This window comes from Lagopus muta, chromosome 7 (genome assembly GCF_023343835.1).
Source record: "Lagopus muta isolate bLagMut1 chromosome 7, bLagMut1 primary, whole genome shotgun sequence".
NCBI lineage: Eukaryota > Metazoa > Chordata > Aves > Galliformes > Phasianidae > Lagopus > Lagopus muta.
Window position 1 is genome coordinate 4,593,196 of NC_064439.1, and position 115,194 is coordinate 4,708,389.

General features: G+C 44.5%; 1 protein-coding gene and 1 long non-coding RNA gene across 4 annotated transcripts; one reads left to right on the top strand and one right to left on the bottom strand.

Annotated features, from left to right (window-relative positions):
- Positions 1-29,719: 29,719 nt before the first annotated feature.
- Positions 29,720-31,389, bottom strand: LOC125696269 (uncharacterized). Its single transcript, XR_007378257.1, has 2 exons — positions 31,334-31,389; positions 29,720-30,876 (listed from the first exon to the last, which is right to left on the bottom strand). It is a non-coding gene; the product is annotated as an uncharacterized LOC125696269 (long non-coding RNA).
- Positions 31,390-31,432: 43 nt separating this feature from the next.
- On the top strand, positions 31,433-103,552 carry CTDSPL (CTD small phosphatase like). Of its 3 annotated transcripts, XM_048951720.1 has the most exons (9): positions 31,433-31,746; positions 32,182-32,300; positions 70,785-70,939; positions 77,094-77,126; positions 84,464-84,565; positions 89,890-89,946; positions 96,140-96,232; positions 97,855-98,040; positions 99,688-103,552. In XM_048951720.1, the coding sequence occupies exons 2-9, from the start codon at positions 32,225-32,227 to the stop codon at positions 99,811-99,813; spliced, it is 828 nt and encodes a 275-aa protein (XP_048807677.1). In that variant the 5' UTR covers positions 31,433-31,746; positions 32,182-32,224; the 3' UTR covers positions 99,814-103,552. The 3 variants fall into 3 exon arrangements, with proteins under 3 accessions (XP_048807677.1, XP_048807679.1, XP_048807678.1); XM_048951722.1 differs by lacking the exon at positions 31,433-31,746 and having other exon boundaries at positions 32,145-32,300; XM_048951721.1 differs by lacking the exons at positions 31,433-31,746; positions 77,094-77,126 and having other exon boundaries at positions 32,155-32,300.
- The last annotated feature ends 11,642 nt before the right edge of the window (positions 103,553-115,194 follow it).

A 115,194-nucleotide genomic window follows, 5' to 3' on the forward strand; every position in this document is an offset into this window, starting at 1 on the left:
GTGTTTGCAGAAACAGGAGGAGAATGGCAGCTAAAGCAAGGCAAAAGCTGTGGGAGAGAGAGAGGAGAGATGCTGCCATTCCTCACCCTTTAGGCAGAAACCAGCATGGCTCCATCCATGAGGTTCCACGTGCCCTTCACTTTCCTCCAGACCCTCTATTTCAAGTCTAAGGTCCAAGACCTGAGATATGGCTATAGGCACCAGGAGATGGATTTGTTTGACAACTGAGTTCTTCTTTGTAGACTGTGATGGGCATCCTCACACCCAGAACACTCTTCTGGGAAGATTTCTACATCACAAGAGATGAATTTATGTCTCAATCTACAGACCGACTCCTATCCATGGCAAAGGGTTTCTTGTGCAGTGATGCATCAGAAGACAAGACCTCAGGAAAAGAGGAGCTCCCATGATGTGGGCTCCCACCATCCCAGCATGGTTGGGGAATCTCTCCAGACTCATAGAACAGCCCAAGTTGGAAGGGATAAGGATCATCGAGTCCAGGTCATAGAACTGTAGCAGCTCCTCTCTCCCTGAGGAGCTTCACAGCAAGCTGCTTAATGCAACTCATATGAACGGGGTATTTTCCAAACCACCACCCAGACAGGTAGGATATCCAACCATGGTTCTCATCTGTCAGTCAGGCTCTGGGGACTCTCCCTTGTCACTGTCACTGCTTGTAACCACTCTGCGTGGTTCCATACCACAGCTGGAAGATGGGAGCCAGCAGCACACTGCAGGAATTCGTGTGTCCTAAGGCACCTAACGCTGTATGCCCAGGTTAGGCTCTCCTCCCTGCAGTAACTGAGAGCCTCCCAAGTATAATCAGCAATGAGGCAATGAGTAGCTTGCTTGCTGTCCTTTAATTAGGAGCTTCTCAGCATTTTGGCTGAAGACTGTTAGGTATCAGCAGGCAATAATAGGGAATGCTTCAGAGGGAGGTTTTACATAATGCACCTCATCACTGGTCACCTGTGGTCATCTGTGGACGGCGGAAGACAGATTCCTCCCCCATACCAGGATGCTTTCTGTCCTGAAGCATGAGATCTGATTAGAGCGCAGAGCCATGAACGCTGTTACAGGCCATAAAGCCACTGAGGTATAAAAGCCTTTATTTACTGTTTGCAATCCCAGCTCCAGTCGCTGCCTCCTGTGGCACACAGACATCCTCCAAGGAGGATTTTCCCACTGTTTATTCTCGAGGCACAGAGCGGGGAGGATGTTTCCAGCAATGATTTTATTCCTCATTCCTTTCATGCTCTCCAGCAGCGTTAACCTCTTCAGTGAGAATATGCACTCATCTGCCAGTCTTACAGGGATGTCATTGACCAAAATTAGCTTTGTGCCCCAGTGTATGTCAGACTGCAGTTGTGCTAAATGCCCTACTGTTTGCACAGCGACAGTGCCTATGAAGCTGATGGCGTGACCCACCGGCCTCAAAGTGGTGTGGGCAGTCCTTCAGCTCCTCAGGATTTGCATCTATTCAGATACATGTCACAGTGATTTCCACTTTCCTTCCATTTTTTGTCTTTTTTTTTTAACAGGATACTTTTTATTTTTCATGCTTACTGGTTTCTGAGAATTTCAGAGCTGTGGCTGGATCATGCTTCCACAATTTCTTCTACATTTAGAAGGACTGGGAGCCTTCTGCTCGTTGTTTTGTTTATGAATGTACTTCACAAAGTTTTAAAAGCTGTGCTGAGCTGGGTGGTAGGGAGAAGACAAGGACCAGATTCAGCTCTTATTAAAAATTCAGGTGGTACAGTGGCAGAAAAAACAGGGATGTGCCACGTCGTACTGAGGTACACAGCCTTGTTTATAAAGCCATGCATCAACATAAGGCCTTGTAAATTGCTGGAAAACAGCAGCTCAGCTGCCCAGGAAAAAATAGTGTTTTCTTGTATAGTGTCTGCTGCTCTCCCAGAGGCACCGCTGGGATGTGCCACCACTGCAAACACATCTGGCAGATGAGCATTTGTGATGAACTAAAACTAATGGAAATGTTTGGATTTGAAGAGTGGGCTATTCAGAGGGTAAATAATTGGTTGGATGGTCACTGCCGGAGGGCTGTGGTCAGTGGCTCTGTGTCCAGGTGGAAGTTGGTAACAAGTGGTGTCCCCCAGGGACCCGTCTTGGTTTGGTGATCTTTAACATCCTTATCAATGACATCAGTGATGGAATCGAGTGCACCCTCAGCAATTTGCTGATGACACCAAGCTGAGTGGTGCAGTTGGCACAACAGAGGGAAGGGATGCTATCCAATGGGACTGTCTGCTCTGCTCCAGCGAGACCTCACTGAGGCCTTCCAGTACTTGAAGGGGGACTAACTTTTTACATGAGCAGATAGTGATGAGGGCAAATGGCTTCAAGCTAAAAGAGGGGAGATTTAGATTAGGACAGTTTTAACTCTGAGGGTGGTGAGGTCCTGGCACTGCTGCTCAGAGAAATTCTGGGTGCCCCATCCCTGGAGGTGCTCAAGGCCAGGCTGGATGGGGCCCTGGGCATCCTGAGCTGGTGGGGGACAGCCAGCCCACAACAGGGGCTGGGAATGGATGATCCTTAAGGTCCTTTCCAACCCAAGCTGCTCAATGATTCTATGAAACTCCCACTGCCCTCCTGTTTTCTCTACAAATATCCTGTAAGGATTTAAGCAGCAGAGTCAAGAATGCAAAGACAATTATGCACTGGAATTTAAACAAACCATTAATTACAGAGATACTCTGGCAGATGATGGCTCCAACAATGCCTATTACAAGAACCTCCATTAAATTATCTGCTCTTTCTTGTTAGCTGGGTTCTTCTCTTAACCGAGATGAAAAAAGTAATTAAAAACTATACAACAAGATGTTTTATTAATGACACGCACGTCTCCATCCCTCTAAGAAAATTGGACAATCTGTTCCTATGCCACAACCCTCCATCTAGAGTTTATATTTACCATCATTTCAACAAAGACTTGTTGCAGTGATCTCCAATTTTTTGGTTTGGCTTGAAGGAGGGGTGAAAAAGGAACCATTTATTAAAGGTGCCTACCAAGGAGCACTCCTGTGGCACAAAGCAGAATAAGAGAGGAACAGAAAGCAAACAAACTGACATGTCTAAGAACAAGGTCCTCTTGCTGGCTGACCAGACCCCCAAGAAGGCAAGACTTTCTAGTCTTCCTCATCCTGCCTCCAAGCACTGCACCCAGCAGCATCTGCTCTCCCATCCGCTCAGGACTGAGCCACCGAGGAGATGACTCACTGCAGCACTGAGCACCTTCTTTGCACTGCACTCTAATTTTCTTCATCACCACACATTAAAGCATTTCTAATTAAGGACAGAAGTTAGATCTGATGGAGACACAGTTCTTGTTCTGTTCACACGCTGGCTGGCTGGGCAAGTCACTCTGATGTCTCTTACCCCAAATGTTTACTTCCTTTTCCAACAGGAGTCTGATGCATACATGTCATGTAGCAGGGTGTATAAGGGTATGTAAGAACTCAGTTTTTGGACCCTATAAACATTTTAATGGAAACCTCCTCTCTGGCCCAAGTACTTACATGAGTCTCAGCTGTGTATGGGAGTGGGTTGAGGAAGCAACAAAATATTGTCATGGTTAATACAGAAGGAAGCCCACTTCCCACACGCTCGCCACCCAGCATGGGAGGAACTGGGACCTCTCTCTATAAGAGCTGCTGTGCTGTGGTAGGGAGGTATGTTTGCATCCTTTCTACCCTTATGTGGATGATGGGATGGTGAGGTCTTTCTGACGGCACCCTATTAGATGCAGATACACTTCCAACACTGGAATAAACAACATTAGGAATATTTGTTTCCTATAAAGTGCTTTTCATGAGCAGATCTTGAAGTGCTGGAAAGCATAACAATTCTTTGTTCTTTGTATATAGAGCCTTAACCATAGCAGCAGCATTCAGAGTCTACACAAGAGCCCAGCATCATTCATCTGCCGTTGTCTTTGAAATACAGTAAGTAATCCAATTGCCTTGTAGGATCATCCAGGGCCACCAGTGGTTCACGACTCTCATTCATCTGAGTGCCCTCACAGCCATGTGTCCCTGACCCCCAGGAGAGCCAAATGCCCACTCAGTTTACAAACAAGCTTCAGAGGGCACCTGCTGGGCTGGCACATGAGAAGCTCAGGTTTCACTTCCCAAAATGCTGGGGCACTTGTTCAGCACTTGTTTAGCTAGATGATGCTGTGAAGTTATTTAACCGCACCAAAGTTTTACTATGAGAAAATATAATGCAGTTGACATCCATTGTGACTGTTTTAGTGGGGGATTTAAGTGTAAATAATTCTGTCAAGGGAAGGTCATGCCCAGTGATGAGCCCAGTCAAGGGAATGTGCAGCACTGAAGTGCAACACAGTGATCATGGCAGCCACATATCCTGACCCCATCATCATTTGGCCAACGCAGCCTTGACAGCCCACTGAGGATTCCAGTAATAGGTGACAGCATGGAGGTGACACGGGCTTTCCAAAGATCTTGCAGCTCCTTTCCAGCATGGGTTGGGTTTGTAGAGCAGCCACCAGTGTCAGCTTTCTAGTTAGAGGAGCGAGACCTCTGCAATGTCAGGCTGGGCATAGAATCAGGGAATCATAGAAGCATAGAATTATTTGAGTTGGAAGGGACTTAAAAGTCATCTAGTCCAAATCCCCTGCAATGAACCTAGAGCTTGACCATGTTGCTCAGATGGGCAAGCCGGATGCTGTGAGCACCATCTGTCCTGCAACAACAGTGAAGCCAAGGGAGCAGTCTATTGGCCACGAAGAATGCAAGTCCAAGGCCAAAATCAGGGATAATTGCCCAGGATGAAGCAAGAAAACTCTCCCCTAGAAGACACCATGGGCTCCCAGCCCCCAGCACCTGGTGGTTTGATTTGCACAGAGGTGGTCACCACAGCAGCGGGGACATTTGGAGGTCCCCAAGCCCCACCAGTGTTCCCATGCTACAGCAAGGCCCTGGCTTTGCAGGTGCCTCACTGGGATGCCAGGCAGTGCTGAAACCACATCCTTTCAAAGCTGAGAAGGAAACAGCAGGGAATACACATCTGCATGTGACCTGGGTGACACAAGCCTGCAGGCACAAATTACATATTTTACAAGTGACATTTGCTGTCACAGGGGGAGGTTTGAGTGAGACTGCTTAAAATCCAACTAAACTCTGCCTGGAAAGAGGGTGGCATGTGGTCTTCTTTTTGCTTCCACTCCCTGAGGTACCACTGTGATGTTTCCAGCGAGGAAATCCCTCTCTGGCACCCAGTCTTGGCTGTGAGTTTTGCCCCAGGGATAAGGATTCACATGTTGCAGTTCCCTGGTTGTTGTGCAAACTCCAGGCTGACCTCCCTTGTCAGTCAGCAGCATGGGAGCTGATTTACAGCATCACGGAGGCTGAGTTCAATCAGAAGAGCTACACAGCCCAGAAAATACTCAGTAGATTTATCCTACCAGCCTCATTTACTTTCCCCATTGCTTCTTTTATGTTACGCCTCACTTCAAAGGGAAGAGGGGAAAGATTTCATGTCCTGTTCCAAAACCTGGGACAAAGGAGATCATTCTGAAGAAAGTGGTCGGAAGGCTGCAAGAAAGGTATCTGCTGTGGGTTGTGTGGAAGCAGTCATCAGAATTCAGAGCTGTGTTCAGAAGGAGAAATCAGTGTGAGATGAAGATACCCATAGTGCAATCCTGTTCATTGCAAAAGTCCTTTCATTAAATCTCTAGAAATGGTGGGAAAGAACTGAAAACATTTTCTGAGTTCACAGCTCCAATCTATTTTCTGGATGACCATATTATATCTCTCTATAACTGCATTATCACTCTCTTCTCTCTTTTCTCAGCAAATGCTGACTGTGTTCCTGTGACTACATGCACTGGAATTCTGTTTCCAGTTCTCTGATCTTTCTGAATCTCTTCCATGGATGCACAAACTTTGATATGCAGCTAAACTCTCCCATGCATGTGTGACTTACACGTGGCTTTGCTTTGATTTGTCATAGATGGTTGCACTGTGATGATGCTATTAAGTTAGTTATCTCGTAACAGAATTACTTAATAACTTGCTCTGTTTGTCCTCTTTGACAGAAACAATGTGTTCAGCCATGTGTTATGTCAGTTCCTACAAATTTTCAGCAATCTAACAAGGCCATGAGCAGCTCCAGCTGTTTATTTTATCAATGGGATGATCATAATATATGACTCACTGCAGGACTAAAGGCTTCTTCAATCTACTGAGGAGAAAAAGGTTGTAAACCAAATCCAGAAGCTCAGAGCAGATAAATTCAGATGAGAATATTACCAGTCACAGGGAAAATCTATCAAGGGAATTGGTGGAGTGTCTATCTCCTGAAGATGCAATTATTTTCATTAAATGACAGTATCTACTCTTGCAGATGACACCAAGCTGAGTGATGTGGTTGACACGTTGCAGGAGTGGGATGCCATCCAGAGGAAGCTGGACAGGCTTGAGAAGTGGGTCTGTGTGAACATCATGGAGTTCAACAAGGCCAACAGCAAGGTCCTGCACCTGGGTTGGGGCAATCCTAAGCACTAATGCAGGCTGAGCAGTGAGTGCATTCAGAGCAGCTTTGAGAAGGATTTGAAGGTGCTGGTTGATGAAAAGTTCAGCATGATCCAGCAATGTGCCCTCACAGCGCAGAAAATAAACCACAGCTTGGGCTGCATCAAAAGAAGCATGGTCAGCAGGGTGAGGGATTTGATTGTCCGCCTCTACTTTGCTCCTGTGAGTCCCCACCTGCAGTGCCATGTTCAGCTCTGGGGCCCCAGCACAAGGATGGGGAGGTGAGCATCACCTTTCATATCACTGCACAGAGCTTAGCTCTGTTGGTTACACAGATATCTCACACGTCTTGATGGCCATAGAGGTGCCCTGCCCCACTGCCAGCTGACTTTGTGAGCCCAGCAATCTGTAGGTCTGTGTCATTTCCTACCAAACCTGCAAGGATGTGTCATATTCCCAAAGAATCTCAAAAAAAAAAACCACCAACAACCCCATACACCTCCATTTAGGCAAATGAATGGTGTCCTGTATGATTTCCAGGAACAGACACATTACTCAAGAATGCATTACTGGACACAATGCAGAAATACGTGGGTGAATTTTTATGGCTTGTATATACAAGTACTCAGATTCAAAGATCAAATGTTGTTTCTATCCGTAAAGTTTCAAAATGCTCCTTATCTTACAGGATGTTTGCTTTGCTCGGTTCATTAGAGTGGGCAAGACACTTTTACCATGCTTGATCACCAGGATCTCAACATGTAAATGATTTATATGAATAGTGACGTTTATTCTATCAACGAGAACATTAAATAAAGTTAAAATACAGTCTAACAAGATGCACCAGAACAGAATGTCACGTGCAGCATTTCATGTGTGTCTGTAAACAAGGTAAGCTTGTCAGAAAAATAGATCTAAATGTGCAAGGGGACCAAGCAAGCTCTAGGTCCATAGCCAATGTGACTTCTAGGCTGCATTTAGGAGAGCATGCAGCAACACATGTCGTATGTGTAAATAAAGAATAGAGAACCCTTCTTGAAAAAGAAAACATAGAAGAAAAATTTGGGGAAAAAAAAAAGTGGCTTTATTAGTGTTTCCAGCACTTAATCATTGTCATATAAGGCTGTGGCCTATTGGCCAGTCCCAAGCATTTTCCCATGCAGACTGATGGACGGACCGCTGTGTGGCTGCCTTCAGCCTCATTCATAAAGGCTGCTTTTGAGAAGCTCAGCTCCCAGCTAAGAGGAGTCCTGGCTGTTTGGAAACCCATGGCAGAGTAAGCATAAGAAGATGTCAGCACACTCAGCATCCAACCCTTACTTGTTCAGACTGGGAGCAAATCTTGGCCCCTCTCTCCAGCACTGCTTTCATTACAAAAATAAAACAATTTTTTCATAAAATGAGCTTCTCTAATCACTGCCAGCAACTACTGCACAGTGAGCTTCTCCACGGGCAAACCAGCAACCGGTCCCTCTGCTGCAACCACAGCAAACACAAGAACCAAACTCGAGATGACAGGTAGAACTTCAAATCAGAAAAAGAAAGAATTAGCAGTAAAATAAATATATACGTAAATAAAACCACAGTGGGCATGCAATCAAGTGAACCAAAATGCTTGCTCATGCTATCAACACACAGGTGACGATTTTCTGTGAAACAAAATAAGGTAAACCATTGAAGAGGTAGAATACAGGAGCTGAATTGAGTTGCTGTGAGCAGGATTTGAATCTAAGGTGACCTGAAATGATGGGGATAACCTTCTAATGCTTGCAGAGCCTGTTTTTCCAGGGCTGGTAGCCACCTGGTCCAGCACTAGAGGGTAACAGTGAGTTAGGCTCTTCCAGACTCATGGCTGGGCAAGGCCTTGCCAGAGGAGATGGAATGTTTGGAAGTGGTGAACCCAGAGAGATAAGAGCAAGGTGAGAGCAAATAAAGGGGCTGGTTGTGGTCCCCTTGCCAGCCTGGCTATGGGGCACTTGTGCAGAGTACTGAGAGAGTGTCCCCATGTGCTGGTGGGAGAAGAAAGGAGATGGCATTGGAAATGGCTTACCAAGCTTTGCACGGGACTGGAGGGAAGGGGTAAGGAGTCTGGTGGAAGGTGCATTCTGCTCTACGCAGGGCAAGGAGCCACCTTTGTGCACACAGAGCAGGAGGCACATCTGATAAACTTCATACTCTATTCATAGAATCATAGAATCAGTAAGGTTGGAAAAAAACAGTAAGATCATCTAGTGCAACCATCAGCCCATCCTCACCATACAATCAATCATGTCACTCAGTGCAGCATTTACCCTAGAACGTCTCCAGGGATGGTGAGTCCATCACCTCCCTGGGCATTCTGTGCCAATGCATTACTACTGTTTTGGAGAAGAAATTTTTCCTAATATGCAACCTGAACCTCCCCTGGTACAACTTAAGGCCATCACCTCTCGTCTTATCACTGTTAGCTGGAAGCAGAGGCCAACACCACCTCACCACAACCTCCTCTCAGGTAGAGAGCTGTAGAGAGCTATGAGGTCTCCCTTGAGCTTCCTCTTTTCCAGACTGAACAACCCCAGCTCCCTCAGCCAAACCTCATAACATTTCTGTTTCAGACCACTCACAGCTCCGTTGCCCTTCTCTGGACACACTCCAGGGCCTCAATGTCTTCTGGCAGTGAGGGGCCCAACAGCAAACACAGCACTCAAGGTGCAGCCTCACCAGTGCTGAGTACAGAAGGACAGATGGTCACTTCCCTATTCTGCTGGCTGCACAATCTCTGACACAAGCCAGAATGCCCCTGGCCATCTTGGCCACTTGGGCAAACTGCTAGCCCGTGTTCAGCCAACTGCTGACCAACACTCCCAGCTCCTTTTCCTCCACACAGCTTTTCTGTCACCCAAGCCTGCAGCAACGCATGAGGTTGTCCTGAAGCGCAGGACTTTGTGTTGTTGAACCTCCTACAATTGGCCTCAGCCCAGAGATCAGCCTGCCCAGATTCTTCTGTAGGGCCTTCCTACCCTCAGGCAGACGAACACTTTCCCCCAGCTTGATATTGTCTGCAAACTTACTGAGCGTGTACACAACTCTTTCATTCAGATAATCAATACAGATATTAAACACACGTCCCGTGCAAGGCATAAATGCACAGCTTGCTGCTTCTTCTATTCAGGGCCTCATCTTCTGGTGACTCACAAATATGCAAAGCCCTGCCAGAGCCCTGAGCTGTTGGCTCCAAGGAGCCAGACCTGCTGCCCATGTCCCTTGGCGTCAAGCCTAGGACCTCATGTGTATGCGGAGCATACAGCAGATCTGCTCTCCTTCAACAATGCTCCTATCCCCAGAGGGGCCGTGCCTGGTCATGCACCGCTTGGTAAAGTTGGAGTGAATTATTTTCCCCCTTAAAGCTCCAATATTGTTTGAATCTTTAATCAAAATTACAAAGCCTAAGAGTGGGTTCTCCTGCAATTGATGTTAGGTATCTGGTGGATAGAAAAGACCAGCAGTCAGGACTCCTGGGTCCCATTTTCACATCTCCCATTGACTCTTTGAGTGACCTTGAAGAAGTCAATTAATTTCTGTGTCATTTTCCAGACAGGTAAAAATGAGGAGATAATTCTTCCCCAGCTCGCTAGGGGATTGTGAGGCTTAATTGTTTGCAGGGCACTTTGCAGTGCTCAGACAAGAGATAGAGGACTGCAGCCATCCAACAGCCTGAGAAAGACTGTTATCATAGAATCACAGAATCATAGAATGGCCTGGGTTGAAAAGGATCTCAAAGATAACTAGTTTCAACTCTCCTGCCACTGGCAGGGTCATCAACAATTAGACCAGGCTGTCCGGAGCCACATCCAGCCTGGCCTTGAATGCATCCAGGGACGGGGTTCTGTGGGGCAGACCACAAAATCCTTGGGTCTTCTTTTCGCTAGAAAATTGCATGTTTTCACATAGAGGATGCGGTGACCCTTTTGCTGGGGTGATATCTTGAGGTCAGTGTAGCACATTCAGGTCAGATCAACCTGCCCTGGGGTGTACGTGTCTGCTGTGGGAATAGATTTCTGCACTTAAAGATATGTATGCTTCCCTTTGCCTTGCAGGGGAGCTCATCGCTGCCCACTCTGCAGAGCTGTTCCCTTCCCAGGTTTCCCTGGGCAGAAGAAAGAAGAGCTGCCACCAGGGAACCCCTTCCAGCTTAACCTACTTACTGGGTGCATCCCCTGCCTGCGCTGTTTGTTTGCTTGAGGCCATTTCCATGCACGGAGTAACTGGAGCTGAGCAAAATTCCGAATTTCTGCTCCCACGGGAAATTTCAGTGTTTCAGAGGTCGGTTTGCATCCCAAATCAGGCCAGTTCAACACAGCGAAATTCTGCTTGAACTCACTTGAAACACTTGGATTCTCCCCAGTGAAAAACTGGAATCTGGGGAAAGAAGGAGGGGGAGCAAGGGGGAACATTTGGCTTTTACTCACAGGAAATTTCCCTTTTAGAGAAACCGTATTTTTCACTCGTTCCAGTCCCAAACTGCTCCAGAGCTAATGCCAGGAATTCCATCATCTATTTATACTCCGTTCTGCTGTCTGGGTCTTTATTGTACCTGGTATTTGCAGTGCTTTGAGATCAGCTTGCAAGTAGTAACAAGAACATTCGCCGCGTGGAAGTATGGCCGAGGGAAGGCTTCCAGGAGCCCTTTGCTAACCTTCTGTTACCAACCTGCAGGGCTGTTCCTCGTCCCTTCCATCCTGCCAGCAAGGGCTTGGAGCCCTGTGGCTTTTTGAACACTGCAGCAGAAACAGTGTGGGCGGATTTTGGGGGGCTAAGTGCTGTTTCTGGTGAAAAAAGCAGAAACAGTGCGAATTTCTGTCAGTTTTGCCAAATGAGTTCAGTTAGAACTGTAAAAATAAGTCTCTTGAAGGATTTTGCTGCGAGATGTCTTTCTGCTCAGAGGTTTCCTTTCACTCTGTTATTTTTTTTTTTCATATAAAAACCAACTGAAATGTTTTCTCTGGGGCTGAGTGAAACTTTTCACTAGATCAGGAACTACAGAGATGTATGCACTTATCTTTCAGAACTGCCAGCAAACCAAAACACCTCTTGCACACCTCGTTGTAGCTGAAAGCATCTCAGGACACCCTGTTAAGATAGCAGCAGCTTGCAATTGGCTCCACTCCAAACAAATAATTCTTAACTGAAAGGCTTCTTTTTACGAAAGGAGCCATGAAAATGTTACTGCAGTGACTGTCTGTCAGAGCGTACGTTGGGGGACAAAACTGCCAAATGGTGGTTCTGAATCTCATCTCATTGGTACAGCTGCAATTACACGTAAAATCAGGTCTGTGGATTGCAGTTTTCTTGGTGTGAAGCTGATGTCAACATGAGACAGATCAGAGCTGGGCTGAGATGCAGCTGATGAGATGCAAGTATATGTGGTCATGTTTGCAACTCTACACTCCCTTTGCAGGCACAGAAAAGCATGTGTGACATTCAGTGATGTTTGGGGGACAACTCAACCACTCCTAATGTAGGACAAGGGGAAATAGTTTTAAACTAAGAGAGAGGAGACTTAGATTGGATGTTAGGAAGAAATTCTGCGCTCAGAAAGCAGTGAGGCACTGGAACTGCTGCCAGAGAGCTGTGGATGCTCCATCCGTGGAGGTGCTCAAGGTCGGACTGGATGGGACTGTGGGCAGCCTGGTCTGGCGTCCCAACTGAGGTCTCTGGTAACACTGCCATCTGACATAACGCTGGGTGCCTCACTCATCCCCCTGAAGCTGCAAGAGATGCAAGGTCTGGCAAAGCACAATTTACGGGAGCTCCTGATGGCTCTGCATTTCCAAAGATGCAGCACGGCAGTCCTGCTCAGATATTCAGGAGATTTCCCAGCATGGTGAGTCACTCTCATCACCTTACATAAGGCACATGGTGAGAGGAGGGATCGCTGTGCAGACTGTGTGGTGCTTTCTGAGCTCCCTGCCTCAGCTTTCAACCTTTTGCCACCTTCTGTAATCACTCCCATGACTTTTATGCTGACAAGTCACACCTCTTGCTCTGGGTAGCAGCACCAAGCCAAACTGCCTCTTCACAACAGCAGAGCTTGCTCACAGTGCACAAGGAAGCAGGAGATTTACACCAGCTGGATGACATAACCGTCCCAGATAAGAGGAATGCAACATGTCAGCAGTGTCCATGGCTTTATCTCTTCAGGAAAGACATTCAGGAGGAGAAAGATCTTTGTGTGGTTAATAGGAAAAATTGTTCTTACCCCCTAGCTTGCCTGGCCACGAGTGGTGCAGAGTGGCTAACGTTGTTTGAAAACAGCCTTGGTGTGGTTTATCTGGTATTAGACCACAGCTGGCATTGCTTTAAATCACACATTTCCCTTTCCCCATGATTTATCATCAACAGAGATGCATTATGTTTATACAGCTCCTTTCATCCTACGGATCTCATAGCATGCTGTATGGCATAACCCCAGGTAGGCAGGCTCATAAGGACATTGTGATGGATTTGTCCAGGGGGAGCCAGTCCGTGCCTACTCACCAATTATTTCCCAAAAAGCAATGGAAAGAAACACATCCATCCCATTTGTTTGCCCTGTTACAAAACACTTCCCAGAGGATGGGTTGAAAGAGCAGTGTGGCCCAAGGCAAGAAACTCATGAAAGCATAGTTTCTGTGAGGGGCCATATGTGCAGATGTTTTAGTGAACAAATTCAAATTGTATCTTGAGAGGAGGGCAATTCCATCTCCAGAGATGTCTGAGTGATGTGAGAATAAGACTGAACAGAGGCTTGATTTTAAAATCTTGTGTTTCAGTGAAAACTAGACTGAAAATCTGAGGTCATTAAATCTGGATACCTCATGCATAAATGTCTCTCTCTGCTATTTGCTGAACTCCATTAGGATCTGTGAAGACAATTAAACTCCATTAGGGTCTGTGAAGACAAATGGAGTCTTCTAGGGCATATCCCAACAGGATGCCAATGTCTACTTTAGAAGAAGGTATATTGTTGGACATTAAAAGGGGTTCAGGATGACTCCTCAGAAGTAAACATTCACATTGCAGATGTGTGAAGTTACTGATGATAAATCTCATTTGTCTGCACCTTGTAGTAGCACCTGTAATTTCAGGACATGGCAAAGCATCAAAACAAAAGACAGCAGACCTGTTTTCATCTTCACCAACTGTATTCTCTGTAACACTCCTTCCAGAGCGATGTAGAAGATCTGGCAGTCAGCACTGGGATCTTTCCTGCTTTGGATCCATAAGACAAGCCAGTAGAACAGGCCTGGTTAGACAATCCCTGTAAAAGAAGTCAGGAGGTTGCTCAGTTCTATTCCCAAGGACAGAAGATGGTATAGATATCAGCAATACAGAACCAATGGTTGAGACCTACCCAGAAATATTGGTAATTTGTCCACTGACATACAAGGAGTGGGCTGTAGGTGGGGTGAGAAACAATAATCTTTAAAACATGACTTTGCAGATTGAAATGAGCATTGTGAAATTACAGGCTGAGTGCAGGTTTCCTATTTAGCAAATTACAGAGAGGTTTCTAGGCTCTTCAGAATGACCCAGCCAGATTCAAAACTGAACAGACCAAAACCAAACATCATCCAGGCTAATCACAATCCTAGTCCGAAGAATAGAGCTCAGAATACATTCTCTGAGCATCTGAACCCCCGCATTTTGGACACACACAGAGCTTTTTCCCCCAAGATGCAGATGATCTTAGAGCCGTGCCCACAGCAGCTCTAAAGGCGCTTGCTCAGCCTTGTTTGCATGTCTGCATTCCAAAGCTAATGCACATTCCAGTCTGTACAAGGGACTCTGCCTCACCTTGGATGCACAAGGTCACCTCACCTTTGATCCCCTGGTTGCTGCAAGGCTACCCAAGGAGGGCTGAGGAATGACTCAGCAGCTCTGCCTGCTGAGTTCCTCTCTTTAACTGGATTTTTTGCTCTGGTGAAGCTGTTCTCAGAACGGCTGAAGCTCACATGCCTGATCTTGAAGAGAGAGCACAATTATTTAGCAGGTGTAAAGCCAGCTAACGCCAGTACAGTGCAGCTCAGGCATGCGGCAGGCAGGCTGACGTGTCAAATGATGACTGTTGTTGCCACGGGAATAACAACACAGAGGAGATCATGCAGCCTCATGGCAAACTGTGACTTCTTAGCGTGGCATCCATGGCACCCTTGTCAGAAACGGAGTGAGATTTTGAGACCCCGTGCACAGGATGCATCCAGGAGAGGTTTTCAGAGAACTCCATGAGTCTATTTGCTGCTGAACCCCAGCAGTGACCGACATTCCAGAGCTCAGGATCTATGTACCAAAATCTTGATATGGCCATGCAACAAGTGACAAATGGAAAGACAAATTGAGGGGAGGGCTTACGTTGCACACAGATCAGATACGTCAATCGCTTCTTGCTTCTCACAGTCCCTTATGGAAAGGGATCTGGCCAGCCTAAATGTCCTTTCCATCTCTACACTTTCCTCAGCTGAGAGTCTAAGCCACACTAGCAAAGCCCTACAGCTTTTCACATAACTTAGATGGGGAGGGGAGATGCACACAAGCCACATGCAACTCAATAGCCTCAGATGGGTCACACTAGAGGCTTTAGTAAAAAAAAGCCTAGAGTCTTGCTTGGTTTTCCTTCCTTCCTTCCGTATCATTGGCACTGACACACAATCCCTACCACTTGTAAAGTCACCCTGACCACCAGCACTGCCCCATCACACAGCTTTCTTTGCACACCTTTGGGACATGACTCTGAAGCCACCACAGCACCCCCAGCATTCTCCCTACATTAGTTCTCCCTTAATTGCAACTGTCATTAATCTCCACTAATTAGTACTGTTGGGAACTCTTGAGAAAGGCATTGACAAACACTGAGAAATTATGTTATGCCAAGAAGACTAAAATATCTTAGCTTTGCCTAGTTTATAATGTATCATATTATTCAACTTACAGCAGGACATAAAAATAGCTCCCAACAATATTATCACTTTGTTGTAAAGGGCTAAATTCAGCCCTGAGGGGCTGTAGAAATTAATGGAGTCTGGCCCAACATGTGGTTAATGAGGATAGTCTATTTCAAGCCCATAAGATACCACACTTCTGCCACTACAGATTGGCTGGGAATAATTCACCTCTTCAGAGACGCTGTATTCACTTCCAGCCCTGGCTATGTCTGCTCTAAATAGAGACAGCAAAAATAGACATCAAAAACAAAAACATTTCTTTCAAACTCCAAATGCCTCTGGCTCTGATTTTGATCTCACATGCAGTAGAAGCTCAAGTGAGTGGAGAGGTTTCTTTCTCATCTGTGCCAGTACAAATGAACTCAGCCCATTGCTTAAGAATGCAGAAAATGTTAACATCAGTTAAACAAGGCTAACCTTTACTTCTTCAGATCTCTTCCTATGGACAGCCTCTTGGCTTCCTTTGATTTCTGTAACTATCCAGTATCCAACATCTTCCTTCCCATACAGCCAACCCCAGCCCCTTATAGCCCTTTCTCAGGAACTCTAGAATCAAAGTTGTGTGGCATCACATTTCCAGTTCTGCATGACCCTGCTCTAATCTCTCAGAAGCACACAAGCCCATGTTAACCTACTCAGACCAGTAAGTCAGTGTTTGCTTGCAAATAGGATGCATTCCTGGAGCTTTCTCTGTAGCTCACTCTGTTTGCATCTCACTCCTAACCCCAGGATTCTGCAGGACTCCCGTCTGAACTTTGGCCTTTGAGTCTTTGCTGCTGTTTGTTTTGAAACAGCACAGCCACAGAGGCTCAAAATATAGCCCATACTTCTCCATTATGCCCTCTGTTTTCCACATTGAATACCTCCTGCAAAGAAGAATGCCCCACAGATCACTAAACAGGCTTATTATTTCTAATATAGTTTACCTGCATTGAAGATCTTGTGTATTCCTTCTTCCTCTTACAATTTACCTCAGCTGTTCTCAGTTGAAGAAGGATTTTACCTGAATATCTGAACACAGCCCAACGTGTTCCAAACACACCTTTTCTAGTGGACTAAATCGTGCCAGGGTTCATTTTATGGTCCTGAGGCCAACTAGCACAGTCTGGCTATCTGAAGGGACCCAACGCTGTTTATTTAACTAGTGTAGATCTATACTTTAAAACCTTCCTACCACCACACAGAAAATACACTTGGATCATTTTTTCTTCTGGACTATGGGTTTATGGGCAAATCTCTTTTTCCCAGAGAGGAAGAAATGTTCGCTACTTATGAGAACTCTGCTGAAGTGCAGCATATCCCATAGCATATTTCTTTCCCATAGGATAAGCTCATGGTTTCAATCACTCACAACCTTGCTCCCGAAACTTACTGACTTTCAGCCCAATAGCCAGAGATAGGAACTTGGGACTGTGGGTATGGATTGATAGAGACTGCAGCTATGCAGATTAGGACATTTCAAGGAAGATGCCTTCAGACCCAACCTGGCCCACACAGATGCGTCCCAGCAGAACCCTTTATTTTCCAGCAGGGATGATGGGGACAACAGCTAAAGTTGTTGTAAAGACTATGTTTGGTCTTTTATCTCCGCCTCCAAACATATTCCATTATTTACTTGGATCACAATGAAATAAAAAGCTGAGATGAGATGCTCATCTACTTAGACACTTGTTAACTTCCAAAAAAACCTGAGCTTTATCTCCTTATCTGCCTTTGCCAAACAATGTGGCCAAGGCCAGCAGCTGAACCTCATCTTTCACACTCCTCACTTGATTCAATCAGTCACATATTGGAGTTGATCATTACATATTCTAGTTAACTGCTTGTCTTTAATTCCTTGATGCAAAATATTCAGTGCATTAACAATTCCTTAATGGGAAGGAAAAGAGTGAAAGCTTCACCAGTACCACATCTTTCTTATCAGTTTTGGGGGTGTAAAGCCAGCAATAACTTAGCAAGGTGTCAATTCCACAATCAGCAGGAATAAATATTCTCTCCAGAATGAAACTATAATCTTTATCCTTCAGGTTGGGAACTGGGGAGAAGTTCTTTACAGAGAGAATGGTGAGGTGCTGGAACAGCTGCCCAGAGAGGCTGTGGATGCCCCTTCCATCCCTGGAGGTGTTCAAGGCCAGGTTGGATGGGGCCCTGGGCAGCCTGGGCTGGTATTAAATGGGGAGGTTGGTGGCCCTGCCTGTGGTGGGAGGGTTGGAGATTCATGGTCCTTGAGGTCCCTTCCAACCTGGGCCATTCCATGATTCTATGATGATCCTTTGTATACGGCCATTATACCTCATTCTGCATGGCCCATTGTGAAACAAAATTTTTCCAATGAATCATCTTTGTCGTCTTGTTTTTTAACACCATGACTTCTGAATCCCTAGAAGATGAACCCCGGCACTCTTCAGGAAGCTTTGACCCCACCTACTCAATCGCACAATTCAGGTAGAAGCCCATCTCCTCACTCATGGATCCTCTGCATTTCTTGGGACCCACCTCTCAAATAAAACTGCTGTCAGCACTGGTCTTCTTGCTTTCCTATCTGCTCATATCCATCACAACTGTCATTTGGAAGATACTGAGACTTTCCCTGGAATGAGCGTGTATCTCCAGCCTACAGTCTTAAACCTGCTGGAAGAAGTCCTAATTAATCACCAAATCCAAGAAGTTCAAGCTTGGAAAACTTTGATAATCAGCATCAGAATCTTCGTTATCAGTACTAAAAATCTCAAATTTAGGCTGGTGCCTGCACTGGGTGTAGCGTTCTGTGTTTATTTGGAAGCAGTGATAAAAATTAGATCTCACTTATAACAGCATAATTCTGGAAGCAGATATAGTTAGTCCCTACAGCTGTTTTCTCTGGTTGAGGGCATAGCTCGAGATTTACATGCCTGCAACAGGCTATGACCTTTCTCACACCCACCCCAATGCTTTGGCAGCACATGTATTTACAGCATAGTGTGTACAGTAAGCAGTCACACTGTAAAACAGTGAAGCAACACCCAAGCAAGCCATTGCCAATAGCAAAGAGCTGGCTAGCTAGAAGAGTGGTTAATGTTCTGAAATACTGAATGGTTAACAACACTTCAAGTGGCTGTTGAGAGAACGTTAGTATTTACTGAGAGATCAATTATTCGCTCATGATATTCTCTGTTTAATTTCCTTGTTGTCTATTTTCTCTATTACATATTTATAATCACTTTCTCGTAAGTTCTCCTCCATAATTATTCTCTATCTTCACCACATACCCTTTTGTGCCATATACATGGTGAATATTAATTTCTGTAGAGCAGAGAATTTTTTAATTAGTGCCACATTCTTTGGAAATAAATGCAATAACCATCAATTAAATGTATCAAATTGGGAAAAGTCATTAAAAAAGAATGGTAATCAAGTGCTGAGCTGAAATTCAGATGACAGCAATCGTGCTTCTGTTGTTCCAAGAAGTTGATTTAATCGACGCAAAGTCCACCAGTATTTGGTAAGAAAATCATTCTCACACCTCACCAGCTGCAATTACCAGCTCTGCACACGGGGCAATCAAACAGCATCTCTGCTGTGCTGGAAAAAGATGTGCAGAGGATGTGCTCCACATGATGTACTTCTTAAAAATCAGCAGAGAAGACATCCCAGACTTCACATGGCATCTCCGTTCCTCCTTATGAACACAATCAGGTACAGCAAACTGAAGCATTTGAAACATGTCACTGAAAATAGAGGCTCAGATTCTCTGGGGACTCTGAACTATTTATCTCTACAGGGGACAATCAGATGCTGCTGCTCTTTCTATCAGCATCTTCCAAGAAAAGATGCATGAGAGACTTCTCAGGTCTGCTAGGGAGTTTTTGTTTAATAAAAGTAGACAAGAAAGAAGGATGTGGTCACAGAGGTGTTAGAAGTAGGTTAAGAAAAGCAGTCTGCTGGGATGGACAGAGGCAGCATTTTAGATTTTGATTTCAAAGGAAAAGTGTAAGAAACTTGCAGCTCTGGAACTGGATATCATCCAAGTATTTCCTTCAGCCTGCTTAAGATTGAGCAGGATTGCTAAGATCACTAAGGATTGCTATATACTGTAGTTACACTCAACAACAACAAAAAAAGTATTTTAATGTGCATCCTGTCAATTGTAAGTATCTATTTGGCCCTTAGCAAGAAGAAGAAATAGTAACTTCCGCTGTAGGAAAGTCTCTTGTTCCAAAGGTTGGACTGTGTCCTAGAGCTATCCCATAGATCTGCCTTCCAGAACTGCAACTGTATGCACAAAACTCACATTAAATTAATTGATTGCTCCCTGAGCTTAATACTTCACTATCCCAGGACCTGTACATTACAATACAATACACTATATCATAATATATAGCAAATACCACTCAAGTCAGTTGGCACTAAGTAAGGACCAAAGAGAGCATAGGCATTAGAACCCAGAAAGAGGCACAAGGGATATGGCAGAAACCAGCAGCCAGCTGTGCAGAGTTTAACCTGTCTGTGATATTTCTGTGAGGGCTGCGAGCAGAAAATCCCAGCCCATTATCTCCAGAGAGGAAAGCAAGATCGTGAAGAGAGAAGGGTGAATTATTAAAGGATAGGCCAAGTATGACTGAGAGCTTATTAAAAAGGGAGGAGGATGGGCAAGTGGAGAAAGAGCTTGCTAGGCTGGTTTTATTAAAATCTAAGGCTGGATCCTCTGCAAATTAGCATAGCTCCATTGACTTGGGTTGACTGGTTGACTTTTTTGGCTTTATGGCAGTTTACCAGCTGACATTTTTGCCCATTAACTTGAAGCATCGCATGTTTTCCTTTGAGCTTCTTCTTTGTTTGTTCTGCCCCCTCCCCACTCTTTTTCTGCCAGAACTGACAAAATTCTTCAGCTGAAACATCTGAGGGATGACATCTCATCAAAGATGGACGTTTCCATGGAAATCTCTGTTTCAGATGAAATTTTTTGAGTCTTTCACAGATAAAATATAAATAACTGGTTGGACAAGTTTTCAATAAATCAAAACAGAAACTTCGCTGGAGAAGCTGAAATGTTGTTTGGGTTGCATTTTTCCTCTCTTTTCTCTAATAAACGCACAATGTCTGAAGAAAAGAAATGACCAAAAATGAAAACTTGCTGAAAACTTTCAAAAAGGGTATAAGACCATATTTTAAGCTGTTCTCCGACAGAAGCCCTCATTTATAGGCTAGGGGCAGGATGAGATGATGAAGAGTAAATGCAAGACAGAGCAGGGAGAGAAGGTGAGAGGTAAGCATCCTGACTTCCCTCTAGATTAGGGCCTTTTCTTTTCTCTCCAACTCTTTTCCTCACTCCTCCCTTCCCACTCACTGCAGCTATTGCCTCCAACCAAAATCTGCTGGAAAAAACCCAGCGCATGCTGTGCCTCCCCTGCACCAGCCGTTGCTGATCAAGAGATTCTCCAACACAACTCTAGAGGGTTTTTTCTCCCTCACTTTGAGCACTGATTTAATCATACAAATAGACTGACATTTAATCATACGGGGAAGCACATTCCAGGGGAGAAACTACTGCGAGTGTTTCCCACAGTATGACCCCAAGGAAGAATTGGCTAAGGAAGATGGTGCATTGAAAATGATTTTAGAAATGTAGAAATTTTAGAATGTATGCACTCTACATACAGTAATGGAGTCTGACCACAGTGGAAGCTGGGTACCTACAACCCTGAGAATCCCATTGGGAATCTCAGCCAAGGAATGCAAGCGAGTAGGAACACATTCAGGACTCAGGTCGTATTCTACCACCCTCACATCTGCTAAGTAATCACATGCCCCAGAACAGTGCTAGGGAACCACTCTTAGAGGTTTTTCCTAATATATGCAGTGCCAAGGCTGGGCTTTACAATACAAAGATAGTATTGGATACAGAGTGTGCAGTTAAGAATTTCCAGGATTTTACCTTACCACTTCTACTCAGAAAGCTCTCTGTAAGTGAAGTGTGCCAAGTGAATCAATCTCTGCTTCTGGAAATGCAGCACCAGCTTCCTTGGCACAGTTCGGAATAGCAAAAATGTAAGAAGCCTCCTACGACTGGGGAAGAGAGCTAGAGCTACCAGCTGCTCTGAACATTTGTAGAGAAATGCTTGGGGACTGGGCTGCAAATACACCAGTATATTCCACTTTCCAGGAGCCTTAAGTATGTTTGGCAATATTCTGGGAAGAGCAGCTGATGGTGTGAAACCTCAGTTGGGAGGTTGATTAGAACAGTGCATAATCCTGCACATGGATGAATATGGTCATGATATCTTACTGCTGTGCATAAGGTCCCATAAAGAATGTGTCACTTCAAGTTACTTTTCCCACATAAAGGATAAAAGACATGTTTAAATCAGTGCTTAGCTTTCGGCAGCACTTAGCTGCTGAGCGGTGTGGATATCCCAACTGATGGAGCTGAGGAAAAGGCGTGCAGGTTTGTCATTACTGCCAAAGTGGTTTTGCACAGGAAGGGCTAATGCAGAACAAGACAAGAACTGCTTATTCTGGGGGAGGCAATCTCCAGCTTTTTCTGTGAGCTTGTTAGGTGAGGTCAGCCAGACTAAAAAATAAAGGGGAAAAAAAGGTTTGTTAAACTACAAATGCAATAAAAACCAAAGAGATTGCATTAGGGAAGGTGTTATTCGGTGCATATGTGTGCGATGGGGTGCCAGAATTTGGATCTGAATAGTTTTGATTAACAAACTCGAGTTTGAATTGTTAGAGAACTGTTCATTTCGTTAAGCCATTATTCATGGCCTGCGACTGGTCATAAGTAATGTTCTGCATCTTGATGAGAGGATTGAAGCTTACACTGGAATGATGAATGCCTGACAGCAGATAATGAATAGTGTACTTCCCTCACAATTCATGAATGCTCTAAGGTTTCTAAATTGTAAGCTACCAGGCCAACTCACTGCACGAGTACATTGAAATAACATTCCCAAGAGCAGCAAAAATTTAGCCCTTTCTCTGTGGGGCAGAGTTTTATTTCTCTAAATCAAAGCAGTGTGGGTCAAGCAGGTGTCCTCGAGCTGTTTGTTGATTTTGTCTCAGGCCCAGGCAGCCAGTAAATAGCACACAACCTCTCAGCCTCCAACTCCTCGGGGAGAGAGTCAGGGAGGTCCTGGGGAGGTCAAAACCCAACTCTCTGCTGAAGTACTTTCACCCCCTGACCCAGGAACTTCCACATGTAGTTGGAGCTGCATGAATACTTGCGAATAGTAACCGCACAGACACATAAATGGCAGTCAATGGAAGCCAAGTAATTCATTTATCAATATATTGGCTAACAGACTGTCTTCATTATTTAACTATTCTGGTAAAAGTTAATGCATAAAGAACTTAAATGGTACACAGATCTTGCACAGGGCCTTCAGCCAAGGGGAAATTTCACTCAAAATGCCAGGCAGTTAGTTCAAAGTCTTCTCCTTATGCAAATAGAGCACAATATGCTTCTGGTGCACAGAACGTCCAGCCAGGCTGGATGACCAGCCAGGGGCAAAGCATTGCAAATGGTGTTTGATCCAACATCTTGCAATGCTGTTTTCCAGTTTTATCACAGTCTCTAAATACCAGTTTGGCTCGTAACCAGACATATACATCTCCCCACCTGAGTGCAATGCCAGCATGCAAAGAAAATGCTTTCGTTGCTGACCCACGGGAAACTGAAATATGGACAAGCTGTCATGTGAAGCTTGGAGAAAAACACCCGAGAGCATCAAGATGAACATCTGAAAAACAGTCACATGCAGAGTACTTCATCCATGATAGACAAGAAAAAATTGTTCGGCCTGAGATATTTGTACATCACGGTCTGATCTTCCAACCAAGCTAAAGAACCAATTAATTGAATTAGCATGGCATATCATTCTCCTAAGCAGTCAACACTCTGCAACTGTGTGAAGTCTGTTGCTGTGGCAGGCCTGCCTACGCATCTTCAGTTCATAACACCACAATCTACTTGCTTGCAATTACAACCATGGCTCTGCTAGCTGCAAATGACAGCAATGGCACTCATTAAGCTGGTGGCTTGGGACAGGCTTCAAGCAGGGAAATGCTTATGTGAGAATCTGAGTTCAGCAGTATCCTGCTGGGGCGGTGGTGGCTACAAAAATAAACAAGCAGAGGCTTCCCACTGACCCACTGACACAGCATCAGTTACGTTTTTACACTTGGCACCCTTTTAACAAATGATTGCACTGCGGTTGCATGAGGCAATAGCACACGCTCCATGAGTCCTTTGTGTCTGCTCACAGTGCTGAGCTTTTGCAGACCAGGGGGCCGCTCAGTGCTTCTGTTTCTGATGGGTGGGTGAGAGGACCAGGAGTTACAGACTTTGTCTATCTTGTGGGAGCAGTACAGCACTTGCCACATAGTACTTCTTGAGTCTTTACTGGGTGAATTTTCAAAATCTGACAAGACAGTTTCTTCTCTGGCTGGAGAGTTAGCAGATTGGGTGTCCTAACACTGACAGAAAATGCCTGTGTAATCTCAGCTTAATTATTCTTTCTGAGCTTCCTTTTTCCACATGAAATTATATTTTCTTTCCCCTACATTTGATCTGCCTTTCCCACTTAAACTCATTTTCCAGTCCCTTCATCAGCTTTATTGTTCTCCGCACGCACTCAAGCACCTCAAAAGACTTCTTGTAGTGAAGGACCCACAAATGAACACCATACTCGAAGTGAGGACTCACCAGTGGTTAGTACAGGGGGAGAGAGAGTCCCTTTCCTAATTCTCTAGTCACACTATTCCTGAGGCAGGTCAGGATGCCATTGGCCTTCTCGGCCACCTAGGCACACTGCTGGCTCCTGTTCAGCCAGGTCCTTTTCTGATGGGCGACTTTCCACCACTCTTCCCCACAATCATATTGCTGCATCGGGTTGTTGTGACTCAAGCGCAGAACCCAGCATTTATTCTTGGTGAATGTCATGAGACTGGGCTCACTCAACCCATTGATCCAGCCTAAACAGATCCTTTTGCAAAGCTTTCCTACTCCCAGATAGACTGACAGTCCTGCCTCACTTGGTATTGCCTGTGAACTTACTGAGGTTGTACTTGATCCCCTCATCTAGATCAGTGATAAAAATATGGAACAAAACTGGCCCCAAGACTACAGGTGATCAGCCACTGACTGGACTGAGCTCCATTCACCAGGATTGTTTGATCCCAGCTCTCCAGACGGTATTTCACCCAGTAGACCTGTCCAAGCCATCCCAGCCATCGCGCCACAGAACTCTTACACATTAGCTCTGAATTTCCAACATCTTTCCCCAGCAAATGGCACCGAGTTTCTTTGCAGCTCTCCAGCAACAAGGTGCTGAAGATCATCTCAATTTTCACATTGGCCCTAGCAGGAAACAATCCTGAGGAAAGTCAGTAGGATTGAAGCATTGAAGGACCGTTGGGAGCTTTTGTTCAAGGATTTTGTTCAAGGATCCTATTTCACACCATTTCTGTAGCTCATTTTCCTGTCCTCTACCTTACAACTTCCTCCATATAAAACATCTCCTACATGTGTTAACTCTTATTTCTCTACTTCCAGCCACTGTTCTTCCAGATCAGAAATGCTCTTACGCATTCTTGACACTGATGCTCTACAACCAGCTGTGTGAACAAGATTTCAACCATGCAAATGCTCACAGGATTCCAAGTAAGAATAGCTTCAAAGACTTCAAAGAGAAGTTGTGGTTTTCAGGCTCACATTTTTTGTGGTAGTCATTCACTACTAGTTAGGTCTAGTATCAGCCTTCACCAATCAAACCACTTCACTTTCAAAAGCCAGCCCATAATTAAAAAAAGAAGCCCAATATATTCTCAGTGATGATGCAATGGTGTGTTCTCAGGTGCTCTTCTAGGCAAGAGGCCAAGAGCTAAGGGACCATTTATGCAATTTTAAATGAATGGCATAAAATTAAGTCGGATTTTTTTATTGCAATTCCTAATTGTTTTGACTTTATTTTCTCAACAGCAGGATTTTCTTCTTTTTTTTTTTCTTTTTTAAAATAAGCTGCCTACTGTAACCATCACTTCATTCAGATGACTGCACATCACCCTCATAAGAGCTTTTGTGTTCCTCACTCCTCCTTTTCTGTCTCTCACTAAGGCCAAATTCTACTACCTTTATTCATACTATTGCTTTACTTCCTAGCTCATGTTGATTATTTCAGTACAGTGACTGCTAGAATAAATTACTACTATAGTGTGCCAAAATGACTTGGGGTCCTTAATAACAGCTGTTTCAGGCCTTTGTCATGTCTTTTTTGTCCACAGTCCTACCATGAGTCAAGAACTTTCTCACAGCTCATCAGACATCCACTTGAGTTGATACAGTATGTAGGGCTTAGTTATATAGCCTCTCCTTGGAAATCAGCTGGGACATTCTCAGGTATCACAGCAAAATCTCAGTCACAGAGCAAAATCAATTGCTAACCAACCTGTCACAGAAAGAACACCAAGAACACAAAGTCAAATCTCCCCAAATTAGGGAATGCTAGATGAAATGATCATGACCTAGTCTGGAAATGATAAGCTGCAACTCTTGATGCTACATAGCCTCAGGGGAATGTGCAGTAACTAGTTAACCAGTGCCCTATTGAACCTAGTCCCAGGCCTTCCACAGTAGCTATTAATAGGAGTTATAAACAGTCAGTGAACCATAACACAAGATTAGATGTTATTAAATCTATTTCATAGATTAACTATCTGACAACCAGTAGAACTAAAAAGGAAACCAGGCCTCTGCTGCTGTATCCATAGAAGTGATGCAGCAGGATACTGAAGAACAATGTTCATAATAGGCACACAGATAAGGGCAAAAACAAGTTTTAGCATGAAACTGAAGTAGAATTAGGAGTGAATTCTTGCTACTGCTTTCATATCTCCACCACGGTCCCTTGATGACACAGAATTCCCACCTCTCATCTCTGACCACCAACAAAAACTTTTAGCGTGGATACGGTCTGATGCTGCAGACACACAAGCAATCGCACTGTGTGAAGTTGCTGTTGCCTCCTAAATGGTGGTTTGTGGTAGGAATTATCACTTCTGTAGCTTGAAAGATTCAGAGTAAACCCTGATCTGTTCTAGGCCAAGTTATCTAGGTTAAAGATTGCAAGTAGTCGCTTCCAGTCAGGCAGTTCTGGCTGAGTGGGAGTTCCCTTAAGGACGTCGCTGCCACTGAGTGCTGGTGGCAGTGGGCCTCCAGCTCCAAGATGTTGATGAGCACCTTAGGGCAGCAGCAGACTGCTTAAACTTGACCATAAGAAGCAGAAGACACAATTAGCACATACATTGAATGGGAGACTTTGTCTGGAAAGGCCAGAGAATGATTGGGTTGCTTACTGAAAAAAAAAAAAAAAAGCAGGCTGTCTTGCAAAATTGTATCATTAGCAATTAGGGAGGACTGGATATGTCACTTGTAGGTCACCAGGTGATGAGTTACACCGAGCCTCCCATCTATTGGTCACCAGTTAAATGCAACCCGGCATCGAAATTATGGCTGGGCCTTTTAATTATATGTTTGCTTCACACTGACTGGAGTGCTTTTCAGGCATTGTTTCTCATGTGGGTGTCTGGTGTCTGGCACAACTGGGGCTTGTCTCCACTGGGTTCCTTAATCTGAGTTTCTGGCATAGGAGTCTGTAGGGAGCCTGGGTAGAACATAAACTTCTAATGGTTGTAAAAAATGAAATAAAATAATAATAATAATAATAATAAAAAGAATAGAAAGAAAAAAAAAAGTTAGCTTTATCTCCAGCACTAGTTTAACACATGCTGAGGACCTACATTTTCTGCTAGCTTCCACACAGAAAATGGCAAGGAGAATTACAAAAAAAGAGTAAAGAGAAACCAACATAGTCTATGTTATCTCTTCTCCAACAACACTGCATTGGGGGGCAAGGAAGGAAACGCTTTATGTTACGGTTTCTGAAAGCATGAATCTTTCCAGGCTCGACAGTGCTTCCAATTCCACCAAAGCGACTCAGCCTGAAACAGGCAGCTCATAAAGTTAGCTATAGTTACAGCTAGGTAAAAAGGGATTTAGAATGGAGATTGTTATGCAACTGCTACTTTATGAATTGCTGCCAGATCTGATGATAATACAAAAAGCAGCTGCTTTCTTCTGATTGATTTGGTGTTCCTTTATCCTCCTGTGGCATAGCAATAATATCCTCCAAACACCAATCTTGCCTGGGTTTTTCTCATTTCTTTTGGCACAGACATAAAGAAATAAATACATCACATTTAAAAGCACAAAATCTTTGGAATTCACAGCATTTGGTAAAACTGCAAGTGATCAAAGAAGTGCTAGTTTAATTCTTACACGTACATACATTCCAAAAGGGAATATGCTATGTTTTTACTTTAGTGAAAGCAGAGTCCCAGTACATTTAATGCTTTATTGTATTCTCATCAAAATCTCTTCTGCCCCATCAAATAGGTCACTATGTTGAAATAACAGCGACATTTCAAATAGACTGTGTTAACTTTATGAAAGCAGCATAAAATGGGAACTCCATAACTTTGTATTGACACTGTTTTACTGTTGCAATTTACTGTTGTAATGGCACTATTTAGGAAACAATGAATGGGCTGCAGTGAGATAATTAAGGGATAATCTCCATTACTTTGAAGTATACAAAGCCATAAACAGCTGCCAAAACTGATTAATAGCTGAAGGCGTCTAATCAATCTAATAAACCATGTATTGCAAGAATATAGGAGCTTCCACCAACTGCGAAGCATTTATCTTATTGATACAAACTGCGGTATTTTCCTTTCTTTGGGATGTAATATCATGAGACCTTGATTGTTCTCCCATTAAAGTCAAGGATAAAACTCCCATTGTGAGCCCAGGGTCAAGCCTTCACTGAGCTGATATCAATGAAAATAAATGCTTCCTTTTAATGTAGAACAGCTCTGCTAAAAACCAATTTTTTTTTCTCCTATTATAAAACATCCCGTGGCACTGAAAGGGGGACACATTCTAGTGGCAAGGACAAATGTCAGGAGCCGTGATGGAAATCTGAATCTCCTACCAACTTATACTGCAATTTCCAATAAAGTATTGTTTTGTCTGTGCCTCACCCTCCAGTCTGTAAAATGGAGATGAAGCCATGCACATGTTCTACAGGATTATTTCAGGTTTAGTTCAAGCAATGCATAAAGTATCATAGATGGAACATCCTGTACACACTTCAGAGTGTCTCAAAAGCAAAGCAAAGAAACAGCACGGATTGGTCTCGATTCTGTTATGATGGAATTGTAAATGATGCAGGAATGGGAGTGAGGGGACACACATCCCCTCCCTCACCCGATTTCCACATTATGCATCACCATAAATGGCAGCTCCCCTCAAAGCAAAGTCAGTTCCAAATTCTTCATAAAAGATGAGTAAACAGGTAGCTCTTTGACAGGACTTTAACAGTGTACGTCGTAAAAACAACTCGCCAATATTTAAAGCACACACAAAACACAGGCACAGAGTGAGAACTGCATTTGTCAAGCCTTGCAAAATGTACCTTTCATCAGACAAGATGTTTGTGTCTCCTCAGTCCCGCATAGCAAAGAAGCACTGCAGCACATGTTCTCCTATTATACATTATAATTGCCCTTTCCATGCACAGAAACAGATGCTTTTAGTGCTGGATGGTTCTTGAACTTGCTCTTAATCAACCACTTTGTCTCAGTGCTAGTAGGAAGCTACTTGGGTTTATCCAAATATAAATGTTGATACAGAAACTCATAGCGAATAATAACAGAGGTATGAATTTATTGTTTCAGCAAAAGCTTCCATGTAAATTAACCATTGGATAATTAAAAATGCCTGCAGTGTCTGGGCGGGTAAAAGATCAAGCACTTGCTGGATTACAACACAGCTAAAGCTGTGATAAATCTTCCTAATGGCTTAGGAGCAGCAGCTCTCAGCCTCTGCAGCTAACAGGACCAATTCCACCAGCCAGTGTGTACTAACTCCCATTCATCTGTGCCCGATCTAACCCGTAAGGGACTGCTTGCAATTGCAAGCCTCTTGTCTGGAGAAGCTAAGGCTAAACAACAGGTTGAAACTTGCACAATGGGATGCAGTGCAAGCAGTGGCATTGCATTCATTCTCTGTGCAAGTGTTTGTCATAGGACTAGGCGGGCAAACCTAAAATACAAGTCCCAGAAACCTGCAGTACTGGTATCTCTGCATGTACTGCTGCCGAGGGAGTGTTAGATTTGTGAGAGAAAACACACAAAGCGAGATGTGGAACAACATTTTTCTGCAATAAACAAATACAGTGATTTGAAGATTCACAGCAAAACATTTACATGTGCTGACTGCAGGAATATGCTCACTGGGAGTGAAACAGCACTCCAGAGTTTTAAGCATTTTTCCCCTAACTAGATGGGGCACAACCACGGATCAGAAATTCCTCGAGGCCAGGCCTGCTGCTTCCCTCTGTGGTAAAGCACTGCAATGGGAGCAGCTGTGTGCTTTTAGAATCATAGAATCATTTGAGTTGGAAGGGACCCTTCAAGGCCGTCTCGTGCAACTTCCCTGCAGTGCACAGGGACAGCCAAAGCTCCATCAGTGCTCAGAGCCCCAGCCGGCCTGATCTTGAGTGTTTCCAGGGATGGAGCACCACCACCTCTCTGAGCAATGCCTCACTACCCTTATCCTAAAAAAACTGTCCCTTATATCCAGTCTAAATTTCCCCTCTTTTAATTCAAGACTATTTCCCCCAGTCCTCTTGTTAGAATTCAGTGCTATGGGCATCTCTGCATCTTGGCTGGGTGGCTGAATTGCTTCATTTTTGCCACTGTTTAGAAAAACACACATTTATATATGTGTGTGCACATACATTCACTGGCACAGGCTGCCCAAGGAGGCTGTGGATGCCCCATCCCTGCAGGCATTCAAGGCCAGGCTGGATGTGGCTCTGGGCAGCCTGGTCTGCTGGTTGGTGACCCTGCACACAGCAGGGGGTTGAAATTAGATGAGCATTGTGGTCCTTTTCAACCCAGTCCACCTATGTCTATGTCTGTGTCATAAATGTAACAAATTGCAGGCTGTGGATTTCCTTTCCAACAATGTTGTTTGTCACCACCGTTAGGAAAATCCACATTGTCTGCATCTTTGTTGGCTATTTCATGAAATTCAGAACGATATCCGTTCCTTTTTGCAGCAAGGTTCCAATGGAAGCTGGTATATACAACTGAAACACATGTATTTATTCTTCTGGGAGAGAAATGTGGTTGCAATTCTTCACCGACACTTCTTTTCTTCCTCAGTTTTAAGCTCCACCAGCCCGATACAAGGGCCTGCACTGAACACTGGGCAGGAGGACAGAGGAATAACGTGAACACCACAGGGCTTGAACACCACAGTCCTCTTCCTGGCATATCAGAGCTGGGTACTCCTGGACAGCCAGGCAGGTTTTAAAACACTCTATTAGAAAGCACACATATAATTTTCTCTGAAACATTCTGCTGAGTCCCCTCAATAGCTCCTAGCCGCAAAACGCTGTGCTTCCAAACCCATCCAACCCCAACCATCACACTGCCTTCTCAGGCAGCTCCTGACAGGAGCCCGCCCTCACACAGGCGCTGAGGCGGGAAAGGCCGCTCCCCCCTTCTTCCCCCCCCCCCTACTCCGTGGCCTCCGCGACGCCTCTCGCCTCAGGGGCCCCTCTCAACCTCGGCCCCGCCTCCACCCATCTGACCACGCCCCCACACCCGTGGCCCCGCCCACTCCCCGGGAGGCCTTTTGTAAGCAACAACAATACCCTTCCTCTCCTCCCCTCGCGAAGCCCCGCCCTCCTCCTCCCACAAACCACGCCCCCTCCCCTGCACACGAAGCCCCGCCTCCTTGTTTACCGCGCAGCGGGGCCCGGGCGCTGCCCGCCGCCCGCCTCCATGTTGGAGCGGCCCCGCTGCGCGGGGGTGGGGCGGGACGGGGCGGGGCGGGGCGCGGGCCGCTGACAGGCTGCGAGCGGTGGCGGCGGGCTGTGGCGCAGCGCGGCCCCTTTCCCCTCCCTTCCTCCCCTCGTACCGCGTTTCCCTCCTCGGCCGAGCTCGGTGGCACCACGGGAGGAGGAGGAGGAGGAGGAGGAAGAGGAGGGGGCCCGGGAGCAGGGAGGGGGAGGCCGCAGGGATGAGATAAGCGGGCGGCGGGCATGGAGGCAGCGGGGCGGCTGTGCCGAGGGACGCGCTGAGGGGGGAGGAGGAAGAGGAGGAGGAGGAAAGAGGAGGAGGAGGAGGAGGAGGAGAGGCCCCGCGGGGCGGCTCAGGTGGATGCGGGGAGCGGTGTGAGGAGGGCGGGGGGGTTTTTAGGGGGCAGCGGTTCCCAGCGGGCAGCGCTCGGTGCCGGGGGGTTCCCCTCGCCTTTCCTTTCCCCCCCCTTCCCCCCCTCCCCTTCCCCGCCCCTCCCCTTCCCTCCTCCGCGGGGAATCGGCGCCGGGAGGAGGCGGCGGTGGTAGGGCCGGAGGGGCCCCGAATACGGGGCTGCCCCCACCGCCACCCCCTCCCTTCCCGCCCGCCTGGCTTCATTCCTGGAGGAGTTTTGGGTTTTGTTTTTATTCTTCCCCCTTCCCTCCCCCCGTTTTTATTTTTATTTGTTTTTTTAAATCTGCGTATTGATTTTTACACAAACAACCCCCCCTCCTCCCTCCGCCTGCCTCCTCCTTCCCCCCCCCCCCCCCTTTCCCCTCCCCGCACACACGAAGCCTCCGGGAGGGAAGCGGCCAGGTGAAATCTCCCTCTGTTTCCATGGACAACCCGTCCATTATCACCCAGGTGACTAACCCCAAAGAGGAAGAGATCCTGTCCTGCGCTCAGGATAAAGGTGAGCGGTGGAGAAATGCGCGGGGAGCAGCCGGCTTTCCTCACCCCCTCGCTGGGGACCTGGGGAGGCTGAGATGTTGGTGGGATGGAGGGCTTTGCTGGGGAACTGTCGGCTGGGCACGGCCCACAACTTGCCAAGGGGTTGGGCTGCGGGGTACGGATTAGAATCGGGGCTTAATTCAATAGAAGGCTTTTGTTCCGAGAGGCGGGGATGTAACTTTGGCAGGTTGTCACTGCGCAGCGCGGGTTCGGTACCTGCCCTGGCTTTGAGATCTATGCTTTGAGATCTCAGCTTCAGCGCTCTTTTTTTTTTTTTTTTTTTTTTCATTCCTCTTCTTTGGGATGCCTCCTTTCTGTCTTCTTGCTTCCCAGTCTTTCTCTCATCCCGTTTTCCTTGCGTTCGAGAATCCATGTAGCTTTCAGGTCTGTGTTTTTTCTTAAAGGCTGCTTGTCGCTGGAAGAAATGCAGGCAACTTGTAAAAGCTGCTGGCCATCCCAATGGCTGGGTGGATCAACAGCTGTTGCTTGCGTAAGGCGTCGTGTCCAGGCGCTGTTTCACTCCAAAATAAGATGGATCCAGCTCGGCCAAAGGAGCTGCTGCTCCTTCAGAGCCTGGAAGGCACCGGTCCGCCATCGCCTTCTTCCTTCTTGGAAGCTCGGTGGGATCTTGGGCTGAATCCTTGCAGATGGCCCCAAGTGGTGCTGGCAGGAAGAAGGTGCCTCTTCAGGGTTGATGGGAACAGAGTCCTACGTTTGGAATGGTTTTGGAGTGCTGGGTTTGTGCTTCGTTGCAAGCAAGGGAAAAAAGGCAGGAATTGCTTGTGCGCAAACATTGTGGCAATGTTGTATGATGTAGGTATGGTGGTAGATCTCCAAATGGTCTGCAAGTGGTAGGTTGATACGTTTGCTTTTCGGACCTGGGCATTTGATCCCCAGGATGCTTCCATTTTTGCGTGGCTCACAGCAAAGGGGTCCTGGGCAGCTGCAGAAGTTGCTGCTGGTTGCTGGCAAGTGAAAGGCTCACGCCAAGTCACCGCGTGCTCATCTCACGTGTGCTGCCTGCAAGAGGAGGATGGAGATGGATGTCAAAAACATTGTGTTGTTAAGGTGGGATGTTCCACTAAACCAAAAGATGATTTTCTTCTTTTTACTTAGATGATTGCTTATGTTGCTTGCTTTTTAATTTGCATTGCTTGAGCAGTGGCACTCTGTGCTGAGGCCTTGCTCATCCCTGGAGATTACTGACGTTTCCTTCTCTTTTGGCAGCACTGAGTATGGGGTGTCTGTAGGAGCACAGCGCTGCTGCTCTGCCTGTGACATCTCCTAAGGCTGCTTTGGAGCAGATTTATGTCACACAGTGCTCAGATGGTGCCGTGGTCTTAACAGCCTCTGTTATTGCAGTGCTGGAAGGTTTTGGGTAGCATTGCTAACAGCTGGTCGCAGCCTTAATGTAAAAAAGGCAGTTGGGAGAAACAGGAGAAATTGGCAGCTCCAAATAAGACTGAGCATCAAACAAGTGGCTTGAGTTCAGCCAGCTACTCTGTGTATCAAAAATATGCATCTAACTTGCATAACTATGCAGTAACTTGCATAAGATGCATTGTGTTCTTGCTATTGGTTTGTCTGGAGCAGAAAAATCACGATGGGCTTTAATTACATAGAAAGGGCCTTGCAGGCTGCATGCAAGCACTGGTGGGCTGGGGAGAGCAGAAGGAGGGTAGCTGGAGTTGAGCAGGCGAGAGTATGAGCTTGGTACAGGAGGAAGATGGGTTTTTTTCTGTATTTTTTTAAGCTTAGTCAAAGTGCATTTGGACTGATTTACTGCTTCGCAGCGTGGTGGTACGTGCTGTGTGGTGAGCCTCGAGCATGTGAGAGCAACTGTGGCAGGGGAGCTCTGCCAGCCCCCTGTGCTGGGCTGGGAAGGAGCGCTGCTGCCTGCCTGTGCTGCTCCCGATACAGGTTTTTCCTTCTCCCATTGCTGAGGTGTATGCAGCTAGCAAAGACCCACTGTGTTCCCTTCCCTGCTGGGCTGTGTGTCACCTCACCCGCTGCTCTGTTCCGTTTCTGAAGTTTGGGCCAAGCTTTTGGGTAGGATGAACTCCGGGAGCCCGGAGCTGTGGTGGTGAATGGAGGAGCTCGGAGCGAGAGCACTGCTGGGTCTGTCTGAGCACATTGGTACAAAATGGCTAACAGCCATCCAGGCACCCTGAACTAACTGTTAAGCTCATACAAGTATCATCCGGACCTGTGCTCTTCTGCAATTGTGTGATACAGTGAGTTACAGTAGCACTGTACTGTGTGAGCAGAGGCTGTCCAGCCCCGTGGCAACCTGCATTCAGCACTGGGTTGCAGGAATATGGTCCGGGAGTGGCTTCAGCAATTGAGGTTTCCGTAGGATTTTTGGAGCTTCCATTGGTGTTTCTTATGACGAATGAATTTTTTTCTTCTCCTTAAGCTGTAGAGAAGCAGTGAGTAACTACTAAATAATGCACGTGTATACTTTGGAGTGTTGGATTATTTTTTTCCGATGTTTTTGAAGCTTTTAATGAAGTGTGACTTCAGCATTTAGTTTGACTGATTTTTATTAGTATGTATTTATGTTCTAAAGGGAGCTTAATGCACAGTATATGCTTATGGTCAGTTGCTCCTGTGGAAGGGGAGCGTGGTTGGCAGGAGCCAAAGAGCTGTGTCCTCACCATGGAGCAGTTCTGTTTTTTAAATAAATATTGTGCTTTATAAATATAAATGTCCAACTATTCTCTCGCTAATCCAGACGTATTAAAAATGTTTTTTGAGGTAAGTGAGGCTATGATAACTTACTAAGCTTATTAATACTGAGAGGGAGCTGTTACTTACTCTTAACAAACACCCAAAAATTTAGAAAGTGGAAAAAACCAGCTCTTGGCACACAAACCATTCCTTAATGTGTTGCCACACGGTGGTGCACTGTATTTAGTTGTCTATCAGAATGAAAGCTGAACGCAGAAAGGTGCTACAACCCTGCTTTATTATAATGGCAGCGTTTGCTTTGCAGTGCCTGCACTGCTTGTGGAGGATTTTGGCCTCGAAGCTGTTAAGTCAGTTCTGAAAAACGAACACGTTCTCCCATTTGGAAGTGCTATGTAAGCGATCAGAAATGTTTTAAACACTGAAATCAGGAGAAATGCAATTCCCTGATAGGTTAGCGGCCCTGTGCACAGCAAGGGGGTTGAAACTAGATGATCATTGCGATCCTTTTCAACCCAGGCCATTCTATGGTTCTGTGAAGTAAGAGAAAGAGTTCTTTGCAGCACTGTTTTGTGCTGTGATTTTTTGTTGTGGTCATTTTTGAAAACTGGAAGCGTTACCAAAGCTTGTCTCCAGATATTAAAATGTAGATAGAATGGTGTGTTGTATCAGCCATAAATGGGACCAATTAAAACAACATGAAGAAAAGCTAAACATCTGACACAGTGTGATCCATTTTATAGATAAAATCAGCCATTTCTGCTGCTTTTATTTTGAGAGCATTTATTCTTTTTCATCAGTTGGACAGTGACCTCAGTTACATCTCCAGAAAAGCAGCAGTGATGCACTGAGTATGGCAGAGGGAGTGTGGTTGTGGGTGGGTAACATGTAATAGCCCAGAGAAGCAAATCCCCATTCTTTTAAATCTACGTGCTTTAATCTCTTCTTCATAACTGATGTAAGTCCTGGTGCTTCCATGGGGCTGGTGTGGGAGCAGTGCAGTACCAGCCCAGTTCTTCTGTAGGTACCTGGTCCTTCAGACGCTGCTATTCAGATTTCTGCCTTCACATCCATCCTTCCTGACTTTGGCAACGTTTGTCAGACAGCTGAGCACCTATTTTCAGTTATATGGAACACCTGAGTGTTTCAGTGTGTCTACAGAAATGTGTTTTCTTCTGTGATGAAGCAGCTGGGAAGCGTTCAGAACGAAATGTAAAGCATTGCTAATTGTTTTTAATGAGCAGTGTCACTCACTGAGGGTACCTTCTTAAGCAGGCGAGCTTTCATTCAGAAAAATTGGATAAAACAAACAGAGCAGAACCAATAAAGGCAGTACTACCATGTAAAATAGCAAGTACTTAAGATCTAAAGTTAAAAGCCGCTTCTGAGAGCGCAACCAAAGTAAATCCCTAATTGTATCTTCTGCAAGATGCATTTTGAAAATATATTAAAAATATTGAGGAGCCTTTTTGTCATTACTTCGTCAGAATTCAAAGTGCTTAAACATCTGGAGGCATTCAGGGCCAGGCTGGATGTGGCTCTGGGCAGCCTGGTCTGCTGGTTGGTGACCCTGCACATAGCAGGGGGTTGAAACTAGATGAGCATCGTGATCCTTTTCAACACAGGCCATTCTAAAGATACATCAGTGTTCCTGGGACAGTGTCTCAGGAAATTTGTATGGTATTATCTCCAGATTTTTTTACTTTAAAGTAGCATGCAGAAATGGAAATGGAAACCACATCGGCAGTAGGTTGGAATGTGAATTGCTCACAGAGGGTAAAAATTTAAATCATTAACTAATGACATAGCTGTTACATGAAACCAGAGTAACCATACAGTAGGTTTTATGTTCCTGGGAGACCGTAGTAACCTGCAGTAACCCGAGGTTTGATTTAAGGTGGCAGCTAACAAGCTGCAGTGTGCTGGCAGTAACATGGAGGATAGCTTGCATGAATATCTGGTATTGAGTTGGTGTCGGTGAGCTGCAGCGCTGTCGTTTCTTCCTACTGCATGCCAACTCCATTTCACGTTTGTTTCAATGCAGCAATTTAAGTTGAGCGTTGAGGAGTTTACCACACCTTTTTTGAGGGGGGGGGGAAGAAAAACAAAGTTGACCTACATTTGGTCAATTCAGCATTCAGAAATGCAAATAGCATTTTCTGAGATAATCGCTACAATGCGTCGTGATGGGTGCTGCGCTTCAACTTTCACAGCTTAATCTGCACATTGCAAATCAGCTTCCGGATAACATGTCCAAGTTTGTTTCTTTAAAGTGATACCACATGAAAATGCTGGGAAAGTGAAAGCTAAGAGGAACCAAACTTGCTTGTCTGGGTCAGCGTTGGTGAGAAGTATTGCTCCCATTGCCTGCTAGAAGGCTTTAGTTGTGTTTTTGGTTGTGTTTTTTTTCTTGAGGCTTGTTTTTCTGCCACACAACACTTAATTTATGAATTCTGCTGTCTTGTAGGAGTTGTAATTCAAATATGAAAGTGGCTGCAAAGTAGTTCTGGCCAATGTATTTTGTATGTTGAATATTAAATATTCACCCTGTAAACAAGTAAGCCTTTGTTTCGTGACACTGTGTAACTTCTTCATTGGAAGAATTTGTTAGCAGTGTCCTCCATGTTTGTTGATCGATGATATTTTCCCACTGGAAATCCAATTTTAGGCAGTCCTAGGAATGGAAGTGTGAACTTTAGGAGTGAATTACTCCAAACTTACCCTATGGAGAATTTCCTTGATGTTGTTTGGCTGACTTTGAGTCACATTTGAGTTATTTCTATGCAGAAGGATTAGGAGACAAGGGGCAGAGTAGAAGGTAAGAACTCCTGGCTCTTGAGGGCTACCAAGCCCAGCGGTGGGGCAGGGAATGGGTCTTGTAGGTACTCCTGGCCCACAGAGTGGCCTTCAGCTTGCTCTGACCACATTCTTGGCCGTGGATGATGATGCAGCCTCGCTAGGTGTCTGAAGACCCCATCTGCATTGCTGGTGAGGATTGCACATCGTGCAAGTCGTTGCAGAAGTGGAGACACGGCTGAAAAATCCCACAGAAATCCCTTTGTGCGCCTGTTCTATGGAAAGATGCTGATAACTTCCAGGTAGGGTTGGTGTGGTGGTGCTGGGGAGAGCTGTGCACTGGTGGGCTCCCAGTTAGGGGCTGTGGAAAGGTGCCTTCTGGGCTGTGATGTAGCCAGAGATATTTTTACAGGTTCCATATTGGAAATGTTAATTTCCTATAAATGCTATTTTTACCAGAGTTTGATGCGAGCTCTTTTTATGTGGCGAGGTTAAGATGTAAAATGGACATAGATGTGACAAATGTGGAAGGCAGGAGTAACATCTAAATAGAACAGTAACATTCTGTTCCAGGCAGCCTGCTGTCCTATCAGTTTGGCCTTTTGTTTATTCTTAGTGTTTGCTATAAGACAAAATGAATTTGTGAATCTAAGTGAGTCTCACACAGTCTGGTCTTCTCAGTACCGTTGCTGCTTTGTGACATAGGTATTAGGGATAAAAATACAAGCTTTAGGCAAAACTTGTATTTAGGAGAAAACTCGTTGTGCACTGTTGGGCCTGCATGAAGTTTGTAGGCTTTGCTCTGTGTTATCAAAACGATTGCTTACATAAAAGTGCCACAGCTTATTTTCTTTGTACAAGATGATAAAGCATGATTTAGAAAAGAAAGAACGAAAAGCCTATTATTGGAAGTGATTGGCTGTGCTAGAAACTAGAATTCTATTATCTAGGAAATTTATTGTGAGTTAAATCTGAATAAATTTATGGTAGGTTTGGACTTGAAGGATGTTGGGTTTTTAAAATGAGATTTTTTTTCCTTATTTGTTTCTGTGGAGAAGAACTATTAATCTCCTCTGAACCTCTATTAGTCTTTTCCAAGCCTGATGGACAGGGGCGAATAAGAAGCTGCAGGCTGTGTTTTGTACTGAAGATCAACAACCCCAAATGAAGGATGTCAAAACCTCCTGTGTATGTAATTTCCTAAGATTTTTTTTAATTTTTGGTCGGAATTCAACACAGTTCTGTAGGAAACAAACCGCCGATGAATCTAAACCTGAATTTATGGTATGTGTGTTGGTGGTTTTGTTTCAAGCTGGGTCATCTCTCGTGGGTAATGAGCCAGTCAGTTCTCTCAGTGCTTTTTTTTCTCCCTGCTGGTCTTATAGAGTCTCCTTATTTTCTTGGTGGAAAGTGCTGTATTGATTTTTATTTTTATTTTATTTTTTAGTCACTTCCCTGCTCACCCTCAGAGCTCTCTTGCTTCCTCAATTGTAGCCTATGGTTTCCACTGGGATTAGCAGCAGAAAAAAATCCTGCCCTTTCCTTGTGTGCTGGAACCAGCAGTGAAGACTTAAACTTTCCTATTTTGTGAGTTGCAAGGCTGTCATCTCCACGGCATGGAGCTCCTGGCTCTGGGGTGGAGGTGGAGATGTGTCCTGAGCTCAGGAATGAGCTCCTGGCATTGTACGACATGACAGCAGCTGGACAGTCCACATCTGCACAGCTCCTGCTGCTGGTACAGTGATGTGTGGGGAGGGATCAGGACATGGAACTCTTCTTCAGAGTTAACGTAAGGGTGTGGATTTCATACATATAGTTCTTGCAGGCATGCATTGAAGAGCTTGCTTGTGCTACTGTTCTGTTTTTTTGTCCACCAAAGCTGATACGCACATACATGTCTGAATATCTGCATACTTGCATTAGATACCTTGATTGCACGTATGTGTGGCTATTTGAGATCTAAAAAACCAGAGAGTTCTGGTTTTGAAGTTGTTTTGTGGTTGCTGTTTGCTTGAGTGCTGAAGTTGGCAATTTTTCCTAGCTAGTTCAGATGGAAGCACACTGGAGGAGTGGTCAGTAGTGACACATTCCTGGAAGATGTTTGGTCATTTATCCCAGCTTATCTCTCTCTCTTGCTCTGTTTTGCCTTTTTTTTCCCCCTCTCACGTTTCTGGATTGTGGCAGCTGCCTCCCTGTGCTTTGGTGATGCTGACGTTGGAGGGGCTCAGAAGTTGGTGTTGATCCTGCTTGTGTGTGGGTTGGCTTTGGTATGAGAGCCTGTGGGAGATGTTGGGGAGCAGTATGGTGCAGCCATCAGGAATAGTTGGCCACAATGCTGTAGGAGCTGCCTGAAAAGGAGGCATTCTGTTTCTGGACTCCTTATTAAAATCTGGTGGGATTATGATCTTGATCTTATGCCTGATTCAGGATCATTGCTGCAGTGAAGATGTTTCTCTCCTCTTTTCCCTTTTCAACAATTGTTTAAAAATGTTGAGCAAACATTACGGTGTATTGAAAGGGAGGAGATGCCTGAAAAGTAACAAATCAACCAGTAGGAATGCTGGGCTGTTTCCTTCAGAACTGAAGTCAGAATGTCCGGTCTAGCTAAAAGGAAGCCTTTACTCATGCACCATGCAGGTGACCTAAGAATGGCTGCCAAAATAATTTACCTAGGAATTCCTAAACAGGGTTAGCTGACTGCAGTTTGCATTCATACCAGTAAAAATGATGTTCTAAACGTAGGGGTCGCATTCCAACATAGGAATTGTCATCTCTCAGACAGGGAAAAGGAGGAGGAGCTATCTTTACATAGTGACCGACTGCATATGTCGAGGATGTGAAGTGACATTCCATCTGAACTCATAGCAGCAGTTTCTCTGTGATGTGTTTAGGAGTGCTGGAAGACGACTCTTCACCAAATCAGCCATTGGCCACCAGCCAGTTCTCATGGCTCTCATGTTAGGAAGCTGGTTTTGTTGAGAATCACTAAGTTGAGAGTTTCGGAAAGCTGCAGGGGTTTTGTGTTCATTGGGGAATCAGAAAGAAAAGGGGAAGAGTGCTGAATGCAATCTGCATTGCAATTCATTTGCTAATTACAAATTGACATCAATTGAAAAGTCCCAGAAGGAGGTGGGTTTACAACATAACTGTAAAACAATTTGCATCAGTGTAGAGGTCTGTAAAGTGCTTATCCACAAAGGAATGAGATTTTAAGTGGATTTATTTAATCGGGGTTATCGTTAGTGCGTAGCTGTGGGACTCCTGTTTTTCCCTCACATATCGTGTCTTTCTGGAAGATTCCTTCTTGTGTTGAGATGTCAAGGAAGCAGGATGGCAGAGTTTAATGGAGAATGAAAGTGAAGCCTGAAAAAAATCCAAGAAATGTCTTTGTTAATTGTAAAGTGTATTGAATACCTAAATGGTTTTGTCTCCAGATTATCGTGATAAAGCTGACAATTTCAATGCAAGCTGTGCCCTGAAATTCAAATACGATTTATTATGCCCCATTAGAAATTTGAAAGCCTCCAGCAAATTTTTATTGCCCGTGCTGAAAAGGATGCTAGCAGCATAGATACAATACCACACCAACTCTAACTGGTACTGCTGCAAAGCGTGCTCACTGTTCGTGGTAAGATTGTTTTGTGTGGTGCTTTTTGTTGCTTTTTTTTGATTGGTTGATGTTTTTTGCTTGTTGCCACTCTTTTGTAAGGGTGTCATGGCAGGAGCAGGGTGAACAAATCAGACCTGGCAGTTGTGAGGCAGGAATCTGTTCAGGTCTCGTTCCTGTGTTTACATGTTGTGCTGTTGCTGCTGCACTTCCATGTGGGTGACCTTTGTGGCATCGCTGTGGCAGGCAGGTGAGCACTGAGAGTTCTTAATGTCACTGCCTCACTTGTGCTGGAGGTGATGGATTCTATCCCATGCCTTAAACTCTTTGTTTGCCTTGATTTTAGTAACTGAATACTGTTGCTGTCTCGTGTTCTAGATCTGTAGTATTTTTAAAAGGAGGTAAACAAGTTGTTTCAGACAAAGTCTGCCTCGGGTGCAACTGCGACCTTCACGTGATCCAGGGGACCAAAGCAACAATACAAAACCAGTAGTAGTAGCAGAGATAGAAGATGTGGAAAGGAAAGCAACCATGACAATCTGAGAAGACAGTATTGGGATGATGCTGAAAATCACACTGCCGTGTCCTCTTGAGCGAGTTAACCTGATGTTCGGGCTGTACAGAACTCCAATCCTTTGAGGAAGTGAGATGCGAGGGTATAAGGACATGCCTCTGTTTGAGTAGTGTTTGTCCTAAAACATAAGAGTAGCATGGGTTGTGTTTTAAAAATACCTTCAGTGGTACAAAAGACAGATAAAACACTGCTTTACAAAATACAACTATTTTAAAATATTTATATTTGTATTTTTATTGTGAAGGTGATTCCTCGAGTTCCGATAGGTCGTCTTTGTATGGTAACCCCCAGGCAGCAGATGGTCCTATCTTCCATTCTGCTAATAAGGTCAGTTAAAGATTTCTGGTTTGGATAATAAGGTCTCTGTTCTGAATGGATAATGATTGCGACTGGAAAACAGGGTCAGAGTTTTCACCTTTTTAATAGCTGGTTAGGTGATAGTCGGCTCGCTGGCGGTTGGGAAGTGCTTCACAGGAGTAAATGGGCTTTCTTACTTTAATTAAGGCCATATGTGTATAGCAGCTGTGATTCTCTGGGAATCTGTACCTTACGTTTTCAGTTAAATAGCTGATAAAAGGTTGCACTTGTACAGGAGATGGTCAAGTCCAGAGGGCAGATGTCTTCTAAAGCAGTTCAGATTTTGCTTTCTAGTTCACGTTCCAGCGTTTCTTCAGGTTGGGCAGTTGGCTGCTACAATGGAATAAACTGAGGATGTCTTTCTTTATCTGCTAGGATTGCTGTTTGGACTCAGCCTTCAGAAATGCTTTCTTTATAAATCTCAAGCATACAAAATGGCAAAAAAACAAAACACTTCTCTGCAGAGTTTGCATGGATTAATGTCTCTGTGAGCAGTTGGCATGTTATCGAGCTAGAGAGTTGAAAACTAACATGCTTAATTCTGAGTTTATGATCTGTTCCAGTGAAAGGGAGCAGCAGGGATTTGCTAGAGAGGTCACTTCTGTTTTTGTTTTTTCTAGAAGAATTACAATACATTTCAGTCAAATGGAGCAGCTTGGAGTTTCTTAACCTGAAGATACTCCTGTAGCAGAGTTTGGGCAGAATGTAACACCCGCATCCTTCCCTCTGGAAAACATCGCTTCTATTCATATCCCCTCCCAGAGGCTCAGTGCAATCCTTGGAACAATAACAGGAAAAAATAGCAGTGTGCTCGTGAAGCACGACCTGCCTTCTGGTCCGGGTGCCCAAATATGCCCCTTTGATTGCTGATGTGAGACTGCACGCAATTAGCCAGGCCTTGCGTGGTGCCAGGAGCTGCTTTGGGACCTGTGCAATCGCTGTGAGTGGGCTGAGGTGGCTTTTTTTTGGGCTGTTTGTTCACAAACACCACCTGCGTGCAGCTTTCAGCCTTTCCTGAGAAGCTGAGCCAGATGTTCTGCTGTCCCTCTGCTGTGAGTGCATGACCAAAAGGGATGCTGTATTGCTGTTTGGTTTGCAGTATTTTCTTGGAAATGCAGCTTTCAGTTGTCACTGGTATCCTAGTTACAGTCATTTACCTTGCTTGGAAGAGTCCTAAATAGTGCTCTACTTAAATATCTGGTAGAGTTTCCTCAGGCAAAATGTGGCTGGCAGTGCTGGAAGTCTTCAGGGCTGAAAGATGGAAATGTGCTCAGCACCTGGGAGGCACAGCACCAGGAGAGTTTTCCTCAGTTTGCTTGATAAACTTAGAGGTCAGGGCATCCTCCTTGTTCAGTATGCTTTTGGAATACTTTTCCAGCTGTTTGATTAAAGTAATCTTTGATCCTCAAACAGGATGAGCACGTGGCCATGTGTGCGCAGATGAGCCAGGTGGCTTTCTTCTCATGTTTGGGACCACATCACAGAGTCCCCAGGCTACAGCTCAGCAGTCTGAAGGCATCGCAGAGTAACAGGCAGGGGAGCACATGCAGCTTTTCTCCAACCTCTGATTCTCAGTGGATTAAACTAAGTGCAGTGAAGTTCAGAATCCCAGTTTCACCATTGACTTCAGCTCTGCAGGCTGCAGTGTGGCTGGAGGCACAGGCACACAGCTCTGCTCCTGATCTTCAGCCTTCTCTTGGGAACAGGAGGAGGAATAGAGGGAAAACTCAGCAAAAACTTTCCATGGGTGGTGGTGGTTTGCTTCTCTAAGTTTAGCAGCCTTGGGGGCGGCTGTTAAAACGGGCTCTGGGTTGTGAAACTGTTCTGGAGAGCACTGGGTGCAATGGGACTTGAGCATGGGTGGACTTCCAGCCCCCTGCTTTTGGCCATGCTGATTTAATCAAAGATTCAGTAGAGCATGGAAGAGATTTACCTACTTACCCTTGTGTAGGGAAGAACTTTGCAGTTTGCTGGCTGCTGAGCTTTGGACAACACACTCAAGTTCTCATTTCTGGGATTTTCGTGACCTGCTGAAGTCTCCATGTCATTGTGCAGAGACAGTCCTGGTATTAGCAGAGGCTCATTGTTCTGCATGTGGAGAAACTTCTCCTGGTGTCTGTTAGGCAGCCAGGGGAACAATATAGAGGGTTATGGAAAGGCTGCATTATTCTGGGAGCCTTTCTGGTGCTGTTTGCGGCTCCTATACGATGTTAGCAAACCTAAAAGCTGCAAGAGAATCTGATAAAATATCACCTCCTCTAATTTCTTCTCTGATGTGTTTGTTCAGCTGCCTTCCTGAGTGAGTAGCACCAGTGTTTTTTGTGTGCTCTTGCCCTTGAATATTGTATGCTGTTGCCCATTTCTATAAATGATAGGTTTCTAAAATCAGTTATAACTACTGTTAAATGAAGTATACGTGCAAGATCACAATCCTTTGTATAGTTACTTATGAAATATCATTGAAAGAAACTTCTAGTTCCCTGCTCTTCTGAAATCTCATGTGTTGAAGGAAAGCCTGAATTTAGGTATGAGGAGGGGCTTCTTGTTGAAGGAAAGAAATAGGACTGTGTGAAATCAGGAGTATTTGGAGTGGGATTTTAAGGGAGCTCATCGCATACATGTGCTGATAGTCCGGGGCAGGGAAAAGTCCAAAGTCTGCATCCCATTAAAAAAGCAAATATCTTTCTTTGTCAGCATGAATATTCAGGAAGCATACATTTATGGTGCTTGTAGCAAGATGAAATTTCCATAGCTCTTCAGAGCTAAAAGTGGTTAGATATTTTTCGAAGCTTCTTTTTACTCGCACTTCCAATGGCTTGGGTCTCATTTTGCTCTCAGCAGCAGAGCCCAAGCTGGGAGACCCTGCCCAGAGCTGGGGTCTGAGCTCTGACACAGGCACATGGGACAGACTGTCAGGCTTGCAATGCACTAACTTAGTGGTAGTGATGCTTCTAGAATCTTGCTTCAAGTCCCTGCTTCCTACGTTCCTCCTTTTGTGAACCTCACGCTGTAATATTTGGGAATGTTGTCTCATCCTGCAGGTATGCACGGCTTGGCACCTGGACAGGACTTTGTTAGTGAGAGCTGAAGCTGTAGTTCAAGGGGAGTCATTTTAATGCAGGTGCTTGCAAAGCGTTTGGGGTTGGGGAAATGGGTTTACAGCCAAGGACCGCCATAGGTTGATCTGTAAGCTCAGCTGTGTGCTCAGTGTGTGACTTAATGGCTCTGTGCTGTGATGCTGAGGATGAAATCTAGCTCCCTGCTGAAGCCTGACGCAGTAAGATTCATGATGGAAGTCTGCAATTCAGTAAATATTTACAAGGCATTTAGCCATTAGCTAGGTGCTTACATTCTTCCCCCTTTTTCTGTGATCAATGATTAACAAGGTGGTATTTTATTTCTGCTGGCAGGCTGTGGTGTTGCACTACCTCTGCTATTGATGTCCCAGGAAGTAATTTAAGGGAACGAGGGTGCCTAGTAAGGATGGGGGAAGAGGAGGAAGATGGGCTGATACTTCTGGGGCAGGTGGAAAACAGAGGAAAAAGGAGAATAAAGCAGCTAACATAAAGCTGGAGGAAAGATGGATGAAAGGTTTTTAAAGGATTCGGGTTGATGTAAATGTCAGTTTTTTAAAAAGAAAAAAAAAAAATCACCTTTCAGGTGTCATGCAAACCCTTTTTAGGTTTTCTTAGCTGGCAATATGACTTTATCAAGATAAAAATACTAAACTTTAATTTTCTGCTACATAAAAGAATGCATAAGGAAGGCTTATTGTTCCTATGAGGCTGGCTGGCTAATGTTAGAAAAGGGTTTTGTGGGTTTGTTTTTCAGCGCTGTCGTCTTAACCCATTAATGTTATTTCAGCTGTTGGAAATACTTGTGTGTAATTCTTTAAATAGCTGGGGGTTAGTGGCTGCATGTGCTTAAGGGGCACAAGCTGTACACAGATTCCTGTTGCCCACCTTCGGGTAGCAGCATGTGGGACATCCATAGGGCCCTGCTTGTCCAGCCAGCCTCTGTGTCTCCATGGCTGGACCCTTTGCAGCCTCTCTGGGGTTTTACTATCATTCTTAATGTTTAGGAGGAGTTTCTCCTGTAGCAGGCTTGATCCATTGCTGTGTCACTGTGTGCCTCCGTGAGCCTTGCTCAGTCTCTCTGTGAGCTCCCCTTAGACACCTGTATCTGCTTAAAATGGTGACGTGGATGTACAAAGGAATCATAAAACACTCGTCTAGCCAGTGTCACTCTTCTTCAAGCAGAGCTGTTCTCTTCAGTATAATGAATCTGCAAATAGCTTATTCCTGCATGTTGTTTGTAGTGATTTTCACTTTAAAGCCAGTCATTTATTCTGCTGGTTCTTCTTTCTGGGATCAGGAAGATACTGTAGCAACAGAGATCTCAAGGTGGGGAGCAACACAACTTTATTATGCTTTCATTTCCATCTAAGCCTTTCTTTTTTTCTTTCTGTTTTTATTAGTGTAATGACCTTCTGAAAGTATTTATCCTGCTGTGCTCTCCAGCTCTCTGAGAAGAAACAAAACCCCACTTTCACAACTGCTGTGTGTCAAACTGAAACTTGTGCAGTACTGTGATGGTGGCAGCTGAGGAGATGTGAAAGGGACAAGCACTGTCAAGCACTCTCCTCTTAGGAATTTGCCATGCTGGTTCTGGAGAGTGCATAGGCAACTAGCAGGTATTCACTGAAACATTGGGCATTTCACTCACTAAATCTTCTAAGTGCCCAGTGACATAACCAGAAAAATAACTGGGCTGAGGGTGAAGGTGGAGGCAGACTGGGGAGCATCAGACTTGCATGCCAAGGGGCTGGGGTGTGTTAGGATGATATCTGCAGCATCAAGCTTAGTAAATAGGAAGCTAACTTATACAGGAATTGTGCTTGCATCCGTTTGGCACAGTAGAAGCCTAAGAAGTGTGAAAGCCTTGTCTCTTAAGAAAGCTGGAAACAGGTGAGCTTAAAAGATGCTGTTAACAGAAACATTACGTTGGTTCCTATTTATAAGAGACCAGCAGGGTGTTCTTTCATTTAAGAAAAGCAAACAAAACTTCCTAAAAATGAGGCATAACAGACCCTTCATAGTCCTTCTGTATCCACTTTGAGGCCATCCTGCAAAACACTTCAAGATGCTCAGCTGTGTCTGTAGGCTGCTTTATGTGTGTATTCATGTGAAGGAGCTCTCAGTGCACCTTTCCAAAGATGGAAAGGGGAAGAATAAGCTGATTTTGATCATTATTCTTATTCTTTCTTTTAAACTCCTTGACAACTGAGGCCTTAACAACGTCATGACTTCACTTCTGGATAGTTTACTGTTGTCATACAGCATAATCCTGAAATCATTCGATGTTTATCTGGATTTAAAATTCAGATTACTTTCTTCTGCTTTCCAAGTTCAACCCTCTCTGCATGAAAGCTTGGTCAGATACCCCACAGCAGTTTTACATGGCAGATAGGTAGATTTCCTGTAAAACACATGGAAGCTGAGCCTCGATGAGCAGTGAGGATGGTGGCTGTACTCTGTGTGGTGTGAATGTGAAGTGGCATTGGGGCTGGTGTCACTGCTGTGCCAGCAACTGCACCATGGACTTTAATGGTACCGGGTTGACATAACTTATCCCTTTTCACTACTACTTTCATTCTCCTCAGCTGTAGAAGTGTGCTGCTGACAGCTGTGTCTGCACAAAGGTACAGGAAGAGCAGGGGTTAAAGGCTGCAGCAGGGAGAATTTACCTTATTTGCAAAACACTCTCCTGAGGTTGCAGGAAGCAATTGTTAAGACTAAGTAGGGGATTTTTGGTGGTGCCAGTGCAAGCGTTTGGGGTTTTCTTTTTATTATTTTCTCTTCTTGAAGTGCTGTGGATATGATAATCTTCCTGTGCTGTTCGAGTTCAGCGTTCCCAGGACGTGTAGGATGAATGCATTCCAGGTGCTGCTTCTTGCCCCAACTGCTCAGTTTTGCACAGAACCTGCAGAGGTGAAGCAGCTGAGTGGTTCACATGGCCTCGGGAAGAATGTGGATCACAACTTCTCAAATGCTGCTATCTTAGCATTTCATCAGAATACCACGAATGTTAATTTTCAGTGCAGGAGCTTCAAAACTGAATGGGGGGGGGGCTATGCCTGTAGAAAGCCTGCACTTCATTTAAAAAACCAAACCTCTGAATTGAATCCTGTCTTCAAAGAAAAGCAAGTATGCAAAATTTCCTTTGCATCTCCCAATAAAAGTCGGACGTATCTTTTCCTTAACATCAGCCTTACACGCTGAGTGCTGCTTGTTTTACTGCCATCATACCAACCAGCTTGTAAGAAGCCAGCTCTCTCCTGTCTATAAACTGTATCTCGATGGCAGGTTGCTTATGTTCTGTTAATTCTATCAAATAAAACGATTTGATGTTTTAATTACCACTTTGGCGTCCCGTGTTATTCAGGCATGCAGCTCTGTTAGAATCAATAGCATGTTTTCTCGTATTTTTGTTTGCTTGCTTTGGTGACAATATTAGGGTTTCATTCCGGTGTTTTACTTGGAAATTAACATATCATTAAGCAGCGTAATAAGATTCTCACACAGTGAAATGGCAAGAGAAAGCAGGGCATGGTTTTACAGCGCTGCTTCACTGCTTAATTCAACAGGAGTTTTCTGGAAGTGGATCTGTCAGTTAATTGGAGTTCTGTTACAGCACAGCAAAGCCAAAGCTGAAGCATTTTCAGTAAAAATGAACGTTTAGGGAGATTGTTTTTCTGTCATTGCTGAATGTTGCAAAACACGTCTGCTGGGACCACAGCCGTCCTTCCAGCTCAGTTCTGTGTGATCCAGGGACAAGTCCTCTCGTTCACCAGCACTGTTAGGTACACTTTTGTAGTACAGTGTGCTGTTTGGCTCCGATGGGCAAGAAGGTGTGTCTTCCTAACTCACATCTGGCAGGTTAACAGTTAAGAGTTTTTGCTTTCAGGGGCAGGAGGCTGCTCTGACAGCTTGCTTTTGGTGAACTACTGGAGATGCTCCTGTATGTTAGTTAGCTCTGCTGCTACAGCAGGGTTTGTTGCAGGGATCCTTTTCAACGAAAGCCCTGTTGAAACAGAGATAACGTACACATTGATGAGCTGCTGTCTGTGGAGTAAAGCACTTAAATGGAAAAGAGATTTATCAGAAGTCTTTCAAACACAAGAAGTTGCTGTTGACTCGCCTCCTCCAGCTGCTTCCTGGGATGCACTCGAGGAGGTTTCTCCAACAACACAGCACTGCTGCTTGGCTTGCTTGGGAGTGTGGATGGTCAGTATATCCTAGCAATGCTCCACGTGAGGCTCAGTGTAAAAGCCCTTGGAAATTTGGAGCATTTCTGCCAGCTGAGAGGAGCTGCTTCAGATGTTCTTGAATGGTGCGAGTCCTTGGTGTGGGGACATGGGATTTGCTGGCACTCGCATCCTATTCTGCAAGAGGCCATCGATGGGCTGCTTATTTCCTAAAACAAATGGGGTGTTAGAGGAGTGGTTAGTATTTATTTCTTGTGTTGTTGCCCATGAAAAGTGTGTTTTTCTCAAGCACCTCATGAAACATGGACCATAGAGTATCCAGAGCTGGAAGGGACTCATGAGGAGCATTGAGTCCAACTCCTGAACAAGGCTGCAGCTCTGTTCTTTTAGCATAGAATCCTATAGAAAACAAGGTTAATTCCTGGAAGGACACTGGGTTTGACCTTTTGCTGTTATCTTCACAGATAAGGCTGCTTTTACTTCTCTTTTGGACTGGGTGAGCTGCCTGCAGACAGTGGGCCAGCCAGGTTGTCCATGGCCACAGTTGCTTGTAGTGGAGCCTATGCAAAGAAATCTCATGATGGGAAGGTTGAATGTGTGTGTTGAAAGCCTGCTAGATGAACATGACAAATGTGCCTGTAGTCATGTCATTTGTTGCTACAAATGTGGTTTTCTTCATTGACTTGTGTTTATGTGCAGAGCACCTGAGCAATCTTGGGTGTGTGTGTCAAATGATCATCTGGAATCAGTGCAGTGCTAGAAATGTTTCTTGTTGAAAGAGATGGGTGTAAGTTCTGGGACCTCCTCTGTTATTTCTGTTGTATTGAGACAATGGTCATGGCTTGAAATTGGATGGGGACCTACTCGTGTCAGTCCTTGAATACCCATTCTGTTTTCTTCTGCTTTACTGGGGCTCCTTTCTAGTTGTTTTGTTTTCTTCCCTTTTTTTAGGAAGAGTTAATGGGAGTGCATTAATCCTTCTGTGAAGGTTTTTTTTCAGTATTTATGGTTTTCTGTTACTCTGGATGTTCTGACATATGCAGTGCTGATCAGAGGTTGTGCACTTAAAGGAGCTGTGGTTGGAGAGGGACTGTGAAGGAGAGGGACAGGCAGAGATTATCACAGGAGGGAGTTGGTTTGGCTGATTCCTTCACCTGTGGCAAATCCAGAATGGAGTATACCAAGCTGGAAGGGTCACTGAGTCCAGCCCCTGGCTCCACACAGGGCCACCCAAGCTCTAACCCAGCACTTCAGAGATGCTTTAGCTGTCTTTGTGCAGAGCAGCTGCCTGCAGCCCATGTTCCCACTGAGCTGTTTCGAGTTGCTTTGTATGAATGGAAATATTTGAAAATAATACTCAGCATAGAAGTAACAGTCCTTCACATTTTGGAGGCTGCTGCATTGCTGGTACATCACGGCAGCACCATTGCAGAAGATGAGTTTTGCAACTGGACAGTGGAAGAAGCAGCACAGCAGGATGTGTTCTGCCCCAGAGGGTGGTGGATATGGAATGGGCTGCCCAGGGCAGCAGGCCTGATCCTAACCTGGTGGAACTCATGGTGTGTTGGGGCTTTGCTTTCAGACATCGGGGTTGGGTTTGCGTGGTGCTGTGTAAAGCCAGGGGTTGGACTCGGTGATCCTTCTGGGTCCTTTCCAACTTGGGATGTGGTTTTATGGCTGTGGTGGGGTTGAGCACAAACTGTCCCTGTTAACATGGAAGATAGAAAATGCAGTAACTATCTCACTGAGTTTCTCTAGCACAAGAGGGGTAGAAGGAAGCTTGCAGAGTCTGACCTAGTTTCCAGTTAGGATGATTTGAGCAGGATAAGTATGAAGGAATATTTGGGTTTCTCTGGCTTTTTTTTATCTGCTTATTACTACTACTTACCTTTCCTGTGCTTTGTGCTTATCTTGCACATAGCACTGGGCATGGGGCTGTGGGGAGAATGAATCTGCATGCATTATGGTAGTGATAGGAAGAGCAAAGATCTGATCAGCTGTCAACAGGAAAAGGAAGTTAGCAACTTCTGATTCTCAAATATTTTATTAAGACAGGAGAGGAGAAGCTTGTATCAGTTTGACTAAGACTTTAATGGAGAGCAGATGGCAGATGACATCACTGGGTGCTTAGTAGCTGGTCTGAAACTGCACAGCTTTAGAACTATGAGTTATCTTCAATGCTTTGAGAAGAGTAAATAAAGTTCTATAAAAAACAACAACAGCAACGAAAACAACAGAGGAATAAATGTCAAACTTGAAAATTATGAATCAGGCAGCCTAATTTCAGTTCTCCAGAAGGAAAATGGGAGCATGAGGAGTCTTGTAAGAAAACAAGGAAACGGCATCCATCAGATTTTCCTTTCAGAGGTAAATCATGTGAAAATCTGATTTCTGTGGCTCAGTAACAAGGAAAGGTAAAACAAATTGTGATAAATTAGGTGAATCCTTTAAGCTTCTTAACTAGAGAACTGAAAGACTGTGATGTGCATATAAAATGGGTGCAGAAGTCTTTGGGGTAGGGGAAGTGGGACCACGCAGTCGAGTCATTAATGACTCAGTTAATGCTATGGAGAATCCATTGAATCAAACGGGTACTGAAATGAAAGCCACACTGAATGACTGAGCTGAAAATACGAAGGGACTGGATGAGCTGAATCCATATCCTGGTTTTCATATTACTTAATCAAAAAGTTTCAAGATTCCATGGAATAACACGCTGCGAAATCTAAGGAGGATGATCAGCTAGCTGTGTTGCTCGCCCATAGAAAATCCTGGGACTTTTGTTATAGCTCAGTTGCACAGCAGTAAAAAAGATATATGCCTGTTTACACATTCCAACGTGACGGCTGATTTGTAAGAGCAGTGAGGCCGTCCTGCTGTACTCTGCTTTGGAAAGACTTCTGAGCTGCTGTGCAAAACTCGAGCACCGCATTTGGATTTGAGAGCATTCCAAGGAGCAGGGAGAAAGGAGGCAGGCCACAGAAGCTGACCTGTTGTCAAAGGCTGAACAAATTAAGAATTTTTCTTTTTATCCTGGGGAAAAAAAAAGTCCTTGTTGTTTAGGTCAGGATTGAAAATATATATATTCTGCTGTAAAAAGAATCTGTTCTCCCTACTGCAGTTGGATAGGATGAGCAGTGATCTTGAAGGACAAGAGATGCTTTATTCTGCATCTCCTTTGCCAGATCTTGACATAAGAACTTTAGAGGTAAGAGTTTGTTTCCCATTATCTGTGGAGATCATGCAGTCCCAGTTTTTTAAAAGATGATGGATGGACAGGTTCTAACAGAAGTAGTTATGTGGATTATTTTAACGATAGAGAAGGATGGCTTTAAGTCTCAGTGACTGATGTGACCACAACACTTCAATAGGTGGGTTGCCAACAGAAATGGAAAATAATGCAGATGTTGGCATATGTTTTTTAATAGAGAAAACATATGTTGGTGGGGTTACTTCTGCAGGTAGTTCGTCTGTGTACAGTTTGCTTCCCTTCCTCCTCTCCATCCCTGGAGACACGCAAGGTGAGGCTGGGTGGAGATCTGAGCACCTGATGGAGCTGTAGGAGTCCCTGTTGGTTGCAGTGAAGTTGAACCAGATGCCCATTCAGGGTCCCTTCCAACTCAAACAATTGTATTGTTTCCCTTAATGGTACGGTGCTGTGGGGTATTATATATAAATGCATAGGGAATCCCTGTGATTGAACGTGAAATGAAACGAGAACATTTAAAAACATCAAGTTCATTCCTGCCATGGGAAGCACCTTGAATCAGCAGCATCATGTAACACAGAAGAGATGAGTTCAGCTGTCACTGAAGGCAGAATCCCTTTAGAGCAGCTGCCTTTTTTCTTGGCCATACCAAATGCTTTTGCAGAATGCGTGTAGGACTGACTTTTGGCCCTGGCTTAACTTAGGGGAAGCTGCTCAGATCCCTGCTTTTGTGATGCCCTCTGTGCATCCTGCCATGCTTTTGGGGCAGGTATGCAGCTGAGCACAGGCTGATGAAAGTGGGCTCATTGTGATGGTGCTCTCGATGCAGCAGTCGGTGCTAAAGTCAACAGTCATTTGTTGCTGTGCTGTCTTAACCAGCTGGCATGGAGCAGGCTGCAGAGCAGGAGCAGAGCTGCCACCTCATTCCAGAGAAACTCAGCCACCTTCAGCCTACAAGGAGAGAAATCAGAACCGAAGGTTCCTTTTTCCTCCTTTTACCTCCTTGATCCATTGCAGCCTTGGAAGCCAAGGTCTTTTGTTTGCAACCACCTCTTCCACGTCTTTCTGCCCAACTCTTGCAAGTGTGCTGGTGCTGCCTCTTCCTCCAGCCCCACAAAAGGCACTAGAAGTGCTTGAGTGTGACAGCATCTGCCTGATAGCAGCTGAAGCATGGCTGTGTCAAAGCACGTGGATACAGATCTTAAAAATCACTAAGGTTCAAAAAGACCACCGAGATTATCTTGTCCAACCATCCACACCGTAGCCACTGAGCCATCAGTGCCACATCTTCCCTTTTCTGTAAGACCTCTGAGGATAGTGACTCCAGCACCTCCCTGAGCATTCAGCATTGGGACGCACTTGGTTGTAGGGATGTTGCAAGATTTGTTTGTACCTTCAGAGCTGTTATCCTCACTCTGTTTTGACAAATGGTGTTTGTTCAACTGTAGGAATTTGTAAATCTTTTTCCCTCGCTTTTCTCTCAGAAACAGGGAGAAATAATCTCGCTGTGCAGCTCGCAGCAAAGATTTGGTCGTGAGAGCTCTGGGTGCTTTTTTTGCAAGGAGAAGCCGCTTGCAGCGGTAGCTGGAACAGAACAGAACTGAATGTGCAGGATTAAGCTTGAGGCCCCGGCTTCCTGTATAAGGGGAGAAGAGCGTTCTCAGCACCAAGTGCTTGCCAAAAGGAAAATGGGTAATGCACAAACATGGGCTGGGCGGCTCGCTGCTCTGCTGCCAGCTGCTGCCGGGCGGATTCCTGCTGGCGCTGGGGGCTGCAGGGGCAAAGCTGCCCCTTGGCGTTGCTGAAGCAAAAAAAAAAAGGTTTATTTCTGGGAATGTTCAGGTAAACAGCTCCCCATGTGAATATTGTTATTTCAGACTAAAGTAAATGTTGAGATGTAGGAAAAAAAGCCAGGAGTTTTTGGAAGGACAACGCGAGGAAATGACAGATTTTTCTTTGAGCCACAGACTTGCAGAAAGCTCCCAAACAATGAAGAGTGAAAGAAATCAGAGACACTGTTCCCAAAACATCACTGGGACCATGATTCCCTTTAAGAGCACTAAGAATCCTGTTTTAGTTGGGGATTCCAATGGAAACACTGCAGAATCTCTGATTCTCATGTCCTGCTCCTTGATTTGGCTTTATGAGGAGCCACCTGAAAACACAGGCCAGGAAGAAATTTTGGAGTGCTGGTAACTTAGTTTGCAACAACTTGAAAAGCATTTGCAGTATGTATATAAAGTGCATTTGTAGTAACTTGGGTAAATGTTAGAACCTTCTCCCTCCCTGGCTAGCTCTTGTGGGATGTAGTTTCATAAGGCAGAGCAAGGAGGAGATGGGCAGAAAGCTGCCATAGCCCCATTGCTGCAGCTGAGGTAGTCCAGTCTGTAACAAATTCCTTCCCACCACCAAGGGGCCACTTTGGCTTGTGGTATGGTCTAGTGGTTGGTGACCCTGCCTGTGGCAGAGGGGTTGAAACTAGATGACCTTTGAGATCCTTCTCAACCCAGGCCATTCTGTGATCCCTCCAGCAGAAGCAGTGTATGGGAGCGAGGACGGGACGGTTTGTAGGTTAGATTCAGCCTTCATTCAGCAGATTGCAGGCCGTAAGCTCCTTTCTCTGAGGACACCTTGTCCACTTCCTCATGTCACGAACTCACTGATGGCTTCCTGGCAAAGCACCCGCAGGCTCCCGGGGACTGAATGCTTCCAGCCGCAGGAGCTTCCAGATACACGGAAGCAGCAGGGCTGGCCTCTTGTTTGCTGATCTGTGGCCGCCCGGGGTTCATGGCCTGCAGTTTGTTTGCTCTCACAGGAGGAGGACTTGGGAGCCTTTGGGATGGAAGCAGCAGTGAGCAGCATGGCTCTGCAGGACCTGCTCCTCTGGGAAGCTCTGTGGTTGTTTTGCTCCATCTGCTCTGTGAAGCCGTTTGATTGTTGTAAATGGTTTTATTTGCTTGCTGTGTTAGAGCCGTGGACTAGCAATACCTGCCTCCAAACCAGTTTTCTCCTCTGTTTTGCACGTGAACAGAGCTGTTTTTCACGAGTGGCAGGAAAAAATCTGTTTGCTTCAGGTTATATAACATCAAAGTTACGTTACATATAACTGTGAGTTACGGACCAGAATGCACTGAGCTCCCTGTTGTGGTCACGGTAAGTGGTCATCTTCTTTGATAGCAGTCACTAAGCTATATGTTAATGATTTAGAATCCAAGTGATAAGTAGTGAAATACTGTGCTACAGCTTCAGTTTTAAAAACGGTGGTTTATGATCCACCCCTATCTGAATGTCTGCCTCAGTCCTTTCACAGTAGTACAACAAATGCAGAGCTGTTTCTAGAAGCTCAAGAAGAGGATTTGTTCTCTAGTATTAATTTTTTTAATGTGTTATTCATGAAGAAAGCAGAGCTGAAAGCTTTCTATTTCTTCTCAGTAAAAATGAAACTAAGAATAGGTAATCTGTACAGAAAAGCATGTAGAGGGTCTTTTCTAACTCCAGCTCTTGCTAGCATTGGAGTGTATGCAAGTACTGTTGTACTTTCTTAGGGAACAGGAACCACTATTCTGCAGAAAATAAGCTGGTAAGGCCATTGAATAATGCATACAGTATTATAGGAATTTAGTTCATCGCAGAAGTCGGAGTAGTTCTCATTGGGTTATGTGTTTTCAAATGACTTTCTGCTCCCTGAAGTTGCTTTAAGCTCCATGTGTGAGCAGGATCAGCTCTCTGGTTTGGGCAGGGCTGGGTATGTTCTTGTGTTCCTCACAGCATTTACAGGCTGGCAGAGGCAGATGTGTGCATATGCATGGGCTGTATTCATGCATGGACTGCATTCATGCCTGCGTGTGCGTGCTCTTGGTTTATTTAGGCAGGCAAAGTGTTGAGCCCTTCTGTCTGTGCCTTACAGGTGGAATTTGGGAAAGCATTTCAAGCTGCTTAGTGTTGTGTAGTACAATATATTCTTTCAATATGGGATATTTTAAATCTGGTGAGAACCTATGGGAACTTAGACTTCCCCTGTGCTGTCACTATAAACAAGAGGCGTAAGCCAGGTGACACCCTCAGTGCTGTGTTTCACTTAATGTACTTTCTCATTCCTAGATTGTGCTCAGTTTAATTGCCTGAAATGACTCAAGGGAAAAAATCCACCAAGCTGCATGTTCAGACAAGGAGCTCTCAAGATACGTTATTCCATCGCCTTACTCAAATCTTGCACAACAATTAGTTTATTAATAAGGAAAATATCTGTAATTAGTAGTATACAAACACCAAACACCACAATTAGATTTTGTGGAAGCCATAACTTAAATTGTTCCTTGAATATTAAGGGCCTGATCTGCCTGTGCTTCGTGCCATTCTCAGAATACGTGGGACAAAATGTTGTGTGATATGACGACAGAATTTTATGCTACGTGTGAGCAGGGAATAAAGTTAGGATGTTAAAGGCTAAATGCTCCTTTGGACCTCAATAACAACTTGTATGAATACCTCTCATTTTTAATATATATTCAGCCTCAAGCTCCTGGAGGAAGGCTGCTGGTATCTCACCTGTGATTCCAAACGAAGCTGGTGGTATGTTGTCCACATTTTGTGGGTTGGTCTGTTATATATGTATTATTTTTTAGGACCAGATTTAAAAAGGTGTTCTGCAGACAACCATGGCACAGCATACTTGTTTTAAAGCATAGAAACTTGGAGTGGAAAGGTGAATCCAGTTCTCTTTGGGCTTTAACTAGTGAATGCTCTCCTGCTGGAGATGGACCTTTCTCTCTCTGCTGTGCAGTACATACACCCTGCTAAGAGGTACTGTGTGAGTTTGTATTTTGTCACTTGATGCAGGGTTTTAGGAAAACCTCAGCTTGATACCAGAGGTCACTTCAAGCAGTTGGTACCTTCCAGCATTCATTGAATATCTTACTGTCTTTCCTTTTATTGGCAATATGTGAAACTGATGTTTGCAATGGAAAATTCACATTCTAGTTTTTTTTTTCCCCCACATCCTGACTTCAAGCCACATTCCTTAATGTTTGCTGTTGTTTATCCAGTGCCTTTCAATGCAAACAGTACTGGTACAAATCTTTGTACCATAAGGAAGAGAGAAGGATGGATGTCACAGGTTTGTAGAAACTGCATTTTGTGAGGCTGTGTAGAGCTGTTTTTGGGATTGAACATAAAGCTTATGGTAGTGGCAAGGAACTCAAAACCAGAAAGCAGGCACAAACATTACCTAAGTGCTGTAATTACCTCGCCTTGTTATTGAATGATGGTGAAGCATGTCTCAACGTGTGGCATGTCAAAGGTATTTGGAAATGATGCTCGTCCTTCATTAAAGGAAGGGAATGAAGCAGCCTCTTCCACGCTTGGCCTTGCCTATAAGCGTGCAGTAGCTGATTAAAGAAGATTCTTTGAATAATTGAATTTTCCCAGCTGAGGGGGGAAAAAAAACACAACAACAAGCTTCATGGATCGTGTGCGTGCTTCACTGCTGCACAGCTCCATGGCCAAGGCATCTTCTGTATGAAAAAATGTTCCACTTTCACCTCTTGGCAAAAGGAGGGAGGAAGAATGAGGGGAAAAACTGCAGTGAAAGTACATCCAGAAGCTCTGCTCTGTTTGTGTAAGCTCTTTCCCTTGTGAATTTTGTTGTGATCTTTGAGCTGGTGGCTTTTCATAATATGTTGGACAAATAAATCTGCTCTGAAACATTCTGTCATCAGACTTTCCATACCGCAGTGGTTTTCTTGCAACATGGCACAGAGTACTCAGGAGTCCCCCAGGTTTTCGGATTCCTGGGAACCCTCAGCAGCTCCTGGTGGATATGGGAGGCATTCATGGCACACAGGAATTGGGCAGGGGTTCCTCACCCAGCTTTGTCAAGGAACCTCATGGCTCCCTAGTCCTGTGACTTGTTTCTCATGTGGGCACTTCTCATCTGTATTTGGACTGCGCGGACTTCTGGTTTGGAGTGGTTGGGAAATAGTTGCATTGATATGGGTGGAGGAGGAGAAGGATTGCACGAAGGGGTTATTTTGCAGTATTTTTAGTGCAGATAGGCTTGATGGATTGTTTCTGGTCTTGGCCAATTCCTGCTGACTTACAGGAAAGAAGGGATCCGGAGGGGGGGGGGGGGGGGGGGGGATGATCTCTCCCTGAACTGTAGTTGTTTGCAGTATAAACAGCTGAGCTATTCTTCAGATCCTCTCTTAGAAAAAAACAAAACAAAAGCATGCACTTTTTGGGTGATTTCTAAGGTAGACAAAGATGCAAATTGCACCCTACAAGTGCTTATCAGCTTGGCTTTGTGAATGCTACCTATGGTTAGCTGGAGTGATTCCTGACAACAGCAAGCTAAGGAGATCCATAAAAAGTCCTTGGAAATGAACTGGTTTCTATTCTGCTGTTATAATTTCAATGTGGAGACCCATTCCCTCCTAGAAACTTTCTGCTGTTTGAGTCTGGGCAAGGGAGTTTGGCAGCATGTTCACTGAGCTCAACGGGTCTTTGGTTGCTTCCAGAGGAGGTTTAAGTTGGATATTAGGAAAAACTGCTTCACCAAAAAGAGCGGTGATGCAGTGGCACAGCTGCCCACGGAGGTGCTGGAGTCACAGATCCTGGAGCCATTCAGGAGCCGTGGAGATGTGGCACTGAGGAATGTGGGCATGGTGGGTGGGTTAGTGGATGGCCTTGGTGGTCTTAGAGGTCTTTTACAGCCTTCATGATTCTGTGATCCTTTGTGGGGCTGCAGCCAACGCCTCGTGCTGGACCAGGGGAATGAGACCAGAGTTCTTCAGCAGGAAGGGCAGTGAATGCATCCCCAGTACTGCACAGCTTAGCTCTGTACTTGTACTGCTAATCTCTGTTAAATTTAGGGCTGGGAAAATTGTCTGTTGACATGCATTTGCTCATAATATGTTCCTCTGTCCCCAAGAAGCATACGGTCTTGTAGGAAGGGCTGGAATGAAGCAAGCTGATACGCAGCTATTTGTCCTCCCTTTTTGGGTTACGTAGGAGTGGGAGAGATGCCAAATATTTTGCTTGTTTTGCAGCAGTGTGCAGTCACATACAGTTCATTTCTGCTTTAGATCTGTGGAAATTCAGGAGCTGAATTCAAATGCAGGAGTTGGTTTAGATTTTAGTAACTGAGTGAATATGCTGGGGTTGGGCAGAGGAATGGAATACTTATTGGTGGAGATGCATTCTGGCCAAGGGAACTTAAAGTTGTGCAGATGAGCAAGGCATGCAGCTGTGATTGCAGCCACCTCACACAGGGCTTCTCTCAATGCAAGCTGTGCCTTGCAGAGCTGGACTGCAGGCAGGTTTGGGGTTAGAAATGGCTGTTGCTTTTCCCTTGTTCTGTCTCAGGCCAAGTCATGAGCCCCATTGCAGGGGATGGCTGCAGGCTGGCAAACCTTGAGTTGTGGTGCAGAGAGCTGTTGTGTGGTGTATGAGCTATCCAAAATGGATTGTCATGATGGTGGATGTCCCACTGGTTGATGCTCATAGGTGAAGATGGTGATTCACCTTTTGCAGGTTACTGTGGCTGGGATTTTCCATCTGAGCATGTTCTGGATAGGCCACTGTGCAGGGCTCCTGGGTGGGAGCATTAGTGCTCTTCTGCTCTCAAACCAGGTGAGGGAATGAGGGCTCCAATGGGTGAAGAGTCCATGCTCTTCAGGAGCTGGTGGTCTGCTGTGCTGAGAGCTGCAGGGCACTGAGGTCTGTCTTAACACAGTGGTAAATGGAGCTGCCTCATGGCTGAGAGAAGAAGATGCAAGGAGGTGGGGATGTCTTAAGTCAGGACTGAGCGAGCTGAATACCCTTAGCACTGCAACAGCAATGGAAAAAAGCAGCTTTTTTGTCATGTGGGACAGAGACCAGCAGACCTGCACGTGTTCTGCTTCAGTAGAAAGCTTCAGATCTGTTGGTGGGTGCAGGTGTTATTTTTTACCTTCATTTATCCTTTCTGACAGGGTGAAGGCGTGATCTCTGAGGGTAGCAAGGCAGGTTTGGTGGGGTGTAGCTACATAATCATTGACAAATGTAAGCATTTTTTGTTCCACTGTATAACGTAACAGTTTGTGTTCTGCTTTCCAGGATCAGTGAAAGTTAAAGCATTGGTATTAAACTGCACAGTTTCCTTTCTGTGTGAAGTTCAGGATATATCACATGGGCTGAATGTACATGGTGTTCTGGGCTTTGGAGAACAACTGAATGTGTCTCCAGCTGTTCCAGCTGCAGTGCAAGAGAGGCACTGAAGGATGTGGTAAAGACACCAGGATGCCTTGAGAAAAGTCCCTCCTGTTGGAAATGTAGTATGTCAGAAAAGAAACCATTTATTTTCATTGCTGATTATCTGAATTTCTAAATAAGCAATGAAACCTGGCTTTGTTTTGGGAAGGAATTGCTGGAAGTTGGGCAAGTTTTGCTGCTTTTCTTCAGTGAAACCTTCAGTAACTTGATCCATTCCTGCACCTTTGGTTTCAATCTTAACCTAGTTCAGGTTTCCTGATATCACATTTCCAGGTGGGAATGTGCTGTTTTTCCAAGATTGGGTATAATCTTCCATCCAAACTGTATGGTCAGGTGAGCAGGGAAGGAGTATTTCACTATGAATCTCTCTGGATCAGTTGAAAATAGTTGAAAATAGTAATGCAAAGCCAGGCTGGCAGCCAGCCGTCCATCCTGCTGCAGGGGGTACTGGTATTGCTTGTCCTGCCTTGTAGCTGTTGGTAGTTATTGCTTCAAGCTTTTTGATTCTTAACATTAAGCATTACTTTTTTTTGTCCTTTTGCTGAATGGAGGGAGTACACTGAGTGCTTTCCTGGAAGTCACTCTGCTGTTTTGTTCAGCTTCATGTTTGGGTACAGTGAACACACGTAGCCAGCGAGGAAATAAAACTCCTGTCAGACTCCTGATCATTCATTAAAACTGTCAGGTGTGTATTGGTTTTGGCTGTTCCCTCTTATACAGTCTTCTTTTTTAATAGTTGATCTGGATTCAGATAGACATTTAGATGTTTTAAATGTAACGTGAGCGGGTTATGCTTGTTTTTTAGAATTGACAGCATGTATCTTAATGGCTTTCTTAAGTAGACCCCAGGGAAATGGAGTTGGAAAGCCAAAGTGAGAGGTCTCTTGCCTCAGCAGCACAGTGCTGCCAGATTGAGCTAATTATTAATGAGAATTTGCCACATGCCTTTGTGGGTTTTTGATTTAACTGTTTGCTCAAAGTATAACGACAGAAGGTGGGTGCTCCTACTGAATTGAAACCCTGCAGTGACTGATGTTGTAATTCATTTAGATTTAATACACTTACTGAATATTTGAAGCTCTTCCAAAAAATTCAGCTCAACTTAAATTCTTTCAATTCGATGATCTTTGAGGTCCTTTCCAATCCAAGCCATTCTGTGAGTCTGTGAATTGGGTTGGAAGGGACGTCAAAGATCATACAGCCCCCAACCCCCTGACCTGGGCAGGGTTGCCACCCACTACATCTTAAACAAGATTTTTTTCTCTGCAGTATTCACTTCTACTGCATCTCCAGAACACTGCAAGTATTTGGAAAAATGAATGTATGGAGGATAGCCTGAGGTGAGGTGAAGTCTACTCCATGGAAGCTAAGATGGAAGAGGCACAGCTTTAGCAGTTCCCCTAAGTTGGGTTCTGTCTGTACAGATACACTGAAGTCTTATGGACTATTCCTTAGTAAATCCCTGCAATTAAACAGGCAGCAGTCAAGTTTGTGATCAAAATCTGATGTCTTTGATTTCCTCCCAGATGCGTTAGGTTCCAGGAACTTGCTGAAGCTGTATGCTGGCTGTACCTTCATTTCAGGAGTTGTCTTAGTTGTTGGAAACAACTTTCAGATCATATTAGCAAAAGAAGCACCAATGAGAAAATGGTTTAGAGAAAGTTCCCTCTTTCAAATGACTGGGGTTGCTTCTTTTTTCTGCAGCAGTGCGTGGGTTGCAGAGAATAGAAAAACTGGGGAGGAGAAGAAGCAGGGAAGAGCAGATTTAGTCCAAATGACAGCATTTATATTGAGCTACGTAACATTTTAAAGAGCAACAATCTTCCCTACAGTCATGCATGTTTCTTACTGTGTTACATCTTTTCCAGAAACAGTGGGATTTCAGTGGTTCTACAGACATGTTAGCAGGATCAGCACGGCTTTCTTGCACAGCGTGTTCTATGAGAACTGCATGCAGTGTCCACACAACAGCAGTGTGTTGGGAGAAAGAAGTGGTAATTCAAAGCAGGCATCTGAGATCACACACACACAAAGGGCATTTGAGTTTCTTTTTCACTTTCAGAGGTGGATCAGGGGAGCAGACCTGGGATGAGCTGTTTTTCTGGCAAGGAGGAGAACTGCAGCCTGAGTTTAAAGCGTCCCCAGGGAGTGACTGAAAAATTCATAAAGTGAAGTGGAGGAGCAGAACTTCTTGCAATGGAGCTCCCTGCAGCAGTGTGCCTGCTAGATTAGTCCCTTAGCAAAGAGCTGTTCCTGGGGAAGAGATGAGAAAGCCTGCAAAAATAGACTAACACTTTAGGTTTGATGCCTCTCTGAAGGATTTGCTGCAAAAAGTGCAGTTGGGAATGTAGCCGTCTCTATGGGAACATTTTGCTGCTATATTTAGCAAAAGTAAATGAAGCTCGTTTCATCAGATGAGCACAGTTTTGGTAAGGTTTGATTGGAGGGGTTAGGATTATTTTTGGGGGGAGAGAGACTGGAGGAATTTCTTTGTTCAGGTTCGGTGAATCACTTGTCTGGGATTTTTCAAGTCAAAAAATGCCAAAGGTGTATATTCTTTCTGCAGGCAGTGTTAGGATTGGGTGACAGTTCAACTTGAACAATTAATTGCTTGGATAAAATATGTATGGCAGGTGGCTAGCTGGGCACGTTCAGCACTGGACAATGCCTGTGAAGCAGAGAATTTGATGTCTCTCCTGTACATTGTTTTCATGGCATTCCTCAGGTGCACTGCAGCTGGGGATGTGCCTGTTGGGTGTGCAGCACACAGCTTACAGCAAAACTCTGCACAAGGGCTCCTCTTCAGCTTGCTTTCCCATCTGCTTTTGGCTTAGCTGCGTTGTTCAGTGAATTACACCTTCAAAAAACAGCATGGCCATGTAGGAATGTGGGGGCAGACAGCAGTGACTCCAGTTGTGCTCCAGGTACCCACCTGCTTGCAGCTCATGCCCCGAGCTCTAACAGCTTGGTGAGTTCCTCTTTTCTCCCTTTCCCTCCATGCTATGCTCAAGCCCAGCGCACAGCCGAGCAGGTCGGATGCTGCACATATTTATGCTCTATAAACATGTGCATGTTTACATTTGTTTCATTGCTGTTTTGACTCAAATCCCACTCTGATGCCAGAGGATACGAGCCGTGATGAACGAGCCCCAAGATTCTGCCATTGCGTTGCCCTGTGTTTGCTGCTCTCCTGCCTTCCTGCTCAAGTATTTAGCCACTTCTTTTAGGTTACCTTTCAGGATTTCAGAGACCAACCTGGGAGCAGTTCAGAGGAGCCATGATGAACAAACATACATTCTGGTTACTCATTCTCCTTGACATTTATGATTGAAGGCAAACTTCAGCACTGATTGGTTATTCTGCAGTGCTCCATGTTATACTCAGCTTAAACTATAAAACCACGCTCTTTTTGCAAAAATAAATCTTCTCTACAAAATCCTCTCCATTGTGACTAACAGCTGTACTTCGATTGTGAGCAGCTATGAAACTTTAAAGCAAACCCTCTTGCTTCCTTGCTGCCTGCCAGCTCCTCTGAGCTGCACATCTCACGTGGAAGCTCCCAGCCCTTTGCTGCTCCACCTTTGCACTGCCGTGCCATCGCGCTCGCACCCAATTCTTTCTCTCCGCTTGCATTCGCAGGCCACATCTGCTGGTGAACTTTGTGCAGTCTGCCTGGTTTTTTTCTTTTTCTCTTTTTTTTTTCTTTCCCCTCCCCTTTTTACTAGAAGAAAGGTTTGTTTGTTGGCCGCTGGCTCGGGGCGGGACAGGAATGCAATGCATGCCCAGACCGCGCAGTATTTCCTGTTGCTGCAGCCCTCTGCGTCGGCACGGCTCCAGCACGAGCAGCTCAGAAATGAGGCAGCTCCCGAAATGCCTTGATTTTCTTTTATGGGGGAGAAAAAAACCCGTATTTTTTAACAGTGAATCTTTGTGGCGTGACGATGCTTGAAATCTGTTGGTTTCGAGGGATGTGTGTTATTTATAGGTTGCCGTGGCAGGGAGTGTTAACCCTACAGAAGGTGAAGGGAGGAGAATCCGTCGCGTCACTGCAAAAAGTGATGTTTATTTTGCAGCACAATATGGCTCCATCGTGCTTCCTGTGTAGCTCAGCCACTGCATTTTCCACTCGGTTAAAAATAGTGGTGATCTTTTGTCACTGAAGTTATTTCTGCATTATTTGCGCTGCTTTATTTTGCTCTTGCATTGTTAAGGAGTCTTACTTCTGCACTGCGTGAAGTCTGTAGCAAGAAATACTACGTCTGGGCAAAAGGGAAGAAGTTGAGTTTGGTCACTTCTGCCAAGGGAAGTTTAATTTTGTCTTGTGTATGGTGTGGAAGGGAGATGAGGGGCTTTTCTTTCTTTTATTATTTTGAAGCACTTCTGTAGACATGGCGGCTTTGTTGCTGTTTCAGACTTTCAGCTGATAGAGGAGTATCTGTGGGCTGTGGCTATGCATTGATTACTTTTTTTTGTTATTTTTTTAAGCAGATCCATGTTTTAGAGCACTTGTGTCCCTGGCTCCAGCAGAACATAGGAGGTCAGGAGAGGGCAAATACCAGGAAAAGGTTGAGTTGTAAATCGTATGTAGGAGTAAATGTGTATATGCAGAAATGCTGTATATCCTTGTACCTTTTTATGTGCTCATCAGCTACTTGGTCCTGTTTGAGAAGAGGGAAAGTGTGCAGGTCAGTCCTTTGGTCCACCTTTGATCCACCCTTGGTCCTTCAGGATGGCACATGCCAACAATGCAACTGGGTGCCAGTATGGGACAGATGCTAGCAGAGAGGAAAACCAAGGCAAGGCTGAATGGCCATATCCAGGCATCTTTAAACACCATCCAGATGTTCAGATGGAGGTACAGCCTCTCCCTCTGCGTTGTGTTGGGAGGGTCCTGCAAGCCTGACATCTCTTACTGAGTTTGTACTCTCACCTGTTTTAATCCCTGGCTGCTTGAACTTCTTGGATCACAGAGGGATGTACCTTTCAGGCCTTTGGAGATGCACAGCTACATGTGGCAGTGGACTCAGTGAAGCTCTGTTGCCTTGTCAAGCAGAGCAGAAGTGGAGGAGCTGGCCAGGCTCAGCACTGTGTAATGTGAGCTCAAAGGTATTTCGCTCACAGCGTGGTTCAGCAGGTTAATTAGGTTGTTAAAAGCTGTTTTGACTTTCTGGCTTCATTATTAAACGTGAATGCCCCCAAAGCAGTGGGTCTGTTCTTAAAGCCTTCAAGCTGACTGACTGGCTGTGAGGAGGTGAGCTTTGGCAGATGGATTTATTTTCATTAAGCATTTCCTGGTTGCGAGATCTTACTTTTTTCTGAATGCTTGCAGCACAGCAAGACAGCAAGGATGTTTATCTTTAAGTCGTGGTTTAGATGAGTAGTAACACGTGATATGAAGGATATACCATCATAAATATGTACATCCAACTGTAGTGTACAGACTGTAGCACACCAGCTATTTGGTTTTCCTTGGAATCCTTTGGGCTCTCCTTGGAACCTTGGTTTATGTGCTGTTTTGAGGCTTTTTGTGGTTTCTCCTTCCTCCTTGTCAGCTCACAGGGCAGTGTGGCCAGTCCCTGCATTCAGCCTTGAGGAGCTACAGCAGATTGAGCATCACGGCGCTGTACAGAGAAGGCAGAGCAGAGTTCTGCTTCGTGGTTTGAAATTCACTGCTGTCAATGCTTAGCAATTGAGCTTCCAGCAGCAGTGGATATTTCATCCACCCACATTTAGGGAATGCAGCTAATAATTATGATCAGGCAAAAGTTGGTTTTTCCTTGAAGCTGCTGCAACAACAAAAAACATTTCCAGAGTGTTATTTGATGAGGTGGAGGTCAGTTCTCTTCATACTGCTTTGAATTAACATCCATCCTGACTATTTCTCTCCTTTTTGTTCTTGGTAGTACCCAAAAATGTACTTTCACAGCTCTTTGGCAGGATAGAGAGCACGCTCCAGTTTCGTGCTGCCCTTCAGCAGTTCTGGACTAACAGTTCCATCTCAGTGTGCAGATACAGTTCCTGAGTTTGCTTTCCAAAGCGTTGTGGAATGGGTTAATAAAACAGCATTGTTCATTTAAACTTTCCTGTGAGGTATAGGTCTTGGTGGGCAGAATTAAGTGCTTTGGGAAGAATTTTCCTTCACGAAACGAATCTGGGATCCCTCCATTCAGAGAAATGCCTTCGATGGAAGAACCAAGACCTGAAGATAATTCAGTTACATTCTGATGGGGAGAGAGGTTATCAAACGTAGCTGAAATGAAAACGACTCTGGAGTGTATGGCACTGGTGCAAACAGAGCAATTTGCTCAGGTTTTACCTGTAGGAAGGTTAACCCAGATGTGGACAGTTATTCTAGGTATGTGACAGTGCCATTCCTGCAAAGCCCATGTGGAATTAAACAAGAATAAACAAGAATAAACTGAATAAACTGTAAATGATGTTTTAAACCAAAGCAATCTGGGAATCGTGCAGATTTTGTTTAAAGTCTCATGAAGTAACTTATGCCCTGATGTGCATGTTCCAAAAATCAGAACTGCTTTGTAGCTCTGACTTCTGTAGATTATACAACTTCATTTTTCTACTCCGAAATCTTAAGATCGAGACATTGCACATCTGTAATCACGTATAAATTTAGAAGCTGCCTTCTTATGAAGAAAGGTTTTGTTTAATGCTACTTTGTTCTTACTTGCACGTTCCCATTTTGCCTTATAAACAACCTTGTTGGCGGAGCGCTCGTGATGCGCAGATGTTCATTTTATTGCTTTTAGTTTGTCTGGAAACGCAGTGGAAATCTCTTCATTACCCTGTTTCTGTTCTTCAGGAAGACTGGCTATTGCGTGCATTTCATTAGGAAGCAGCAGCAATAATTGGACACCTCATGGGCTGTGGAGGGACGGAGCAGAGCTTCCAGACTGCCTGCTGTGCCTCCTGAGTGCGCAGGGCTTTGCGCGCAGCGGCTGCGTGGCAGTCTGGTCTTATAATTAATTGCATTTTTATAATTAATTGTGACTTTCAGTACCACAAATTAACCGTATTTCACACAACCGCAGCACAATTTGATGGGAGAAGCCCTGGACTAAACTTTTATTTTAGAATACACCCATGAGGGAAGAGCTTTTCCTCACCGTGTTACTCACGCTGCTGTTGCAGTTCTGCATTTGGAGAACAAAAGCATAAAGCTTCTGCCTCCAAAGGGTAACGTGAGTCATGGGAGGTTTGCAAGGATGCTGTGGATTTATGCTGTAAGCGTGCTTGGGTGTTATTTTCCACCGTAACAGTTTCTTCATTGTTTCCCTTCCCATTTTCCTTGCATAGCCACCTGGTATGGTTACATATCTTCTGTTCGGGCTTGTGTGGTTACAGTAAGTTCTTGTAAAACTTGCCTTTATGTTTCCTTGCATCCTTCCCCACATTCAGTAATGCTGTGGGTTTGTTTGGACGTGGCAGAAGACCTTGAGAAGCACAGTTCTTGGGACCACAGTGACTTGCAGAAACTTATGGGCAAGGTGGGAATGAGCTTACCTGCAGGTAGCATGCAGCCACAGGTTGTGAGCAGGGAGAGCTCTCATGAGGATGAGGGCAGGGAAGCTCGAGGTGGGACATTCCTCTGGTTTGAAAGTATGGATCTGCACCAGAGCCCCTACAAAGTGTGGTATGTATAGCCTGTCTTGATGACATCTCAAACGAAGAGGATGGCACTAGATTTTAATGCTCATCAAGGGAGGAGCATCAAACAGTTGGCACTTCACTTTATTTGTTGAATTCCAATTAACAAGAAATGTGGTGAAAAGAATCTTTTGGATGTTTGGATATTTGAACAGAGGGCTTTGGAGACTCTTGCAGACCCCATGAAGGCTGAGTCCAGTGTGATCTTTAGTTGTGTGGAGCAGGGAATGAGGAGATACAGTGATGGCATTTGTATGGGCATCAGGTATATAAGGTGTGCATGGATGTGTGCAGAATTAGAACCAACTCTGAAGAGTTGGAGGAAGGCTCATTTTGAATGACTGACCGTAAAGCTAAGTGTAGATTTTCTGCATGGGAAGAGGTAAGAATTCTTGCCCTAGGAGTTACTAGGAAGGTATGAGACCAAAGCATGGTGTTGATGTATAAATTAATGGTGCACTCTCCTTTCATCCTGGGTGTTGCATGCATTTCCAGTCCCAAAAATACAAAATGGAGAAGGCAGTTCATGTCCAATGGAAAGCCTGGCTCTCAGCAGCAGCCCTCGGAGCAGGGAGGTGTGAGCAGACCCAACCAATCCTGGAGATTTCCGGGAGCTCCAACATTTTGTGGCTGTAGCCACAGCTGCCAGAACGCTGCAGCTCTCACTGGGTGGAATTTCTCTTGAAATTCTGTATCCTGTAACCACTTAATACAGTGCTTTGCATATACAGACCACCCATGGCCTGGTCTTAAGCGTGTGAGGTTTGAAGGCTGACATGATGGGATGTAGGTAATTTCTTGCCTTGATTGTGTTCAAAAACCTCCTGAACACGAAGCTCAGAAGCATCCTTATGCAAGCGTTGAGTAATTAGTTTTCTTGCTTAACGCTAACCTTCTAACTTCATAGAGATGTTTTCTGCAGGAAAGACTTTAGTCTCAGCCTAGAATATCTGCTGGACTTCATTGTAAATTGTGATCAGGACTTGGGGACGAATTCTGTGCACAGAAATTGTTTGCAGAGCAAAATTTCATGTTATGTTCTTGTACCTTACAAAGTTCAGAGGAAAAAGAAATCAGTGTGCTGTCATGTTTTTAAATGGAGTCTGAAGGGACAGATCAGGGAAGCAGGTAATATAAAACAAGGGAGAGGGCTCACAAGTATGGAATATCAAAACTGTCCCGTGAAACCGATATCAGTGCATCACACAGGCTTGCAATGTGGAAATGGTTTTAAGTTGAGGGAGGGAAGATTCAGGTTGGATGTTGGGGGGAAGTTCTTTACAGAGAGAGTGGTGAGGTGCTGGAACAGCTGCCCAGAGAGGCTGTGGATGCTCCGTCCATCCCTAGAGGTGTTCAAGGCCAGGTTGGATGGGGCCCTGGGCAGCCTGGGCTGGTATTAAATGGGGAGGTTGGTGGCCCTGCCTGTGGTGGGAGGGTTGGAGATTCATGATCCTTGAGGTCTCTTCCAACCCTGGCCATTCTATGATTCTATGTGTTGGTAAAAGAGGATGAAAATACTTGAGCAAATACACTGTATAAGAGAACAGAATTGTTGGACCCATCAGAAACCTTGTGGGGGTTTGAAGAGAAGCTCACAGTGGTACAGCAGTTATTTACACAGTGCATATGGCATGGCCAACCTCCAGACCAGGCTGCCCAGAGCCACATCCAGCCTGGCCTTGAATGCCTCCAGCAATGGGCATCCAGAGTCTCCTTGGGCAACCTGTTCCAATGTGTCGCCACCCTCTAGGAAATATATCTCTAGGAAATCTGAAAATTGTGTCTTAGAACAGCATGGTGACCTGTGATTGTGCTGAGATTTAGATTGCTTAGTAGTATGCTCGTGCCATCATCAAAGTTTGACAAAGTATATGCTGAAATAGAGGGAAGGTCTCAGTATGATGGCAAGCTTCTTAAGTTTCTGTTAAGGTTGAAGGACTTCTAAGCTAACAGCCATGTATGCGAGTTCAGCCATTGTACATCTGGAAAAGTAGGTCTGTATTATATGAATTTTTCTGTGTTTTTTTATCCTAGTGTCCCAATGTAATATCAGCTTGAAGAAGCAGAGGAGTCGAAGTATTTTTAGCACCTTATTCTGCTGCTTTCGTGACTACAATGTCGAACCACCATCAACCAACAGCACCAGTGCTCTTCCTCCTTTGGTGGAGGAGAATGGAGGACTTCAGAAGGTCAGACTCTTCTCTTATTCTACTTTCCAAAGGTCTTTGGTAACTGAGGTTGAACGAAGCACTTCTAAATGTTTGTCTCAGCAGGTTTGCCTCATGGGTAATGTGCTATATCAGCTGATGGAGAATTTCTGATGGTATCCATTCAGCTTAAAACTAACTTTTCTCTGAATTTATGATATGAAAATAACATTTAAGACCCATTATAAAATTGTAGGCTTCCCATAGCACTCCAGATGCCGTGTTGTTTCCTAGTTTTAGTTCTCTTTTGCAAGTAAGAAAAGATTGAGGTATTTCACATTAAAGCGTAGTGAAGCTGCTTTGAATGTCACTTGAAAGTCTTTCCAGTGACATAAAAACAGCCCAATAAGGGAGAGAAGTGTATTCCTTTTGACTTTATTTTAACCTCTCCACCTGTGTTTAATTCACACAGAGGCCAGAAGTATCAGCTTTTGCTCTTCTGGCTGTAGAAGAACCCTGTATTTATAGGGTTGTTTACCTAATCAGTCAATTTATTTTAAACTTTCAGCACTTTAAAGCATTGTGTGCTAAGAGCAGCAGGTTACTTACTTTGAGGTCTAGTGATTAAACTGCTTTGACACGCACATAAAATCGTGTCAAATAAGTTTCCTGTGTTGTCTTTCAACCTGATGATACCCAGTGGATTTGCATTATATTACTGAAGGATTTTAGTTCAATGTGAACATAGGAATGCCATCTTTCTCATAATCTCCAAACTCCACTTACGCTATGCTTGAAACTGAAAAATCTTTCCCCTTCCATTTTTAAGAGAATGCAGGAATGGATGTATGTCTGGGAAATAATCACAGCAATACATTTCTAACTTTTCACTTCAGCTCTGCCAACCAGCTCTTTATATTTGATGCTGCTCATTTCCTGCCTGCTTTGCCCACTCCTCTGGATTTGGGTTATTGTTTGATTTGATCTGATTTTTTTTTTCTTAATGTGGAGGAAGAGAGGAAAGGAAAGCAAATCATGTGACAGAGACCAAGAATATGCTTTAGGGGGGCAGGGTGTGAGGGCACTGAAAAATTCCTCTGCCAAGGAATTGTACATTTATTTTAATACTATTTTTTTTCCCTTAGCTAAGCTGCATTTCAGCTGAAGTGAGGGAGATCTAGCTTGGATATGCTGAAGGAGAGCTGAGAATAGCATGTAGCATGTATGTGCATGTGCACCTTAAAAAGAAAGTAAATGGGAAACTAGAGAAATTTCCTTTTCTGCTGTGTTGGTGGGCAGATAAGAGGCATAGGTAAGGGTGACAGCAAAACTGCAAGTAAGAGAAGAATAGGAGAAATACTTTAAAGAAACGCATGACAAACTTGAGCTGAAAAGCTCTGGAATCAAAACATTCAGAGTACAAAATGTTAAACACGTAATGACTTTCTAAATAGTATCTTAGCCTTGAGCAAGTGATTGCATGTGTGTTTGCACAGGTTTCCATCCTCGTGCTGCACTGCCTCAGCAGTTGTGCAATTCTATGCGAGTCCAAAACGCGAATCACAGAATGCACAGAATTACCAGACTGCGACGCAATCGGGTGGAAACATCCAATGGATGCCTTAAAAATAATAAATTATTTGAGTTCATTTTACTCAAACACAGTGAATCATATTCAGACATGTGCAGTTCTTTGTAGAAAGGAAATGAGCGTTGCTACGTTTTTGGGTCATTCTCACTGAGTGCAAATAGACCTGTAACAATTCTATTCTAAATGCAAGACTGCAGTCTAATAAGCTCTGTATGCTTTTCTGTGTCACTTTTATATTCAGTGCTAACGTGGTTAGTGTAAGCATGAAATTCTTTCCAAGACAGGAAAACAGCATGGAAGATTTGGATATATTTGAATGTTCTCGCTCTGTCAGGCCTGTGCTTTCTCCCAGATGAGCTTTATTCTAAAGCTGTGCAGGCAGGGTGGGTTTGATCGAGTCACAAGGAGCAGCTTTGGGGATTTGGAGGTGATTTGTAAACTGGAGGAAAGTACATGCATCAGTGTAATTGAGTTTCACTAAATTAGTGAAAATAAACATCCAGAAAGGGGCAAAACAATCAATTTCGGAAGGAGAGCTTCACAATATGCTGCTTAAACTCTTCTGCTGTTTACTTAAAGCTCTCGTTGTACTGATCTGCCTGCCTAGTTAGAATAGTTGAAATTCTGTTGAGCAGCTGTTCAGATGTCTCTTCATTACCTCTGCTATTAATTATTGATCGCCTCCCAGGTGACCTCTGCCCACGGTGCAGAGCTTCGTGTATCCTTCAGAAATGGAAAGAGGAAATTGCACAACGATGTTAAATAGTTACTATTAGAAACTGGAGTATAATATTGCTTGGATGTGCTTTCCTTCTGCCTTCATTGTTCAATGGAACTGTTGTATGGAAACCAGCGATAAAAACTGGAGGGGAAGATAAAAAGAAGTGAGAAAGCTTCAGCTGCTTTCATAGAAATTCAGTGTTCTACATTGCTTCTGGCATAGTCATGAATTGGTGTGACAAGCTTCCTTCCTTCTAATTAGGAGTCTCAAGTCTTTCCATGTTAACCTGTTGTAAAGCAAGGCAAGCAGCAAAAGGTATTTTATAAAGCAGTTGAGAACACAGTTCAGAGATTTTGCTCAGAGGTATTGTGCTGACTTTTCTTTTAGTTATTTTCTTTTTTTTTGCTGTGTTAGGGGGAAAAAAATACTTCTAATAGTGGTTTACCAAACGGTGTGAGTTGATTCTGCTTGGCAAGTTAAATGTCACGTCACTTCTTTGTAGGATTGGAAGCAATGCCAAACTGAGCGTGGTTTTGAATAAGGGAGTCGTACAGCACTGATTTTTACTCCATTGGAAAATACATTAAAAAAAAAAAAGCCCAAAAACTTCTTGAAATATTGAGTTCATTTTTAAAACTTTTACTCACAGAGCAGCTGTTTGTCCAAGTGTGATGCTAATACTGGTAACGAATGAATGGTCCACTCTCTAATGTTTCAATACAACATTTCTCTGTAGTAACTTGTATTTACTGAAACTCTTCTGCATAATATATTTTTTTCTTCGAATGCAGAAGCTCTTTAATGCACCACAAAGGTCTGTTCTGAGACACAACATCTGTTACAGTGGGTATATCAGCCTGCCTGCAGCTCAGATGCAGAGTCAGATGTGTCATTGTGAGCACACAATGTTCAGCCTTCTGAAATCCTGGCTCATTTTTTCCTGCCTTCTCAGCAGCAGGAAGTTTGACAAGCCAGTTTTCTGGGGCAACAGCATTGAGAGAGAAGGGAGTGTTTGTTCAGAACAAACTCAGATCTCAACTTCTGTTCTTCAGTTAGCGGTTTGACCCAATAGGTGTCATTTCTGAGCTGTTGTGTTGTTTTACTCTGGGCAAGTTTGCTACCTGCATTTTAAAACATTTGGAGATGCTGGTGCCATCTGCGAACTTCAAGGAGAGAGCTAGATTGGAAAAAAAGGGAGGAAAAGGTAGCTGCAAACTCATTCTCTTCTCCCTTGCCTTTCCAGCCCTGGTAGGTGATGGGGCTCCAACATCTCTCAGCACTTCACTTCACTTACAACCCAGTTCCTCTGCAGTAATTTCTGCTTCTGTTTCACAGTTGTATACGATTGGGCACACAGATTGTGTTCAGCGAGGTGAGGCATGAATGAAGGAAAAGTTCTTTATATTTCTTGGATCAGGGAGAATGTCTTGATCCACACTCAACGAGGAAGATGACAGAATTAGATGAGAGTTCATTCTGGGGACAGCAGCTGCCCCTGCTGCTTTCTGTGTTACAAGAATGAAGCCTGAAAGGTCAAGTCCTTGAATTTCCACCTCACCCATCCCAACCACTACATAAGTAAGTCTTTCCCCCGCTGCGTTCTGATGCAGGATCCTGCCATCTCCAAGGTCATGCTAGAAAACTTATTTTGATGACCTGTTGTAACATCTTCAACATTCTTAAGGAGTCTGCTTCAGGGATGTTTTTTAAAATACACTTGGAAGTGCAGAGAAAGGAGAGGATCTTCTCTTCCATGTGAATGTGCTTCACTGGAATGAGGAAAACAGACCTGGTAGGAAATGTGTTCTTGAGATCTGAAGGAGTATCTCCTTCATCCAGCAGACACAGATGGGCAACTCTTTTTCCTGCTTAACCTTCACTGATCACAGCAAGAAGTTCCTAGTGTCTGATTCCATTGGCCACCATCAGCATGTAGTGGGCAGATGAATTTAGAAAATAAACCTTTATTGAGGTGCTTGGTTTCTCTTTACCAGACTTTTTATCTAACCTTCTCCTTTGCTTCCCCAATAGTCTTCTGCATCAAGAGACAGATCAATGAAAGAGTCAGATAGTAATACATTACTGTTAACCTATCAGCAGTCCAGTATAAATTTCTGTTTAAGAAATCAATATGATAAATGTGTTCTTTTGATCAACTTCTCTGAATGGGTTATTCTTTAAAACAAATGGCTCCGTATCTTTGTGCACAGGCTGCTTTCAAACAAGCAGAATACTGTGGCTTGTCACTTGATGGCCATTGATGTTAACATAGACAGCATTAACTTACAGATGCAGTACTGAAAATGCTTCATCTCCAACCAAAACTACACAGATCAGGGGGAAGAGGAGATTTATCACTGTATGTGTTGTGTGCAGAAAAAGCCAGATGGCAGTGGCTGAGCAAATCAGTTTCTGTATATCTCAGTGATACAGTGGGGAAGTTCTGGCACTCTGAGATCATCTTTGTCCTGTTGCTAGCATCAGGGGCTCATAGAAAGGCTTCAACAAATGCAATTATCTGTCATTACTTCAAACGATAGTGTTATGTCCTACTTCCTTTCCTGTTTCAGGAAATAAAGCAGGACACTTCTAAAAGTTTCTCGTAGCAGGATTGTTTTGAGAAAGCATTTGCACGTTCATGGCCACTTACACTTCAACAGCAGACTCCCATATATATCTTTCTTTGTTTTTCCAAGTGCTGTCATAACCATTTTGGGTTTTGCATATGTACTTTTAGGATTCCACCTAGGAATTCACTTCTTTCACTTCATGATTTAATAAATTCTGCGAGAAAAATAGAAGCATGATGGAAGATGGAAGAGCTTTATCAACTTAATTCTAGATTCTCATGAAAGTCAACCTTACAGTAATACCATGGGGCACAGCTCTTGTTTCAAGAAGTTGCCAGAGCACCAAGCAAGTTGCACAGCAGTGATTGCCTCTTGAAGTTTGTGGGAAAGCCTGAAAACTCAGATGTTTTTGTGCCCACCATTAAAATGACCTTTTACTGTAATGGTAGCAATGTCTAATGCTGTTCTCATCCGTTGATGGAAGAGAAGCTCCAGTTGTGTTTCATTCTACCACAGGATGGAAAGAGGGAATTAAAAACCAACGCACAGTTTGTAGTCAGTGCTCTGCCTGCATAACTCTGTCCTTGAGAGTGATCTGATCCCAGGCCAACTAATCTGAGCAGCACCTACTCGGATTCACTCTTTTCTCAAATGGCACACGGACTTCAGATGATGCTCCAGCAAGCTCTGAAAGGAAGCATCTGTTGTCTTAGTATTTCAGCCCCGACATGAGAACAAAACATGAAGTTGGCTAAGGTCTTCACTGTCATCTTGCACACTGAAAGAAGGCTGTGGGAAGTATTGATACTTCTGCCTCTTTCTGGCTGAAGGAAGTGAGATTCTTTGGCTTATCATCCATCCATCTATCTTGGTTATTTTGCTGTCGTTTAATTAATGCTGTCTTTTCTGAGGCAGCCATCTCTAGCAAAGTTAACTTGAAAGACTTCTGTCGTGCTGCTGAGATCTGGCTGAGCCTCTTGTTGCTGCAGTGAAAATGGACAAATATACCCACTGGTAGACCTTAAAGCTGAAAAAGTTACAGTAAATACAGGTGCTTTCTTATTATCATCTCTTTAATTACAGCATGGGTTGTACCAGTCCAGTCTCCTAAAAACCATAAATACCAATGTACTAACCAACCATTACAGCAACTACAATGCAAGATCCTGTTTTTATTTTCTTTTTTTACCCTGATTTCTTGAATACTTTGAACTTTGGTTTAAAATGTTTGAGTGCTACATTTACTGCTTCAGACCTTTGTTCTACCCTTTAAAAGCCATTACCCTTACAGTGATTTTTTTTCTTTTTCCCCAGGGTGACCAGATGCAGGTCATGCCTATACCAAGTGTATGTATTTTTATCCCTTTTTCTTTTAATAATTTTCATAACCTTTGCTTTGAGTCATCTTATGTTGCAGTCTAACAGGTCTGTTTTGTGTTGCATGTTAACAGAAGGATTTTGTGTTCTGTCTGCTATGTTGTATACTCAGAGATGAACTGAACCACACATGTACACAGACTAAAAGAAGGGTTTGGGTTTTATATGGCTTTCGGCTTGCATCTCAGCTAAACTTGTTTCTGGATTTCTATCCTTTTGCAAACACATGAAGCAGTCTGAGAGTAGAGGTCGCTTACTTCAACAGTGACAAAAAGTGGCTCACTGTCACTAATAGGAACACAGTTACAAAAACCTTTCCCTTATTTTTCCATGTGTGCCAAAACATGGGAACAACACGCTTTGTGTTGAAGCAAGCCATTTTAGGGAAGCAGAGTTCTGTGCTTGTAGCTGCGTTACTCTGCTTGTTGGAGATGATGCTCTCATTATCAGCTCTTGCTTTATGGCCCTTAGTATTCCTGCTTATCTTCCCTAGATTAAATGTGGAATGCTATTAGGCATTTGAATTATTTTTCAAACCTAAATAAAAGAAAAAAGTCCTTCAAACTCAAGCTTCTAATTTAATGAGATGTGACCATTTTTGGTCAAAAAAGCTGTTCTTTTTCGACTTGTTTTTAAGAAGACTTAGGCTTTTCAAAAGCTGGACGTACTTCTTTGAGCTCCTCTGCTGTTTATAAGGCTTTATTATTGCAGGGCTTTCCAGGAAATAGCACACCAGTGCTGGTTTGTAGAGCTGTTGACACAGTGCTCCTTCTGAAGCTCCTTGGTAGTCCTAAAAAGCTGAGTATTCCCCAACATTTTATTTTTTATTTTTCCCCTCTTTTCCTTTCTTCTCATGTAGCCCAACATTACAAGGGCTCCTGTAAGAACCCTCAGTGCTGCGGGGTCAGGAGATTGGGAAAACTGCAGCCTGCTTCCCTCCTTGTCAGGCTATGTAAAAGCTGTTAAAAACCACTCTTTATTCCTCACTTCTTATTTCTAATATGAGATTATTTTTAAAGCCAGGTAGGACAGGATGGAGCCCTGGGCAGCCTGATGTAGTGGTTGGTATCACTGCCCATAGTTGGTGGGTTGGAGCTCAGTGATCTTTAAGTCCTTTCTAACGTAAACTGTTCTGTGATTCCATCTTACGTGGCTGATGCCTGTGTGTGTGTATATATATACGTACACACAATTTCTATATGTGCAAGCTGGAAATCAAAAGCTTCAGATCTATGAAAATACCAATTTCCTAATGAAAATACCAATTGCTAAAGTCCTCTTCCTTTCCATGCTCTCCATGTGCTGCTCAGTTGTGGTTGCTGTTGTCCTGGCAGCCATTTGAATGTACAACTTGTTCTGGCTGTGCTCTGAGCTACAATTAAGTGTTACCTAAGAGTGGGTGTCAGTGGTAATGAAAGAAGATCTCAAGAAGAAAGTTTCTAAAATACAGATGAGTACAGCCTTGTCAGATGCAGTCATGAAATTAGAAGCTGTGCTAGAGCTCCATCTTGGTGATGGCAAAGCAGTGCTTTGCTAGGCATGGGTAGCTGAGAGAAGACAAGACAGAGGGGGGATCTTGTGCCTGTAAAGATCTAAAGGAGAGGAGACAAGTGGCTGGCGTTGGGCTCTTTTTGGTGATGTCTAGTGACAGGACAAGGGCCAATGGGCACAAACTGGAACGCAGGAAAATCCATATGAACATGAGGAGGAAGTTCTTTACAGAGTGGCAATGCCCTGGGTCAGGCTGCTCAGAGAGGTTATGGATTCTCCTCTGGAAAGATTCAAAACCCACCTGACTGCTTTCCTGTGCAACCTGCTTTAGGGAACTTCTGTAGCAGGGGATTGGACTACATGATCTCCAGAGGTCCCTTCCAACCCCTGCAATTCTATGATTGTAGTTCAAGTGCAGAACTGTATTCCTAGCACTTCAAGGCAGGAGAATGAACTTACCTTCTCTGTTATGGCATGTGATTCTCAGGGTGCAGGTCACCATCTCTTCTCCTGTGCCATCTGATGCCCCTTCTGCAGCAGGACCTGCCCGCTGCCAAGGGAGCAGTGCCCGCAGGTGGCTGTATGACATTTATGGCCTTACATCAGGCTGTTTCTTCCTGTCACTCCAGGCCAGCATGCAGCTCTGTGTCACCTTCTAAATACAGACCCAAGTGTGCTGCGTATAGAATCCTGGAATAGCAGCATGGTTTGGGTAGGAAGAGATCTTAAAGCTCATCCAGTTTCAGCCCTTGCTGTGGGCTAACTGCCTCCCACCAGTTCAGGCTGCACAGGACCCCATCCAGCCTGTCCCTGAGCACCTCCAGGGATGGAGCACCCACAGCTCTCTGGGCAGCAGTGCCAGTGCCTCACTGGCCTCCAAGTAAAGAGTTGTTTCCTAACATCCAACCTGGATCTCTACTCTAGTAGTTTAAAGTCATTTCCCCTTGTCCTATCACTGTTAAACCTCTCTATGATTAACGTAAGGCCACAGTGAGGTTTCCCCAGAGCCTTCTCTTCTCCAGGCTGACCACCCCCAGCTCCCTCAGCCTTCCTGCACAGCAGGGGCACTTCCAGGCCTTTGTGCATCTCCATGATCTCCTCTGGATGTGCTCCCATAGTTCCAGTCCCTGCTGTGCTGGGGGCCCACACTTGGGCACAGCACTCCATGTGGGGCCCCTTGAGGGCAGAGCAGAGTGGGACAGTCCCCTCCCTGTCCCTGCTGCTGCCCTCTGTTGACGCAGCCCAGGATGCTGTTGTTTGTACTCATATCTAGGATTTCCTCAACATTAAAAGGCCAAAATTAAAGCAGTCCTTTTTGCTGATCTTGCAGGGGCTGTTTGTCCCAAGCGCTGGAGCACAGAGGTTAGCTCAGAGATGCTCGTCACTCTCTAATTAAGACCCATTAAGGCAGAAATTCTCGATGCTCTGCTACACGAGGACATGGATGAGAAATGGCCTGTTTGAGTTGTATGTATTATAAATACCAGCAGAAAATCTTCTAGACAGGGAGCGAGGTTGGTTGCAATTAAATTGGACGTTTACTTTTTATAGGGCGCATCGCAAACGTAATCACTTCAAGTGTTTGCAGGATTCCTCAGTGGCTCAGAAAATAACACAGCCCACTCTCTATCATTAAACTTTCATGTTGAAGCTCCAGTCAGAATACAAGGTTTTCTGTAGTTTTATCATGTGTTTAAAGTCAGGCAATCTGCTGGGGTCACCTGTTTGAGAACTGGTTTTGTTTTATGGACGTGTGCACAGCATCAATGCAGGATATCTTCTGCTGAAATCAATTTTCTGAGTATTAATTGCACTTACCTAAAAAATATTAATTAGGTATGAATTTTCACTTGGCTGTTGATAGGTGCTCATCAGGAAGTTGCTTTCTTTAGAAAGCAAAAACAATATGACTTAGCTTTTTTTAAGATGAACCTTGTTTCTGTTTGTATGTTGTGTTCTGGAGCTACTTCCAGATAAAGGTATAAGCTAAAGAGCTGCATAATTGCTTTCTTTTCTGGGGGAAGAAGGGGGAAGTACTGGAAAACGATGAATTTTCTGGGGTGAATTAAATACAAACCTGGGAAAAGGCCAATAGCAGCTGACACATGGATGGAATGGGAATCCGGTGAGGTCTGTGGAGAACAGACTTACAGATCTGTTCAGTGTAGCTCAGGATCCCTGTGCTTTCCTGGATTTATCTCTGCTTTGTTTGGAAGGAGGTACAATATAAGTATCAAAATCAGGCCCATAGTAACTTCAGCAGTCATTTTCATTCTTTTGACTGAGAAAACAGGTGGAAGCATAAAGCAATGCTCGTGCACCTGATTAAATACATTAGAAGTATCCTTTTAGCATTTTGCCTCTGTTTAAAATCCCTGAACGAAGGAATGGGACTGGAAGGAGCCTTCAGAATCCCTGCAGAAGTGAAAGCTTAGTGCTGGGATATCTGTGTTCCACTTTTATTTTGATAACTTCTTGTTTTGAGCTTTTCCAGAAGAAAGCCTGTGAGCTGCCTGTGACAACGCAGTAGTCTCTCCCATCTCTTGGCAGCTGGGTTTTAATGGGAAGATGTTAGCTTCTGTTGGAACATTCGGTGCCCAACTGCTGGGAGAAGTTGTTAGCTACAGAGTGCAACCAGAACCGAACTGGAGGGAGCCTGAACAGCAAACTAATGCTCTGTGCTTAGGCTAGGCAACGTTTTCAGTACCCAAAGGATTAATTCTGCTTTCTGTGGGAAGTGTGGGCCTGCAGAGAAGAAAGGTTCTGTTTGCTTTATATAACAAATTTTTTGAAAGGTTTGTGTTGAGCAGCTGTTCTGCCTTCAGCCAGGAGCCCTGTTTCCCTGCTCCCCTCCTCTCCTTTCATTAGGCAGTATACAGTTTCCATGGGACTTAAAGAGTTCAGCCGTCCCTTCTCTGCAAGGCCAGTTAGCTGTTCAGCCGTGAGACCTGCCTGGAATGCAGGAATCCCAAACACCAACAAGTTTAAAAGCTTTGACTTGTATACAATTTATTTCTCGTTGGCATTGAAGCCCAAGCTGGGACTTTCAGTACTGAGATACTACAGATTGTTTTTCTACTGGATTTCATGGAGGACTGTAGTATCTTGGAGGGGATTATGTAGTAAATGTGAGTTACTGTTTGGTGCAGTTAAATACCCTTAATAGACTTAAATATTTTTAAAGCCTACTTGTTAAAAAGAATTATCAAAGACAACTGTTCGCTGTAAACTGGGATGAAAATCTGGTAATTACAACTCCTCTTGGTTGCCTCCCCACCAGTGAGGAAATTAAAGTTTGCTGTGGAACAATGCCAGTTCCTGCATAAAAGCTTTTCTACTCTGGAAAACGTGGGAATTTCTTTTAGATCAGGAAGTTTCAACGGCAAAACAAATGGATTGATAGCCTACATACAAATCCCTTAAGTTCCTAAAGCCCCAAAGATGTCATCTTTGCTGCAGAACCAGCAGATGTTCTGCAGTCTCACAGCTTGCAGTCCCTGCAGCTTCAGAGCAGTTTTCACGTCCCTGGTAGATTATCAGGTTGCAAATGTGTTTTCAAAGTTGAAAGCAGTGGAGATGCAGGATTTGGAAGAGGAAGATGTGTTTCTTTTATTCACATGTGCAAACAGGTGCTTCTGAAAACAGGAGCAGATGGAATTCAAAGCCCGAGCGCATAGGAAGGCTGACCTGCCAGGGCATTCAGGTTCTATGAGCCAAAGGTGCACATGTCTTCATAGCCCTTGGTGTACGTGCATCCTTTTTCTGATGGCAGGTGAACTGGATTCCAGATAAAGAGCAAAGATAACTGTGAAATCAGTGTTCACATTTTTCCTGTACGTGTTTCTATATGAAAGAAAGTTTTATTTGCATATATTTTCCATATTAAGTTCACTCGAAAAGTCACGCTGAATAGTAGGAGTCTTAAGAGTAGAAAGATGAATGGAGCTATTTTATCTTATATATATATAAAATAAATATATATATATATATATATATGCATAAATATATATATATGCTTAAGATATTTTGGGGTATCTTTACATTTCCTACTTCTTCAAAGCCAGGCAAGAAGCGTGCATCAGTGGACTCTGAAGGTGTTTGTCTTTATATAGGTGTGATTTTGATAAGCTCTAATTTGCTTTAGATTGTAGGTCTGTATCCTTACTATGAAAACTGTAGGTGGAGTGCCTTTTAGATTCTGAATTACCAGTGAAGAACCTACATTCCATAAAAGTGGCCCTAGTCTTCTGTGCTAGTATGCTGCCAAGCAAAAAGAGCTCAAGGAGTTGTGCAAGCAATGTATATGTCGGACTTTATCACCTAAAAAGAGCATCCAGTAAATTTTGCTCCCATTACATGATTGTGATGCATGCCTACTTTAGAGGCATTAAGCAGCAGTGGTTTCTTCTTAAAGGCCACTGTTAATATGTGCTGAGAGAAAATATATTAAGACTAAGTGGCTTCTAAGCAAGGCAGCTTCTGTTTCACCAACTTGAGAAGCTGTTGTTGATGTTCATCGTTGTTGATGTTCATCGTAAGGAGCTCAGTCAGTTTCAGTGAGGCCTCCTAAAAATTGCCTGATCACTTTAGCTAAAGACACTTCAATTTACATCCAGGATCTCATTTGTTAGTTGCTTCATTTTAAACAAGAAGTAGCTGGGCATCACTGGCCAGCATCTTTCAAGTGGACATGGCATTTGGAATAAATCAGTGATTAGGGGAGAGCAGTTCTTGCTGCTGGGATGTGTGCAGTAGTATCTTACTGCTGTCACTGCGCTGTGCCAACTGGTGACCTCAGATCTGCAAAAGCACCTCCACAAAAGGCAGTTGTATCCAAAAAGCACAAAGAAAAGATGGATGCATCCTTAACAGAACAGCAGCACCCAAACAGAAGAGCTAGAGAGAGAGCAGGAGAGTGAAGTGAGTTCTGTATCAACCTGATTTCACTTCCTCTCAGGCTTGAGCTTTCCATAAAATTAGTTGTTTTCCTCCATCAAAAAGACCTCTTTAAGCCAGAAATGTTTCAGTTTCAAGAGGAACAGCTCCATTTCTGTTCTTTTGGAAAATAATCAGTCTAGAATAATGTAACTGTTGCAGGTTGGGATGTTAAACTGGTAGGTGAGCAATCAGAAGACTGTGTGACTGCACTGCTTTGAAAAAAGAAGTCAGTTCTTTCTTTGTGCAATTGGTGCCATTATTGTGAGGGCAGCATATGCTGAATAGCCTGTTTTAAGAGAACTCTTTTTACTCCAGGTTTAATGCCTTGATTCTCAGTGCAATCCATGAGGAAGCTCTCTGTCAGCACCCTTGCAAGTGGTAAAAATGAGAGTGGAGACATGTTCTGGAGGACAAAATTATCTTCCTTCAGGACCAGTTTCTCCACTTTTGTGTCTTCATTGGCCAAAATAATTTATGTAAATGTCCATCTACATGATGTGGCCAGAAATAGCATTGAAGGAGCAGGATAACAGCAGTGACTGAAACTGAGGCATTAGAAAGAGGGTCACTGGGAGAAGATGTCAGTGCATCAGATGTCCCACTTTTCACTGTTGCTTTTAATTAGTGGTGGTGTTTTGCCATTTTCATTTTAAGCTCTTTGGAGATCGTTCTAAATGAGTCTTTTCATTTTAGAAAACAGAATAAGCTGTATGGGCATTGCATGAGCCATTGATTTCCATATGTGTCCTTGCAGCAAGCCCAGACAAACATTCAACTTTGAGTGGTTCTCAGTTAAGTGACTACTGGCACAGTAATGTTGGCAAAAGAGTGTCCATTCTGTAGACGTTTTACATCTTCTTGTTGTCTTCTTTTTTTAGCCACCAGCTAAATACCTCCTGCCAGAACTGACAGCATCAGACTATGGGAAGAAGTGTGTGGTCATTGATTTAGATGAAACTTTAGTGCACAGTTCATTTAAGGTGAGTACATCTGAAAGTGATCTCTTGCACCTCGCCTCTGCCAGTGAATGCTGTGGGAGCTGCTAAGCAACTTAATGTGTTAACTGGTCTTGCAGGCTCTCCCAGGACACCTGGTAGTTCTCGTTGTTCCTTCAGCAATTATTCCTCCTAATGTAGCTTTGAGTACCATAGACACCACTGGTTTTTGATTCTGAGTCTGAAACAAATCCTTGAAAGGTTGCTGGTTTCATAGCTTTAGCCTGTAACTATTCCAACCAGGAGCAGTGTTGAACAGGTACAGAACTTGTTGCTCTGAAATTTGGGTTCACTTTTGATGTTTAAATGATGCCATATTCTTGGAGAATTCAACACAGCTGTATGCTGTGTAGATGGAGTAGATTTGGGGCATCAGCTGTCACTGTGCTCCATTGCTGGAGAATACTGCTTCATGTGTAGTGGGAAAGCAAATAGCAATCTGCTGTCCTGATCTCAGAAGTGTTTTCAAGTATTCAGCTCTCACAGCAGGAGAGCAAATAGCATTTAGCTGTTGCTGATGAGTCAGTCATTTTGTGAAGCAACTTCTATAACCCTTCAGAATTCAGCATGTGGTGGAAGTAGTGGTATTTTTCTATTGTTTAAATAGGTCCAAAGTTAGAATCAGAGAACTCAGTAATGCAAATAACCTAAATTGACTCAAAGAACTGTAATATTTCTGATCAGCAAATGTCAGACATCAGTAAGACTGTAGGTTTATACTTCAGTACTGGAGAATTGTTAAGACTCCTTACTAATAGCAGTGTCAAGTTAGCACTATCTTTGCAGTTGTTCAGTTTTGGTTACACTCCAGTTTTCACTGCGAGCGTAAATTCAGCATTTTAATCCTGCAGTATCAAGTTGCCAGCATTTAAATATGCAAACCATAATTCATGTTGTGGTTAGAATTTGGCAACACTCTGTCTTTGTTGACTTAAAGAAGACCTTATATGGAGATACTAGAACAAATATTCCTGTGCCTCCAACTGAAACTAAGGTTTTTCTCTTTCTTTATTATGCCTAATGGTGCACAGCGATTTGTGGTGCTATACTGGAACCTCTTAACCTCGGTGCCAGATCCTGTCTTCTGTCCCCAGACTGAAGTTGTGCTTGGGAATTGTTCAGCTGAAAGAGGAAGGGAGGGACCATGCCTTCTTCATTAAGTGAGAGTCAAAAATAGGCATGGAAAGCTGAATGTAAAAGTCTAAATTTACATAATGCTAAGCCTAATAATTATTTTTACTTGAAATGTAAAATGAAAATTTGTTTTTTTGGATGCTGTGGATAAATTCGTGCTGTGATTTTTTCCGGCTCTCAAAAGCAAATGAGGTTCCATTCAGGCAGTTAATGTGTATCTTTTAATCATTTTAAAGAAACATGTTTAATGGTTGACATACTGTCAGGGGGAATGGATTTAATCTGAGACAGGAGAGGTTTAGGTTAGATATTAGGAGGAAGTTTTTCACTCAGAGGGTGGTGATGCACTGGAGCAGGTTGCCCAAGGAGGCTGTGGATGCCCCATCCCTGCAGGCATTCAAGGCCAGGCTGGATGTGGCTCTGGGCAGCCTGGGCTGCTGGTTGGTGACCTGCACACAGCAGGGGGTTGAAACTGGATGAACATTGTGGTCCTTTTCAACCCAGGCCATTCTATGATTCTATGATCTTTTTGTGTAGGGTCGAGAGTGCTCGCTCAGTGGGCTCATCTTCAAAAGTCATTGTCCCATTTATTCCAAGGATATTTAATGAGTATTAAATATTTAGGTAAAATCAGAAGATTGTTCTGCATGGTCTTGAACACTGCTCGGTGAATATCCTGAGCTGGACCCACAAGCATTCTCGCATCCAGCTTGTAGCTCCACACAGGACCACCCAAAAGAGAAAAGTAAACCTTGGAGGAAGCTGCTGTAGTTGTTGAGTGTCTGTCAGTCTGTCCAGTGCATGCTTTGGGTTTGCTTTCATAAAGCATCTGAAGAAAGGTCACTGTGGCTGTCAGAAATCCAACGGGTTGCCAGAAGAGTGGGGGGTTTAACAGCTGTATGTACATTGCTGTACCTGGATAATTATGCTACTTCTGTGGGTTCTTTCAGATGTTGTTTTCACTGAAATGTGTGCTTTACCCAGGTCCCCACTTAAAAGCCATAAGAGCATGCATAAAATTGTGATTTTGAGTACAAAAGGCTTTATTTAAAACACGCAGTGTTGTAGAATTCATAATTCTGTTATGAAATAGGCTTCGTATTTCAAATGCAGATAATTGTGTTGGATTTTTTTTTAACACAGCCAGAGATTGCAGGGTATTTAAAGTACTCTTTTATGAAAGCAGCAACATCTGAAGAAGGGTAATTCTCATCTTTTTATGCTTCTGCATACTTGTGAAGTTTCAGGAGAAGGTATTAGTCTTTTATGTTAAATGCATACTAAAGGAAAAAGTTTGAGGTGCTTTGGCAAGAGTAAAAAAGGAATAGATAGACATTATAGTTATCATTCCCATCATAAAACAATAATAGAAGTAAAAAATCATAAATTATTAAATCAAGAAGATGTAAATATTGTCTTGTGTAAAATAAATTAAACCACATGCAAGTCTGGAATGTGGTCATATTCAAAACTGGCTGTGAAACTTCTCTGCTTTTTCTTTTCCTTTTTTTTTTTTTAGAACATTTTTAAAACTTTGAAGTTTTTCATTAAGCAGAGAACAGTTTTAAAAAGTTCTTATTGGAAATTGCTTTGTCTTCTTTCTCAGTCTCTCTGCGGTTCCCCCTTGGCATGTAAATGCTTCATGTGTGCAACCCCAGAAGCCTTTAGCCAGCAAGCTCTGCAGACATTGCTCCTGCCTTCCCATCGTGATGGAGCACAGAACCCCAGTCCACAGAACTCCCTTCCTTATTGCCTGTGCCAACACCACAGCTATGTGGTACCTCAGATACAACTGGGGGAAGCACGTAGCTAGTTCAGAGTAGTTTGGTGTTAGTACTGCAGAGTCCTGAGGGCGAGTTTTATTGGTTAGCAAGAACTAAGTTGTCTAAACATAATGTGGTTTTCTCTCACATCTGGTTGCTGCTGGTCCTGTTGGTAAGAAAGGTCAATTATAGCTGTGTTTTTTTTTTATCAGTGGGCTTCAAAACTTTGCAACTTGCAGTGACCTATTCTTTCTCTGCTGCTACAGAATGCTTGTCTTGCTGCAGGGAGTCATGCATATAAAAATGATGCAAGTGTGTGCACGTCTCTTCAAAGTGTGCTCAGAGCTGGCAACCACTTGAGAACTGGTGGCTGAGTCTTACTGGAAGTTCATTTGGGTTTCTTTCAAGGTGAAGCTTCGGAACATTCATGTGCCTGTTCTCTTTGCTTTTGGAGAGGCTGCAGAGCAGTATAGAATCACAGAATCATTAAGGTTGGAAAAGACTTCTAAGATCTCCAATTCCAACCATTATCCCACCCTCACCATTCCCACTGACCACGTCCCTCAGTGCCACATCTCCATGGTTCTGGAGCACCTCCAGGGACGGTGACCCCACCACCTCCCTGGGCAGCCTGTGCCAGTACATCTTTCTGAGAAGAATTTTTTCCTAGTATCTAACCTGAGTGTCCCTGGCACAACTTGAGGTCATCACCTCTTGTCCTTCTGTGGCACAGGGACTTTATGCAGGTAACAGCTGGAGCCTCCCCTGTGTCAGAGGCAGAGGTTGGTATCTAGATGTTTGCTTGTTAGAAGCCAAGGAAAAATGTAGACTGGGTCTTCAGGAGTTTGAAGCTCTCTTTAGCTCCTCTTGTCACACCAGTCATCAGCAGGATTGGGCTCTCTAGCTCTGACCACTGTGGAGGTTTGCTTGTTGATGGTGGTTTATCAGTAGGGTTCCTGTGTGCAGCCAGCAGTTAGACTCAGTGATCCCTGCAGGTCCCATCCAACTTGGGATATTCTGTCATTTTCTGTCTGATGCAGCACTAGTAGAAGTCAGAGCAGATCAGCCTTACTGACAGCGAGTGTTGTGCTCCTTATAAATTCTTATGGATGTCATTTAACAATGGAATGAGAGTCTCCTTTTTGCACTGAAAGGCATCAAGGTTATGTTTTAGGTTAATGCTGCATCCCTTCTGTTTTTTCTTTGAGCATCCTTTAAGACTCACTGGTGTGTGTTTGTAGCTTTTTTCCTCAGCTGCTTCTTTGACGCTCCTCAGTGCCCTGAGTGAGTCTGCAGAGGCTCTTTTGAGATTCCCCAGTTCTTCAGGGCCACCCTCATTTGTGCTACTCAAACCTTGATCCAGAAAGCCAGGAGGGAAGGCGTGAAGGAGCTGAGTGAGGCTTTTCTCCAGCATAAGCTCTGCAAAGCCTTTCTAGCTCCCAGCCAGACTGCTCCCAGCGTTTGTTTCAGACTGTTACCATGAAGCACGCTGTTAATCAGCCCAATTAAACAGGGCTCAGCAGCTTGCTTGCTCCTGCAGCTGTTTCCAGGCTGTGGGTTACAAGCTTCAGCTGGATGCGTTTACACGATATTTTTTATCACAAGCATGATGCATGAGCCATACCAAAAGTTGCTACCCATTTGATGTCCATTTATACTAGTACATATTGTTAGCTGTGTGTTCCCCAGTCACCACCACTGTCTAGGCAACGTTAGACTCTGTGCTCTTAAACTACGAGGACATATTTCTGCTTTCTGAAGTCATCTTCCTGGACTTTAAGAAGTGAGTTGTATCCAGCAGGTTAGAAAAATGGATTCAAGGACATGGATAGGGTGTGCCTGCTCTTCCCTTCAGGTTTGAAATGCTGTTTTGCATGATTAATTCCATCAGCATAGCGTGTTTTTCAGGTATCACATCTTAAGAATCACTTAACTGTATGACTGAAGTCTTTCCTTGCTATAGCTCCTGATTCAAATGAATCACGTAGGTTTCACTTTTACCACTGCCTTTATTTTAAATGAATTACTAATTGATGACCTAGAATATGTGGGATTTCAAATAACACAATTTCTTTGTGATCATCCACACAGACTTGATGAATGAGTTACCCAAACAGGTATTTATCCCAGTGAACATGGCTCAGCAGTAGTGGGGATTGCTCGAGCAGTGAAGCTTATGGCACTGTATGAAGCCCAAAAATGGAAGGGACTTTGGGAGCATGGGATCTGGTGAACACAGCCGTGTACAGTTTGGATTTCTGTGGGTGCTGGACCCACACACAGGGTAGATCAGTGTAGCCAGTAATGCTCACAAACTGATTCCTGAGAATTAAGTATACTTTTATGCCTCTGACATTTCCCTCTGGTGATATTATTTTTAAAGTTGATTGATTTCCTTGTCGTCCTTTCCAGCCAATTAGCAATGCTGATTTCATCGTTCCCGTTGAAATCGATGGAACCATACATCAGGTAAGCACTGTTGATCACTTAATGTTGCTTTGGTAGCACAGCTGTCTGCAGCATCCCAGAGCATTGCCTTTCTGTTTGCTGCTGTACTCACAGCAACTTGGGTTTTTTGCAGCATTCATGTTTTGATCAGGTATGAGTCTCCATTTTAACTTTTCCAGTTCTTTAGAAGGTTCTTCTCAGTATTTCAGTGTATAACTGAATAATAGGTCAGTTGTAAAACATTTTCTATCAGAAAATGACCCAAGGAAGGGCTTTCAGATGTTACTGCACCCATTCAAAAACTGCTTTGAATGCTGCATTCCCTCCACAGACAAATGAGCAGAAGTAGGTGTGAATGTCTGTTATTAGTTCATACAAAGGGAGTTTTGTGGACCTGTAAAGGAGAGCAGAGTTTCTTCAGTTTTTGTGTCAATTTCTGCCCCTTTCCATAAGCGACTTCAGTTCCTCTGATGAGAACTCTTAGAACTTCAGCATCTTTAAAGGGACTAAGTAAAATTTCAAGGCAAGTTTTTGTCTCTTGTTCTTTAAGACCTTCACTTAAGGCTCTGAAATAGCTTTCAGTAAATGCATAACACACCTCATTTGGAAATCAGTCCCCTCCACCTACCTTAGTTTGGTGTCTTTAACCAGTAGTCATCGCTGAAAGCCTTGAATGAAGTAACTCACAGTACTGTAAGTTGCTGTGAAGTTGAGCCTTTCTGTTAAAGGAAGTTTGCAAAGTGTTTGAAGCAGATTTCATTGGTTGTTGTAAGTTAAAGATGATGCACTTATTGAGTTGCAAATCTTCTCTGGCTGTAATTCAGTTGAGATTTTAAATACTTTGATTTCTGGAATGCAGTCTTTTTATAAAGATTATTTTTTACTTGGACAAACAGGGTGGTATTTTTAGCTTGCAACAATTGATAGATGATAAAGTTAGCTCATAATTTTGATTTCCTGTTATGAAAACCATCTGTGTAACTGTCACTCTCAAAATAATTACTGAATTATTCAGTGGACTGAAATGGATTTTAAAAGTGATTGTTGCTCTGATAGCTTCTGTGCTGTGCCTGTTTTATGTAGAGAAAAATCAATATTTCGGGTGCTTTAACCTGTGATGTTCACTAGAGCTGAGTGCTTAAAATGTGTCCGTGATGGTTTGGGAGGTTTGTGTGGCAGTAGAGTCTGTCTTCATTTGGTTTGGGCTTTAATTATGCTTGATGCTGTAATTGTGACATTTTCTTTCTCCCAAAGCTTTCTAGAATGTTTTTGAAAGGGAATAAAATAGGTTGCCTAACAACCTATTTGCAACAAAACCACCAAAGACCGGGCTTTACTGTCAAGCACTCCAAAAGCTTTTCCACTCTTTGCTGCCAACGTTCACCAAATTTAATGCAGTTTAGACAATGTGAAAACACAAATGCAGGAGTTTTTCTGAATATTTAAAGGTGTGGTTGGGAACAGGGAAGTCGGTTTGTTTGTACCCTGAACTCGAAGGGTAGCAAGGATGCTCTTGGCAGAAGGTCAAGTGAAGTCAGTTTCTGAATGTGCCTCATTGGAGACCCCCTGTGTGATTTTCTGGTTAAATGGGTTTAATGGTAGGGAATTTGTGATCCCTGAAGTAATTTATCTGTCTGGATTTGTCATCTTTACCATCTTCTCAAGAAATGTATATATTCAAAGGTGAGGGGAATAGTTTTGTCTATTTAAAATGCCACAGGATGTGTGAACAGTGGAGCCATGCCATCAGTAGCACATCCTATCTGCCTTAGGTAGAACCCCATGGAAAACATGGAGAAGAAACTTTCAGAAGTGCCCATCTGGAAAGAAATTTGACTCAGGTCTTCAGATCTCATACACCACAGTTGCTTTTACGTGGTGAATTTGTGTTTGCCTTTGTGTTGCTGTATGCTTCCAAGAGATTTCATACTGACTTATCAAACAGGTTTTCTTTATGGTACATATTATATTCTTTGTTGTGGTGCAGAAAAGTCATTCAAAAAGACTCACCTTGAATTTTTGGGTGTTTTTATCCCTTTCTCCTGTGTAATCCAGAGGTCAGAGAAGCTTTTACTCTCCTACAGAAGGGTCCATTGGATCACTGTCTTGGGTAAACCAGCTTGCTTAGATTAACATAAATAGCTTTTCTGAAGCCCGTCTGGCCTTTTCCAGCTTTCCATCTCTTGTTAGAAAGGATTTGCCATTAAATCTAACAAGGAAAGACCTCTCGTTCCTGCTGTTGAAGGTGTTCAGATGCCTGCAGAGGCTGCAAGCTTGTATTCCTGAACGTGAATTCCCCACACTGTGGTGGAAATTATGGCACAGATTTAAAAAGCAGATACTAACACGAACTGACATTATTTTGACCAGTTCTCTTAATTTCTTTTTGGTTCTCTGAATAAAAGGAAATCGGAGCTGGTCCCCTATTTTGCCAAATTATAAGTGAGAAACTGTGGGAAGTGCAGTGGAATGTGTTGCAACTGAGACTTGAGTGCTCTTCAGGAGGAGTTAATTGAGGGTGAAAGTAGTGGTTGGAGAAAGGATGTTCAACCTGTCTGGTACTTGACAGAACTTCTGCAGGAACATGTTCTCTCTCATTGAGGGTGCTTCCCATTCATAGATCCACAGAGAATCATGAAGATTGGAAAAGACCTCCAAGGTCATCTGGTGCAACCATCAGCCCATCACCACCATGCCCACTAAACCATGTCCACCACTGCACCACTTCCCTGGGCAACCTGTCCCACTGCATTTCAGTTTGGTGTCCCTGAATGTAACTTGTTTATTAATTGCAACTGTATTTTAAGTGGGTTTTATATCAGTAAATAATTGCTTGATGTTAGTTGTTGAATGATAAAGAGATGTTTAGGGCTTCTACTATGAATGTAACGTACAAAATGTTTTCTCATGTTGGGAGCAAATGCCATTCAAATAATACACTTTTTTTTCTGTGACTGTCAAAACTCCTTAATTCTGTTACAGAAGGCTGTCACCTGGTTCAAGTAATCCAGGATAGGCTGTATCCATTCCTGCTGGCCTATTCTTGGTTACTTGCACTGGGAGGCGGCCACAGTGCTGCAGATCAGGAAGACAAAGCTGGAGGATGATGCCAAACTGGGATGACAAGGCTGGAAGACACCAAACTGGGATGGCAAGGCTAGAGGATGCCAAACTGGGAAGATGAGGCTGGAGGACGTGTATTATTTGCCCTGTGAGGGGAAAATACAGAAGCTTGAGATGTCACGGGCAGAATTCTTTGTCATTACTTGAAGATTGTGTTATCCTGGAAGTTCACTCTGAAATGCAATTCTGTGTCTCTTTTGGTTTGCGAATACAGAGTCCTTTTAGGTTAGGACTGCTTTGAGGTATAGAAACTGTATGTGGAAATATGAAATGCTTGAAAGCAGTTCAAGATGATTCTTCATGTGCTGCCATTAGCAGTTGTAAATCCAGAATCCTGTGAAAACATGCCTAGTGCCTGATTCATCCCTCAGCGTTTAAAAGTAAGGTTCATAGAAAGTGACTCTATTCCTTTAAATTCTCACTGTGCTTAGAAAGATCTTAGCGAGCATACAGTACAGAAAAAATGGAGGTTTTGTTAATGCCTGGAAGGCAGTGTGTAAATCTCAGAAAAATGCCAGGAGCCAGTTAGTCTAGAGACTCAAACTGAAGCCATCAGGCAGCGGAGGAAAAAGCCAAGCCACAAATAACCATGCTGCATTGAGATTCAAGTCCAGCAGCTGACAGAGTAAAGGGAAAAAATTCCAAATGAGGAGGAAGAGGAGAAAAGAGCCTCACTGTCGGCTTAAGAAAGCTTTTTATGTGAAGTAAACCAAAGAGATTTTGTAGCCTGGGATACGAGTATGCTTGCAGTTGCTTCCAGGATCTAAGTAGGACTTCTCAAAGCGATTTTAAGGGGAATATCCATCCAGAGTATGAATAAATGTTGTTCTGGAAAAAAATCAGTCTTGCTTTAAAAGAAAGGGATGAAGGAGCTTGGGGCCCTTTGGAGGGAGGAAACGTAGTGGGAACTCCTCTGACAAGGCTGGAAACTAACAGAGTAGTATTTATTATTAATGAGGCACTTAAACGAGGAGAGAATCTGTTGGCCTGGGTCCAGTTGGTAACACGTAAGGGAAGCTGAGGTATAAGAGGGTGATGGTGCCCTGTGGTTGATCTGAAGAGCAGAACAAAGGGAATGCAACCTAAAAATGCTGTGTGCATAAGCTCCTGTTGAGCGGGTGCTGCTGTGTGACTGCAGGAGAGCTGCACGTTGCAAAGGGTGCATTTTCCAATCATGCCCTTCTATAAGCTCTCCTGCGTGCAAGGCTGTGCCTGCCAGGTTGGTGCTGCAGGCTCCCACTGTGGCAGAGATGGGTTTTGTGCAAGCAGCAGCGTCCATATCCTTGGCTTGGAGTTCAGGATTGCATTCCAAGTGGGAATTCTTTGCCAGCACAGGCGTAAATAAAGATGGAGAGGAAAGGAGATTGCTGCTGCAGCTGAAAGCGCACGTTTTTAAAAGGGAAATTAATACCAGATTCCAGCTCTTACTGTCTAAGAAAGATTTTAAGACCTTGGGGTGTCCATTTGTGCTCTCTAAATTAAGTTCAGGAATGCAATTTCAAGTTGAAAAATTAAGAACTTTGTTACGAACTGTAGAGTTAATGAGCAACTTTTGTCCTGCTGTCTTTTCTCTTACGACTTGCAAGTCAGATCGCTTTCTCTCTGGGCACCCAAATGCAGAGCAACTGCAGCTGCAAAGGAAATACTACAGAGCCACTTTGCATACTAGGATTTAAGTGATGAATTAATTGCACTGTTAGAGGAGAGGAAGTTACTTGGTATATGCCTAGTGAAATGCAGGAAACTTTGCAGCAATTATCTGGAAAGAGCAGTGTTACAGTGCAACTACCAAGTGCTTTCAGTTCATAAAATGGCACCATTGATTAGTTGGGTGCTGCTGTGGTTTTTAAAGGAAAAAAAAATCTGCATTATAAATTTTGGCCGCATCGAAGTTTGATTGCAGTGCTTAAATCTGAACTGAAGTCTGGTTAAACTTAATAAAAAGAACTTAGCATGAAGAATTGGTTTGCTTGCTGTGAGCCATTTGCCACTTGAAGCAAAGTGGGAAGGCAATTAACATTTCTGCTTTCGTCATGAAGGTACAGCTCCATCATCTCTGTTTTTAATAAAACTTGGCTGTCAGATTTAGGTGTTAAATTTCAGATCCCTCTTACACAACTTTCACTCCTTTGCTAAAGGCTCTTGTTGCACATGAGTTCAAGCTACCATTTCCATATTCTTCTCCTGCAGGCTTTTTCTCTGGGTGCCTGAAGTTTTTGCCTTTTTGTTCCTATGAATGTAGAAAACACATGCAATTAATCTAGTTCTCCTGTATACCAAAGAAATAATGCCTGAAATCGCATCAGCCTTGCACTTCTGCTTAAATCCAGTTGTTTGCCAGGCTTTTCCATTTGAGGTTTCTAGCAGTAGGGGTTATTTGCCAAATGAAGGAGATAAGATGCTGCTGGTGTTTTCTCTCCAGCTTTTACTCTAACCCCAAACAAGGTAGATAAATATTTTTCAGGCAGCTTCTCCTCTTTGGCTTCCCAGTGCATTGCAGTCTAGTTGCAGGCTTTCTGCACGGCAGTTACCTTATCTTGCTGTTCTCAAGGAACACAAATCATCTTGCTTGCACTGAAAAGGTGAGCAAGGAGGCTCTAATTCTTACTAATCAGATGATTGGCAATAGGCAGCCAGAACTCCCAGATCCTTGTCAATGCCAGAAGGCTGTGCTGCGTTGCTGAACTCAAGCTGCTCCAGAGCAGAATCCTGAGTATTTGCCATCTCTATGGCATGGTGACTGTAGGAGATGATACAGGCTCTGCTGAGAGGTCCAAATTGTCATCTCTTGGAAGCCCTGCTGTTTTTCTTTGCCTTAAGTGAGGTTTTCAGGAGGCATCACCACAGGTACATGTACAGTACAGCACAGTACTAGCAGTTGCATTATCAGCATGGGTCTTTGCAGCCCATACATTCAAATGGCTCTTTATTGAATGTCTGCTTTTATCATGCATACTTATTTTTCAGCATTGAGCATTTGAATGGTAACTTTTCTTTCTTCAGGTGTTGGGATTACAGTGGTGGGTTGGGTTTTTTTTGCTTTCTTTTTACCTTAAACGCCACTTGGCCTAAACAGTCGTTGTCATTCCAGGTGTATGTATTGAAGCGACCACATGTGGATGAATTTCTTCAAAGGATGGGAGAGCTCTTTGAATGTGTCCTCTTCACAGCAAGTCTAGCCAAGGTTTGTTCCTCTTTTCATCCCTTTCACCCATATGATGCCGGGCTTTGGGTTGGCTTTTCTGTGGCTAATTATTTCCAAGGTTTGGCACTATCTTAATTTTTCCCCTTCTTTTCTGCTTCTTTGTCTGACAGTGTGTACTTTGTCTGCTAGTGTGTGGGTAAGTGTTCCCATGGTGACGCTATCACATATGGGCTCAGCTCATCATGTAGCCTCCATGCATTGCTCATAATGCCAATATGAAAGGCTTGCAAGTTACCATGGTTATAGTGAGAAATTAGAACAAATAGCGTGCGAGTACAGCAGTATATTAAAGCTGGGCATGAAATAAAGCACTCTATTTAACACTACCCTCATGATCAAACAGTGACTCAGAAATTTATTGCGTGTGAAAAATTTGGTTGGTGTTTTTGTCCTGTCAAGGTGCAATTGGAGTCTGCAGTTAGGAAACCAGGTGTTTTGTTTAAAGCTTGAAATATCAACAGGAATATTTTGTGCCCTCTGGTAGCAGTAGTGCCTTGTAGGTAGTGTTGTGGTAGACACTGCAGTAGAGGACGCCTAAAATGCAGTTCTTCCTAAGTATTGTGTTTGTGGTGTCTTGTTTGTAAAGCTGTGTTTGTTAGTTTTTAATAATATGCTAGCACAGTAAGCTTTTACTCCAGTATGCCATTGAGATTGGTGGAAGGAGAAAGAACCCTGTGTGATCTGCCATAGTGCCTTATTAGCGGGTTCATCCCTGTGCTCTGTCTGCCATGTCCTGTTCAATCACCTGATGGAAATCCTGAATCATGAAACAATTTGGTCCTGCACTCCAGCAGTTTTCACAGTTGAGAGGTGTCTGATTTTAAGACAGATTCTGTTACTCATTTTAAAATGCAGGGAAACATAAGTCCTGCCCTCCAGAAACAAGTTCTGATTAAACACACAGTCACCTCACTTTCTTACTTACTTGGGTGTTTTTTCTTGGACAGTTACATCAACTGTTGGATCCTAAGTTGTGCTTCACTTCAAGTATCATCGTATGTATGAAATGGTACACCTTTGATTTCCTGACTTTTGGAGAATTCCCAAGCACACAAGCACTTCTTTCCATGACACCCTTTGTCTGATCTTTTATGAGCCAGTTATGCAATTTGGTGATGTTGGAGCTCTTACTGCCCCAGTCATTCCATGCCCATTGTTTGGAAAAGCTGCATCTGGCTGAGGTGACTGCATTGCAGATTGTCTTTGGAGGCACGTGGAAATGAATCACTTGGGGAAATGGCTTCCTATTGATTTTCTGTTAGTGTTCATTGGTTTTATGGTAATATTCCATGAGATCTCTGGATCCGTCAACTTCTGAGTGTAAAAGGGTAACTGTAAGATGACCCTGAGAATAAAACACAATCACAGAAATCATTAGGGTGCAAGTTAGCCTTCTTCTGAAAGATAACAGTTCAACTTCTGCTTTATCTCTCTATTAATCACTTCAGCTTTGCAGGGCTATAAGGTAATTAACAAGGAGCAGGGAAGAAAAAGAGGAAAAAGCCTTTTATCTGGAATTATTTTGTATCCCTTCTTTATAGCTCTGTGAATTAACCTTAGCTATACACTGCTAACTGGGTCTTCTGTCTTCTGTTTTCAAGTATGCAGACCCAGTAGCCGACTTACTGGATCGCTGGGGTGTGTTCAGGGCAAGGCTATTCAGAGAATCCTGCGTTTTCCACCGGGGAAATTACGTGAAGGATCTGAGTCGGCTGGGACGTGAGCTGAGTAAAGTTATCATAGTGGATAATTCTCCTGCATCTTACATCTTCCATCCTGAAAATGCAGTAAGTGCTCTTATTCCAGCGCTCAAGCATAGCTTTGTCTTTCTGGTCCATTCCCAGACCTTTCCTGATTTGTAAAATGCACTTTCGGAACGCTAACATTTCTTGTTTCTGTGTCTTCTCAGGCTGCAGGTAGGTTCTGGTGAAGGGCTGTGGCAAATAGATCTTGACAGTGCGTCACAGTCGCGACTGTTCATCTGCTTTCACTTTTAGCTTTTGGCCTGAAGTCCATCAGTTTTGAGAAATACCAAGCAGTGCAGAACCTGCATGTCTAACCTAGCTCTAAAAAGTAAAGTTGCCCTCCAGTGTCATTTTTGTCCTTTGGAGCAGTGGCTATAGTAAGGACAGCCTGCTTCAACTGCTTTTGGTACTTATCTTCTTTCATTGTGGAAAGGAAATTGTTTTATTAGGAAAAAAAAAATGTTTTTCTGATTGCTGTCTGTGTTCTGAATTCATGGCTAAGGGGAGGAAAAAAAAATCAAGGTCCTGTTGTTTTACATTTGTAAGCATTTTTGTGATAGCTTGCTTTACAGTTAGAAATGTCAATCAGCAAATTGATCAGGTTTCAGAAATAAGGATAAAAGTCAGGCAATGGATCTCAAAGGAAAAAAAGCAGGAGCAGTGCACGTTTTCACAGAGTGATTTGACTGCAGAAGCTGTGATGGAATGGCCTGGCACTTGGCTCCTTCCATTGCTGCTGTCAGTACAGATGTGTTTTGTTGCTGCCTGGACAGCAAGCTGGAACTTCCCTTATATCTACTGGCTCGTAAACAACTGGGCTGTGTCGTGTCTCTTTCATGATTTTAGGCTGCCTTTTCTGCGAGCTTTTAAAATTAGTGTAGGAAACTTTTATGAGGGATGGTGTTTCGCAGGGTTCTGCCTCCCCAGATAACATTTTTTTTGTCTAAACTTCTTTATCTTACACAGTAAGCTTTTAAATTCCCAGCTTAATACTGTCCTGAACCATGAAGTGAAAACGTGTTTTCTGCTGGTTGGTGCCACACACGGTTTGAAGTTGCTATTTATAACAACCAGGAGCTGTAAGTTTAATTTATGTTCACAGTTAAAATTAAAAACCTCATCCAGATCGTCATTTGGTATCTCGGAGCCCAGTGCCAAGAAAATAATGAGCTGTAGAAATTTGGGAGGTGAAATTAAAGACTGTCAGAATGGTTTAATCATGTATAGGAAAGTGCTGCTAGCTGACTGATAGCTGAGGCTCTGCAGAAATCAAAGCGTGCAACTTAGATCCAAGATAGTCCTTAAAAGACTTCAGTATCTCTCACAGTGAAGATGCACACAACTCCTTGCCCAAACCCAGCCCACATTTAAGGTTTAGGTGTTATTAGATGCGTTATTTTCTGACCCCGCTCCCAAGGTTTTGTCTTTTAATTGGAGCTGTGCAGTATTTGCTGTTCAGTTTTCCTCCTTAGCCTCATGTGCCAGAGGAGGCTGTTGCTGCATGCCTGTGCTCAGCGACTCACACTGATAATACTGAGAGGGAGAAAAAGACTTGCTTGTAAATGAATTTTTCCAGGTGGGGTATCATTGCAGCTGTATGAGCTACGTCTACGCAGGCAGAGCTCACACACTTTCTTCACATCAGTGTGTTCACATCACATTCATAGCACTGTTGGTTCTCTGTTTCAGGTGCCTGTGCAGTCCTGGTTTGATGACATGACAGACACAGAGCTGCTAGATCTTATTCCTTTCTTTGAAGGACTAAGCAAAGAGGAAGAAGTTTACAGTATGCTTCATAAACTCTGCAACAGGTAGCCCTTAACTTTGACTGACTTCTGCTACTAGATTGCAGTTGCTAGAGGATGTCTCCATCTTTTTCAGCTCTTTCAAATGTAAGCTTTGGGGAGGTCACTCCTGTCAGAAGTGCTACTCTCGATCTTCCTGTTACATTGGACACAAAGGACAATCATGAGTGATGCTATTAAGCCTTCAGAAGCCTGACTCCTAAGGTCACGTGTTCAGACTACTTTTTTTTAAAGGAAAAAAAAAAAAAAAAAAAAGAAGCTATTTTAAATGGGACTCTTTTAATGAATTTCATAAATGGACATCTTTTACTGGATCAGCTTTTCTTAAAACATGCCAAAAAAGAAGCTTGTATTTCAGCAGTTGAATTTCTCTCCCTTTCTTCCCCTCCCACTATGCAGACAATTTTACCCCCCCTGCTTAGAGCAGTTGACCTGACTCTGAATTTTTTCTTACAGAATGAAGTGCCTTTTTGAATGTTATTTTAAGATAAAAATTCATTTTTGTATAAGACTTATTTCCAGACATCTTTTAGTCTTGTATTGTCTAAATGCTTTAAAAGGAAAAAGGAAAAAATTTTATAGAGCACTGTAATATATAACAAAGGAAAAAAAGTTAAAAACAAAGATGCTGGGTTCCTGTCTCCACGCTGACATTAAGTTGTACTACGTTTTGTCATGCTCAGAAGGTTTAAGTGTTTGTGGGAGGGGGTGATTTGGGTCACTGATGTGGTTTTGGATACAGCTTTGAACATATCTGCAGTTGTTTTGAGCATTAGGGAGTGACGGAATTGAGAACATAGGGTGACAAATAGATCTAAAGCACCTTTAATTCTAGACAGATGAAGTTCTGTTGTCTCTGCTTACGCACAACTGTCATGCCTCTCATCTTTTGGAAAATCATTACCTGGGGAGAATGGGGAGGAGATCTATTTATTAGTTTAAAATTCTTTCCTTAAAAAGAGACCCATCTGGGTAAGCTGGATCTGTATGGAGCTGTTTGGAGTACTTTTTTCTTTTAATTGCTGCTACTGTATACTCACCAAATGGAGTTGACCATCGGCTGTTAAACTGTTTTTGCCACTGTGCCTGTGCTATGAAACATTTTCTGTAAGCTGCAAACTTGGGCAATAAATAAAACGCAGGCTTCATAACCCTCATGTATTAATCCTATGGTATTCGAGATACCAGCAAACACAGTAAAAGGTGACCTGCAAAGGAAATCTTGTTAATCGTCCTATTATTTGCTTCAGTGTAGATGAAATCCTTTCCCTTTTTTTGGTATATAAAAAAGCAAAAAGTATTCTTCCCTTATCTGATCTGTATTTCTTCTTTTCCAAAGTGTAATGTACAGGCAGGGAGCTGTGTCAGCTCTTCCCAGAAGGGCAGAATTACCAGCCTAGATGGTCTCCAGAGTGGTCCTCTACTTTGGAGCTGACTAAATCTCACTCTGAAGCTGGAATCCTGCTTAGCAGCTGTTCTTCTCAAGTGTCATTGGTACACTGGAATAACTTCAAAACTATTTAAAACCCTTTGAAGGAAAATGCACTTATTTGTTTTCCTTTCCAGCGTCACCTTTTAATTCTTTTCCGCACCAGAAACCTACAAACGTAAAATTTGCAGCTATATTTGGTTGCCATCAAAGAAAACCAAATGAGAGGAGTTGGTGCTTCTAATTAGCATGGCGCTAAATCCCGAGCAGCGGATCCCCCTTTGCCTTTCCCTTTCTTCCTGAAAAGTCTTGACAGACTTGGGGGGGGAGGGGGAAAGAAAAATAAGAAAGAAAAAGCGATGGACTCATCATCCTTATCCAACCCATTGGTGAAGCAGCTTAAGGAATCCATTCATAGAAGGGCAGGCCAGCCTACGCAGGCAGTGAGTAGGTTGGTGTGGGTGCAGTGCGAGCTGGGGGATGACCTGGCCCTCGCAGGGAGGGTGATGGAGGCAGCCCAGGGACACTTGTGAGTCTGTGCGGCGTCACCGTTTTGTTTCCTTGCCAGTTGGCATTACCTTAGTGCTGTACAACTCTGTGCCACAACGAAAGACAGAGCTGACACTTAAACAACAGCAACAAAAGCATACGTTGCTTGGGAAAAGTAAAAAAGCAACATATGGATTCTGGTTAGTCCATGAACGTTGACTTTCAGTTTGAGATTGTTTAATTTTGTATTTGAATTCAGAGTAATGGAACTGTAAGCTGCCAAAAAGTTGTTCTCTGAGCAGTATTTTCAACTGTGTTTGTAGCTCCTGTGTTGCAGATGCAGTTTGCAGGGAAGGTATTCAGGTCGTAGTTAGTTGTGCAGGTATGATAGGAATGGCTGAAAATATTCAAAGACTTTCTCGCTAGCATTAGACCAAACAATCTTCCAGTTAGATGATGAGTAACCCCCTGAGACGTCCCCGTTTCACGGTTGTAACCCGTTACATGTGAGATGAACATGTCGTTAGTGTGCATCTACGAAAGCAGCAATTTCATGAACCAGTTGCCTTAAGTCTGTGAATGAATGTTGATTATTCAAGTGTCTTGTATTGTTTTCAAATCCACATATAATGGACAACTGAACTTCTGTTCCAGGTTCTGGATGAGCAGTTCTGATGACGCTCTGTACAGCTCCACTTGTTCTGTATTGTTTAGTTCAGCTCTTGAAATGCACAAGTTTTCAGGCAAAAAAAACCCTTATTTTAGCTGAGTAAAGCATTAAAATGATGCTTGGTGACAAAACGAAGGGGGTGAAACCTAGCAACAATTTTGATCTCTGCTAGCATTTTAGGATTCTCTTCTGTAATGTCTGTTGTAGGTTTGTCAGTCTTGTGGTAGTTTGAGGGCTTTTTCATTTGATGTTTCTTAATTCATTCCCATTGAAATAAAACTTGGGGTGTTCAGAGCTTTCCTGGCTACTCAGATTTGGGCAAAGGGATCAAACCATCACATTTGTTTATTTTGATGCTGTTGTCATACGTAAAAATCCACGTTTTAAGTTAGCACGAATATCCATGCACTATATATCGAAAGCATCTAGAATCTAACAGAGCAATAGAGTTCTCTCAGCAAAGCCAGAGAAATGAGTGGAATGTCTGCAAGATTTGCAATACGGGTATTTGATTGTATGATAAATACAAGATCTCAAGAAATTAAAATAGGAGAGAAGAAGGGTTTCCTAAAGCTCTCCCGTATTTCCAAGTGCAGTTAAGGTGGGCAGGGCTGGCGCTCAGCCTGCTTCTCAGCTGCATTCCTGGGTATCAGAGAAGCATTAAGGAGTCTTTTCCAGTCCGTGGTTCAGTCCAGCGAAAGCACTGCTGCCTGACCTGAAATTCCGTTGTCCGTTTTATGTTGGGTTCACAAAGGTTTTTTGCCTGTATAGGTATTTTTAAATGAAGCTGTAAGGCAGAATGCCATCGATCCTTGAAACTCAACCGAAGCGTTCCGATTAAATTGCTTTTGTAAACGTAGGGCTGTGTGTGGAATGTTTGTTGGCCGCCGATTGAGGACGGCAGCAACGTGCTGCGCTCACCGAGGCGGCTTCGGAGGAGTCATCCGTTGTTTGGCCCTTCAGCCTTTCTTAAGCAGCAAAGTCATACGTGGAAGAAGCTCAGCACCTGGAGAGATGGGGCTATCGGTGGAAACGGTCGCTTTCATCACAGCGTGATTCTGATGGGACTGGCTGGGGACGACGTATGGAAACGACAGCGGTGTGTGCTGATGTTGCAGCTTTGGAAATGTCAGTGTAAAAAAAAAACAAAACAAAAAAACCCCACGAACCTGTAGCTATATGATTTCCAAACACGTAATCCTCTGTTTTACAGATTCTTTGTAACTAATAAAACACAGTACCGCACAGCCCTATTTGTAAAACAAAACCCAGTTTGTGCCTCTGATTTCCAAGGTGCTGTGATGTGTGCCTTTGTGGGGCAGGAGGGCAGGTGAGACGCGCGGGCCGTCGCCGCACACTCGGGGTAACTATGCAACACCAGCTGTCAGGTCGCTGTTTCACGTTCTGTTGTAACAATCCAGCTGACATCTTTTTTCTTCTTTCTATTGGGCACTTCTTAACAGAGGAGTTAAGCAATGGAAATGTTTCTTGGTGATTTTTTTTTCCTAATGATGGAGCTGTTTACACTTTAATGCAATGAACAATCCAGTGATACTTGAGAAACACTACAGATACCGGGAGTGTTTTCAGGAGAGAGAAGTGTTGTCAATCAGGTTTTGAATGGTTTCTTTACTGTCACAAATAAAAAAGATTTTGCCAATGTAGTTACTTGTGCATGTAATACTTCTCTGGGGAAAAAAAAAACAACAAAACAACTCCTGCCCTTCTCCTTGCAGTAACAGCCACTGCCCTGATCTGGCACTGTATTCCTGCTGTACGCATCCATGTTAGGCAGTGAAGTCCTCCATCTCTCTCTCCTTCCCTCTCCTCGTCTTAAATCACATATAGGACTCCTCATGGACTTGCCCTGGCACCTGCTTGTGCAAACAGCACTGATGAACTGCTGGTGAATTCTGCTAAATAAATTGGTGGTGACTCTGGCAGACGTTCCAGCTATTTACATCGCTGGGATGAGGTCATACATCAGGGTGTTGAAGTCTCAGAGCTGGGGGATGTCTTGTGAAGGGCTCACTGCAGCTACTGGAATAGGTGATCTTAAAATCACTGCTGTGTCCATGTGGATATCTGAATAGCATGGTTGGTTTGCTTGGAAGGTCTGTTTCAGGACTTATCTGACATGGTAAGACTTAGGCAGAGCTTTCCTTCCTAAGAAAAGGCACACAACATGAATGCTTTATGAGCAGAAAACAGGCCTGGCAGAAGCAGCAGCTGGCTCCAGGTAACTTGCTAGCTGGAATTTGGGGTTGTTCCTGTGACTGGTTGGAATGACCTAGATTGCCTGCGCTTTCTGATGGGTTGGGTTTTTTTGGTTAGTGTTTTTTTCAGTTTTACCCACCTCTTTACTGCTGCTTAGGGTGAACACGCCTGCCTATAGCTCAGTACATAAACTATCTCACAATTCACAAAACAGCACTTCCAGAGAAGCGAGAAAAATACCATTGTTGTGTCCCCAGTGATTGAAACCACTTCCAAAACCAAACGCATCTATGTTGTGCACATGCCTTCAAGCTGCTTCTGCCCTTTTGTTGTGTAGTGACTCAGAAGGAAAGCCATCTGCTCTGACATCTGCACCGTCTGCTGGGCTTTTCCAGGTGGGTGCAGCTCCAGGCCTCGCAGCCCCCAGCACTGTTCCTGGCGTGGATGGCAGCGCTGCAGCCCTTGGTCGTCCCTGTGCTCAGGAGCACAGAGTTCTGGACTCCTGTGCTGCTTCACCTGGAGCTTCCAAAAAAGAAACGATCTCTGAGTTATAGATTGGTCTGGCAAACAAAGCTTCCTTCTCAAATGCTGATTTGGAGGAAGACGTGCAGAGGAGCAGGTTGTCCTGGGGTTGCCCAAGCATCATTTCTGGAAGCTACCAGCTTGAATCGGGGTTGGGCATCCTTTAAACCGGCAGCAGACTGAAGTTTTGAGATGGTGGCTGCATCAGCTTGGCCATACCCATAAACCTCAGAGGACACACTCTCCTCCGTGACCGCCATCGCTTCATTTCACATTGATCTCCCAGTGTGCTGTAGCCACGTTTGACTGGGATGTACATCACATGAAGATGTTGGGACAGAGAAATGAAGGTCAGCAGGGCCAAGGCTGGTGGGCCAGCAGAGGATTCCCTATTTGGCACCACCAAGGATTGCTGTTGTCCTCAACACAGCGGGCGGAGTATTTCAACCTTACTAACAACTGCACAGCATCCACAGATGCTACACGCAGTCTGGGGGTTGTTCCAAGAGCTACTGGCTTGGCAATGGACCGTTTTCATTGCAGGATAGTAAGTTCTCATTCCTTTCCTGCCCAAGTACAGGCTCTGGTCAAGATGAAGCCCTGATGGGTAAGCTAGGTTCAGTCCTTGTTCTTTTCTTGTTCATCTGTTGAGATTTGGATAGAAGAGATTGCAGCTACTGAAGCCACCGATGTCAGGTTGGATATTAGGAACAATTTTGTCTCTACAGGAGTGGTGATGCACTGGTACTGGCTGCCCAGAGAGGTCACCATCCCTGGAGATGTTCCAGAACTGTGGAGATGTGCTCTGCTACCATCTGTCCCTTTGCAATCGATAGAAACATCAGAATTGCCCACTGTGAGTGCATGAGGGGCCTGTTACTGGTTGGGTGACAACCGATCTGCTGCCAAGCAATGTTTGTACCCTGAGCAAACTGGAAGGAACTGGTGGGACTGGTGTATGCAATGAATTGGCTCAAGATGACCATGGTGGCATTGCTGGCTGGGTAGGGGGAGGGCTTGTCCTGTTCTGCTCTGCGTGGTGCAGCCTCACCTCAAGCACTGGATGCAGGTGTGGGTACTGCTGTGAAGAAAGAATGTAAAGCTTTTAGAGTCAACAGGAGGGCTACAGAGATGGGGAATGGTCTGGAGGGCAAGGGGTGTGAGGAGGAGCAGAGCAGGCTGAGGGGAGGGCTCATGGCCGTACAGCCCCTCATAGGGAGAGGAGATGCAGCGCTGAGCTCTGCTCTCTGGGTGCAGCAACAAAGCCAGAGGGAACAGCAGGGAGCTGTCAGGGTAGAGGCAGCTGGGGTTGAGGGAAAGGCTGTGCCCCAGAGGGTGGTGGGCATGGAATGGCTGCCAGGGGCAGTGGGCACGGTCCTGAGTGCCAGAGCTCATGGAGCACTGGGACACCACTCTCAGATATTGGGGTTGGGTTTGGGTGGTACTGGGTGGAGCTGGGGGTTGCACTCAATGATCCTCATGGGTCCTTTCCAACTTGGGATATTCTATGATTATGGTGAACATGAAGGCAACAGGGACCAAAGCAACATGGGAGCAAACTGGCCCCACTCCCTCATCTGACTGCATTCCTGCTGCTCTCCATTCAATTACATGATGCTCATTAGGCCCACCAGCAGGGTGATGGGTGGAATTGCTGCATTTTATCATCAAATCATAGCATGGCGTGGGTTGGAAGGGACTTTAAAGGTCATCCAGTTCCAACCCCTGCCACAGGCTGGATGCCACCCACTAGACCTGGCTGCCCAGTTCCCCATCTGGCCTGGCTTTGTGTGCCAATGATGTCTTTGGCCATTCTGTACCTTCGTGGGCAAACACATTTATGACATGGAGGAGAAAGGATTTTATCAAGAGCTGAGCCTATTTCCAGCTGAGCAGAGCAATTTACTGTGTGAGAATTGGGCTGAGATTGAGCTTGGATGGGGACTTGCCTTGGCTCAGTGTCCCTTAATCTGCCTTCTAATAATTTCTCTAAATGGTGAGGGTTTGGGAGGCTCACTTAGCTCAATGGAGCCTTGGTCTCCAAACCATCTACAGACTTGTCAGTAATTCAGCTGAGGCAGATGTAGACGAATCATCATTTCCTGGTCCTGATGCCTTGCGGACTGAGCAGGTCTTGAAATGGCAACTGAAAGAATGGGGGCAAATATTTGGGATGATGATGGTTGCCATTGAAAGGAGGGGTGATGGGGTGACCTTGTAGCACTGGGATGAGACAGGCAGGGCCTGGCAGTGGGTGCCCCTGGGTTTTGTACTCTGGTCAAAGTCTTTGGAGAATGGAGAGGAAAATGAAGGTTGGAAGGCTTTGGCCATGCAGGGCGTGGGTGCACCACGAGATGGTGCAGCTGTGCAGCGATGGCTGCTGAAGGCACCATAAAAGGAGTTGAGGAGACGTTTATCTCAAGTGCAATCATCGCCTCAGCTTTGGTGTCTTCATCTGCTGCCAGCATTGTGCTCTGCGTGGGAAATGTCTTCCCTCATTTAAAATCGCTCTTGGTGCCTCGGATGTAATTTCTTCATTTGTTTAATGAGTGCTGAAATCCCTTGCAGAAGGAGCCGGGGTCTCCCCAGCTGAACACAGCGCACGGAATATTTGTGTTCATTTCAGTTATTGAGTTTTTTCTTCCATGGAAGCACAGGATCCTCTCATCAGCGCGTAAGAAGTAAAGAGGGAAATCAATGTTTCTCAAGCAGAGTTTGAAATGATGTTGTTATACCTTCCCTGGTGGGATAAAAGCTCTTCTCTGCCAAAATCTTTGCTGCTAACCTTGGTGGTTTGTTTGTTTGTCTTAAGCAGCAGCGTTTTAACTTGTTTGGGATTTGGCTGAAGTGCCCAATGAGAGCTGGGGACAGATGTTATATCTCCCTTCGTTACGTTCTAATGAAGATAAGACCTCATCTCTGGGAATTTGGGTGGTGGATGGTGGGAGAGGCTGAATTGGGGTCACTGGTGCTGGGTGCCGCCAGGGAGGGGATGGGACAACGTGTGATGCCCATGGGGGCTGTGAGATGCACCAAGCAGCCAAGCAAAGCCGCCCCTGCTCCCTGGGGCCCGTGCCATGCATTGCCTGGGTTTCAGCTGAAGGTTCCTTCATTCTTTCCCCCACAGCCATTTGTATTTCGATGGGTCGCAGCTCCAGTGTGAAACTGGTGTGTGTGTGTGTGTGTGTTAACTCGAGCTGCCCTTGCAAAGAATGAAAAATGTCTCTCTTACCAACTTAAATAAGCACGGTGGGTTTTCCTGTGCTCCTGCAGCAACGGGCTGCCCATGAAAGTCAGACCCCAGGCTGGGTGAATGGCTGAGTCCTGGCCTTCACCTGCACACCTGGGACCCTGCTTCCCAGCAAGGGCAATTCAGGATCTGGCAAGCTTTAAGCCAAAGGGAAATGAAATACAGTTGGTGGGAGGAGAAACCCAAGCAGTTTGTACTTCCCCCTGCTTTCAGAGCAGAATCATACCATCGTTAAGGCTGGAAAGACCACTAAGACCATCTAATCCAACTGTCAATCCATCCCCACCGTGCCCACCATGCCCATTCCAGAAGAAAAGCCCTGCTGGCTGTTGTGCACCAGGAAGGGTGCAGCACAGAGCAGGATTCCCCACGCTGCATCCTTTCCTGCTGAACCCACTGCTCTGGAGAGCTGCTGGTTCTGCTGTAACAGCAGCAATTTCAGCCAGGGGAACTACTGTCAGTTACTAAATGAGCTCAACTGCAGCCTAATAAGTTCTCTCTTTTAACAACCCTGAGATGTAAGGGCTGTTAGAAGTTACCTGAACTCCTGCAGTGCAAGAAACTCAAATGTAGGACAGCCAGGGCTGCCACAGTCCCAGTGAGCTCCGCTTGCACTCCCACCAATCTGTTTTTATTTTCAGCTCAGCCTAAGCCACTGAGCAATAGGAAGAGCTGGACAAAGATGCTGATGTCAGTGCTCTCAATACAAGTCTATAAACTGCATGAAGGCATGGTCCTTTTTTCCTAGAAATCTGTTCTGACGACTTTACCTGAAAAACCCATTTGCTGCCTTCCTGGAGGTATCACCCATGGCTTTGTTCATCCTTTGACTCCCCCACCCCATCCAGAGGGCTTTGCTTCTCAGGTAATCCAAGCAGAAATCACTTCAGTCCCGCCTAAAGCTCCAAGGAAAGAACAAAACCCTGCTGCCCTGAAGCCATCACTGTAAGCTGGGTGGGCTTTGTGGGGCTTTATGGGCTTTTCCTATTGCTGCTTCCCCCAGGGAGGGCTCTTCCCTGCCTTGTTGTGGTTGCTGTCTTTAGTGAAGTATTGGGCTAGAGAAAATGGGGCTATTTTAAGCACTGCTGTTATTTTAAGCAATTGCACACAGAATGGTCGCCAGCAGGGCTGCAGGCACAGCTGTACCCATATCCAGTATTTAAAGAGGGCCCTGCAGGAATGATGGAAAGGGGCTCTTCATCGTGGATTGTAGTGACAGAACAAGGGGAAACGGCTTTAAACTAAAAGAGGGGAGACTGAGGTTGAATGTTAGGGGAAAATCATCTATTCAAAGGGCAGTGAGGCCCCCAGCACTGCTGCCCAGAGAGCTGTGGGTGCCTTATCCCTGGAGCTGCTCAGGGCCAGGCTGGATGGGACCCTGGACAGCCTGAGCTGGTGGGGTTTCCCTGCAGACAGCAGGTCTGGGTGGGTGGGCTTTGAGGTCCCTTCCAACCCAAGCCATTCTGTGATTCTATGACTGAGCAGGGAGATCACGTCCGTCTCTCTTGCCTGAGAAGTCCAAGCACACAGACATCTGAACAGACACCTGGAGCCTGTGCCAGGGGGAGCTGCTCTGCAGAAGGAGAGCAGAGAGGTGCGGCGACTGACAGAGCTTGGATTGTTTACACAATGCTTCTGAAGAAAAAATAACCGTATGTTTAAACAAAAAAACAACAAGACATTGCCAGGAAAAAAGAAAAAAGAAAAAAAAGACTCATTCTAGGAATACATTTGGAAGAGAAGTTATGTAAAATCTGGGAAACTATTGCTGCTGTACTGCTACTCAATGCCAGAGAGGGGAGGGGAGGGGAGGGGAGGGGAGGGGAGGGGAGGGAAGGGAAGGGAAGGGAAGGGAAGGGAAGGGAAGGGAAGGGAAGGGAAGGGAAGGGAAGGGAAGGGAAGGGAAGGGAAGGGAAGGGAAGGGAAGGGAAGGGAAGGGAAGGGAAGGGAAGGGAAGGGAAGGGAAGGGAAGGGAAGGGAAGGGAAGGGAAGGGAGGAGAGTGAGATGGGGGGGGGGGGGGGGGGGGGGAAGAAAATATTCCTGAGAGAGCCTGAATTTGTCACTGGTTCATGCAAAAAGCAACGCTGCACCTGTGGCTGTTGCTCTTTCTGCGTTTTCCATGTACAAAGTGTGGTCCCTTTATTACAGTGTGCTTCCATGTCCTCATCCTCCCCCCTCTTTGTGAATGCTTCAGATTGCAGGCAGGGCAGAACTGTGCAATAATGGCCAGGAAGTCAAAGCTTGAGAGCACGCTGATGCAGTCACACGCACTGCCAGTCCCCCAGCATCTCTTTATCGTCCATCCCCCAAGCAAGTTTGGTTAGAACCGAATGGAATTGCTCATTGGCACACGGATACCTCAAGCATGACCTCTCCCTTGAAGCAGAAAGAGACCTATCGCATAGGGAAGTAAGGCAGGTTTCTTGTTTGGTGTGCAAACATGGTAACTAAAACTGCTCAGGACAACGCTCGGGTGAGCTCCTAACTGGGTGCTGCGACCCGTTAAGGACAGGCAGCGTTGATGTTTTGCTAACAGCCAAAGCACTCCAGCAGGAATCGGGTGTATCAGCCTCAGAATGAGGTTTTTCCTGAAATGAGAGTTTTTCGGGGTGCACCACCAGGTCCTTGCTGGCCTCGTGCAGAGCTGGTGGCAGCTGGGGGATGCTTGAGGCCAATGCTTGTTGGCCAACGAGGCCAACACTTGTTGGCACCCAAACTCATTGCCAGCTTTTTAGGCCCAAACAAAACACATCAGTGATGTATGCTGCATTGGGTACATGGGGGACACATAAGACTGGGTTTCATCTCTGGCTTTGACTTTCTGAAGATCTGTACTGACAAAGCGACTGAACGTTCCATGACATCACCCAAAACACAGCTGTGTGAATTTCTCCTCCATTGACTCTGTGGGTCCTGCTGCAGCCCACCTGACCCATGACATGGGACCATGAATAGCGGGGAGGGGTGACATTTAACAGAGTGACAATTTCTCAGCCTTTGGGGCAATTCATTTTCCTTCCTCCTTCCTGGTTGGCACAGGCAGGGCTGCATTCCTACAAACAATAGCTTGTCCCACAGCTACCTGCTGTACCCTGAGCTTGTGGACACGGTTTGGCTCTGCCTGCAGGTCCTGGGGATCTGCAGCTTGACTCCTTCACCTCCTTTGGTTTGAAATTCACTGGCCCCACTCAGTGAATTTGAACAACAGGAGCTGGGAAGCAGCTCAGCTACCAAACTGCCTACGACCCTGAGAAAAATCTGCTGTGTTGCAAGGAGATTTGGGGAACAGACCCAAATGTAAAGTCCAGGTCCTCTCCAGGCTGCCCTTCTCATGGCACAAGTCCCATCTGACCTGGCACTTCCCACATCCGGGCACCACAGATCCAATGAATAAGACTGGCAGAAGGATGGGGCTCCAGGAGCTCATCCCCACCTCCACCCCCAGCAGAGAGTCACTTCATGTAGTCACACGTGCAGCCAGGTCACTGAGGTGATGGGCATTAAAGATTAAGCTCGTGTGGGTGGGTGGGGTTATTTTGTGGGCACTCAGGTATGGTCACTGATGTGAGCAATCAGGTTTCCCACAGTTGTGAAAACCTCTGATCTGCTTGAGTGCTAAAAAAAACAGATAAAGATTGTGGGTGGGAGCTCCAGCAGCCTGCACCACTACAGCCCGTGTGTTCTGCAGCAACGCCTTTCAGCATCCAGTGACTCAAACTCCCATTAAAACCACAGTTGGTTTCACCAGGTGCTAATGACCAGCTACAGCCCATAGGAGAGAAACTCAGGTTGCATCTCCACGGTGGGATGAGCTGCTGGGGACCTGTGCTGACTTTCTGTTTCTTGCACAAGCCTTCCATTTAATCATGGCCAATAGGGTGGATATGAGGAAAAACTTCTCTGAAAGAGTGACAGGCATTGGCACAGGCTGCCCAGGGAGGTGGTGGGGTCACCATCCCTGGAGGTGCTCCACAACAGTGGAGATGTGGCACTGAGGGACATGGTTTAGTGGATGATATAGGCGGCAGGTGGATGGTTGGCACAGATGATCTTAGAGGTCTTTTCCAACCATAGGGATTCTATGAAAAAGGTGTAAATGAGCTCCTTTTGCCTCATGAGGACAAGACATCAATGCTTTATCTTGCTCACGGTGTGCTTCCCACGCAAGGACAGACCCCAGGAGCACAGACCTCAGCGGGTGTCACCACCACGACAGCAGCAAGTTATTCCTTCACCAAGCAAAGGCTGCCATAGGCTAACCTTTGCCAGGATTACACCCCCATTAACTCGTGCTGGGCTGAGCACTCCCTGCATGTGCAGCTTCTTCTGCTGGATTCAGCTGATTCCAGAAATTACAAAGACTTTGCTTGTCAAGCCTGACCAAATCGTGCTGGAATTTGTAGGGTTTCATAAGGTTTTCATTAGGGCTGAGAGAGAGCCCTTGAGGTTTTGTGAAACTCCCTGCAAATACAGCAGTTTGCAAGACTGGGGTGTTTGTTTTTACTGACTCTCTCTGATTTTTGTCCTCCCTCTCCTCACTGCCTTCCTTTCTGAGGCAGACATGGCTCTCTACATGGGGGAAACATCAGCTTCGTGCCGTGGCTGAGGGCTGAAGACAAGGTGGTAACAGAACATGGAGTAGGAGGTTGGTCTTCATGTCCACCACCAGGCTTGGGCAATCTGGGCTTATTCTTGTTCTTATTCAGCTCCCACAGTGATACTGACTGGGAGACCTCAACCATCTCCCATCTGGTAACCCCTGAGACCTCCTGACGTGAGATAGGTACACATCTCTGCGTAAGGCACCCACAATGGCTTATCCTGGGATGATGTGTTTAGGTGCCTGTAAATCATCTACATTTGCTGTGTAAAGGGCTGAATCAGGATTCGAGATTTCTAGAGGAAGTTGGTAATTTAATAACAGTTATCAGCAGCTGACAGCCCAGAACCTCAGCTTGGCTGGCTGTAGTTCATGTAATAGTGAGGAAAATGCTCAGGAAAAGCAATTCAATAGTTTGATTCTCCCACACGTCATCCCCCAGTGTTCCACCTTGTGAAGTACATCACATTGCCTTGGAGCTCAGCCTGTTAGCTTCTCCATCTCCAAAAGGCCAAGTCCTGCTGAGTTCCCAATGACACTGAGTACTTCCCTGGAGCCTTTTGGCATTCTGGAAAACCAGGGTAATTTTCTGAAGTAATAGAAAATTGAAGCTTTTCTAGCACAGACCTCATTCATCCCAGCAGGCAGCCAGCCAGCAACCCAAAGAACATCAGCTGCCTGAACTCTGCATCAGCGTTAGGAGTGGAGTCTGATGGTGATACGAGGTCTGGGGGACTCGTGTCCTTCTGAAAGCCTCCCCAGATACAACAGCAGTCTGAACACAGCCTGACAGAACCGCAGCCCCACTGCCGCATTCCTGCTCTCTCTGGAAGGCATCCAGGGCTGCTGTTTGCCCGTGCTGCAGTCCCACCTCAGCTATCCTGTTTTTTCAGTGCACCTGTTAATTCTTGGCCACGGTGTGAATGAGCAAATGCAGAGGGGAGCCCACGCCCGCAGTGCACACAGGCATGGCCAGCACTCCCCACACTGCAGCTGGCCCCAGTGCAATACAGGTTGACCTCGACAAGGGTTTTCCTCCACTTTCCCCCAAATATAGCTCTGGGAAGCACACAATCACAGAACTACATATTGGAAAGAACCTCTGGAGATCCAACCCCTTGCTACAGCAGTTCCCTGCAGTGGGCTGCAGCTGGAGCTCGCACTGCAGCCCAAGGGAGGTCCAGCACAGCATGGACGTCTCCATCCGTGTTGCTTCACCTTGTTGTTACAGTCAGTGCAGATGCCACTACTGAGGCATTTCTCCCTACTAGCAAAGTCTCTGAGCTGTGCATCCCACCTTTAGGGATGGCTTGTAGATATTTTAGGGCATGGAAGAAGAGTTCAGGGCTGACCAGCAGCCCTGGCAGACCTTGTGGTTGTGCTGTGAGATGTGACCGTCTCTGAACTCTCTTCTTTTCTCTTGCAAGGGGGTTTCTTTTCCCCATAAGCCTCACATTCCCAGTTTACATCCCATCATAGCTGGCTTAAAATGAAGTTTGTACTAAGATTGCCAAACAATGAATTGGAGCAACCAGTACAGGTTGCTTCTGCCCCAACACAGTAAGGTCTGTGCCAGAGCTGCTGCTCCTGTCTCAACCTGCTGCAGGCTGCTGGATCCAGGAGGTCAAGCAGGCTGTCCAAAGCTCTCACCAAGCTATTCCTTGAGTTCATGGCTTGCCAAGGCCACTCCTTTCCTCTGAAGTGGGAGGAGAGGGCTTAGCACATCCTGCCACTGCTTCTGCAGGAAGTGGTATATACATGGCTCTGTGCACAATGCTGTCTGAGAGATGGGATGGAAAGGCTTCTCTGTGTGTTGAAAGCTGGAGGATGCAGGGACTGGTTGCAGCTGAAAATCACTTTGTTTTGGATGGTGCAGGACAGCCTTGTGTAGAAGCACTGCTCACCCAGGTGTCCATGCAGCTTCCTCTGTTTCAATTCCCTTCCACTTGCTGTGGTTGCCCATTAACAACACCCATCAGCTGCAGCCGTGCTGCCCTGTCAGCTGCTTCATGCAGAGCACTGTCCTACAAAGCATTTTCCATGCCAAGACCTGACCTCCACTGTTCAAAACCCATGGGGCCAAAGACCAAAGTTATGTTCACTTTCCCTCAGCAAACCTTACAGCAAACCTGAGGCTCAGTGTCTCCCTGCCCTGCTCATGGGCTGGATGTGGAGCTGACTGTGCTTCTGGGTGCCTCTGGTGCTGCTGCAAG

Excerpts from the sequence above, each read along its gene's own strand:
- CTDSPL (XM_048951720.1), top strand. The coding sequence starts at position 32,225 with ATGGACAACCCGTCCATTATCACCCAGGTGACTAACCCCAAAGAGGAA. Across the intron at positions 32,301-70,784 it reads GTCCTGCGCTCAGGATAAAG|TGTCCCAATGTAATATCAGC; the intron begins GTGAGCGGTGGA and ends TTTTTATCCTAG. Across the intron at positions 84,566-89,889 it reads TAGTGCACAGTTCATTTAAG|CCAATTAGCAATGCTGATTT; the intron begins GTGAGTACATCT and ends CGTCCTTTCCAG.